This window comes from Cryptococcus neoformans, chromosome 13 (genome assembly GCF_000149385.1).
Source record: "Cryptococcus neoformans var. neoformans B-3501A chromosome 13, whole genome shotgun sequence".
Classification (NCBI taxonomy): Eukaryota; Fungi; Basidiomycota; class Tremellomycetes; order Tremellales; family Cryptococcaceae; genus Cryptococcus; species Cryptococcus deneoformans.
Window position 1 is genome coordinate 629,853 of NC_009189.1, and position 129,834 is coordinate 759,686.

At 47.4% G+C, this 129,834-nt stretch overlaps 46 protein-coding genes and 2 non-coding genes across 49 annotated transcripts in view; 28 read left to right on the plus strand and 20 right to left on the minus strand.

Annotated features, from left to right (window-relative positions):
• Positions 1 to 1,587, plus strand: part of CNBM1850 (hypothetical protein) — a gene marked incomplete at both ends in the record, with an annotated part of 5,191 nt that extends 3,604 nt beyond the window's left edge. The window contains 2 exons of the mRNA XM_766934.1: positions 1 to 425; positions 634 to 1,587. The exon at positions 1 to 425 is cut by the window's left edge and continues 103 nt beyond it. Coding sequence (XP_772027.1) covers positions 1 to 425; positions 634 to 1,587 — 1,379 coding nt within the window. The remainder of the gene's footprint in view (positions 426 to 633) is intronic.
• A 317-nt stretch (positions 1,588 to 1,904) lies between these two features.
• Positions 1,905 to 3,456, minus strand: CNBM1860 (hypothetical protein; the record flags this gene model as incomplete). The annotated part of the gene is made up of 8 exons (XM_766935.1): positions 1,905 to 2,144; positions 2,204 to 2,353; positions 2,417 to 2,596; positions 2,647 to 2,721; positions 2,788 to 2,830; positions 2,880 to 2,969; positions 3,064 to 3,191; positions 3,286 to 3,456. 8 exons carry the CDS (start codon positions 3,454 to 3,456, stop codon positions 1,905 to 1,907), a joined length of 1,077 nt encoding a protein of 358 aa, XP_772028.1.
• Positions 3,457 to 6,161: 2,705 nt separating this feature from the next.
• Positions 6,162 to 7,521, plus strand: CNBM1870 (hypothetical protein; the record flags this gene model as incomplete). Its single annotated transcript, XM_766936.1, has 5 exons — positions 6,162 to 6,462; positions 6,517 to 6,656; positions 6,711 to 6,846; positions 6,898 to 7,156; positions 7,212 to 7,521. 5 exons carry the CDS (start codon positions 6,162 to 6,164, stop codon positions 7,519 to 7,521), a joined length of 1,146 nt encoding a protein of 381 aa, XP_772029.1.
• Positions 7,522 to 8,467: 946 nt separating this feature from the next.
• Positions 8,468 to 9,306, minus strand: CNBM1880 (hypothetical protein; the record flags this gene model as incomplete). Its single annotated transcript, XM_766937.1, has 5 exons — positions 8,468 to 8,473; positions 8,534 to 8,674; positions 8,731 to 8,918; positions 8,972 to 9,158; positions 9,220 to 9,306. The coding sequence occupies 5 exons, from the start codon at positions 9,304 to 9,306 to the stop codon at positions 8,468 to 8,470; spliced, it is 609 nt and encodes a 202-aa protein (XP_772030.1).
• A 6,879-nt stretch (positions 9,307 to 16,185) lies between these two features.
• On the plus strand, positions 16,186 to 18,416 carry CNBM1890 (hypothetical protein; the record flags this gene model as incomplete). The annotated part of the gene is made up of 5 exons (XM_766938.1): positions 16,186 to 16,506; positions 16,589 to 16,718; positions 16,770 to 16,916; positions 16,969 to 17,607; positions 17,671 to 18,416. The coding sequence occupies 5 exons, from the start codon at positions 16,186 to 16,188 to the stop codon at positions 18,414 to 18,416; spliced, it is 1,983 nt and encodes a 660-aa protein (XP_772031.1).
• A 1,977-nt stretch (positions 18,417 to 20,393) lies between these two features.
• CNBM1900 (hypothetical protein) lies at positions 20,394 to 22,434 on the plus strand (the record flags this gene model as incomplete). Its single annotated transcript, XM_766939.1, has 9 exons — positions 20,394 to 20,625; positions 20,700 to 20,763; positions 20,816 to 20,906; positions 20,961 to 20,975; positions 21,031 to 21,575; positions 21,624 to 21,691; positions 21,747 to 22,098; positions 22,153 to 22,349; positions 22,415 to 22,434. The coding sequence occupies 9 exons, from the start codon at positions 20,394 to 20,396 to the stop codon at positions 22,432 to 22,434; spliced, it is 1,584 nt and encodes a 527-aa protein (XP_772032.1).
• Positions 22,435 to 23,126: 692 nt separating this feature from the next.
• Positions 23,127 to 24,683, minus strand: CNBM1910 (hypothetical protein; the record flags this gene model as incomplete). The annotated part of the gene is made up of 2 exons (XM_766940.1): positions 23,127 to 23,311; positions 23,369 to 24,683. 2 exons carry the CDS (start codon positions 24,681 to 24,683, stop codon positions 23,127 to 23,129), a joined length of 1,500 nt encoding a protein of 499 aa, XP_772033.1.
• A 771-nt stretch (positions 24,684 to 25,454) lies between these two features.
• On the plus strand, positions 25,455 to 27,535 carry CNBM1920 (hypothetical protein; the record flags this gene model as incomplete). The annotated part of the gene is made up of 5 exons (XM_766941.1): positions 25,455 to 25,495; positions 25,548 to 25,770; positions 25,819 to 25,985; positions 26,036 to 26,309; positions 26,357 to 27,535. The coding sequence occupies 5 exons, from the start codon at positions 25,455 to 25,457 to the stop codon at positions 27,533 to 27,535; spliced, it is 1,884 nt and encodes a 627-aa protein (XP_772034.1).
• Positions 27,536 to 30,181: 2,646 nt separating this feature from the next.
• On the plus strand, positions 30,182 to 30,598 carry CNBM1930 (hypothetical protein; the record flags this gene model as incomplete). The annotated part of the gene is made up of 3 exons (XM_766942.1): positions 30,182 to 30,292; positions 30,354 to 30,444; positions 30,510 to 30,598. 3 exons carry the CDS (start codon positions 30,182 to 30,184, stop codon positions 30,596 to 30,598), a joined length of 291 nt encoding a protein of 96 aa, XP_772035.1.
• A 1,744-nt stretch (positions 30,599 to 32,342) lies between these two features.
• Positions 32,343 to 34,909, plus strand: CNBM1940 (hypothetical protein; the record flags this gene model as incomplete). Its single annotated transcript, XM_766943.1, has 5 exons — positions 32,343 to 32,452; positions 32,520 to 32,718; positions 32,783 to 34,183; positions 34,244 to 34,594; positions 34,649 to 34,909. 5 exons carry the CDS (start codon positions 32,343 to 32,345, stop codon positions 34,907 to 34,909), a joined length of 2,322 nt encoding a protein of 773 aa, XP_772036.1.
• A 3,367-nt stretch (positions 34,910 to 38,276) lies between these two features.
• CNBM1950 (hypothetical protein) lies at positions 38,277 to 38,717 on the plus strand (the record flags this gene model as incomplete). The annotated part of the gene is made up of 1 exon (XM_766944.1): positions 38,277 to 38,717. The coding sequence occupies one exon, from the start codon at positions 38,277 to 38,279 to the stop codon at positions 38,715 to 38,717; it is 441 nt and encodes a 146-aa protein (XP_772037.1).
• A 645-nt stretch (positions 38,718 to 39,362) lies between these two features.
• On the plus strand, positions 39,363 to 40,201 carry CNBM1960 (hypothetical protein; the record flags this gene model as incomplete). The annotated part of the gene is made up of 3 exons (XM_766945.1): positions 39,363 to 39,869; positions 39,921 to 40,019; positions 40,073 to 40,201. 3 exons carry the CDS (start codon positions 39,363 to 39,365, stop codon positions 40,199 to 40,201), a joined length of 735 nt encoding a protein of 244 aa, XP_772038.1.
• A 487-nt stretch (positions 40,202 to 40,688) lies between these two features.
• CNBM1970 (hypothetical protein) lies at positions 40,689 to 42,762 on the plus strand (the record flags this gene model as incomplete). The annotated part of the gene is made up of 6 exons (XM_766946.1): positions 40,689 to 41,003; positions 41,056 to 41,304; positions 41,354 to 41,720; positions 41,774 to 42,357; positions 42,400 to 42,694; positions 42,752 to 42,762. 6 exons carry the CDS (start codon positions 40,689 to 40,691, stop codon positions 42,760 to 42,762), a joined length of 1,821 nt encoding a protein of 606 aa, XP_772039.1.
• Positions 42,763 to 43,151: 389 nt separating this feature from the next.
• CNBM1980 (hypothetical protein) lies at positions 43,152 to 45,586 on the minus strand (the record flags this gene model as incomplete). Its single annotated transcript, XM_766947.1, has 7 exons — positions 43,152 to 44,287; positions 44,344 to 44,465; positions 44,514 to 44,716; positions 44,771 to 44,881; positions 44,929 to 45,028; positions 45,085 to 45,263; positions 45,323 to 45,586. 7 exons carry the CDS (start codon positions 45,584 to 45,586, stop codon positions 43,152 to 43,154), a joined length of 2,115 nt encoding a protein of 704 aa, XP_772040.1.
• Positions 45,587 to 48,082: 2,496 nt separating this feature from the next.
• CNBM1990 (hypothetical protein) lies at positions 48,083 to 49,029 on the plus strand (the record flags this gene model as incomplete). The annotated part of the gene is made up of 3 exons (XM_766948.1): positions 48,083 to 48,088; positions 48,160 to 48,253; positions 48,314 to 49,029. 3 exons carry the CDS (start codon positions 48,083 to 48,085, stop codon positions 49,027 to 49,029), a joined length of 816 nt encoding a protein of 271 aa, XP_772041.1.
• A 48-nt stretch (positions 49,030 to 49,077) lies between these two features.
• On the minus strand, positions 49,078 to 50,543 carry CNBM2000 (hypothetical protein; the record flags this gene model as incomplete). The annotated part of the gene is made up of 3 exons (XM_766949.1): positions 49,078 to 49,470; positions 49,529 to 50,052; positions 50,123 to 50,543. 3 exons carry the CDS (start codon positions 50,541 to 50,543, stop codon positions 49,078 to 49,080), a joined length of 1,338 nt encoding a protein of 445 aa, XP_772042.1.
• Positions 50,544 to 52,835: 2,292 nt separating this feature from the next.
• CNBM2010 (hypothetical protein) lies at positions 52,836 to 54,358 on the plus strand (the record flags this gene model as incomplete). The annotated part of the gene is made up of 3 exons (XM_766950.1): positions 52,836 to 53,225; positions 53,451 to 53,844; positions 53,895 to 54,358. 3 exons carry the CDS (start codon positions 52,836 to 52,838, stop codon positions 54,356 to 54,358), a joined length of 1,248 nt encoding a protein of 415 aa, XP_772043.1.
• Positions 54,359 to 54,582: 224 nt separating this feature from the next.
• CNBM2020 (hypothetical protein) lies at positions 54,583 to 55,590 on the minus strand (the record flags this gene model as incomplete). The annotated part of the gene is made up of 3 exons (XM_766951.1): positions 54,583 to 54,696; positions 54,804 to 55,355; positions 55,435 to 55,590. The coding sequence occupies 3 exons, from the start codon at positions 55,588 to 55,590 to the stop codon at positions 54,583 to 54,585; spliced, it is 822 nt and encodes a 273-aa protein (XP_772044.1).
• Positions 55,591 to 56,590: 1,000 nt separating this feature from the next.
• On the plus strand, positions 56,591 to 58,023 carry CNBM2030 (hypothetical protein; the record flags this gene model as incomplete). Its single annotated transcript, XM_766952.1, has 3 exons — positions 56,591 to 56,651; positions 56,716 to 56,903; positions 56,953 to 58,023. 3 exons carry the CDS (start codon positions 56,591 to 56,593, stop codon positions 58,021 to 58,023), a joined length of 1,320 nt encoding a protein of 439 aa, XP_772045.1.
• Positions 58,024 to 58,363: 340 nt separating this feature from the next.
• On the minus strand, positions 58,364 to 60,887 carry CNBM2040 (hypothetical protein; the record flags this gene model as incomplete). Its single annotated transcript, XM_766953.1, has 16 exons — positions 58,364 to 58,658; positions 58,710 to 58,804; positions 58,856 to 58,938; positions 58,997 to 59,093; positions 59,140 to 59,226; positions 59,288 to 59,304; positions 59,365 to 59,455; positions 59,507 to 59,692; positions 59,747 to 59,865; positions 59,915 to 60,119; positions 60,176 to 60,218; positions 60,273 to 60,318; positions 60,370 to 60,474; positions 60,541 to 60,589; positions 60,639 to 60,711; positions 60,757 to 60,887. The coding sequence occupies 16 exons, from the start codon at positions 60,885 to 60,887 to the stop codon at positions 58,364 to 58,366; spliced, it is 1,722 nt and encodes a 573-aa protein (XP_772046.1).
• Positions 60,888 to 61,452: 565 nt separating this feature from the next.
• On the minus strand, positions 61,453 to 63,828 carry CNBM2050 (hypothetical protein; the record flags this gene model as incomplete). Of its 2 annotated transcripts, none has more annotated exons than XM_766955.1 (13): positions 61,453 to 61,612; positions 61,657 to 61,876; positions 61,926 to 62,259; positions 62,316 to 62,375; positions 62,428 to 62,565; positions 62,618 to 62,787; positions 62,836 to 62,931; positions 62,974 to 63,088; positions 63,143 to 63,191; positions 63,243 to 63,357; positions 63,426 to 63,529; positions 63,615 to 63,659; positions 63,722 to 63,828. In XM_766955.1, 13 exons carry the CDS (start codon positions 63,826 to 63,828, stop codon positions 61,453 to 61,455), a joined length of 1,713 nt encoding a protein of 570 aa, XP_772048.1. The 2 variants fall into 2 exon arrangements, with proteins under 2 accessions (XP_772048.1, XP_772047.1); XM_766954.1 differs by having other exon boundaries at positions 63,426 to 63,554; positions 63,722 to 63,773.
• Positions 63,829 to 64,438: 610 nt separating this feature from the next.
• CNBM2060 (hypothetical protein) lies at positions 64,439 to 65,364 on the minus strand (the record flags this gene model as incomplete). The annotated part of the gene is made up of 5 exons (XM_766956.1): positions 64,439 to 64,536; positions 64,590 to 64,787; positions 64,842 to 65,076; positions 65,131 to 65,238; positions 65,299 to 65,364. 5 exons carry the CDS (start codon positions 65,362 to 65,364, stop codon positions 64,439 to 64,441), a joined length of 705 nt encoding a protein of 234 aa, XP_772049.1.
• A 1,718-nt stretch (positions 65,365 to 67,082) lies between these two features.
• Positions 67,083 to 67,175, plus strand: CNBMt010. Its single transcript is given in 2 exon segments — positions 67,083 to 67,123; positions 67,139 to 67,175. It is a non-coding gene; the product is annotated as a tRNA-Tyr (tRNA).
• A 9-nt stretch (positions 67,176 to 67,184) lies between these two features.
• On the plus strand, positions 67,185 to 67,303 carry CNBMt020. Its single transcript has 2 exons — positions 67,185 to 67,222; positions 67,267 to 67,303. It is a non-coding gene; the product is annotated as a tRNA-Lys (tRNA).
• Positions 67,304 to 68,276: 973 nt separating this feature from the next.
• On the minus strand, positions 68,277 to 70,250 carry CNBM2070 (hypothetical protein; the record flags this gene model as incomplete). Its single annotated transcript, XM_766957.1, has 8 exons — positions 68,277 to 68,626; positions 68,677 to 68,788; positions 68,842 to 69,153; positions 69,206 to 69,438; positions 69,494 to 69,651; positions 69,697 to 69,774; positions 69,826 to 69,947; positions 70,068 to 70,250. The coding sequence occupies 8 exons, from the start codon at positions 70,248 to 70,250 to the stop codon at positions 68,277 to 68,279; spliced, it is 1,548 nt and encodes a 515-aa protein (XP_772050.1).
• A 2,141-nt stretch (positions 70,251 to 72,391) lies between these two features.
• On the plus strand, positions 72,392 to 73,057 carry CNBM2080 (60S ribosomal protein L32; the record flags this gene model as incomplete). The annotated part of the gene is made up of 3 exons (XM_766958.1): positions 72,392 to 72,508; positions 72,710 to 72,939; positions 73,015 to 73,057. The coding sequence occupies 3 exons, from the start codon at positions 72,392 to 72,394 to the stop codon at positions 73,055 to 73,057; spliced, it is 390 nt and encodes a 129-aa protein (XP_772051.1).
• A 1,051-nt stretch (positions 73,058 to 74,108) lies between these two features.
• CNBM2090 (hypothetical protein) lies at positions 74,109 to 77,075 on the minus strand (the record flags this gene model as incomplete). Its single annotated transcript, XM_766959.1, has 8 exons — positions 74,109 to 75,189; positions 75,252 to 75,412; positions 75,484 to 75,551; positions 75,636 to 75,741; positions 75,807 to 76,149; positions 76,220 to 76,514; positions 76,581 to 76,929; positions 77,010 to 77,075. The coding sequence occupies 8 exons, from the start codon at positions 77,073 to 77,075 to the stop codon at positions 74,109 to 74,111; spliced, it is 2,469 nt and encodes an 822-aa protein (XP_772052.1).
• A 366-nt stretch (positions 77,076 to 77,441) lies between these two features.
• CNBM2100 (hypothetical protein) lies at positions 77,442 to 78,383 on the plus strand (the record flags this gene model as incomplete). The annotated part of the gene is made up of 5 exons (XM_766960.1): positions 77,442 to 77,535; positions 77,670 to 77,782; positions 77,879 to 77,963; positions 78,023 to 78,059; positions 78,104 to 78,383. 5 exons carry the CDS (start codon positions 77,442 to 77,444, stop codon positions 78,381 to 78,383), a joined length of 609 nt encoding a protein of 202 aa, XP_772053.1.
• Positions 78,384 to 79,465: 1,082 nt separating this feature from the next.
• On the minus strand, positions 79,466 to 79,964 carry CNBM2110 (hypothetical protein; the record flags this gene model as incomplete). Its single annotated transcript, XM_766961.1, has 3 exons — positions 79,466 to 79,535; positions 79,598 to 79,885; positions 79,927 to 79,964. The coding sequence occupies 3 exons, from the start codon at positions 79,962 to 79,964 to the stop codon at positions 79,466 to 79,468; spliced, it is 396 nt and encodes a 131-aa protein (XP_772054.1).
• A 707-nt stretch (positions 79,965 to 80,671) lies between these two features.
• Positions 80,672 to 84,100, plus strand: CNBM2120 (hypothetical protein; the record flags this gene model as incomplete). Its single annotated transcript, XM_766962.1, has 7 exons — positions 80,672 to 80,822; positions 81,026 to 82,449; positions 82,496 to 82,775; positions 82,825 to 83,140; positions 83,193 to 83,579; positions 83,642 to 83,720; positions 83,771 to 84,100. 7 exons carry the CDS (start codon positions 80,672 to 80,674, stop codon positions 84,098 to 84,100), a joined length of 2,967 nt encoding a protein of 988 aa, XP_772055.1.
• Positions 84,101 to 85,595: 1,495 nt separating this feature from the next.
• On the minus strand, positions 85,596 to 88,864 carry CNBM2130 (hypothetical protein; the record flags this gene model as incomplete). Its single annotated transcript, XM_766963.1, has 12 exons — positions 85,596 to 85,928; positions 85,982 to 86,191; positions 86,248 to 86,343; positions 86,398 to 86,672; positions 86,743 to 86,870; positions 86,932 to 87,028; positions 87,090 to 87,509; positions 87,566 to 87,636; positions 87,689 to 87,969; positions 88,040 to 88,218; positions 88,275 to 88,646; positions 88,723 to 88,864. 12 exons carry the CDS (start codon positions 88,862 to 88,864, stop codon positions 85,596 to 85,598), a joined length of 2,604 nt encoding a protein of 867 aa, XP_772056.1.
• Positions 88,865 to 89,162: 298 nt separating this feature from the next.
• CNBM2140 (hypothetical protein) lies at positions 89,163 to 90,110 on the plus strand (the record flags this gene model as incomplete). Its single annotated transcript, XM_766964.1, has 4 exons — positions 89,163 to 89,291; positions 89,360 to 89,743; positions 89,822 to 89,966; positions 90,061 to 90,110. The coding sequence occupies 4 exons, from the start codon at positions 89,163 to 89,165 to the stop codon at positions 90,108 to 90,110; spliced, it is 708 nt and encodes a 235-aa protein (XP_772057.1).
• A 607-nt stretch (positions 90,111 to 90,717) lies between these two features.
• On the minus strand, positions 90,718 to 92,781 carry CNBM2150 (hypothetical protein; the record flags this gene model as incomplete). The annotated part of the gene is made up of 7 exons (XM_766965.1): positions 90,718 to 90,783; positions 90,874 to 90,973; positions 91,070 to 91,299; positions 91,354 to 91,480; positions 91,537 to 91,775; positions 91,823 to 91,891; positions 91,933 to 92,781. 7 exons carry the CDS (start codon positions 92,779 to 92,781, stop codon positions 90,718 to 90,720), a joined length of 1,680 nt encoding a protein of 559 aa, XP_772058.1.
• Positions 92,782 to 94,445: 1,664 nt separating this feature from the next.
• Positions 94,446 to 95,369, plus strand: CNBM2160 (60S ribosomal protein L16; the record flags this gene model as incomplete). The annotated part of the gene is made up of 4 exons (XM_766966.1): positions 94,446 to 94,529; positions 94,706 to 94,805; positions 94,872 to 95,209; positions 95,292 to 95,369. 4 exons carry the CDS (start codon positions 94,446 to 94,448, stop codon positions 95,367 to 95,369), a joined length of 600 nt encoding a protein of 199 aa, XP_772059.1.
• A 171-nt stretch (positions 95,370 to 95,540) lies between these two features.
• CNBM2170 (hypothetical protein) lies at positions 95,541 to 97,317 on the minus strand (the record flags this gene model as incomplete). The annotated part of the gene is made up of 6 exons (XM_766967.1): positions 95,541 to 95,561; positions 95,734 to 95,931; positions 96,046 to 96,399; positions 96,467 to 97,036; positions 97,102 to 97,162; positions 97,280 to 97,317. 6 exons carry the CDS (start codon positions 97,315 to 97,317, stop codon positions 95,541 to 95,543), a joined length of 1,242 nt encoding a protein of 413 aa, XP_772060.1.
• Positions 97,318 to 98,244: 927 nt separating this feature from the next.
• On the plus strand, positions 98,245 to 99,354 carry CNBM2180 (hypothetical protein; the record flags this gene model as incomplete). Its single annotated transcript, XM_766968.1, has 2 exons — positions 98,245 to 98,876; positions 98,934 to 99,354. 2 exons carry the CDS (start codon positions 98,245 to 98,247, stop codon positions 99,352 to 99,354), a joined length of 1,053 nt encoding a protein of 350 aa, XP_772061.1.
• Positions 99,355 to 100,884: 1,530 nt separating this feature from the next.
• On the plus strand, positions 100,885 to 102,376 carry CNBM2190 (hypothetical protein; the record flags this gene model as incomplete). Its single annotated transcript, XM_766969.1, has 5 exons — positions 100,885 to 101,064; positions 101,127 to 101,659; positions 101,720 to 101,914; positions 102,187 to 102,288; positions 102,361 to 102,376. 5 exons carry the CDS (start codon positions 100,885 to 100,887, stop codon positions 102,374 to 102,376), a joined length of 1,026 nt encoding a protein of 341 aa, XP_772062.1.
• A 491-nt stretch (positions 102,377 to 102,867) lies between these two features.
• Positions 102,868 to 104,892, minus strand: CNBM2200 (hypothetical protein; the record flags this gene model as incomplete). Its single annotated transcript, XM_766970.1, has 8 exons — positions 102,868 to 103,067; positions 103,135 to 103,665; positions 103,763 to 103,866; positions 103,923 to 103,937; positions 103,992 to 104,311; positions 104,365 to 104,471; positions 104,524 to 104,545; positions 104,608 to 104,892. 8 exons carry the CDS (start codon positions 104,890 to 104,892, stop codon positions 102,868 to 102,870), a joined length of 1,584 nt encoding a protein of 527 aa, XP_772063.1.
• A 292-nt stretch (positions 104,893 to 105,184) lies between these two features.
• CNBM2210 (hypothetical protein) lies at positions 105,185 to 106,301 on the plus strand (the record flags this gene model as incomplete). Its single annotated transcript, XM_766971.1, has 2 exons — positions 105,185 to 105,481; positions 105,552 to 106,301. The coding sequence occupies 2 exons, from the start codon at positions 105,185 to 105,187 to the stop codon at positions 106,299 to 106,301; spliced, it is 1,047 nt and encodes a 348-aa protein (XP_772064.1).
• Positions 106,302 to 106,439: 138 nt separating this feature from the next.
• Positions 106,440 to 107,668, minus strand: CNBM2220 (hypothetical protein; the record flags this gene model as incomplete). Its single annotated transcript, XM_766972.1, has 8 exons — positions 106,440 to 106,506; positions 106,571 to 106,631; positions 106,707 to 106,965; positions 107,033 to 107,099; positions 107,158 to 107,312; positions 107,370 to 107,426; positions 107,482 to 107,499; positions 107,564 to 107,668. The coding sequence occupies 8 exons, from the start codon at positions 107,666 to 107,668 to the stop codon at positions 106,440 to 106,442; spliced, it is 789 nt and encodes a 262-aa protein (XP_772065.1).
• A 1,286-nt stretch (positions 107,669 to 108,954) lies between these two features.
• Positions 108,955 to 110,352, plus strand: CNBM2230 (hypothetical protein; the record flags this gene model as incomplete). Its single annotated transcript, XM_766973.1, has 5 exons — positions 108,955 to 109,038; positions 109,170 to 109,313; positions 109,395 to 109,495; positions 109,545 to 110,228; positions 110,319 to 110,352. The coding sequence occupies 5 exons, from the start codon at positions 108,955 to 108,957 to the stop codon at positions 110,350 to 110,352; spliced, it is 1,047 nt and encodes a 348-aa protein (XP_772066.1).
• Positions 110,353 to 111,489: 1,137 nt separating this feature from the next.
• CNBM2240 (hypothetical protein) lies at positions 111,490 to 113,076 on the plus strand (the record flags this gene model as incomplete). The annotated part of the gene is made up of 5 exons (XM_766974.1): positions 111,490 to 111,891; positions 111,951 to 112,160; positions 112,224 to 112,434; positions 112,500 to 112,806; positions 112,872 to 113,076. 5 exons carry the CDS (start codon positions 111,490 to 111,492, stop codon positions 113,074 to 113,076), a joined length of 1,335 nt encoding a protein of 444 aa, XP_772067.1.
• Positions 113,077 to 113,357: 281 nt separating this feature from the next.
• CNBM2250 (hypothetical protein) lies at positions 113,358 to 115,311 on the plus strand (the record flags this gene model as incomplete). The annotated part of the gene is made up of 9 exons (XM_766975.1): positions 113,358 to 113,497; positions 113,600 to 113,613; positions 113,690 to 113,708; positions 113,760 to 113,823; positions 113,877 to 114,016; positions 114,066 to 114,134; positions 114,181 to 114,914; positions 114,964 to 115,027; positions 115,077 to 115,311. The coding sequence occupies 9 exons, from the start codon at positions 113,358 to 113,360 to the stop codon at positions 115,309 to 115,311; spliced, it is 1,479 nt and encodes a 492-aa protein (XP_772068.1).
• Positions 115,312 to 115,543: 232 nt separating this feature from the next.
• CNBM2260 (hypothetical protein) lies at positions 115,544 to 118,161 on the minus strand (the record flags this gene model as incomplete). Its single annotated transcript, XM_766976.1, has 10 exons — positions 115,544 to 115,942; positions 116,046 to 116,229; positions 116,318 to 116,538; positions 116,621 to 116,813; positions 116,899 to 117,079; positions 117,156 to 117,311; positions 117,396 to 117,475; positions 117,529 to 117,879; positions 117,933 to 117,973; positions 118,045 to 118,161. The coding sequence occupies 10 exons, from the start codon at positions 118,159 to 118,161 to the stop codon at positions 115,544 to 115,546; spliced, it is 1,923 nt and encodes a 640-aa protein (XP_772069.1).
• Positions 118,162 to 118,983: 822 nt separating this feature from the next.
• Positions 118,984 to 120,797, plus strand: CNBM2270 (hypothetical protein; the record flags this gene model as incomplete). Its single annotated transcript, XM_766977.1, has 8 exons — positions 118,984 to 119,029; positions 119,105 to 119,379; positions 119,441 to 119,527; positions 119,589 to 119,819; positions 119,876 to 119,948; positions 120,023 to 120,252; positions 120,337 to 120,394; positions 120,472 to 120,797. 8 exons carry the CDS (start codon positions 118,984 to 118,986, stop codon positions 120,795 to 120,797), a joined length of 1,326 nt encoding a protein of 441 aa, XP_772070.1.
• Positions 120,798 to 123,484: 2,687 nt separating this feature from the next.
• On the minus strand, positions 123,485 to 124,876 carry CNBM2280 (hypothetical protein; the record flags this gene model as incomplete). The annotated part of the gene is made up of 4 exons (XM_766978.1): positions 123,485 to 123,645; positions 123,702 to 124,207; positions 124,263 to 124,435; positions 124,478 to 124,876. 4 exons carry the CDS (start codon positions 124,874 to 124,876, stop codon positions 123,485 to 123,487), a joined length of 1,239 nt encoding a protein of 412 aa, XP_772071.1.
• A 1,095-nt stretch (positions 124,877 to 125,971) lies between these two features.
• CNBM2290 (hypothetical protein) lies at positions 125,972 to 127,541 on the minus strand (the record flags this gene model as incomplete). The annotated part of the gene is made up of 7 exons (XM_766979.1): positions 125,972 to 126,091; positions 126,160 to 126,393; positions 126,442 to 126,495; positions 126,567 to 126,692; positions 126,751 to 126,860; positions 126,940 to 127,072; positions 127,134 to 127,541. 7 exons carry the CDS (start codon positions 127,539 to 127,541, stop codon positions 125,972 to 125,974), a joined length of 1,185 nt encoding a protein of 394 aa, XP_772072.1.
• A 575-nt stretch (positions 127,542 to 128,116) lies between these two features.
• The window catches only part of CNBM2300 (hypothetical protein), a gene marked incomplete at both ends in the record, with an annotated part of 2,567 nt that continues 849 nt past the window's right edge, over positions 128,117 to 129,834 (plus strand). Inside the window, 4 exons of the mRNA XM_766980.1 lie at positions 128,117 to 128,360; positions 128,417 to 128,494; positions 128,556 to 129,190; positions 129,277 to 129,834. The exon at positions 129,277 to 129,834 is cut by the window's right edge and continues 578 nt beyond it. Coding sequence (XP_772073.1) covers positions 128,117 to 128,360; positions 128,417 to 128,494; positions 128,556 to 129,190; positions 129,277 to 129,834 — 1,515 coding nt within the window. The remainder of the gene's footprint in view (positions 128,361 to 128,416; positions 128,495 to 128,555; positions 129,191 to 129,276) is intronic.

Genomic DNA, 129,834 nt, shown 5'->3' on the forward strand with positions numbered 1-129,834 from the left:
CCCTTGACGCTCGACAGAACCTCACTTCCCTCGGCCGTGTCCTCCTCCAACTCCCAGTCGACGCCAATGTCGGTAAACTCTGTCTTTATGGTGCATTTTTCCGATGCCTAGATGCCGCCTTGACGCTTGCCGCGGTATTGACGAATAGAGACCCCTTTCTGGCGCCACCGGCTCAAAAGGCAAAAGCTGATAGCATCAAAGACCGGTTCTCTCCTAAAGCATTCAGATCAGACCCGCTTGCTATTGTGGCAGCGTATAACCAGTGGCTGCCGTATGAGGAATCAGGCGATTTCTATTCCGCGACAAGATTCTGCGATAATAATTTCTTATCCAAAGCGACATTATTGCAGATCAAGCAGGTGAAGCAGAGTTTGTTACAGAGTCTAGATAAGGCAGGAGTTATCGCCGTGTCGGCTGGAGGGATGGTAGATAGGATCGGGCGATATGGCTCGATCCCACCGGCGTTGAATGAGAACAATGAGAGTTTGCCAATGTTGGCGGCTTTGATCGCGACAGCGGCAGCGCCAAACTTTGCCATTAGGACTTCGGAGAAAACGTGTAGGACATGGCAGGATAAAGTTAGTTTTTCCTTTTCTTTGATGTTTCTGTGAAGATAGATTAATTGGGGTATAGGTCGTTGTTATCCATAACTCATCGGTCAACTCTCGCCGTCGTGAAGTCAGTGGCCCTGAAGAAACCTCCGCCTCATTCAACCCGGCCGAAAAGCGTTTGTACGCATTCGCCGAAAAATCCCGCAATGTCCCCGTTGGCGGCAACCCCAACTCTGCTCCAACCAATCTCCGTACGGTCACCCGTCTGGACCCAATGACATACATGCTTTTTGGCGCATACGAGCTCGTCGTCACCGCCCGCGGTCTCGAATGCGACGGGTGGCTGCCTGTGACGGGTAATACCCATGCGCTCGACGATGTGCAGAGGTTGAAGACAGCGTTAGATGTGTGCATGCTTCGAGTGTTTGAAGGGTTGGGTAAGAGTTTGGTGATGGGTCGTGATCAACGATGGTTGAATGGTGCTGGTGGCGTCGAGGTACATGAGGGTTCGTCGAGGATTAGAGAGGGAGGTGGTGAAGAGGAAAATGAGAGTGATGATGAGGATTACAATCGGCCCCGAGAAAAGGGTGATCAAGCTTCATCTCGCTACGCCGGCCCTCTTACGATTGAAGAGATCAACGAGTTGGAAATGTTGACCACCGATATCGTTACGATCCTCAACAAGTACGCGGACGAGAGGGAAGGCGGCGGAGTGGATACCGTGCCCCAAACTCGAGTGAACACGAGACCTCCCTCCCCTCAGGGGCGGGCTGCACAATGGGCAGCTGATGTAGCTGCGGCGGCATCATACGGCGGTGGTGGAAGTGCTCAATGGGGTGATGCCAGCGGTGGAGCTAGTTTTGGCGGAGGTGGATGGGGATCAGACTTGCATACATCAAGGAAACAAGGGGATGATGGCAGGAAGTTTGATACCTGGGACGATGGTGACGGATGGGAAGGTCGCCAAGGAGAGCAAGGAGGCGAAGATGATAGTGGACGGGTCGTGTCCAGATACAAGCCTCCTCAGACTAGATAATTTGGATTTGTGGCATAACTTAATCTCTCTAATTCCCCCATCTTTTTGGCTTTTACAGGTAGGTTTTTTATAAGAATATAACTAGTAGCGCATAAGTGAAAAGTTTCCGTCAAGAGAGAAAGTATGCATGTGTTTTAGCCTTGTGAAATGACAATCGATGCGTTAATTATTTGCTCTCGTAATGTTATACTACATAATAGTGGCACTGATATGGATTATTGATACAAGTCCAGTTTAGAGATTGCAGATATGGACAGTACCCTGCACCCAGCTCAAGACATTATACTTCGTTTGCTCCTGGTAAAAAAAAAAAGATACTATCCTGTCAGATTTTCAATCGCCATAGCTGATGCCTTGCTGTTGGTGTTGTTCTCTAAGGCTCTGGGAGGCTCCGATGCTTTGGATTCTTCAGGAATCTTGGAGATAATGCAAGTTAAGCCGTCGCTGTTGGCGGTGAAGATACCCTCGACGAGGATAAATTCTTGTCCAGGCATGGAACGTTCAGACTCGTCATTGCCCTGAGGCCATATTTCACCCGCAGGTGGAAGATCTGGAATCTAAAAAAATTGTAACGTATGAGGAGGTGAAACTATGGATATAAAAAGAACAGACATACCTTCAATACATGAAAGGTCGTATAGCCATGTCCACCTGATCGCTGCTCATCAAACATGATTGGTGTGGACTTTTTCGCTGCTTCGATATATTTGCGAATACGGGGACGATCGGAGGGTCTGATGATGGAGTAGAATGACTGTTTGAGAAGCTAGACAGGATGCCATTAACAGTTTGGCGACAAAAAACTTTCTGGCTAAAAAAGGAAGCTTACTGAAGAACCGTTGATGATCACGTCGTTGCTCACATAGATGACACGGCTGGTATCTGTAAAGCGGTCCATGATATAGAATGTCCGTGGAGTAGGTTTTGGAGGTTTTGGCCAAGGATGGTTAATGTCGATGGTGGTGATGGACTGTGGAGATGATGTCTGAGGGGCGGACGATGACCATCGCTACGCAGAGAGTCAGGTAAACTCAAGCAAAGTATGGGATGAGAATATACCTTGACAGAGAATCGACCTTGAGAAGCCGGGGAGACCTCGATCACTTCTCTAGCAGTAAGGGCTTGTTCTACAGTCTCGTCAGTCGATCATTCTCACTCTTTCAATAACCTCTGCGTACGAAGTGTACGATGACCGTCCACTGCACGTGTGTACAGCGCCAAGGACATATTATACACAGTATAGCTGTCACTGGAGTCAGTCACTGTCCATCTTGCCTGATAAAAAAACGCACTAGGAGCAACAGCACTCAACGTAGTATCCTTCACGATGAAGAACCCGGAAATACGCCACACAGGCGGTCCGTTCCTCCGTCAGAGCTTGACTAAACAGTTACCATCAGTGATCCATCCCGCTTTCCTCTCAGAACATCCGCCCAAAACATTCTTTGGACGATAATGATCGGGGGAATGACGTACTAGTGGATCTGTCGCAAAAACGGAACTTCATCCGGATGAAAGATGAGGTACACGGACTTGCCAATCAAATCGGATGGGGTGTATCCAAGAATATCTTGCATCGACTCTGATACATAATTGAGCTTCGCCTGAGATGGACAACAAGTCAGTAAGTGTAAAATTTGAGCAAAGTTGATTGTGGTCAAGCAAAGTCTAAGCACTTGAACTGAAGGATGAACTTACTTCTTGGTCTGCATTACACACCACTAAAGCCGAGAGGCCCAACTCCTCCTGCGAAGCTTTCAAACCTCTTGAACTTGTTCGTGGTCCACGGCTGGACGACGCGGAAGCGCTGGATTGAAGGGAAGGCGATCCTGAAGACAATCTTCGTTTGCCAAGAGTTTGAGCAGGCATCCCGGGAAGGTGAGAAATTGCTGAGAAGCGTGAAATTGTAGGTATGGGAGGGCTGACGAGAGTGATTTGTAAGAAACGCTTTATCCTTTCTAATCTTTTCGCTGCCTAGCCTTTAAGAAACTGTGCTAGAGTTTGTGGCCGCCTTGGGATCGCCAGAACGAAGACCAGTTGAGCCAATGTAGCCGCGATCACACTTGCTGCCCCTGATAGGTAAACGGAGGGCTATAACTTTGACGTTGTATAGAGATGGCACTGAATAGAGGGCAAGAATGCGTGTCGTAGGTGTGTTATCAATATTCGTGCGCTGCTGGCAGAGACGATCGTGTGGACTCCTGATGCGGCGGGCAGATGTGTAACTGAAGAGGGAGAATTTTCAGGAGTTGTGCCGAAAGTTCCACTCTAATATGTCAAATAAGGAGTTGGCCGACAGGGATCAGGGAACTGACGTATGGTGTAGAGTAACAAAGCACCTTTGCAGTAGATACAGATGTTTTCAAGATGCATGATTCGATCTCTCCTTGGCCAGATTTCCCGGAGCAAGATCAACTGTTCAACAATAATAACCGTTCTTATGCTCAGTCTCACGTCTTCCAGGGGCCGCGCAGCTGATGAGGCTGATGACTAAACGAACTGCAAAAGTCGTCGTATAATTAATAGAGATCTAGGGAATTATCTGCATCAGCTCAGTCTAGGAACCGGCGGGCGGCGCCAATTTTTGTATTTGAGAACCGTAATCGGCGAATTTCAATCACAAGTTTCATTCATATACAGCAGTTGAAGGCACTTGTAGGCTGTAATTATTAGAGACTCTATCCCACCAGATTAGAACCTGATTTCGGCGTCCTTATCTTATAGGAAGCGCTATATCAGGGTTTAATCATGTAATATGAGATCTCTTTTTTGTCTTTCGTATTTCAGATTAAGTGCAATTACTGCGTTGCATACGTCGTTAGCTTGAGAAGCTACTGGACATATGATTCTATAAACCGCAGCACGGGAAGCAGAAAAAGAAAGAAAGAATAATTAAACGGAACTGCATGAAATAATCAATTGCTTGATTTGTTGACCGTCTTGCACCTTCGCATTCACGGGCAGTGAGCCGAACTACTACCACTGCAAAGTAAGATGTTCATGTCCTTTGATTGTCAACTTAGCCCAAGTTGACCTCTTTGCCTGCTGATTCCGATGTACTGTCGGCTATTGCTAAACATCCCGTACATGTTCCATCCACATTCCATACGAGCAGGAAGAAAACAAAGTTCATTTTATACGTGAGTCACCTCAAAAATCGAAAAAGCGGAAACACCGGAGGTTTGCAATTTGGGTCTAGAGTTGGTGTTTGTACTCGTTGCATCCGTCATATCATCATGCACACACACCTTGATAAGCCTCATTATGACAAGTCTCCTTTTTACTACATATCATGTGCAGGTTGCAGAAGTTTAATACGGCACTTTCAAGCATACAGCTTCTTTCAAAATTCAATCAGGTGTGGTCGGTTCTGCCTTCTGTGCATGTTATTTCATTCCTATGCATGCGCTTCACGTCATTAGTCATTAATAGTGTTGTTATTGATGAATGAGGAGTGATGAGAGTCACTGATGAGGTTGAGCGAGATCAATCGGTTACAGTTGGCGCCCGCTGTATGTCGGGCCATAATAGCCGAGGAGCGATCGAAGCTTGTCCTGTCATACGACTCAGCTGTACGCGTACGTAGCACAAGGGATGATACCTCTTTCGCCACTCTCACCATCTCATCACCGTTCTTTTATATCCTCGTTTTTCTGCTTAGCTTCGACAACCACGCCCAAGGGCAGAAACATGAATGCAAGCGGCATACATCATCATTCACCATCGTGTCCGACGTACATGATTACAGCAGACGGTCAAGGTAACTGAATGAAAGGAAGGAGGTCATACACAAAACTAGCTTGAAAAGCAACGACTGCGTGGCTAGCCGAGTCATGAGCCGTGAAGTATTTGACAATCTAGCTAGATCTTCCACGGCTATTATCCCAGATCTCAGGAAGCTTTATACCTCGAAGCCTTATGAGATAATAAAAGGTCTAATGTTGACGACGACCGGGTGTCGGGGACATAATTATGTACACGTCTCCCTTGTATTATGACTCCACCGCCGGCAGAACAGCAGCAGTTAAAAACAGACATGTGATTTTTTTAATAACTGGTAGAATACCAAACAAGACACGACCATTCTTCCCCATCATCATCATCAACTTCTTCAAGCCTGTATTAGGCTGCAGATTGATTGGAAAGAGAAAAGTGAGGCCCAGCAACTTGCTGTAGTGGTTCCCAGCAGCTCAGGGGCAGACCAGATAGGTGAGACACGAAGCACAACTTGGGTCGAGATCCTTGTTGTGACGGATCGATAGTTTTTCCGATTTTCGTTCTGGCGCTTTTACCTTTTTGGCAGCTCGGCGGCCTCAACTCGGTGTTCCCACCAGTCTTCGGCGGCGTGGTGCGGTGGTGGTAAATAATCATCACCTCTGGGTAGTTTACGTAATTGTATTTGTTATGACATCATGCTTCCGATGAGCTGTTCGATTTCCTGCGAACGACAAACGATGGACTCCGATGAGGACGACAGCAGTTAGGAGAAGTCAGACAGATCCACGGACTCAGCAAGCTAGCACTTACTCGGGCAACATTTACTTGAAGCTATTATTGCAAGAAAGACAGTCAAGATGCCCTCTGAACTTCTGCATCTGCCGCCTTTGTATGCTATTGTGGGCCTTTATCGTTTGGCAACCGATCCCTCTATTAGAACTCCGGTTTTGGACAAAGTTAAGCATGCTGCCGTACGAGGGATTGTTGTGGGAGGTGTTTACACCGTCTTGAGCTGGAAAGCTATGGAATGGTTTATACGGAAATTCCTCATTAGTGGAGGATGGTGGAAGAAGGGAGAGGAAGTGTTGAAAGATAGTGTTGACGGCTCGGTCCAAGTGGGACTTGGCAAGTTCTCACTAAATTTGAATGCTGTTCTTTGTGAGTCCTCATAATTTACAAAGGGAGATGATATGGTGCTAATAAAGATATCAGACACCCATCTCCTAATTCTTTTGCCTCAACTCAGCTCGATCCTACGTTTCTTCATCTACAAAAACCTTAAGATTGCTCGTTCACGAGCTTATGCTTTGACTGTTTCTTCGAGACGCAAACCTGCAGAATTCTGGTCTCAAGTGAGAATGTCTCATTCTCCTGGTAACGTAAAACTAACTTTGAAATCCATGTAGGGATATATTGAAGAATGGGCTCATCCACCCCAAATTCAGACCGGAGAGCTCGACAAAAATGGCCGAAGAGTGCGAAGGAATGCAAATTGGATCAGCTGGATTTTGTGGTGGCCTACTCAGTTGGTAATGCGTAAATGTAAGCATTTCAGGTCCTCGACTACTTTCATCTGTTAAAGCGCTATCGTAGACCTGCTCCTTCCTTTATCACCCTCTCTCCCTCTCCTCTCACCTCTCGTTACCTCCGTCCTCAAGTCATTAGCAACTGCCGAATATCTTCACCGACCCTATTTTGAGATGAAAGGTATGTCCAATGACGAAATATGGAGATGGGTGGAGGAACGTAAATGGGCATACAGGGCTTTTGGGTTTGCAACTTCCCTTTTGGAGAGTGTGCCCATCATCGGCTTGTTCTTCTCCATCTCTAACAGAATCGGGGCAGCAATGTGGTGAATTCTACTTCTCCAAATGCAAGACCATAGACGGGGTTGACAATGTTTATAGGGCTTTCGACCTCGAGAAGCGTCAGCATTTGTTCGCAAACAACATTATTCAGCCTCTTCAACCCGACCAAGTAGGTTTCTACGGTATGGGTCGAGTAGACGACCTCGGCGTCGATATCCAGGAAGCGGAGGACGAGCTCGAGAAAAAGTGGAGCCAGAAGAAACGCGCTGACGATGAGTCGGACAAGCTGGAAAGTATTAAGGCCTCTTCTCTGGAGCCTGCTGTTGCTGGTAGCAAGAGCGATATCCTTGAGCTTCATGGAGGGGACATTGGCTTGAAGGGGAAGGACAGGGAAACCGGCGTTTTGTAGCATAGCGTAGGTCACAGCATATTCGTAACTGTATAACGGAAAACACGATGCAACGGTGCGTAAGAAGGTTTTTCTTGGGTTGTTCATTGACTTTACTTTCCATACAACAGCCACGTTGGATAATAAATGCCACAGACTATAACGCTAGCCCGGCGGACTTATTACTATCTTTGCCGACCAAAGCTTGGTTTGGGGCGCGCTTGCTTACGGATTGGCATGAGATTTTCCTTAAACCCTTTAGGGTCATGCCTGTTCCTCCCATTCCCGTCTCCCCCTTCGCTACTACCACTGGCTGTACTCGGATTTTTGGATTCATTCTCTTGCCAAATACCCCCTGGTCCAGAGTGCACCTTCTTCCGAATAGGCATAAGGTTACCCTTGAATCTCTTTGAATCGTATCTATTCTTCCCCCTCCCCTTTTCTCCCCCTTCATTGCCTCCAATTGCAATTTCACTAGCCCCACTGATTTTTTCTGTTTTGAGAGCTCTGTCGCCGCATAATGACGTGGATGACTGTTCAGGTGAGCTGGGCAGCATGGATGGAGTTGCGGTTTCTGACTCCTGTTGACTAGGAGTTGACTCTGCGCTGCAGGCCAATGAAGTAGTAGATGGAGCTTCCGGTGAACTATTGGTGATTAATGGGGTGCTCCTGACAGTAAGGGACGGTGTACTTGACGTTTGTGGATTTTTGTCCAAGTTGTCGTTAGCAGAGGATGGAGATGAAGTGCTGAATGTCGACGAAGGGATTGCGGAGGATGACTCTGAGCTTTTAGAAATTGGATTGTTCTCTTTTTCTGTTCGCTTCTCCTTCTGTTCTTTATCATTTTTCTTTTCCTTCTTGCTCCTGGAACCTGGCTTAAATTTGTCTTTATCTGGTTTATTTTCCTTGCCTTTTGATGTTGTCTTGGGTTCTTCGCTTTCATCATCTTTGGGTTCTTCTTGTTTTCTCATTTCTGCGGCCTTTTCAGTTGGTTAAATGCCTCCTAACACCTGCTCCGCTGATCTAAACCTACTTTTCTTCCCTCACTTGGTTCTCCAACAGTACCACCGCCTTTGGGTTTAACTTCCCTCTTCTCTCTGGAGTTACTGCTGATAACGGGTACCGAACCGATATCTTCAAGAGGTATTCCCCTTCCTCTCAGTTTGATGGTAAGCTAATAGCCAGTTACATCAGTTTTCGACTCAGATCTATAATAAATAAACTACCCACAAAGCCACCTTTATCGTCCCTCCCAAGCCAAATCCCTAACAAGGCCGTCGTCTTCAAACATACCACCAGGGTGAAGAGATCAGGATGCACGAGTAAGAAGGCGACGAATTCAATCATGGTACCGAAGATGAAGAGGGGCCAGTAGTGCTCAAGATGCTGAGCATGTTTCTCGGAAAATGTCGGGTGAACTATGAGAGGAGGTGAGCACCACTGAGAGTAAAAAGCATGGAAGCATACTGACAGTGATATTGCAAAGGGATTGCGAGATCGAAGATGAAGCCGAGTACCAGAGAAATCTCAACTTGCTGCATCCTCAAGGTCGTCCAAGCAATCACGAACAAGATTGAAGCAAATACAAACTCCCATAGCCCTGTGAGATCAGTCAAATGGAGTATGACGGATGCGAGCCATCCACCGGATGCGTGTAGCTTTACAGAAGGATGTATCTATCAATGCCAGACGCTTAACCTAGTTTCTTGTCATACTTACCCAATAGAATCGAAAGTGAATAGATTTCCTGGCAATGTCATACCCTTTGCCTCCGATACTATCCAGGTGGTGACCAAAAGCTGACATTCAAGCTAATGCTGTACAGTGTCCTGTAGGGGGCATCATACGCCACCATAAGCCAACTATAGAGAAGGCCTGTTTTGACATTAGAAGGGACAGTAGATTTGACTCACCTGCATGGGAATCACTATAGGGGGAAAGTAGCTGGTTGCGTCTCAGCGAGAACTACAAGTAAGCCCCCTCCCACTCATATATTAATACCGACAAGGTGATGGGTCATTATACAAGGCGATGCATCCTTTGTGTTGATTTCAATGGCTTGAAGTTGACAAAGGAGACAACACTTCATGATGCCGACACCGGCCAAGAGTGTAAGGTAAAATCACCACCTCTTATCGAAGGGATGAAGCAGCAGGCACAGGATGGAAATTCTTCCGATCCCCCCCCCAGCGGTTAATCGTTACATACTACCTGCCGCTCCCTTCATTGGGAGCTATATATCTCATTTAAGCGTCCAATACAACACATGGCATGGCAGTAAGAACATGCAGTGCCAGCAATTGATCAATTTGCTCATCGTACTAGGCCGCAGCCGTGCTAAAAAACAGTCCACCCAGCAGCCTGCAGTACCAAGAAGGACAAGTAACTGCTACTGACTTGCGCCTGTACATAACCCCCACATTGCCGAAGACAGACCTCTTGGATGTAGTGTTCGCAAGGGGAAGAAGAAAGGCAACGACTGCGGAATTTGCGGATAATACTACAAAATACTTGCAGGCAACATCGATCGTGCAACATACTGTACAATAATATCGACACAATCTCAAACGAGATAAACGATCCTAAACATCGTAGAAAGCTGGGTTATTAATATTCGGACCAGGGACCGAACGCCGCACCAAGCCACCCGGAACATCCGAAAAGTCCACCGGTGGAAAAGTCGATGTTTTCTCACGTCGGCCCACTTCTTGTTCTTCTTCCTTCTTTTCGATATCCTTTAGCTTTTGAGACTCAAGAGCTCGGTTGGTCTTGAAATATCTGCTCGCGTGCTTGCTCTACTCCAACACCTTTGCAGCTCATATGTTATCACACTACTATAGAATGACAACATGTAAATTGTACAGACCAAGAAGTTATTATATAGAAGAAGAGTTAGCCTAGCTTGGGGCGTTGCAGCAGCAGCAATAATTCCAATGATACGCCGGCGATCCGGCGTCGGCTGTAGGCGGTGGCTTCCTTTGCAGGAACGCGCCAACGGGAAGGAACGAGAGATTGCCGAGCATCCGTCTTGATAATGGTCCACAATTTGCCTAATTCGGTGTCGGGGACGCCCTTTTAATAATTGCGACTAATTATCCATTGCACCCGAAAAAATTCGACACCCGAAATCTTCTCTTATGGGCTTTTCGCTGCCCATCATCTCCCGTCCGGACATTTGTATGGTAAGCCGTTTGCCTATGCTTGCAGTCTGTGGTACAGGTATTTGCCAACTGCGCATGGACAAGGCCAATTTGGCGTCTTAGTACGTAGTAGTAGATATGAAGTTCATGACGCAGCAGTACATACACAGTAACTAACGAAAGGCTGAAGATTCTTCAGTATCGTTGATGAGAGAACAACGCTCCAACGTTCAATCGGCGCTATGTCATCTTGAGTGATGATGACTCATAGTACTGGTAGCCCATTAGTGAGCACATGCATAGTGACAACTTTCAAGCAGATGCAAGCCCTGATTTCTCAGATTATCATGCTATTCTCTGTTCGACTTATTATTTGTGGTTACTTAATTGTTTGGTTTCCCCATGGAGACCGTAGGCACCTGCCGCCCTGTCTTGCTAAAAGATGCGCAGCCCAGACAGGGCTAAAAATCCGCGACATGAATAGAGACCCCCGGGCCATGCAGTGAAAAGCATATCACCCCACACATATATTATCAACCCTTGTAAGTATCAGTTACCAGGTTCCAGGATGCACAGCGGTCAAGGGTTAGTTACTGGTTATGCTCTAATTGAATCTTCTTTTTTCCCCCTTCAGTTCGAAATAGCGTTCTTCGCCGTCTTCTTCTTTTCTTGACGCTCATTCTTCATTTCCTTTCTTTTTCAGGACTCCAAAGTTACATCTTCCTGAATTTTTGTTTTTCAATTAAACCGAATGCTGAACGGTATTTGTGAAATGTGAATGATGCGGACACATATATGGATGTCAGAATTACTCACCCGGCGCCGGTAGCTGCATATAGGCTACAACATGATGAGCACATAGACTTTCTTTGAAGCGGCACTGTCGGTTTACGAACTGCGTAAACAATCAACTTGATGTTTAAAGTTTAGCCAGCCACTGTACCATCTATGGTCCGGTCTATGAAGTTCGCATTCCACATTCTTCTGCAATCTGCATAAGTAGCGAATTGCTAGTACCTTACTGATGGTTGTTAGGCGACTAAGAAAGGAGGAGAGATAAGTAGTAAGGATCATTATTCAGCACCTAGTATTTAGTATTCAGAGCATGGAAACTTCGGATATGAGATAGGTACCTTAGTACGTTACTATAGGTCGTGGAGCCTCGAGGCACTACCAAAAAGGGCCGAAATCAGCATTCTGCAGCCCACTGGCGCCAGCCAGGTAGCCGACAACCAGAAGATAGCAACTATCATGAACCCGCAGCTCAACGAAGATTGAAGGAAGTGCCTCGTTCCTGGAGAGCTCCGAGTCTTTCGGAGTTCCAAGCTTGTTGCAAGAGCGCCTGTCCATTTCCATCCGCCCTAGGCACTCAGTTTATATTACCATTATCTCCCCTTGGCCAGCTTAAGCAGTCTGCCCCACCATCCTGTCGTGTCGTGCGGCATGCATGCCGAGTGTTCAGAAGAGTAGGTAAGCCTTCAACATGTAACATTAATTTGCTGGATGTACTACGAACTACTCACAGAACACGAAACAAATCACCATCCGTAAGTTCTTATTTACTGTACGACGATCATGTTCCACTGTTTAGGAGGCAATCGATTGATACGATAAATTAGGCGCCACGCGACGCGCTCTAATCAATTATATCCAGGGTTCACGCATATCAGGGTCTCAAGCTCTTCCCTTCCGGAATTTAAGCATGCCTTTGGTTCTCTTATTATTATTTTTGCCTTTTGCTTTATCCTTAATTGGTTATCCATCATTCATCGTACGTAACAAAATATCTCGAAAGTAAAGGCCATATTTCGTGCTCTTCTTCTCCCTTGTAACGGTAGTAGACTCTTTTATCTTTTGTCTTCTCTCTTCCCTGTGCTCACTCTGCGATTGTATTACTCACTACTATTCCCGGCCGAGTATTTACGAAGCTTATCTATGTCCAACCTCTCGCCTAGGTATATATTTCAGCTATCAACATGCTACTCACTGTACTCGTACGTCACAGCGGATAGGAAAGGTTGCTTGATGGAAATTAGGAAGACAGTGGACGGAGTACATAGGCCCCTTTCAATGTCCACACTGCTATCATTGCACTTTTTAGACAGTAGTAGACAGTATGTATTCTTCTACTACAAATGCAGCACTGGAGAAGAGCAAATAAATATATCGGATACTGATCATTAACATTAGCGCATGGCCAACCTTGGGCCTTGGACCTCGCCTTCGACCAACGATGTTTCTAACAGAACAGTTATAACCGTTTTGGGGGATAAAGGTCAATATAAGGACTAGTTGTGATTCATTCCGATTCATATCAATCATACTAATGTGATGGGGTCCGAGCGGAGGCTCCATACACTTTTGACAGAGTGATATTGCCACAGATCTTAGAGCGTGGAGTGATCTTGCCGCCTGTCGCTCAGTTCGAAGCCGCAACAACTACTCATTCTGTCGTATTTCAGCCATTGCTAAGAGCAGAAAGAGCCAAGGTTGACCTTCCGAAAGTGTTTTAAAACCCAGTGGAAATGGAGGCAGAAGCTCCGCTAACTACTCATCAAACATGATTATTAACGAACTCCACGGTCCAGGATCAAGAGAAATACTCGGTGGACCATCATACGCCATCTTGCGATACTTCAGTCTGTAACGGTACACAGTAGAAAGATGCACATCCCGTCGGAAATGAATGAAAAGCACAGAGGGCACACATAGAGCAGAAAACGGGCGCTAGCGGGCAGTTAAATGGCCACGTTCAGTTTGACGAACAAGGGAGGCGTGGAACGTGGGAATATTGTGGAAGCCATGAAACATGGAACCTTATTGAAAATCCGACGGTGATTATTGACGAATACAAGCAAATAGATAACATAAAAGAGAGGAGTGCAGGAGAAACGTGGAAGAAAAAGAAGAGAATGGGGAAAGAGCGAAGGTGAAATAATAAATGATAGCGCCACGGAACTGCCGGCCCCCGACCGTTATTTCTTCGCCGTGCAGGGTCATATTTCATCCGGAAAGAGGACGTATTTTAAGATTACCGCTCGGTTAACATGGACGGGTCGATCACTTTGTTCACGCCTGGCGCCAGTTGTCAATTGTCAATTGTCAAAAGGATTGTCATTTGGTGTTGTTTCGGGCTAATTATTTTCAAACACAGCCGTGTCCTAGGCACTTCATGCTATGGCTCAATACTTATGCCGTGTCATGCGCTGTTCTTCCGCGCATACATAATAGCATATCCTCAAGTCTGAATTTTCTCAATTCTCAATAATTTCCAGCATTCATCGTTAAATATCCGGGAAAGCCGAACGAGTCTTCCAAAAGTCCTAATAGAAGCCGGCTTCAGACCCTTAAATAAATGCCCTTAGGTCCTAAGACTCAAGTCTCATTTCGCCCGTTCCTGGACGTATCACACTTTGAACTTGGAAGTTGTGAGGCAATTGCGCGAGAGCAGCAATTGTACCAGACGGGAATCTTCATTGCCCTTTTCAGCAGGAGGCAGAGAACAGTTAGAAGCCATAGATCATGTCTCTCTCGTGCGCAGTTAGCTCTCCCACAGTTGTGGTACTCACAAAAGACAATGATCGTTTGACCTAAACCTGAAACTTGTAAATCTCCTCCAACACCTGTCTCTTTGACTTTTCTTTCCATTAGCTCGAAAGCGCACGGTCTATACGTTGGTATCGACCCCATCGCACGAAACACCCATCACTCTCATCGTTCAGCGCTTTTTGTTGAATATCGCTTCTGTGCGTGCCAGTCTGGTGTCGCAACTTCCAATCTCTTTCCTCCGTCCGTTTGCTCCAGCGTTAGTTGACTGTCAGCTCTTTCTTGCCGTTGGTGATCAGGGTAAGCCTGGTCCAGCACAATCGTAGCATCCAAGTAGTTGCGCCTCGCATTGTTTGGCTGTTGTTGTGGAGCACCTAGAGAATGTGAGTCTGGTTCTGCTGTTTTTTTCCTCAATCGTCTTTGGGATTAGGGGGATTGAAGACAGTGAGTCGTCTGGTTCCGTGGCGCCATGATTTCGAAGACACTTTGTGTTGGAATGGTTATCCAAAACTCAAGCCTTTATGACTCGTAATCACGTTTTCGCCGCATGCTATTGTGTGCACTTCGTTAACGCTTGGTCTCACGACGGTCCGAAGCATGACGAGCCAGTCCAGTGTCAGCCTCACGACGTGCACTGAGGATTATATCTTGCATACTGCAAGAAACAGAAATTCGAAGAACAAAAGGAAACGAGTGATGGGACGTTGTTGGACGATGCCAGTGCCGAGTGTCCGTGTGTGTGATGTTGATGGTGCTCATGTTGTGTCGACATTTCCCTTATTGTTCTCAAAACACTGACTTTTCGATCCTACAGCTTATTGCATACTTCACAGACATCTACGGAGCTTCTGTGCCAGGCCATAGCATTCTTCACTTACAGGATTTTCGTCCAAATCTGCCCCGAGTGTACTGTTTATCGACCAATCGACTTTCAGGCTTTATTACTTCCCTGGACAACAGCTTCAAACAGTGACGCAAAATTACATCCCTTATCCTCACTGCCTGTTTCAGGCTCAGCTGTACCCTTCAGTGAATATACTCATATCTAACACTGTCAACCATTTGTAAGTAAATTCACTCCAGGTATTGTAGTAACACGCGTTAAGCTGATGTCAAAAGATTCCTAGCGATCTGTCCTTGTACACGTACCTAAAAGGTTCGTCCCATACCTATCGTCGGGCGGTACCAACAGCACGTCAACTTCAACTTATAACAGCTAGATTGCAGGCAGATCGCACTTCCTCTTTCTTGAGGCTAGCATATCATTATCATCACAGTTAGTACTCGTTTCTTTGACTTTACCCATTATACCTCGACAGTCAGTTTCTTTTTCCACCCTGGCCTTTCAATGGAGATTCCTAGACTTAATCCAAAGAAGGATGATTTTGACATTATTTCGTTCCTGCAGTCTTGTGCCGACTTGATGACTCACCCTTTTACGCCCTCTCCCCTTCCGTTTGTTCCAATCCCGATTTCTTCCTCTGGACACACACCTCCATACACTTCAGACGAAGACGAGCTTCATAAGAAGTGTGGACCTCGAAACCTGTCTGTTCCCACAGCGCGCAACGTCCTTCATCACATCATGGCGGCCAATCAGACGTTCTCTGGCCAGCAGCACATCGTGTCTCCACCGCCCACTCAGTCTAGGGTCCCCATAACCATGCCTTTGACGTGTTCCCTATCCAGTTCACCACCTGCGACGAACTTATCCTTCTCTTCTACCGACACTTGCCCACCATCGTACCCTTCGGCTCGGTCGAAAAGAGATCACGTTCTCAAATCTCCTTCCCAGCTTTCCTCTTTTGCCTCTTCATCAGAATGGCAAAACACAGACAGTGAAAGCCGATTTGGAATGGATACCGAGATTGAACCCAGCTCTATGACTGATAGTGGCCATTTGTCATCATCAAGTCTTCTTTCCTCCTCACAAAATGAGAACAAAAGCCAAGTTATTGTTCCTCGACCTCCTAATGCGTGGATTTTGTATCGATCAGATATGCTCAAGAGAATTAGTGAGGGAGAGAAGGTTCCTGGGATTGACAAGGCTCGAGAAGAGCTAGGTCTTTCTCTTTTGCATGGTGGGTCAGGCGATGAAGGCTCGGGGAATAAATCAATGCCTCCTCCACCTGTGAAGAAGGTAAAAATCAGGAAAGGAGGCAAAATGCCCACTGAGGACTATATCGCTCTGGGACCCGGTAAGGGAGGAAAGGGTCTTCCTCAGTCCGATATCAGCAAGGTCATCAGCCATCTATGGAAGAACGAAATTCCAGATATCAGAGCGGTGTACGAAAACAGGGCGAATGCGAGGAAGCTCGAGGTCAGTTACAAAATCGCGGAAGAGTCGTCATCTCCCCGTACCTTGACATGTTGTCTCTCCACTAACTAACAAAATAATGCAGCATCGAAAGCTGTATCCTGATTACAAATTCCAACCTAAGAGGAAGGCCGAAAAACTGAAACAGCGTATAGAGAGGGAGAGAGAAAAGCAGGAAGCTAGACGTTTGAGGGAGGAGGAAAAGCGAGCTGGCAGTGCGTATATTTTCCATCTTCATTTGATACAAACTAAATTTACATGAGCAGAGACTAAACGACGATCTCGGAACAGAGAAAAACGTTCACCTGTCTCTCCTTACAGTATTACGCAGGCTCGACATGAGATGCCGTCTTTGGGTAGGACTTTGACTTATGATTCTGAAAGCAGTGGCTTTTATCCTTCAAGTTTTGAGAGTAAGTTCTTTTCCTGGATGATGCTTCTACAATTATTGACTTGTCTATCCAGCTTCCAACATGTCAGATTTACGAGCTACTGCAGCTCAAGCCACGTTCAGGAGACCATTTCCTCTACCCAACTACGCTGTGCCAGCTCTTCCTGGAGCTGAAGGACCCTCCTCGTCTACCCCTGGTCAGGCCGTTGCCCACGACTACACCTGGAGACATACACGCCACACTGGTCCACTGATGATGAACGATTTAGACCTCCTTGCTCCTCCAATGACTGAGCAATACTCATCCAACTCCCTCTCTGCACGTTCTCAACCCCTTACTGCCCCTGCTTCACCTGGGCAGCTCCTCTTCCTTGACTCCGCTAATTATGATGTTCCTTTGCGAGCTACTGCCAGTCCATTCCCTGAGGACTCTGTCTCTGATGAGGATTTCCAAAAGGCCCTGCTTTCTATCACCTCGGCAGCTCATGACGTCTCGCACAGACCTATGGCTGTACTTGACATTGACGACATCCCTGTTCTTAGTGATGAGCCGTTCGACACTCATGAAGATCCAGCCGCCTTAGCTCAAGCTTGGTGGGATTTGGACCAACATGCTTTCGAGAACGATACAGAGAGGGGGCCCAGCACGAGCGGTCTTATTGCAGATGATCAAACTCTGAGTGCCACTGTCTTGGAGGCTGGACCTTCTCTAGGTAATTTCATGCCATACATATAAGGAAACAGAATGATGACTGACATGAAACATATTGTGGCAGGTTCATCCTCAAACCTCATCTCCGTCACTATTGGCGAGCCTTCCCATCATCAAGAAGTCTCGGATGCCGCAGATCACGATGCTGAACCTTCTCAGTCGCCGTTAATGATCGAAGGGGTTACTTACCAAAGTCTCGCGGCAACATACCAGCAACCCGTCTACTATACGCCTGTCTTCGATTCTAATTCCTCCTTCCTGGGTATGACTCCTGTTTTTGAACCTGCTCTCTTTGAGCAGATGCCATCGCTTTTCGATCAAGGTCCTTTCCTTTCAACAGCCCAGCCTCTTTCCCCTACTGAGACTTATTCTGCTGATCCTACCTTTCGAGAGTCTACTTTCCTCCAAACAGGCCAAGACTCCAATTGCGTCTCTTCTTTGTCCAGCCGTGAGGGCACCGTCAGGTCTGTCTCTTCTGCCAACACCGCTCCTCGCTACATCTCCTCATCAGCCTATCCACCCACCCCATCGTCAATGGATACCATGGGTCTCCCTTCAGTAACTGGTATCGTAGACCGAAACACATCTTTCTCTGCTCTGACAGCCGTCTTGGCTGGTCAGGGTATGGGTATGATGGGCGAAGACATGTTGGCATGGGACGAAGATGAGTATGCTGCCGAGTACGCTGCTGCGAATGCCAGCATCATCGTGGATGAAAACAGGAAGCGGAGGGAAAGCGCTTCAATGGTCAGCCTTGCGCCTGTCGGCGAGGCCAAATCTCCAACAAATCCTTCAGGCTTAGACGCCTGAGTGGTATACCCTAGTCTCAACGGATTATGTTGGTTTCTTCGATCTCGGCGAAATTTTAAACGATTGTATTAACACTCTTCGAATCTTTTTCTTCGTCTCTATTTTTCTTAGCATCTGATCCCTCTAAGTCTCAGAGTCTATCTTGCGATTCGTTATATGATCTTCATTACTACACAAACTTACCATATATCTTGTTCATCATATATCATCATCATGTTTCCTTTTTTTTCATCGTCACCCTTTCCTTTTTGCTGTTTTTCATTTTTTTGGGTTTGCTAGTTTATCTCGACAGTCGTTGTTTATAGAATAATTATTTGTATCAGCCCATATTGTAGAAAGTCGTAAAGTGAAAATCGTGATGCAGAAGTTAATAACTTTCAATTTTGATTTGACGGCTTCTTGTGAATGTGTGGTATGTGGATTTAGATGATTTTTCCCATTGCCATCTTGATGCCGTAAATTGAAACTACCTATAACTATCTTCATGCCTCTACGTACGTCCGGAAGAAATATGTGTGAATAAGTGCAAAATGAGAAAGTTCAAAACAAGAATAGTGAATTAAATAAAGTCTTGATGATGCTGAAAGATAAATGGGAAGACAACTGGCAGTGACAGCCAACAGGTAGTAATAACTTCTAGTCTGCTTCTAGCACCACTATACGTTTCTGTCGAAATTTCAAACTCGAAAGGTCAAAATAATATTTTGATTGAGAAGGAAGCTTCATCCTTATCTTCTTATCATATCAGCAACAAGCGACCGAAAGTCTAGAAGCGAGACGACCAACCAATGAAAAGCCGCAAGAAAAAAAACACGAATTCTAATAGCATGTGGAAAGGTATAGGTTATTAGTACAAAGCTTGGCGGATTCTAAATTTACCGTAAATATTACGTAAATATAAATTCGGTCCGAAAGTGTGTCCCAATTTAGCACGGATTACATCAGATGTAATTCTAGCAAATGAATGCAATCTCATTCTCTCAGATCCTGCCCCGTTTCACCAAGCCTGGAGCTCCGGCAAGCGGGTGGGGCGTATTGGAAAAGTGGAAATGCCCACTGCCCATTATGCCATAATATGCTCTTTGGATTCGAAAATGAGATGTACGAATACTACGAGTAGGCCTGTAATGAAAGGTCATATGATGATTATATGTGGCTGGCTATCGATGCGTCCTCTCGTAAGTTGTCGCTTGTTTTCAACGTTTTACAGCTGATCTACAGTATTTTTCCACTAGCATTTCCATAGCCGCCTCTGTGATTTGGGGAATCGGACGAAAGCCGCTGAAATAAACGCGGAGCCCTATGGGGAATGGAAAAGATTCGATTTTCGAAGAATAAGATTTGGTTTGGGTCCTTACTTCTTGCTCTCTGGACAACGGACCCCGCTTGAATATGTGACGCAACTGCATTTATGATTTGGAAGTTTGTTCTGAGATTCGAAAATGGGTTAATGACAAAGGACAGACAGACCAGTAACTGAGGCTAGCAGGAACAGAGGATACGCGTGGGGGAGTAGAGAAATATGGAGGAAAAGCCTACTACCCTCCTTTTTATCAAATTTCGGATTGATGTCCGCCATTTGGTGGCTGGTGATTGGTCGGCGAAAGCCCTCGAGGAAAGTGAAGTAGAGAATTATAGTATGGTCTGCAACAAATTGCGGTCTTCGCATTTTTCGGGAGGGAAAGCGGCATCGACGAAAGGACAGAAAAGTTTACGAGGTTCCGAAGACGGATACAACTTAGATATGATCTCGGTATTATACCTGCCCCCCTGCTGACCGACCCACACGTGTAACGCCAGACAGCGCCTCACTTATATAAAGGTTTTTAAAGCTCATGAAGTCAAGCTGTCCACTTCCCAACTTGTTTTTCTTGGAAGTAACCATAATCCAGAATATCATTAGGACCCAACTTCAACTTAAAGCCGCCCTTTAAATTTTCCGCCTAACCCATTTTGCCCTATTGCCACCCCAGCAAGATGGTTCGACACGCAACTTTTGACACAGAACCGGTGGAGATTGAAAAACCGGCCGAGGTGCAGACCGAGGATGTTAATGTTGAGAAGCAGTCTTCCTTGCATCCCATCGGCACGCGTACGACTGAAGGCGGTGACACCGAGAAGGGAAGTACAAGATATGCCGAAAGCGAATCTGGTTTGCTCTACAAGAAGGAGCAAAAGAAGGCCGAAAGGAAGTTATTGATGAAGTTGGGTAAGTGTTTTCGCTCTTCTGGATCGAAATGAGAGGCTCATATGATATATGTATATATATTACTTAATGCGCAGATGTTGCCATTTTGCCTTTTGCGGTTTTGTTGTACCTGAGTGCCTACCTTGATCGAGGGAACTTGTGAGTTGTTACACTGAAGTGGGCATGTTGCAGGGCTAACTTTGGCGGAAAGAGCAAACGCGAGACTGCAAGGTCTGCAGGACGAAGTCCTGGATGGAAAAGACAAGAACTACTCGATTGCACTCTGCTGTTTCTTCGTGACTGTACGTTCTCGGTTCATTTCTCGATGCGTATTTATGTTAATGTCGTTTCTACAGTACATTGTGTTCTCAGTGCGTAAACATATGACCGTGCTGCTCGCGTCTCTCTTCTAATGTCCTTCAAAAGGTCCCCGGTACTCTCATGGCCAAGCAATTCCTTCCTTCTAGATCTATCGCCTGCGGTGCCATGATCTGGTCCATCGCCGCAACCTGCCAAGCAGCCGCTTTCAACAAGGCCGGACTTTACGTTTGTCGCCTTTTTGTTGGTATCGGTGAATCCATGTTCGGTCAAGCGATGGCTCTTCACTTCTCCTACTGGTACACCAAGACCGACCTCGCCAAGCGCGTCGGTCTCTTCATCTCGGCTGGTGCAGTCTCTGGTGCTTTCGGTGGTTTGATCTCGTTTGGGGTGTCTAACATCAAGAACAGTCCTATCGAGCAATGGAGGATCTTGTTCTTGATTGAGGGTTGCCCCTCCATTCTTCTTGCCATTTGTGTATTTTTCTTCATGCCCAGTAAGCCCGAGAAGAGCAAATATCTTAATGAAGAAGAGAGAACTCTTTGCTTGACTAGGTTGAATCAGGAGAACAACGTTGAGAAGGATTTGGGTATCGATTGGGGGGGTGTCAAGAGGTGTCTCACCGACTGGAAGACCTATGTCATTAGCATTGCGTAAGTTAAATTTTACGATATTATAGTATATGACTCACCTTGTTTTAGTTATTCTTGTATGAACCTCACCCTCGGATCTGTCAGCGGTTTCTTGCCTACTATCATCAAGGGCTTTGGTAACTTTTTCATACTCGTCGCTACAGCTTATAAGTACTCACATATTGTCTCTAGGCTACTCCAACGCTCGTGCCCAATTATTTACCGTTCCTCCCTATGCCGTTGCTCTCGTCTTCATGCTCATCCTCACTTCCTTTTCCGATTACCGTCAAACCCGTGGTCTCCCCGCCGCTTCCGTTTTCTGCCTCGGTATCATCGGCTGGGCCATCCTTCTCGCTGTCCCTGCTGACGAACACTACTCTGCTCGATATTTTGGGTGTATCTGTGTTGTCACAGCGGGTTACACCAATATCCCGTTGATAATGAGTTGGCAGAGTGGTTGTACTGCGAATCAGAGTCAAAGGGCGACAAGTTTGGGTATGCTTAACACTTTGGGACAGTGCTTGTCTTTGGCTGCTGCGTTTTTGTAGGTCATAATCCTTACATATGCTTTCAAGGCATTTACTAACAGTCCTGGCAGGTTCCCTTCTGCGGAAGGTCCTCAGTATACCAAAGGTGCCTCTATTAACTTGGCCTTCCAAGGTCTCGGACTTATCCTTACATTGTTCATGACCTCGTACTACCGATGGGAGAACCGACGACGAGACATGAAGGAAGGTGGACAACCTGCCGTAGGTGTTCCTATCGACGTCAAGGAAGGTTACGATAGGGCTGTCGGTCAGTATTTTTCTCCGCCAAGCCTAATATATCGGCGCGTTCTGAGGCTGACATTCTGGTGACAGGGTTCCGATACGTCCCATGATCTCGTCCTTTTTCTTTTTAGGTCATTAGCAGTGGTGTATATCTGTATTTCTATAGTATTTACGAAGAGTACGTACAGAATTAAAAGAAGATTAAGTGCAGAAAGTCAAAAGTCCCAGGCGTGTGTTAGTACGTATCTTCGTGGCGCGGAAACAGCAATACTGATACGTGGAACAAAGCCGAACATTCCCTTTGCCATTTTCATAGAGATCTTATGGAGCAAAATTATGTATATGATGAACGCATTACATGGACGACTACTAGCTGTTGTCTTCTTGTCTGCTATCCTATGATTAGCAATGGCTGAGAATGTGATAATGAGCAGAGGTATCGGCGAACGAAGGCCCTTCCGCAAGATCAGACACCCTTCGTCGGTCAACATGCGGATTTCCTTATTTCTCCACGTGCACGCAGTATTATTGCCGGAGGTTTTACAATTTGTTCAAGCGGTCTTCGTCAAGCACCGCAGCAATAACAAGATACACGATAGAAGAGGAGTAAGTTGCACTATATACATATACTCAGCATTTCGTGCTTTATTATGGAATTATCTATGAGAATACTATAAATCTCAATAAACATACTCTCACGCACAGCGCTTAGTATGAAGAAGCCTTATTTATTGACCTGGCAAACCCCGACCTTGACAACGCCTTTCCTTCTCTTCCTCATCTCTCAACCCTTCAAACATGTCTAATTGAGCCAAGACCACTCAAGATCTTGATTATAACTCTGACCATCGATAGTAGTGGAAAAGACACCGATATCGTAGTCGTCGTTTGAGAGAGCACCAAAGGCGCCACGAGAGAGGTCGAGGTGTCGGAGTTCACAGCCAGGGCAGCGGTCTGCAACAGTAGCAGTGATTGAAGTTCCCTGCCCTGTTTGCCGCCCTTCAGCATTTGTGTATCAAATATTTTCAGAAAAGAGAAACTTACATGTTAAGTTCACTTGATGACCACAGATAGGGTTGTTATTGGGGTTCAGACCGTTGTACCCAGGCCAGTTATCAAACAGTTCAGCAGAGACAGCGACAATGAAAGCCGAATCAGGGTTGACGGTACCGCAAGCTCCTGCAGTGTTATACTGATAGTACCAGGTACCTTGGCCGTAGAAAGGACCATCTCCGTCAGGGTCGGCGGAGACAGCAGAAGAGGTGGCTGCAGCAGCGGATGTGGCGGTGGTAGAGGAAGGTGCGGAAAACGTCGAGAGGGAAGTAAATGTGGGAGTGAAGGAGGTGGATGTAGAAGTGGATGAGGCAGTTGCGCGGGTGAAGGACGAAGAAGAGACCAACGTAGCGGTGGAAGAATGAGAGCTGGTAGATGAAACTGTGGAGGAGTGAACAGTGCTGTGGATAGCAGTCGAGGTCGAGCTGGAGGTAGCTCGAGAAGACGACCTTACGCTTGACATAGGAGTGACCTCGGCAGATAAAGCGGTGGTGCTGGAGCTCGCGGTCGACTGGGAAGCTTGTCTGGTGTTTACGGCGGCGGTCGATGTAGCGCCCAAAGTCTTCGTCTTGGTTTGCTTGCCTTTATCGGCACTGGATGAGAAAGAGGATGCGGCGAAGGAGGAAGTTAAGGTGGCGGAGGCACTGGCAGACATTGACATCTCTGCCCTAGAACCGGCAGAAGAAGCGTCGGCTGGATGGGATTGAGTGACCGAAGCACTTTCGGATGTTACAGATGTACTTGGAAGGGCGTAGACCGACGATACAAGAGAATCCGAGGCAGAATTCGCAGCAGAACTAGACCATGGACTGCTTGAAGGGCTGGTGAAAGAGGATGAAACGCTAGTGCTAGCAATTTGGGAAGAAGAGTCGGTAGCTGACGCTGTAGCCGAAACAGCCACATACGACAAGTCGGAGGACTGGGCAGTACTGAGAGACTCGGTGGCACTGATACTGACCGTAGAGTCGGAACCCGAAGCACTAGTTGGCAACGAGTCAGGAATGACAGTGACGACTGAGGTCACAAAGGCAGTTGTGGTCGACGCAATGCAAGTACCAGTCGCCCTCTTAACCACCTTGGTCACCACGTCTCTCTTCACAGAATCCACCTTGGACCGACCTTGTTTCTTGAAGAATTCTGGGTTGATCCGTTGAGCTTCCGTTCTAGAGCTGAGGCCACGCTTGGCAGGCAAGATGAAGCCACTGTGTTTGCTGGTAGGGAAGAATGGGTTGTACGCATGGGGCCCAGGAGCAGGGGCAGCAAGTAGAACAGGAAGGAGGAGGAGGAGGAGTGAGAGAAGTTTCATGTTGATCAGTTGTCGCACCCGGCGGAGGTTGATGTTATTATTCTTGCCGCTCTCGTGGCAAAAGAGCTGACCGGCAGCAAAAGAGCGTTGTTGCACAAAAGAAGGTGTCTTAGGAGAGGGTATTCGCTACCAGAGCGTTATAGTAAAACAGTTGGTAAAAGATCAGTATCGGACAATAATAAAGAAGAAGGCGGAGAGAATAAATTTGACAAGGCCAGCTTAGATACAAGACAGGTGGAATTGTCACTTGTCATCATCATCATGAACTCTATGTTTTGTGCAATGAACGATGTCGGCTATTGTTGGCTACTGTCCGTCTTCAGCTCTGATCTATCATCCCTGACGTCCGGTAGAAAATACAATTGGTTCGATGCCGTTCGAGGCAATAGAGCGGAGGATCTGAACTTTCAAAGGGAAAGTCTTCCGATAAGACCCTTGTTGGAATGACAGTCGGGATATGTAACTTTTCAGAAGATCAGCCGCCGATGGGAAACGGCGACCGCCGAAGTGATAATTTAATATTTTTAAAACCTTTTTTTCTTTTAAATTTGAGACCTTATTCCATCTACAATACGTAATCAAGGCTGTCATTGTGTAAACATTTGAAGTCACGTGATGTACCTCGAAATCTTCCTCGCATTGCAGAAGTTACGGGTGCTGAGAATGAAGTTGTGCGTGAATTCTGACTCTCGGACGCTTCTGTAACTTCATTCTGTAACTTCACTATCCTCGTATCTGCACATAAAAAGAAGGTGGAAAGTGGATTACAACATGCTTTCCAAGAGCAACCAGCCTTCCGACGCGCTCCTTGAGTGAGTTCGCTTCACTTCTTTCGGACCATTTGCTAATTCACGGAAATGACAGCGCCGACTTCTCCTTTTCCCAACCCCCTTTTTCGACACTCATTGACTCTCGAGTCCTCGTGGCCCTTGCCGACCAAAAATTTGCGCATCCGACTTTAGTACAGGCTAAGGCCATCCCTCTTTTGCTCGAAGGAAAAGATGTTCTTGCCCGAGCTAGGACAGGAAGCGGTAAGACTGCTGCTTATATAGTCCCAGCAGTACAGAAAATCTTGGAGGCCAAGGCTGTAAGTTCTGTGTGTCATTAGACTTGAAATATGCTTACTTAATCATAGGATCTTTCCCCTGCCTCTGCGGAGTATCAAGCTACTCGAGCGATCATTCTTGTGCCCACCAAGGAATTGGCCTTGCAAGTCTCTTCTTTCACCAAGAACGTTACTAAGTACTGCGATGGTCTTGTGCAATGCGTAGATGTTGCTGCAGGTGGGGCTAGTATCCAACGGTGCGTGCGAAGTTGATAATGAAGGAGCCGCTCTGATTCGTTATTTGCAGAGTGCTTCTCAATGACAAGCCCGACATCGTCATCTCCACTCCTACCAAACTTCTGTCCCTTTTGCAGTCTAAATCCCTTTCTCTCTCGCAACTTTCGTTCCTTGCTATCGATGAGGCGGATCTTTTGCTTTCGTACGGTTTCAAAGACGATCTTACTAGGATTATGGACCCTACCTCTGGATGGATCCCTAAGCTTGGTGTGCAAGGCTGCCTCATGAGTGCTACTTTGAGTGACGACGTCGAAGGCATCAAGGGTCTTGTCCTTCGTAACCCCGTAAATAATACTCCTCAAAGCTTAGTATTATGCTGATCAGACATCAGGCCATTCTCACCCTTTCTGAACCCGCCTCCGCCTCGTCTCTCCTCAGTCAACACTACACCCACACCTCCGAACGAGACAAGTTTCTCCTTATTTACGTCCTTCTTAAGCTCAAACTTATTCGCGGTAAATCAATTATCTTCGTCAACGACGTCGAACGTGGTTATCGTGTCAAACTCTTCCTCGAACAATTCGGTGTCAAGTGTTGTGTTGTCAACAGTGAATTGCCCTTGGCGAGTAGATATCACGTGGTCGAGGAGTTCAACAGGGGTGTGTATGATGTCGTTGTGGCAACTGATGAGGGTGCTGGAGCCGACGCTGAGGAAGAGGAAGATGTCAAGCAGGAAGAAAGCGAATCAGAGGGGGAGGAAGATGAAGATGACGACAAGGAAGCGGAGGATAAAGAGAAGGAGGCCAAGGAAGAAGCAAAACCCGCCCCTGGTCCTTCCAAACGCCGGGCAACCTCTCCTCCTTCCAAGCCCAACAAACGAGCCCGGCGCGCAGACCCTACCTCTTCGCTCGCTCGTGGCATCGACTTTACCTCCGCATCTTCCGTCATCAACTTTGACCTTCCCCTCACCTCTACCTCCTACATGCACCGAGTCGGTCGTACTGCACGAGCTGGTCAATCAGGCCTCGCCCTTTCGTTCGTCGTCCCTAGAGAAAATTGGGGTAAAGACAAGGCTGTATCAATCAAGTCAGCAGAGAAGGATGAGAAGGTGTTTGAGAGGATCAAGGAGAGGGTGAAAAAGGAAAGCGACAGTGAGATCAAGGAATGGGATTGGAAAGGCAGGAAGGGCGAGATTGAAGGATTCAGATATCGAATGGAGGATGCGTTGAAAGCTGTCACTGGCAAGAGGGTCGCCGAAGCGAGAAGAGAAGAAGTCAGGCGAGAGTTGTTGAACAGCGAAAAACTCAAATCTCACTTTGCTGCCAATCCTCTCGATTTGTCTTACCTCCGACATGATGCTCCTCTTCATCCCGCCCGACAACAAACCCATCTCAAACATGTCCCCAACTATCTTATGCCGAAGATTGCGGCCCTCCCAACAGGTGGGGATGTAACTGATCATGCAGGCGTTGGATTCTCTAGACGAGGAAGGGGAGGTCATAGAGGGCGAGGAGGCAGGGGATCAAAGAGTGGTAGGGGCAAGAAGGTTGATCCCTTGAAATTCAAGTAGTGGTTCTCGTGTTCTTCAAAACTCGTCATGTATGCATATGATAGATATTCGGTCAGAACGTCTGGAAGCAAACTATACAACTACAGATCGACATCGCAGGGCCCCGCCCATCCCTCCGTAACATCTCACCATAGCCACCGAACGACAGATGAGTTAGACTTCGAAGACATGGGAAGGGCCCCACGATGCCCACTTGCAGGGTCAAATAAGAAGTGGACGGAGAACGGTTTAATTGTTGAAACCAAAACCAGCGAAAACTAAGCGTGCTGTCACAAGTAGAAAAGGAAATGTTGTAAATCTTCAAGATGGAAGTCACTCATAGCCTGTGGATGCCAGACAGTCCGTCGGGTTTCTGGTTACCCAAGACTGAAGCAGAGATATGACAGAGATACTAATTACCGATCATCGGATGCACCCTCCTGATTCATACCGTCCACACTTCCAACAGCGACCTTGTGTATGGCGAGTGATAGATAGTTGAAGAGATCATCCAGCGTATGGTACAGTCTGCGACGTCGTCCGTCGCACATGCCATCGATCGGACCGAGAAGTTGTGAAGTGAAGTATGTCAGATCTGGAAGAGATAATAGGTATAAATGAAAATGCTGATTGCCGGAATCGGACTTCCACAGAACAGTCGATAAATCTCCTGGAGGAATTTATGAACGTCGATGGCTGATGAGGTGAGTATATATCTATTGTTTGTTGGACGGGTGATTAAGTTTGAGAATTGCGGAGTGTGTGGCAAGACGATTGTAAGACTAACGTGAGCAGAGCTCATATCTATGTAGAACAGGAGGGTATAAGAGATTTCCAGAAAGCTTGAGCGTTAAGAGCTCAGTACCTGTCTCTCCCGGCGGACGAGCATAAGAAGCGAAAGAAGAGCTCATTCGGGAGTAATCGCTCCGTATAGAAAAGAACGATGTATACGGACTTCTTCCTCTCTCTTTTCATTGAGGGCCGATTCGCAAGGGAGAAGGGCGACAATGACTGGAGACAATCAACGGACAACCAACGGACAACCGAAGTTCACACACCGCACCACGGTCCGAGGCTCTCCTACATTTTGCTTGACTAGAAGTCCGCCCGCGAATGGCAGTGAGAGTGAACTATCCAACACGTCTGTCATTTCTCGACTCTATGCTGTACCAGATACCCATTCTCGCCTGTTGCTTTCCGATTCACAAGCGGCCCAAGCGGAACTCCGCTCCGTCTTCGAATCGACTTGCTGCAGCTGAGTAAATTTGACCACCGACTCGGGTCGGGTGTTGGTAATGTTACTAGAGATATTCGTGATCCGTGAGCTATCCATGATATGGTCGAAGCCGGAGCGAATGCCAGCACGAAGGTAAACGCGACCTGACCCTTCTACGTTTGCCAACCGTCGACCAATAAAAAACATCTGTCATGTCAGCAAAGAAAGCCAGTTGAACCATATCCATCCGATTCGGGTCGGAGCCACATGAACATATACCCCGCAAACGGACAGTTGGATGTCATCGAACGTCCATGGGAGAGCGTAGGGAACTTCCGGCATGGTTAAGAGGTAATGTGCGAGCGTGAAGGTCCTTTCGTTCTGACAATGTACACCGTGAACACCCGAGAAGGTAAAGATGAAAATCGTGACATCATTGCTCACATCATGCATCAGTGCGGCAGCTGCGGCTCGAGCGAAGAGATTGCGATCCAGGGATGAGCAGGGGTCAACCATGCGTGAAATGTAGAGCGCTCTAACCAGAAAATTGTAGCACTATTAGCACACAGATACCAAGACTTTGGGTCTTTAGGATCTACAAATCCGACACGGTTACGACTGATGTTCCAACCCAAATTGATGGAGGAAGTCTAAAGCCCGGAAGGCATTCATCTCAAGCATCCCCTGCAGGGCGCGGCATAAGACAGACGAAAGCGCAAGGTGACTCACCACCAGCGAGCAGCTTCTCATCCTTTCAGTATTCAACATAGAATATGAGAACCCGATTTGGTCGGGAAAAGTTCGACAAATACAGTGCACGGCTCGTCCCGACAATGTAACAAACAGCATTCGTTCGTTCCGAGCATCATGATGATGCAACAACATCTGAGCAGCCTACGAAGGAAGAAAGGAGAGAAGAAAGCGATCCCCTGCTATCATTGTCTGGCCGGTTCGGATTTTGCTGTAATTATCTTTCCGAACGAGAATTTAATTCGCATCGTTAAAAATCGCCGGCAGGTCCCGCATACGCGGTAAAAAGGCGTTCCGATTTTCTTACCCAAAGGGGTAACTCCTAATCATTCCGTATACAATCTCGAGCATCCTTTGCATTTCGAGTTTCGTCAATGGACAACAAACTTGGTCGTTCAACTGGCTATTTGTTCCGTTATGGCGAGTCTTCTTTTCGAAAGCGGTTTCGACTGTGGCTTCTTCTACGACAGATGGAAGCATCCACCGTGATCGTCCGAGTCTGACTGCAGATGTATTGTACATGCATACGGAAGGGTGAAAGCGGGGAAGAGGTTATAATATATAAGGAGGTTTATGAGGCAAGACTGAAGGCTTTCTCCACACACACAGACAACAGCCTTTCTATAAGCACCCAGCACAAGATACCTTAAGAATCAACCAACAGTGTCAACCCCACCCCAACAAACAAACTTACAGTCACAATGTTCGTGCGATCTCTTCTCCGAACCACTACCACCACAATGCCTTCCGCGAGGAGCATGGTCACTCGCAATGCTTCCACCTATGTCCCGCGCCCCGAGCCTATGGGTCCTGTAAGTCATATTCCTTACTCATATTTACTCAAGAAGAAGCGATTCTGACATCCTTGATTAGTTCCGACAGTTCTTCCATGACAAGCCTGTCCCCGTTGATGCCTACCCCCTTATTGCGATCGTTGTCGTCATGTGTTCCGGTGCCACTTATAGTAAGTCAATCTTACTTCCTTTTACCTCGCCTTGAGCAAGAGCAGTGCTGACTTGACCTTCTTAGTGCTCACCAAGCACATCAAAGAAGACCGAGATCACCTTCGGTGGCTTCCCAAGCACGGCGGTGTCAAGTTTGAGATTCCCCGAGAGTAATGATGATAGATCCTCAGAGAGACTTTCTTCTCAAAAACAAGGACAACATAGGAAGTTTAGTAGTCATTATAATAACCGGTTTACTCACTCGCCTGTTTCGGACGGTCTTTCAGGCGACGTTGATATTGTAGGACTTTTGTATAGTGTACATGATATGACATAACGTCAGGCGTTTTTCCACAAATCTCTCTGGTTACGTCCATTATCAGTGATCGAGGCAGTGTAGTTGGGTGCAAATCATGACTCGCAATAAGTGAATGATATCCATTGGGTGTTGAAGATTACTTGTGACTCATACGCGATGATAAAAACGGGTCTTACCTGATCAAAACCTGTATGATGAATGGCAACGCTGTGAGAATCACTAACAGTAAAAGTCATGTGAGGCTGTTAACTTTCTTCTGGAAAATGTTCCCAGACTTACATCAGCGGAATCTGAAGAACAGGTTTCATTTAAATGACGTTAGCCGACGTTCCCGCCAATTACTTATTAATAATTAATGTCAACGTTGACGTTCTTCCGCCACGATTTCCTATAGATATGTTATCGAGATGGATTTAGATACACGATATACCCAAACTCCCCGAAAGAGTCGTTATTGCCCTTGATCACAACATACATCCCATCGACGCCTGTCCAAGCCAAATCACAGCCTGATTGATATGAGACTCTGGAATAATCGTTCGTAAATCCAGTATCAGGACTTAGCTTGGCGTTTTGACATCGATTGGGGCAGCAAAAAAGGATAGCCTAAGGTGAGGCAGTAAGCGTACATGTTGCTTGGCGGAACATCGAGATAAGCGTAAGTGCTTAGTGTATCTGAACAAAATTGAACGTGACCGACACTTCGGGCATGCAGTGACTGTTTGAGTACAGTGATCGCCGCAGTTCACGAGGCTATGCTACTGATAGCTTTTCCCTCAGAAGACGCTCGTTGTTGTTATGTGCTGTACCGAACATACATCCTGACGGAACAGCGAGGATGCCGGGGTCGATATAGCTAGCTCTATAATGGTGAGAGATGAAGGAGTTTCGACCTTTGATTTCCTACGGCTGTGTTTCCCATGCTTACTAGTACGTCTCGAAAGATCTCCGCTCATATCCATCAGATATATCCCTCTGTCTTCCTTAATGGATGCTTGAGGAAGCGTAACAGGACGCAAGATGACAACAAGCTTAATTCGGCGGTCCATCCAACCTTATACCGCTCGTTCTCCTGGTAAAGAGTTGATATGGCTTGGAAGTACGAGGGAGTTTGCTTCGGAAATAAGTCTCGATGTCGAAAGAAGTTTGCGGCAGTGGCACTCTGCTGCATCGCCAGTCGATTTGTGGTTGTTTGCCGCTCTTTTGTCGACTGCTGAAGAATGAACGCACATAGATTCGGACACCGTGTCACAGCCGTAAAATAAGCATGAAACAGAGGTTGAGACGACGGGTCAGGCAACTCGAAACATGTCGCACGACGGAAGCTTTTTCGCGTCAGGAGCCAAGGGGACCCGAAGGGCTACTACCGCCGTTGCCATGGCGGCGGTGTCCGTTAGACGAATATCTGCGACGCAATTTTATGGAATTTCTCCTCAATGCAAAAAGCTTCGAGGCCATTCTGCCAAGCTCTGGCAAGTTCGCTGGCAGAGGCTGACGGCGAATGCACAACTGAAAAGACGAATCATCCTTTCCTTTAAAACTCCACATTTCTTTCTTCTAGTATCTGTAGCACTAAAACAAATAGAAAAACATTAGAAAATGGCCAGTGTCGTCGGTATTGATCTCGGTAACCTTTCCTCCAAGGTTGGTGTTGCCCGACACCGAGGAATCGACATCATTGTCAACGAAGTTTCCAACCGTGCCACCCCGTAAGTATTTACAGGCATTTGTCTCGTGTCCTTTGGGTACATCAGCTAACATATCGCTTTTTTATAGCTCTCTCGTCTCTTTTACCCCTCGTCAAAGATTTATCGGTGAACCCGCCAAGACCGCCGAGACTTCAAACTTCAAAAACACCGTTGGCTCTTTGAAGAGGTTGATCGGCAGGTCTTTCAACGACCCCGAGGTTGAGGAGTACGAGAAGAAGTTCATCAACGCGCAGCTCATTGACGTTAACGGTGAGATTGGTGTGAAGGTAAGCTCAGATCATCAAATGTGTATATTATTATTTCTTTAGTGCTAACTTTGAGATTGCCAAGGTCAACTATCTTGGCGAGCCCACCGACTTCTCTTTCACTCAGCTCGTTGCCGCCTACCTTGGCAAGATCCGAGACACCACTGCCGCTGAGTTGAAGCAGTCCGTTTCCGACGTTGTTATCGCCGTTCCCGGATGGTTCACCGACGTCCAGCGACGTGCTTTGCTCGACGCTGCCAACATCGCCGGTCTCAATGCTCTTCGGCTCATCAACGACACCACCGCTGTTGCTCTTGGTTACGGTATCACCAAGGCTGACTTGCCCGAGAGCACCGAGGCTCCTCGACACGTCGTTTTCGTTGACGTCGGCCACTCCGACTACTCCGTCGCAGTTGTTGCCTTCTCCAAGGGTCAATTGACCATCAAGTCCACTGCCTATGACAGGCATTTCGGTGGCCGGGACTTCGATTATGCTTTGGTCCAGCATTTCGCTGAGGAATTCAAGACCAAGTACAAGGTTGACGTCCTCTCGTCCCCCAAGGCTGTCTTCCGACTCACCACTGGCTGTGAGCGTCTCAAGAAGGTCCTCTCCGCCAACGCTGAAGCCCCAATCAACGTTGAATCGCTCATGAACGACATTGACGCCACTTCTACCTTGACCCGAGAGTCCTTCGAGAAGCTCACTGACCATCTCCTCTCCCGAGTCTCTGACCCTCTTGCCGAGGCCCTTGAAAAGGCCGGTCTTACTATTGACCAAGTTGATGCCGTCGAGCTTGTCGGTGGCTCTACCCGTATCCCTGCCATCAAGGAGCGAATCCAGCAGTTTTTCGGTGGTAAGATCCTTAACTTTACCCTTAACCAGGATGAAGCTATTGCCCGAGGTGCCACCTTCGCTTGTGCTTCCCTTTCCCCCGTCTTCCGAGTCAGGGAGTTTGCCGTCCACGACATTGCCGCTTACCCCATCAAAATCTCATGGGAGAAGGAGGCTGGCAACCCCGATGAGGACACCGAACTCGTTGTCTTCGGTACCGCTAACCCCATCCCTTCAACTAAGGTCCTTACTTTCTACCGACAGGGCCCCTTCGAGCTCGAGGCTGCTTATGCCGACCCCGCCTCTCTTCCAAAGGGTATCAACCCCTGGATCGGCAAGTACACTGTCAAGAGCGTCGAGAAACCCGCTTCTGGCGACCTTTCTATCGTCAAGGTTAAGGCTCGACTTAATTTGCACGGTATCATGAACTTTGAGGGTGCCTACTGCGTTGAGGAGGTTGAAAAGGAGGAGGAGGTTACAGTTGGTGAGGGTGAGGATGCCAAGACCGAGAAGAAGTTGGTTAAGAAGATCCAGAGGAAGGGTGATTGCCCCGTTGTTGGCCAGTACACTGGTTTGGTCCAGGACAAGGTCAACGACCTCGTCGAGAAGGAGGGTAAGATGCACGCTGAGGACAAGTTGGTCATGGAGACCGAGGTAAGTGTTCCATATGTTTTATATTTCTTATTTTGAGCAATATCTGACTTCGTCTTCTAGGACCGCAAGAATGCTCTCGAAGAATATGTCTACGACACCCGAGGCAAGCTTGACGACCGATACGCCAACTACGTCCAGGCTTCGGAGAAGGAAGCTCTCCTTCAGGGTCTTCAGGAGGCTGAGGACTGGCTCTACTCTGAGGACGGTGAGGATGCCACCAAATCTGCCTACGTCCAGAAGCTCGATGCTCTTAAGGCCATGGGTGACCCTATCGTGTTGAGGTGGAAGGAGAGCGAGGATAGGCCTAGGGCTGCCGCTGCTCTTAGGGAGGCTTTGAACACCTACTTGACCGCTGCCCAAGGTGAGGATGAGAAGTACAGCCACATCGAGGAGTCTGAGAAGGCCAAGGTCGTAAGTAGACGTTTCTCATTTCATGTTAAAAAGGCAACGCTAACATCTTTATAGATTGAGAAGTGTGCCACCACCCAACAATGGCTTGAGGACCAACTTTTCCGTCAATCAGAAAAACCCAAGAACGTTAACCCCGTCATCACTTCTGCCGAGATCAACAGGCGACGAGAGGACGTTGTCTACAGCAGCAATGCTATCCTCAACAAGCCCAAACCTAAGCCCAAGGTCACCACTGAGGCTCCTCAGCAGCCTCCTGCGCAGGAGAAGACTGAGAATGAGCCCGAGGCCAAGGTTGAGGAGATGGACATCGACTAGATGCGTTGTTGAAGTTGGGGTGTTGTAGAGGGTGTTTGTTATTAGAAGAGGAAGAAGATATCCAGTCTAATTTATGTGACGAATACAGAATCCATGCATAGTTGGTTTTCGTGTTGTTGTTTCCTATGATCGTCTTAGAAAGTTGGACAGTCTCTTGTCTGTCCACAAGCCTCCAGTACATAATAATAATCAATAAACAGTTAGGAACGGAAAATTATGACGTTGTTAGATGCCCTGATCTGATGGTGTGACGCTCATCTGTGATCGGTCATCGATTGTTTGAATCTGGTTATTTATTTATCATCAACGAACTTTTTTCTTTTGGCACCAACAGTACCAGCGCCCGTCATTGAATGCTTTCATTCCCGTCATTTATACATATTTTCAACAGACCTTCGATATACCGAACAAATCCTCAATTGGAGAGTTAGCAATGCAAGTATGGAAACCGAGCTCTCTCAAGCGGTCGACAAGCTTCAAACAGCTTTTCCGCAACCCGAGCTTCCATCCTCCTTTCAATGCTTACCTCTCGCCACGGCTCTAATCAATTCCTACCATCCACCGCAAGAATTTCCACCAGACCCACTGCCTTATAACACTTCTGACCCATGTGATCCATATGGATACGCGCATACCGACATCCTCCGTTCAAGGCTTACTTCAAGGATACGCCCTAAGTTTCCACTCCTGTTCAGCCCCGTCCCGGGAATCAACCACACAGCGGCCACAAAATAGCTCAGGACCTTAGCATCAACTTCTAACTGTCTCTACCAATGTCAATGATTATTCATACAGTCATCAATTTGGTCGAATATCATACGAGCCAGCTCAAGCGCACAGGCCTTCGGCCCCTGCACCTGTACCTGGGGTCACTTTTGGAAGCACCAAAACGCCTCAGACACATACCATCCATGGTCCTCAAGCGTCCTCCTCCTCTCTATCTCAATTGAACTTATCACATCGGCTTCAGTAGGATACCAGCAGTACCAGCATCAGCTACCCACCCCTTTGCCTTCGAACCCTTTCCCGCCATTCCCTTCTGGCTCCCAGACTTATTTCCAGCCCCAGGCGTACGAGAGAGAGGATCAAAGCCGACTTGAAGATTACTCACGATTTAATCCATCAAATAATTTGGAAGTACTGGAACAGGCCAATATCGGTATCTGGATCAGTAGCCTTTTCTCAGCTTTACCGTACACAATCCCCTCACCAACAGCCAACATACCTCCATTCTTTTCCTCCTCATCTGAAGACAACTCTTCTTTTTAAGTTCCACTGGCTTCTCTGACTCTGCTCCCCAAGGACCTAAACTACAAGTCAAGCCCATAAAGAGCTACTGAGCAATGGACATATAGGACGGGATGGGAGGGAAGGATAGCAGGCTGCATGGAAGCCTGCCACCATGGAGCACAGATATGGGACTAATCTTCCAGGTGGGGGAGAGTGAAATGGCACAGGAGGAAGAAAGCGCAAGACGAGGAGGATATGAAGGAGATGTAGGAAATGAGGAAGATCTGGGTAAGTGTAAGAGCAAAGCTGAGAGACAGTCCGCAGCGTCAGGAGAGCCGGCGATTGTGTGGCGAGAGTGCGGGAGTGGGGGTGACAGTGGCGAAAAAGAGTGGACGGAAAATGTTGACGACGACAACTCTGATTTGAGGTCGGAAGCCAGTTTGGCATCCGAGCTTGAGATGCTTGAAGAGATAGTAGAGTATGATAAGTTCAATGGTTCATGCCTATAATCCGCACTTGCGTGCGTAGACAAAAAAGCAGTTGCTAACTCTTCCGCAAGATTCGAATACATCACTGTAGAACTACGCATTATTATTAGTGCGTTGAACAACAAATATTTGTAAGCTTGAGGAACGAGGGGCGGAGGGAGAGCAGGCTCCGTCCTTTATTTACCGGAGACTCTGAAATCTCATAGAAGAGAAGGCCTGGACCATTAAAATAGATGTTCCAGTTTTCTGTTTTGTTCGTTAATAACTGTAATTATTAAGAATCGGAAGGCATTTGGAATCTCCAAGTGCCATATATGTATGTAGGTTTAGGAGGAGTGCGACAACCTTTGCTCAGCTGTCGCGCCATTACTGTTCACATGGCATTTGCCTAATAAGTGGATACCGTTTCGCTTCTTCTGCTTACAAATCGCAACATCTGCTAGGTGAGTGGATACCTTTTCTTTCATTCTGCCAGCAAATCGCAAACATCTGATAGGTGCCAGGTCCCAGGTACTGCATATTGCTACCCCCGTTTAAGGGGTCCGACAATGCAGCAAGCCCCGGTTACCGATTATGGAATACCTTTTTCTATATCCGGTCGCGGTTCTTTCTTTGCGGTGTGGCGGTTAACAAAGACAAGAGAGATAAGAGAGGAAGTTTTTCAGCCACACGTAACTCGTCATCATCACCTCTAATCTGGACGCTTCTCCAGCTCCCGTTTCCCTGAAGTCTGGAGAATAACGGAGCCTCATGGCGTTTCACATGGTGCCCCCCGATGTTACCGGCGGGTAATCGTAGTCCGTGGATGTAGTTTAACTTTTTTTTCTTGCTAAATAAGCTAGGCGATCGACGATGCAACCAACGAACGGCATTCGCAAAGGACGGACCATGTTTCGGCCGCTCCGTGTAATTGAAGACTCTTTTTCATTGCGAGAGCCGGCACTGAACGGTAAAGAGCCAGAAGCGAACCTCCCCCACTTTCGATACAACACCGTATATGCAAACACGATGCAAAGAGCGGTAGCTTTACAAGAAAATTTGCATGTAGCATATGATATCGTATAGGGAAGTAGAGTTATTTAGGAAGAGGTCGCTCGTGACGTGAGGCGTAAGAAGGACGGACGACGGAGCAGGAAGGCATCGGTCGCTGAAAGAAAATGAGGTCGTACTCTTTTGCAGGTTCCAGCTCTATCCGCTATTCGGTTCCTGGATAACCGTTTGAAGCATGAAGCGTGAAGCATGAAGTCTTGGTAAGACTTTTTTGAATGTCTGGCCTTGGCGCAACAAAAGTGTAAATTTCTTGGCCCTGTATCTGCTGCCTTTTCGCCGGATAACAACTTTTAGTCGTTTTCTTCACCGAAAGAATATATGCTGTACGCTGCTCGTTGAGGATGCAGCCTTTGGTTATATTAAGGCTGTAAGCTGCGTTGTGGTGTTGTCCCATTCTTCCTCCTCTTCTTCACCTGAGTTACCATTTCAATCATCTTGCAATATTTTGTCCTTGAGTGATTGAGAATCCTCCTGTATCACTCTTACCACACCTTGTCACCACAACTACAACTTCACATACACCGTACGACGACTTGCCTCCGTCTACCACATTTCTTCCACCCCCGTCACTCAACCCAGTTTCTATCTATTCAAACAACATGCCGATCCGCAAGACCCCATCTCTATCCAAACTCATCATCCAATTCAAACTCCCCTTCCCTTCCTTCTCCTACCCACAGTGCACATCCCCCGGAGAAGAAACCCCTGCCCAAACACCCGACTCGCCAACGAGCCAAACCTCTTCACGGAGGGCTTCTACAATCTCATTCATGATCATTACCCCGCTCGCCGAATACTCCGCCCAATTTCCCCCCCTATATCCTGCCGAGTATCCCACAGAAACTGTCGTCAACGAGTCCAGCGAAAGCGATGACGAAATTGTGGAGGACCTGACGAGCTTGGTAAGCCAGAAGGAAGACGGACAAGGAAAGAGGTGGGATGAGAAGGGGCGAGAGCCTTTGGGGAGAAATGCTGTATGTCCTGGGGCACCCAAGCCGTCTCCTATAGACTTGCCAAATGAGTGTACATGGTCGAAATGATAGAGAATTATGCTGTAACGAAGTAAGTTCCATCTTCCTCATCAGTCTTTGAGATAAGCGCTGACGGGCGACGTAGAGTTGAAACGTGTAATCGATAGAGAGTCCAATAGTGAAAATAAAGAATGTTGAAGGATTGTATAATTAGCATGTTGTTGAAGTAATTAGTTTGTAGTTTTTGTTGAAGCACAAAGCTGGAAGCGGCTGGGAAAGCCTTATGTGTATGTATCAGACCCTAGCTGCATATGAGATGGTGCATAGCACAGTGTGAGAGAGACGATAAGTTGTTGGGCAAGGGGTGGAGACGTACTGACAGTTGGCTAAAGAATGGTGGGCTGCGCACGGACCTCCTGGACGGAGCTAGTCTAGTCAAGCTGGCTGGTTCCTCAACGTTGTTGTACGAAAAAACCACAGCCATTTCTGCCTGGGCTGCTCTGTTTGCTTTGTTAGGACCAAGTTTTGTCCGATAACCCATGTCTTGTTCATACCCACTGGCTGGCGCAACTCTGCTTACCCACTGTCAAAGGCCATACAAATAGTTAAACCATCTATTGCTCGGCCTTGGCCCCCCGCTGTTCGACCTCAGTCTTCCACTAGTTATTCAACTTATCTTGATCAACTTCCACTCCAAAGCTCAACGTCATCCCCATGCCTAACTCTCGACGCCATCGCCGCAACAAGTCATCAATGCCCAAACCCAACAAGGTTAATCCAGGCCCTTACCCTCACGCACCAGCTCCAGCTCTGGCTGTTTCTTCTCCCAAGGTAGCCAGTACCCCACAAGGCTGTTGTCGAAATCAAACTCAAACTCAGACTCAAACCCAGACCCAAAGACATGATCAAACTCCAGCCGATCTAGTCGCCCAAGCATCCTTTCCAACTCATGACCTCGATATTCCAGAGATTCGTGGCAATACTTATCGTCGGCCGCATGCACCAAGTCCGTTGAAGAGGATTCAGACAGTACCCATGAAGGGAACTGAGCAATGGCTGAGTAGGTATCAGTTCCAGATGTTTTCGTGGGACGAGGGGCAGGAGTTTGACGGTGATGAAGACGAAGAGTGCGGGGTTAGAGGTTGGAATTGGAATAGATATGTGGAGATGGATAATGGAGAACCTAAGGAATGGATTGATAGTTTCAGTTGGGGTGGCGCAGTAGGTGATCTCTGGATTGTCGATTACGAAACAGGCTAAAGAGCACCGCAGTCCATGTCTTGCGAATACGGGTCAAGCGTTCCCTCTGCCCATATGAGCATTCCTCCGGGAATTCGCCCGAATGGAGAGAATAGCATCCCAGGCATGAGCGTGAGTTTTTAAAAGGGCAAATTACCAGGCTGACGTTTGGCCTTGGTTTGTAGCTTGACGCACTTACGCAACTAGCAGCCGAGGTTGCTACCGAACTATCCAGGAAACGACTAGAGGAGTCGCCAAGGCCAGACGTTTCAAAGAGGAAAAGGGCCGAGGGGAACGTTTCCAGGGAGTTATAATGATGCCGAAGATCCTTGTCGTTTGTTCAGTTGTCGGTAATGTTCGTTGTCTTGTGTATATAGTAGCCGTCGCGTGTACTCGCATTTCGTCCCATGTTTGTCCTGTGTTTTCGATGTATCTTTGCACTTGCAGGGCAAGGGGTTAAAATTCGCATTATCCATACAAAGGGTATGCTTTCGCGTATTATCATATCACATCTACGTGCTTCATTAATAGCCAGTCTTTATTTTTATTGTTGTTGTAAAGGAAATGGAGAATACGAGTGCCACTTCTGTAACCCCGTAACTTGATCCCGTTGTTATGTGTGACGCCTAGATGTCGTTACGCGGTGACGAGCCGAGTGGTGGTTGTGCTTTGGGTGTATTTGGTCTACTAGCAGTATCTTCCTTTCATCGTTTCTCCAGCCGGATCTGCACACATTACTCAGTCCGGATCGCATTTTCAGAATTCACTCGCTCTCGCGCTCCCAACGACACCTATACCGCCATGTCAGACCCGAACTCGGACCTTTACCCTATCCACCTCCTTATGGATGAGCTCAAGTCTGAGGATGTCGTCCTTCGTCTTTCATCTATCAGACGCCTCTCTACAATCGCCCTCGCTCTTGGCCCTTCCCGTACGCGAGAAGAACTCATCCCTTTTATCCAGTACCAGCTCGATGACGAGGACGAAGTGTTGTTAGTGCTTGCGGAGGAACTAGGCAACTTTGTAGAGTATGTCGGCGGGAAGGAATATGCCCATGTCATATTGGGACCTTTGGAAAACTTGACTGCTGTGGAGGAGACTTTGGTTAGGGAGAAGGTGTGTTTAGGAGTGGTTGAATGTTGGTTTTCTGAGCTAACATCCCGCTAAGGCCGCGGAGAGCATTTCCAAGATTTCAGTGTTGCTTTCTGCTCAAGATCTCGAACAATATTTCCTTCCTATCGTCAAGCGACTTTCTACAGGAGAGTGGTTTACCAGTCGAACCTCTGCTTGCGCTCTGTTCGCCGCACCTTATCCCAATGCCAGCTCGTCTTCTCAAGAGGAAATGAGGAAGCTCTTTGGCGCGCTTTGCCACGACGACACTCCTATGGTTCGGAGAGCTGCTGCGAAAGCTCTTGGCGTGAGATTTTCCCCCCTCTTCAACAATGGACTCGACTAACTGTGTATAGCCCCTAGCCAAGGTTGTCTCTGAGACTTCTGGCCAACACGATACCATCGTATCCGAACTCATCCCGATGTACCGTAAACTCGCCGGCGACGACCAAGATTCCGTTCGTCTCCTCACCATTCCCGACCTCATTGCCCTTGCTGCTGCTCTTTCCGACGAAGAGACCAAGACCAACTTGCTCGAACCGATGCGTGCCAGCATCACTGACAAGTCATGGAGGGTGAGATACATGGTTGCCAACGAGTTCGTTGGGCTTGCGGAGAGCGCGGGGGAAAGTATCATCAGGGAGGAGCTTGTTGGTGCGTTTGTTGGTCTGCTGAAGGATAACGAGGCAGAAGTCAGGACCGCGGCGTCAGGTCAGGTGCCTGGTAAGTTATACATTCATTAGAAACTATGGAATATTCAGGCTGAGTTTGAATAGGCTTTGCCAAGCTCGTTGACAAGGAAGTCATCCTCGCCCGACTCTTGCCTTGCGTCCGAGACCTATCCACTGACTCATCTCAACACGTTCGTGCTGCCCTCGCCATGGAGATTTCTGGCCTTGCTCCTTTGCTCGGCAAGGACGCTACCATCGAGCATTTACTCCCATTGTTCTTGCAACTCCTCAAGGATGAATTCAGCGATGTCCGATTGAATTTGATCGGCAAGCTTGACATGGTTAATGAAGTTATTGGTATCGATCGTCTCTCTCAAGCGCTCCTCCCCGCCATCATGACTCTTGCCGAGGACAAGCAATGGCGGGTCCGTCAAGCTATCATCGAGTACATCCCTCTTCTCGCTCAACAGCTCGGTGTCGAATTCTTTGACGACAAGCTCGGGTCTCTCTGCATGTCTTGGTTGGGCGATACCGTGTTTTCTATCCGAGAAGCGGCTACGATTAATCTGAAAAAGTTGACGGATGTCTTCGGCGTCGAGTGGGCAAAGACTACCATTATACCAAAGGTTTTGGAGATGGGCAACCATCAAAACTACTTGTACAGGATGACCACTATCTTTGCCATCACCGTGAGTCTCCTTGAAAAATAACCTTGACAAAATATTAACAAGAAACAGACGATGGCACCCTCGCTCAACACCGCCATCATTCGAGACACCGTTCTCGACGCTGCGCTCAACCTCGCCAACGATGCCATTCCCAACATCCGTTTTAACGTCGCAAAGTGCCTCGAGACCCTCGCCTCTGTACTCGCTCAGACACCGGAAGGACAGGAGTTGGTCCACAGGCGGGTTGTAACTGCATTGAGAAAATTGCAAGAGGATCAAGATGCGGATGTACGGTTTTTCGCTACAAAAGCGTATGAAAGGACGACTGGGGATGATGTCAGAGGGGCTGAGCCTATGAGTGAGTTTTATTTTGTTGAGCTTGATAAAGCCACGGTTTGCTGATGGTGTCTGTTAGTCCTGTCATAAGCCAAGCGGCAGCATATGCATAAGAAACGACAGACACAAGAAACTTAGATACGACGACCCCTTTTTTTTTTCCTTTTTCGTTCCATTGTTTTCTCTCTTATTATAAACACCAGTAACAATGTATAAAAGGTTCTTCATTCTATACCCCCACACACCAAAGTGGCAGTTGATTTGAACAGAAAGGTACTACGAGTAAGGAAAAGCTGAAGTGTAGAATTTCTTTTTTCCGCCGAAGACGTTTGCAGAATTGATATGAATGTTTGGCTCTTATACCGAAGGATGGTGGTTCGCGGACACCTCATTCTTTACCTCGAGTGATATTTGCATGCTTAGATTGGAATGGTATAACCCAAAAGTCTGTTAAAGATACACGTCCCATTTTCCTTTCTTCAATTTACGCACTCTCTTCCCCCTTGCGCCAGCCTCTCTCGATCCCTTGCCCTTTCCGCCTCTTTCCAACCCCCACTTCTCGCTCCGAACCAACTTTTTCTCGCTGTTTGCTCTTCACTGGCCTCACTCATCCCACCGAGTACCGGCTTGTATAATCCCTTGCCCGCATCACCTCCCGGTTTCCATGAGAAATACCGCTTTTTCTCTGAGGTTTGTGAATGCGCATAATCACCGTTTGCTTGGAGTGCTACGGTAGGATACATCTGTACATGCGTTTGTGAGGGACTGTAGTATCGCGATGGTGGGTTTGATACGTTACTAGCTCCTGGGAACGGCGTGTAATGAGAAGTTTGTTGGACACCTAAATTACCTGCAGAGGCGTAATCCTGCATAAACTTCTCCCTCCTCGCTTCTCTTCCCTTAACTCCCGACTGTAGGTCCCGACCGCTGCCGTCCAGAATACCAAATTCATTGACAGACTTGCCGGCAGACATCGACGACGCCGATCTTGCTATTCGAACGCCTGTCGAACCGAAACGGACTTTGGGTTCGCCTGATTGGGAGGGTCGGGCGTACCCTGCGGAAGAGCTTTGAGGTCTAAGACCCTGATGTGAGATGGCGGACAAGCGGGGGATGAAAGGTAAGAAAGATGATCTAGGAGGGGAGGTCTCCTGTAAGCGAGGGGAGTAGAAACCTTGGGGCTTTTGTTCGACGACGACAGGCATCTTCTCGAATTGGTGCTGATCATTGTTGTTGTGGTCATGGTTCGCGAGAAGCAATTGTGTCTGGTCATAACTAGCAGCAGGTTGCCCGGCGTTGATAGGGTGTTGATATGCTGGTGGGGCAACAGGTTGATAACCCCCACCAGCGAAAGTCAATCCGGTCATACCACTCGTCATCGGATTTCCAGGTCCGCCCATTGGCATAGGTCTCATCGGGCCCATTATAGCAGGGTTTGCTATGGGCATGGCCATCATTTGATGAGGTGGCAGAATGGCGCTGCGAACCATCACATTCATTTGAGCTCTGTGTTGTCGACGAACAGCTCGATAGTAGATGGATTGGAATGAACTCCGGTTCCGAGAGTAGCAGATAGCAAATAGAAGAAGGACAACACCCAGAAGTGTTCCAATGACTACGAAGCAGTCGTCAGGATGCGCGGAGGGGAGGGGTTTTGACAAGTGAGCTTACGGATTCCAGCAAGCTTGGTGTTCGTATGACCCTCAGAGCGGGCGGCGAGGTTGTGGGCGTTGACGCTGTTTGGCTTACCCGCCAGACCAACATATTGGGCGCTGTCACTATAATATAAAACACTAAAATCTTTAATTAGCTTTGCGTTCACATATCTAAACACCACGCACGAGTAAATATTTGACATGAAAGGCGTGCCCAGACGAATTTCGCCTTTCTGTTCGGCCAAGCTATTATTCTGCCACGCTACCACTGAACCCCAACACGTCCGCCCTGCGACGTCTCGAGCCTGTACAAGCTGAGACGAAGCAACAGCGTACGCGGCGCCAGAGATTATGAGAGTCATGGAGATATTGGTGCCGCATGGAAGATTCTGTCAGAGGGTCGATAAGGTATCGTTAAAATGTCTCTTGTGAAAGACGCTTACCCGACGAGTAGTGTCTATTGTGTCGCGCTGTGCCCCAGAGATCTTGGCAAAGAATTTTTCGGCCACGGAAGTGGGTACGTAAATTTCGTCAAATCCCGGATCAATGGAGCCCTAATAGATACTTAGCAACAGTCTGGCTAGGAATAATGCTGACTTACATAGTAACTATCGAGGTTAATAACTTCATCGGATACCCTCATGGAATCGAGGCCAAAACCCCAGCTCCCTGCCACTGACGTGTTGGCGTCCAACCAGTTGCTGTAATAATCATAATCAGTCTCCAAGAAGGTTGACAAACACCATAGCCAACCCACAAGTTTCCAGTCCAGCTTCCGTTAGGTACACCGCCCCAGTGAATAATACCAGCCTGCTCAGCAGTAGAAGTAGAATAGTTATTGATGTCGAAACCGACAGCGAACGAGGTTTCTTGAGAAGACGATCCGCTCCCGTTGACAGTGATCATGTCGCCGAACATGGATCGGGATTTATCCGCCTACCATGTCAAAATGAGCTTTGGACAATTATGCAAAAAAAAGAAATTGTTGTATCCACTTGATAAACCCCCATTCCCCAGAATCCACTTGTTCCGTCACTAAGCTCCACATTTGCTCCGTCGAAGTCCCCATCCGGATCATTTGTTTGTACTTCAGTGATGAGTCCAATGGGTCGGTTGGCATCAGAATCATCCCTTTCATCTGTGAGGCTCTCCGTTGCAAATTGTCCGCGGAGGGAGAGAGTTGAAGAAATACCGGCTGGGTAGATGAAGGTGTGTATAAAGGCATCTTGAGATGTCTGATTATGTATCAATGACTGCATAGCTTCCCAAATGTTGCCCGCATCTTGCACTTACAACGATGGAAGATGAGTCAGTGACTGTGTAGCTATCATTGACATCAGTAACCGCTAAAAGTTTCGAGCAGATTACCCCTACACATTGTCATCTTCAACACAGTCATCGCAATCATTGGTAGCGACTAACAGAAACTCAACATTTGTGGCTATCTCAAAGTTAGCTGTGGCTTTCTTGAGGGACTACCAGTTGTACGTACAGCACGTCAAATTCATGACCACCCCTGGCGTACCAACTCCCACTGTCAAAATGTTCGTCCCGGCACCATTTCTATACAGAGGCATAGGTGTATACGACGACCTGATACGACTGAGATCTAGATTGCTGTCTGACCGAGCATTTTGTGCCAGTATTGCTATCAGTAAAGGGGCGAGGGAAAGGCGTACCATAGTGAACTGGGTTTTGAGGGAGAAGGAAAGATGAAGATGGGGCTACTGCGAGTAGTATATTAAGAGGGAGCTCAGGGGACTCGGCGTGGCAACTCATGCGGGAGACTACTACGTCCTTCTGTCACCTCATCACCACCAAACTCCTTCACCAAAGCTGATCCTTCGTAACCCAGATGCGTTCCAATCCAAAAGCAGCTGTCTACCGTGTAGGTTACCAGCATAGAGAGTATCTCAAAGGCACCTTTATTAAAAGGCTTGAATGCCGAGATGAATTGAGGCAAAGGAACATGCCTAATGAATTGAGACAAAGGAACATACCTTTGAAGCTTGAAGGCTCGCCTGTTTGTGCTACGGCCTTTTTTGGGAAGTCGAGGGTTTGCAACAGCAAAGTCGGGTGGGAACCCTATACTCAGTTTACAGCCCAGAAGACTGACTTGGGTAATGATAGACGACAGTCGTCGATTTTATGGAGACAGAGAGTGACCCGTTTTCCCCCCAAAGGGGATTGTGTTTGCTTCCTTGCGTGATTGGATGTCACCTCACCTGGCCCTACAATTACAACTTACAACTCTAACTTGCTGTGAGTACCTTACAATAAATCAGTCTTACAGAGCAATAAGCGGAATTTGAATATAGACGGAAATTGGAGTGCTTCATTGACGCAACTGAGACGTTTCAAAATGTGGTTATGTTCAATGACAATCAACGTTGAAAACGCTTTGACACCTTTGATGGACCTGACAAACCAAACAATCGAAGGACCCTTGAAATCAGCTTCTGCACATAGCCACCATTTTTATAGCCTATATGGTACTCACAAGCAATTCATGGGGATACCGTTTTATTTGTCTCTACTACTATACACCCCCATACAGCCTATAACGCGAACTCCGTGTATAACCGCTACTCCCTATCAAAACTGAGAAATACACTTATCCCCAAAATCAGTCGATGCTCATCCCTTAACGTCCAGGCTGCGGGTATGAGTTTGGTGGCGGCGGTCTCTGGGCATAGGCATTTGGAGGTTGAGGCTCAGGTCCATCACCTTGGCGCATTTCCCATCCTATCAAGCAAAATATATGTATCAGGAAGCAGAGGCTGACTTTAAAAGAGAGAACATACTGCAGATGGTACATAGCCAGATATGATGCTTGACGAAAGGAATTAGAGGAATCCAGAAGAATTCAAACCAAGTTCGAGTTGAACCACCAACTGCGCACTCAGTTCAGTTCAGGTGGCCTTGTGCCAACAAAATTCCGAACATACCGACGGCAGCTTTTCTAGCGTCAGTACGCGATAGGGAACCGGTCATACTGATATAGATATTCGCTTACGATTATGACATCTTGGACACATGCGGCCTCCTTGTGATGGAGTATTATCTTGCTTGAACTGAATAAAGAATTAGCGCTAGGATGAGACGACAGTGTCAAAGAACTGACCTTTTCTGGGAACCCACCTTTCAAGAGAATTAATTGGCATTCGCCCTATACCTCTCTTCTGACAAGTACTTACAAACTAGGGGGATACAGACTGTAGAAAAAATATCAGTTGCGGTTCTCCAGTGATAACTTTCTCAACTTACGTGCCATGTTGAAGCCGTGTGCTTGTGATTACTCGCAGTGTACAGTCGTAGAGAGCGAACTCAAGAGCGAGATTTCAGGTACGTAATTACTTCAAACAAAAGCTGACCTTACGGAGGTTCAAATGTTCGCGAAATAAAAGGCAGCAACAACAACAAAGACAACCGACCACGAACGAAAGCGAACCGGCCGACAAGAAGCGGAGCCAAGACTATCTTAAGAATGTAGTAAAGTGGAGGTCGTCAGTGACGTAATCAACGGCGGACGCAAATTTCCCCTCCAACAGAAGCAAGATCTCCTTTTATTATTATTACAGAGGGTATACAATCGGCAGCCATTTTAGTAGAATTAAATCTGGGATTCAAAAAAGTGTCCGCCTGGCAATGGAAGCAACATTAGTGTTGTTTCTCGAGCATGAACGAATAATTTATAAGCTCCGATCTCTCCAACGGCGGCCGAACGCGCAAGACGGACGGAAGGTGCATGACGCATGACAGCATAAGGTTGGAGTGACCTACCGGAAAAGGAAGTTTTGGGGGGTCAAAATGAGCGCTGATATGATGAAAGATCAATCAAATTGTCGAGAGCTTCACTAAGGCATCCCAGATAGGGACCGGGAGTGGTGCTGGGGCGATGGAGATCGACGACGAGAGTCTCCTTGGTGTGTAAAAGTACTTTGGCAGGCAGCATGGGCACGTCGTGGCTAACTGAACATTAATAGCTCAACGAAAGAAGGTTTGCCCCTTCTACGAGATCCTTTTACCTGTCCTTGGCGACAGGGCCTCCGTCACTGCCCACCACGCCTCTTCGACCCTCCACGCCTCTCTCAATCGTCCCGACAGAGATCTCGCTGCTCTCGATGGTTTGATAGAGCGCCAAAGGGGCGAAATGGCTGCTGATGACTCGGAAGATGAGTTGTCAGGAGAGGATGGTGGTCTCTTTGGGGACGGTGCAGGTGAGGCTAGCGAGACCGAGTCAGAGGCAGATGCTCCAATCATTGCAGCTATCCGCAGGGAGAGCCGCTCTTCGTCTCAACCTGCACGGTCCTCATCTGTGCTGGGCTCAGTGTCTACACCAATCCGAGCCCAAACCCAGAGCCAGAGAGCATCCATAAGGTCTTCCAAGGCAAAGGCTGTCTCGGCAGATGACAAGATGGATGAGCTGGTCATGAGGCAGGAGGGCAACGACGATCGGCGGCATCAGGAGCTATTGGCCGTTCAAGAACGGAAAATCTCCGTGCAGGAGAAACATCATGCAGACATGGTGAATATCGCGCAGGAGAATGTGACGATAGCACGGGAGAATGCGGCGACAGAAAAGATGAAGATGTTGGCGGAGAGTTGGAACAGGAAGATGGAGATGCTGATGAGGTCTGGGAAAAGTTGGGAGGAGGCGAAAGTTATGGTGGGGCCTGAGCCTGGAGCTCCCTCTCTATAATTATGATATGCATTCTCAGTCGTCTCTTCCTCTCCCCTGCAGATATGATCATAGAAGATCCCTGCGCTCTATTTCCTGCATTCGCTCCATCACCCTCTTTCGCGTGAGATTCGAAGCATCTCTTGCATCACGTGCCTCATCCTCCTCTTCTTCCCTGTGCCGCTCTAACACCCTCTCCATCCTTTCTTGCATCCTTTCGATGTCGATGTAATCATCAGGTTCATCAGCGTCACCATCCAGTTGATTGTACCAATCACCTGTGTCAATGAGCAGATTGTGCAATACCACACAGGCCCGGATCCAGCATGTCGCAACGCCTTCATCTCTGACATTGCGAATCTTCACGCGAAGGCTCCTAAGACTCTGCCAGCGGTTTTTGAGGATTCCGTAGGCATGCTCAATCTTGACTCGGGCACTCGAACACTTCTTATTGAACTTGGCCTGTTGTATATATGAGCATGTAGGTCTATACATGAGATATGCGGACAAATAAACTTACTTCTGGCCGATCAAGGTCGTTCTGACCTCTCCGACGCTTGAAAAGCGGTACACACCAATCCCCAGCAGGAAATGCCGAATCTGCCAAAAGATATTCACCTTGACTGATCATTTCTGAATGAACAGCTCGGCCTTGCAACATGGCTTCTCTGTTACTCTGAGCGTCGGCATTAGCCTCTTCAAAGAGAGAACAGTTCTTGAAGATACGAGCATCATGAGCAGAAGCAGGATAACCGTACTGGAAGTACCGAATCCTCTTCAAATGGTCGCAAATTCCTAGGATATTGAAGCCGTAGCGCCCTTTGTATGAAAAGAAATCGACAGCATCATGGCGAGCAGGCTTGTAAGCGAAGGGAACATGGAAGCCGTCGATAATCCCCACACATCCATCAGGAATGTCCTCCTCCTCTTCAAAGTGCCTGTCTATAGCCTTCCTCTCATTTTCATCTGGCCAGTATACGTTGTTTCGCTCCAATGACAGGATGGCCTTGATTACCCGAGTCGTCCATATGGCCGACGTGCCCTCTGATGGATAACAATCAATCTCGAAGAAACGGTTTAATGTTTCTGGATGCAGTGTGGCGTGGGCACTCACCTGACACCCCAAACTGCTCTCCTATCTCAAAAGTGCTCGCAGCACATCCGCAATGTCCCAGTCGATAGAGCGCAACTGTAAGCTGTAAAAGGGGGTTCGCCTGCTTTCTTGGACCATGAGAGACGAAAACTGGATGGTCCTTGATAAGGCAGAGAAGCTTTCGAAATTCCGTATGGTTGACGCGCAGTTTGCGGCGGAAATCCTCATCTGGTATCTCATGAATGCTTGTAATTCTGGCAACAGCATCCCTACTACGAAGCTGACCATACTTCTTCGGACGATTGAGGTAACGAGATGTCCTGAGAGCATGATACGGAATGGACAAACTGGTCTTGAGCTGCTTATGATTGAGGATAGTCGCCATTCGATAGAGCTCTCTGGCTCGTGCTGTCGCTTTATACTTAGCTGATCGTCTTGGCATATTCACTACGTTGTTCTTAGGGTGGTAAACTGCTCTTGGAGCGCTGGATGTTGAAGAGGATAGGATTCAGAACGCAACAGACGCGATTATCATGTTGCAAAGACAGACGCGTCTCTGTCGAGGTCACTCGCGTCGCGAAGCAAATTCACTAATTCCTATGGGCCTGTTCTAGACTCTCTGTCGTCATTTCCTAAGCCTCCACCCTGAAATCAGGTCTCCCTTTGCTTCCCTAACAGAAATAAAAAATAACAATGAGCTGCATTTTGTCTACCCTATTATTTTAGTATATAGCTGCTATTAAATAAGTATCGAACAACCCCCCCATTCATAAATAAGTAATTAACAACTTAATTAGGGAGTTAAATTCAAAAAGCGGCCCAAGGGTTGCAATCGGGAACGTGACGTCAGAGCGAGTTCTGCTTCGATGGATGGAGTGCCGAAAAATCATTTTTCGCGACTCCGCCAACCGCGTCTTCTCACTCCGCCAAAGCTCACTCTGCCAAAAGTTCCCGATTGGCCTGCATGTTCACAAGAAAACTGACAAACTGTCCCGATCTCAGTGCGTTCACATCCCCCACTGGGACTTTTTACTCGAACAACAAGCTTTCTTATTGCAGCACTTCTATCTTACGTAAGTTGTCACATATTAGTCGGCTGATGATGTACATATAAATCATCTTCACTCTTTTATCTATCCAAACATAAGTCGAATCGGACGTCAAATGTGGTCAACATCTACGGTTCAACCGACTGACTAATAGGATGTTAGGAAATATGTCAGAGCCAACTTTCTCTGTGCTTCTGGAGACCACCACTGTCATCATTGGTACACGTCGTATGGACTGGCTCTACCGACCTCGCAGAGGCTATCGATACTGCCGTTATCCAGACCTTGCTCGATTGGACTCTCTTAATGCTATCGATAGCTTGGATATTTTCTGCGGTATACTTTGAAAGAAAAGTAGCAAAGATTGACGGGCCTCAGCAGCCAAGCAGCAGTCTTCCGCCGGTCCAACCCCACGGCAAAACTGGCCCTGCATTGAGTGCCGGACTTATTCAACTGAATGGAGACAGATCATAGACGCAGATCATAGACATGAATTACCTCTCGGCACTTTCAATATTATACATTCGTTCACCACGAAACATAGTTCTAGACTATGACATCCTCATATCACATTGCTACCAATCCTTTGAAATGCCATTCACACATCTATGAACTGCTGTACCCTTTATTTTGCTGGACTGGGATGGGATCAGAGAGATCGTAGCACTGGTCGATACTTTCCTGGTTGTTGTCGGCAACCCCAAAGGTACTTACACATCAACATGTCAGCAGTAGCAGCGCTATGGAGCTGGTTAGACCTACATGGTGGAGTTGGCGACGAAGGAGTCACCAATAGCATAGGCTTTGGAGATTCCAGTACTGTTTCTGAAGATGAATCCAGGCTAAGGATGGAATGATGGTGAGCACATCTTTCAATTCTAAGATCGAGATCAAAACATACTCTGATGCTAATCAATCCCGGGTAGTTCAAGATTCTGTATACCTGGTAGTACCATCACCACCCTCCCAAGAAAGGTCGATTGTAGAACCGGGGATGAGCTCAGAGGAAAATTCATTAGTGAATTGGATATTGGGTTAAATGGTCTTTGTGTCTTGTTTCTTGATGAGAAGTGAAGCCTTTCCTCGCTTTTGTATCGCTTTCAGTTTGATCTTATTTGGTCCTTGATCGAAGTCGCCAGACTTGTTTGAAACCAGTAATAAAATTCACTCGTGTTAACCAATAGGCATTAAACCACTGCGTCCAGTCTGGCTCTGTTTTTGTGTATTTTAGTATTTAAACGGCGGGAAAGTATACATGCATTTGCATCATAATATTGATGATTGGTCATGGAAGATTCTGTCCGAAACGCCAAACAAGTCTCTCTTATCGCGCCTATCTGTCACCCGCTCTGACAAGAACAAAAGACATCTCGTCGGTATTCCCGATGTCTCCTTTTTCTTCTTCACATGGACCTGTTGTGTGTTGCGTGCTTTTATGCTATCTGCTGATAAACTTATTTATTAGCGAATCACGCACTCTAGAATTGAAGTCCGAGTCTCGGCGTTACATAATAAACGGCACATATTGTGCACCAGGCAGCACCGAACCCGGCCAAAGCCGAAGTCCGGCGCCGAGTAAAAGGAAGAGATGCTGCTGCGTGCTGAAGCTGCGTGCTGAACACCCCATCACGTTTGATCTCATCTGTCGACTCTTTTCTCATCTCATCTGCAATCGACAACAAGCCATGTTCGGAAAACTCTCCTCTGCTATCTCATCATTCACAAACGGCTCTCTCCCACCTGGCCACCATGCCCCAGAGCGCGAAAAGGCCAACGCTGCCTTGGCCCAAAAACTTGCCGAGGCTGATGTGCCAGTGTCGGAGTCTGACTGCGTCTCGTGCGGCTTGCCATGTCCCGCTGCTGCCGGTATCGAAAGTGGGGCGGGCACGGTAGTGGAAGCATACAGTGGGAAACCCTACGAAGAATATGTCGAGGAAAAGTATGGTGAGATTGAGGGACTGCCTAAAGGGTTCGAGCAAGATTGGGAGACTGATTTGGCGGGGAGTGCAAAGGGTGGGAAGGGAAGAGTGGTGGTGATTTCGACGGGAAAAAGCGATTGGGAGAGGGATCATACAGTGAGTTTGTTTTTTCAATTTGACTCTTGGCCGAGGTTGCTCTTAGGCTTGGAGTTTGGGTTGCAACTACATTGCGGTAGAGTATGCCGACCTTTGGACCTTAGCGCTCGCTCTGGGAAAGGATACACTTGGCTTAAATCGACCGACTTTATGAGTCAATTCAAGCTCGACAATGAATAATGGAGCTTGTCTATGCCCTACAAAGCTAATCATTTGATTTAATAGGACGAGAAAGGCTCTCTCGCCCAATTTCTTAACAAAGTCGTCGAATCCGCGCCTTCCATTAAAGGCAACAACAACAAAGACTTCCTCCCATACATTTCCTCCTCTCTTTTCCCTCCCCCTTCCCGACCTTTATCTAGCCCCATCTCTGCCCCTCCTTCCCTCTACTCCTCCTCGCTTATCTCCCAATCCAACGATCCGACCGATCAATCTGTCTTGGTCTTCCCCGACTGGAAAGTCGTGCACGAGGTGGAGACTTCAAAAGAAGGTGCAAAATGTTTATATGAAAGCGTCCTGAGTGGCGAGCTGGGTAGGGCGGGGAAAGAAGGGAAAGGAGAAGAAGGGGTGGAGAGGAGAAGGAGCTGGGTGATGCCTTATCGTGCTATCGTCTTGCTTTGTCAGTCCCTTTTCTCTGATTCTAAACTCGGCAACTGATATGTTAGGTAGGCTCGCACAAACGCCGAGACAAACGATGCCACATCGCAGCTCCACTCCTCCGATCTGCTCTACACACCTGTCTCACTGCACACGATATCACAATAGACGAAACGGGTTCTTCCCTCGTCAATCTCGATGGTCCCCCTCTCGAAGAGGTCTCTGGTACAGAGGAGGACCGGGAGCGGGAGATGGGAAGGCGGATCAAAGGGATTGAAGGGGTGAACGGTGGGGAGGGGGGAGAAGTTGGGATTTTCAATATCAATCATTTAGGGGGACACAAGTATGCTGGTGTGATGCTCATCCTTTTCCCATCAGGAGCGTATATCTCGTATGGGAGGGTGACGCCGCAGGAGATACCGAGGGTGGTGGAAGATACGATTTTGAAGGGGAAGATCGTTCCCGGGTTATTGAGGAATGCGGTGGGTGTGACGAGGACGGGGGAAAAGGCAGATAAGGGGTTCTTGAGTTGGTAGTCGTTACATATATATATATATATATATATATACCTAATTTAACCCTTACGACTAAAACGATGATGATGATGGGGTGAATGCTGTATATATAGGTGGTAATGATGATATATTAGACTAGATCACATGGGTACATTGGCGTATGGTCACAGTTTTAATCTGTATACTACATGGCCTGAAAATTTATACAAAGAATAATGACGAGATTTTCTTAGATTATTGATGCTCTAGTCCTCCGCATGCTCATCTATGAAAGCCTCATCAATGGAAGAGGTGCCTTTCTTGAGGTTCTTCCATTCCGCGTCGATGATTCGGACGAAGTCCGTAGCTGTATGTCCATCCTTAAACAGAACGTATTAGCACTCACCCTTGCCTCGATACAGATATCGCCAAAAGACGCAGAGATATAGAAAGAACGAAGGTGGCAGAAAGGAAAAAGAGAACTCACATCGCACCCCTTCCATACGCCACCGTCCACTACACAAGTCCGCTTCCCTTCCGGAACGAGAGTACTCCCAATCTCGATCGTACAACTTGTCGTCACGCCCGTCTTTTCTGTCTCTCGGATATTCTCAAGCAAAAGCTTTCTCCCTTCTTTGCCTACATAATACCCTTCCTTTTCTTCCGCCTGAGTTTCCTTGTCCTTCTTAGCCTTCCCCATCCTTTTCTTCCCCTCCACACATTTTCCGACGCCACTACCCCACCAATCCACCCCCACCGTCTCCGCACACTGCCTCGTAAACCCTACCGTCCCAATATCCTTCGGGAAACTCGAAGGGAAGTTCATGCACTCGACTGCCGCCCAGAATTGCGTCAAGGGAACGTGGTTGTACAAGCACAGTTGATGGGCGTTACCGTAAGCTTCGGTAGGGCCATGCTTCACGTCAACTCCCAGGGGCAAAGAGGGGTCGAGGGTACCTATGTAATGGAGAGAAAGAGAGATCTTGGGGAGTATGGATTCGGTGCGCAGAACTTGGCCGAATACGTTTTCACACAGTCTCTATGGTGGGCATCCTTTCAATCAGTATGTTTCCTTCAGTTTTTATCAACCCTTCCCCTAGGGGAATTAATGTACGTACAGCATCGGGACATTTTGACATAACATACAAAGACACGTTGACCTTGCTGCTATCAGGTTCTTTGCCAAGATCAAGTCCGACGGGCAGCTGAGCAGCGGGCGTAGCTGCGGAAAAGGTTGCGAGGGCGAGGAGTGGGATTGCTGGATTGAGCTTCATTGGGGTGCCGTGATACTCTTGGAAGATATATTTAATTCGCGACAAGGTCCAAGCTGATGACAGGTGGAGAGAAGTTAGAAGTCAAAAAAGCAGACCGACTTGCGTGCGTGGAGAAGTCGAACGAACATCGACGCGACGGTAGGGGTACGGTCAGGTGCGACGATGATGTCAGATCACGTGACCTAAATAAGTAACGGCGGAGAAGCGGAATATATAAGTAGCCCAAATAAACAAAAACTTGCGCCAACGACCAGCAAGAAGAGCTGCGCAGTGCGTGCGGTGTGTCCTGCTACGTATATACCTGCTGTCGATCGTTCTATTTGAACTTCCTGCATCTCAGGCATTTTCAACATATCCCATATGGTTTGTACTAAGGAAGATCATAGTATTCAATGAAATACATCGTGTAAGATAAAGCCTGTGGAGATCAACATCTTTCCGACTATCCTTTCATTACCAGCTCCCGAGCCGAAAGACATGTATCAAAGGAGGATCTATCTCTCCCAAGAGAGTACTCTCTTGGAATGGCTGATATGGTAGAGCGCGTGAAATTAATGCTCACTACTTTATACACTCAATCTATATAGCTGGAATTCATTGGTACTTGTTTGTGCGCCTTCGGCCAACTTAGCAAACGCACGTCGAATCACAGGAGCAAGGGCTGGCCCTCAAAATCAACGAAAGAAAAGGCAAATAGGAAGCCAGAACGACGACCAAAGGTGCTCATAAAAAAAGATCTCATGACCTTCCTCGGCCCCCATGCCGAGAGACCTTGGACAGCGCGCTCAAGACTTCCGAGAAAGTTGGGTACGTTTTCCCTCTCCGCTTGATATTATAAGCTATATACATCAAACTAAAGCCTCATCCATCCTAGCTCGCACCGTCAGGGGGATGGCTCTCCGAAATCACAATTATTATCTCCGACCTGACAGGGATATGGGACATCATCATCCTGTCTGGCTTCTTTGTAGCTGGATGGATCGTGATACGTACAAGTCCGATGGAGATTTCGATGATCCTTGCTTTGGCGTTCGACCTTGCTATTCCATTGCAGTATCAAAGTGAGACCTAATTATACTTTTTAAAAGTGTTTGGGGAGGTTGCTTATCCCAAATATGTCGGAAGACGACGATTATCTCGAAAAGAAACACGACAAACACCTGGAGAATTACTGGCCGACGTTCGTCATGGGCTGCCTTATCGAAGGCGTCGCTTTCTTCTTACTCCATCCGGACCTGTTCACGTTGATAGTATGTTTAAAGACGAGCGCCTTGACGATCATGTGGATGAGTCGGGATCAGGGCGCATCATCTGTGAGTATGTTGGGGATCGCGAAGATTGAGGGTTGATATATGATGGTAGATCAAAGTGAGATCTAGGTCATCGAAGTCCTCCAACAATGAAACCTCCAAATCAAGGCCAACCTCACAACCGAAGTCCAGATCCTCCAAACCTCCCGATCCTCCTATTCCTGCAAACATGCCCATCTCCACCCATATCTCCAACCCATACAAATACCTCCATCGCGCGGGCTACGCAGATCCCGCGGTCGCGGGTATGATTCTCGCTCTCAACTCTGTCGATAAAGAGGGAGCGAAAAAAAATATGAATGTGTGGGTGAAGGAGAAGGATAAAAAAGAGGTAGACAGGAGGAATAAGGATTATGCGGAGAGGGCGAGGAAGGCTGGATGGCCTGATAAGTTCGGAAGTCATGGACAGGAAGCTGAAGGAGGAGAAGGAGGGAAGTTGAAGATACCGGAAGATTCTGTAAAGAAGGCGGAAGAAGCGATGAGACTGGAGAAAGTCCCCGCTGATGAACGTAAAAAAGTGCTCTCGCTACTGGAGAATCCGAAATCGGAAAGTGAGATTCAAATGGCTGCAAAGATCTTGGAACGAATGGGTATACCCGTCGAAGGACCCAAGAAGGATAGAACTCAGCAGAGTCGAGGAGGCAACTCAAGCAAACCAGAAAGCAAGGTGAAACACAAATTCGGAGAGTCGGATGGTCAAGGTGGTTATCGTGATATTCAACTAACAAAAGATACTGTGCAAAAACTCGCTAAAGGAATGGTGAGACGAGGTTGGTCAGAAGCGGATGTCAACCAATGGTACACATACCTACAACGACCCTTCTCTCGACGTGAAGTAGAGACCAAAGTCATCCCCTTGGCGAAATCGGTCGATGTCTACCTCGGCGGAGGATATACGGGCGGTGGACCTCATAGGTTTGACACCAAGAAGCTGCAGGCGCTCAAACCGCAGTTGAGGGATAAGTGTGGGGTGGATAGTAATTTTGCGGAGCATATGATTTTGGTTGCAATCAATCAGCCGACGGCGAACAAATCTCAGGGGATGTTTAATAGGTGGTTAACCAATGGTTTGTCCAGAGCTGAGTTTGAACAGTTGAGGAAGACGGGTCCGGATTGGGCTTAATGGGTTCTTTTTTGTCATCAACTTCAATGCAAGCATGTGTGGAACACACTTTCTGAAATCTTCTAATGTCGCTTTTTACTTCAATTTAAACTTCTTCCCAATCAAATTAGATCAACCTTCTGATGTTCCAAAGCTTTTCACAAGATAATTATTTGATGGAGCTATTGAGCTGCCCGTAATATTGGCTATCCTCAGATCATTGGCAAGTTCAACTTCTCTCCAGAGAATAGGGTTTCATTCACCGATCTCATTCACTAAAACACGGACTTATATGGCTGGAAGATACCTACTTTCAGATTTCACAACATGTATGCTCCACTTAATACAGATATGCCAGTCTCTACGGTTCATACCCAATCAGACCGACCAAAACCTTCATCATCTCCAGCACCTTCTCCTCTTCCCACGCTTTCCCAACGACCTGTACACCAACAGGCAAACCGTGCATCTTTTCCGCATCATAAGTGGGGTCTTCCTTCCATGGTTTACCGATGTACACTCTCTTTTCTAGCAATTTGGATCCCTTGCTGTCTTCGAGGTAATCGGCACGCAGAGCATCAAGGTGCCGGTCGACACGGGTGACAGGGAGGACACCGACAGTAGAATCGACGACGTTGAAGAGCACGGTGCCGATACTACGGCATAAATAAGTCGTAGACATGTTTGACAGGTCAAATTATGCTTACCACAGGGGAGACAGCCATTCAGTTTCATCGTGCTTCAAAGCGGGTACTGCTTGAACAGGGCATACAATCATGTCAAACTTGTTTTCCTCCCAAGCCTGCAAAAATGCGTCAGTCCGATCAAGCGCTAAAGGAAAAGGCAAGCCCACCAGCTTTCGGAATTTGTTGGCGTAGACATTTCTCTTATGGACGTACTGCCAGTATTCTGTCACGGTTTTAGGTCTCGAGCTCGCTATACGTAGTAGACGGTCAGCCTCATAACCAATGCGAAATCGAAGAACAGAGTTTACCAAAGACTTCTGCATAGAGATGATCTCCTGTAAATTTAGCGATCAACCACGTGAGAATTCGATGGAGCCATCTGGGATACTTGGCACCTAGTGTCGTCTGCGCAGGTTCGTCAAAGCTGATAACATAGTATAATGTCACTTACCAATCGCATAGAAGCTTCCATAGGATCGTCTCCGAGATTGCCCAAGAGAGTCTTGTACCCATCTGAAGAAGTCAATCCGGCGAAGATCTATATCGATAACGTCAGTCCCAGGTTGTAAAGTTTCTGATGGACAGGTTATCGTGTTCACCTTCAGAGCTTCTGATACTGACATGAACCCCCAAAATTAGCAAAGAATCCAAGCAAACAAACGGTTTATGAGCTTACCATCTGGAGGATCGAATTGGATGACTTCATGTCCTGCCTTTTCCAACACCTGGACGGACTCCAACACCGCCCTTACACACGCCGGACTAGCCTTCAATAGCTGTCAAGGCCTCGATGAAACAAAGCGAGGAATACCACCCACCTTGATGGCATGATCGTCCGTGAAATACCCCACTCTCAATTTCTTTGGTAACTCCACCTCCCTCCACGGGATCGGCAACAACTGCTCCCCGTTCAAGCTGACTAAAGACCGTTGAGCGAGGGTGAGCATGGTGCGACTCGCGAAGATTAGATCGTCGACGCTCCTTGCCATTGGTCCTACCGCAGCCTGTAAAGAAGCATCAGCCACGCAATATGTCATATCAACAAATTGATTAAACACCTTGATGCCTTCAAAACCTTTGACACTTGCTCTGCCCCCATCGGAAGGCCATCTTCCTGTGACAGGCTTGAGAGCATAAATACCGCAGTAATGAGCTGGGATTCTCAACGAGCCTCCAACTAGTCCTTGGTTAGATAATAAATCCATCCGAGGACCCCTGATACTTACTATCAGATCCCCAGCCCATTGGCGTACCCTTCAACGCAATAATTGCCCCTTCACCACCGGAACTACCACCGCAAGTCCTATCCACAGCTGTAGGGTTGGTCGCTCTGTCGAATATTGGATTCTTACATTCGAATGAAAGGAGAGTCTGAGGAATATTGGTTTTGCAGAAGGGGATGCCTCCGGCGGCCCGGAAGAGTTTGACAAGCTATGATCAACATGTTAATTGATGAAATACACAAGAAGCGAAATGGAGTGACATACAGCTCCCTCTTGGCTGGCATCTTCAGTAGGTTGGAAGCAATGGCTGGCAACGATGGTTAATCATCAATGTCAGCCCCTGCTGCAGAGTTGTACTCACAGTGAAACACCAATGGAGCTATCTACGCCTTTGATGTTGAATGTGTCTTTACACAGTACATTTTAGCTCTGCTTTGGATACTCATTTGAATATTTACCCTTGAAGCTTGATGGCAATCCCCAGAAATCTCCTTCGGCCTTTCCAGTCTCGAGAAACTCCTTGTCAAGCCGCTTAGCCTCGTCGAGTGCTTCACGAAACAAGACTGTAACAGGGCAGCTATATCAGACCATTTGAATGTCGGTGTTACAGAAGGCTAAACTAGACTTACCTTCCGTCAGACAATTTGTTTTCCTTTGAGCAGCACATGCAGCTCTTATCTATAAGCGGTCTGTTAAGACAAGTTAAATGTGGTACAGCGTGACCTACGAAAGCAATCATCACTCGTTCTGCAGTCCAGCCCTCTTTGCGACTTTTCAGGTTGCCCACAATCTCTTCAGGCCTACTTGAAGTTAGGCAACGTTAATGCATATGCATAATAACTTACCTTGCGCTGATGTATTGTTCGTCCTCCAGATGTTCGCTCTGTAGTCCCAGCAAGCTTTCCATCTCGCTCACTAGTCTCTCTCTCTCCTCCTGCTTCAATCGCGCGACGCGGGCTGTAGTTTTATGTACCATCTTGTATGGTTAGATAGGATCGTATGGTTACAGACGACATGAGCTCTGTACAGTATGTAATATAATATTTCTCAAAATCACATTATGATGTATGTCATTCCATGCGTCCACTCATCTACCATCTTTCGGCGCCGGCGAGCTGCAGTCTCCATTTCGGCTAACAAAACGCCGGCGGGAACGAATGACTCTCGTCTTGCATATTAAATGCAGACAAAAGAAAATTGCACTTTTGAAGCCTTTCTTCTCAACTGTAGCATTCCATGATGATGCTAGGCTGTTGGGAGCATGATATGTATGACCGGCCTGCCGTTATTCCCCTTTCCTGACATGTGCAACATCGCCCCTCGAGAAGTACAAAGAACGCGATTGCCCCAAATGATTATGAGATAGGTCTAATGGCATTGATCGGGGGACTCAGCTGACGGAAAAGGTTGCGCGCTGACTTTCGCATAGTATACATGCTTACATTCTTGCCGTCTTTTCTAACATCGTATCTTGTTTTAACATCATCTACGACAGCCACCCAAAATGACTACATCTTCCTTCCAACCCCGAGGCATATTTTCTAAAACTTGAACTTGGATGATTCGCTCTTAATCAAGTTGAGCACCACAGTGTTATCCAAAGGTGAGTACTGGTTGGTGACGAGCTTAATGGCTTCTTGGGCAACAATACCGCCAACAAAAGCGGCAGTGTTGGGAACGGTGGCAAAACCACCTCGAATACTATAAATGTATCAGCTTCGCTCTCCCAAATGCCAAACACGTACACTTCTTCAACGCTCTGTTCGAGAATTTCAGGCAAACCCTCACTGAAAATTGGGAACAAATCAAGGAGTATCTGTTGAACCTTTTCGTTGTCTGCCGCCAAGTTGTCTAAAGAACTGGCACCGGGCCATCGTTTCTCGGACTCGAAGAAGGTTTCGGATGCAAGAAGGGCCAGGTACATGGAGAGGCAAGTTGCGGAATCGATTTCCTCGTCGAAATTTTCTACTTCAATCGTTAACCGCAATACAACAAATATTAGTGAAACACTTACCAAGCTCGGTTGGCAAGAGACCCCTAATGTTCTTACTGTCGCTGAGAGGAGTCCCCTTGATAATGCCTACTCCACCTACATTCTTGACGAATCCCTCCAATTCCTCATCGGGTACGGTGTCGGTTGGCAGGCCGATATTTCGCAAGACCTCATTCAAGAGAGACTTGAATTGCTTGAGATCAGCTTGATATTGAGCTTTGTACATGTTTTGGAGAGCGACATAGTGGGCTGTGCTGGAGTGCATATCAGGAAGAGACGGGGAGGTAGGCGGAAGATGGGGGGCAGGGATGATGTATTGGCTGAGCGTGTGAAGGAGGATGTGCAGGTTCTTAGACTAAGCACAGAGTTCGTTCCATTAGCGCTATGAATAAAACCATACTCGATATTTACGTTTGTGGAGATGTTCTTGACAGTCTCGTCATCTAGCAGGCATTTAATCTCCCACGGCAGCTTATGCAAGATCAGCTCCCAGTTACTAGAGTTTCCCAAAAACATCACGCACTTCTGACTTAATCCACACTCTGTACGCTTGTGCCATCGCCTCATCGTAATTCTCCTCATCCTCCTTGATCTTTTCTGCTTTCAGCTTTTCCTTGAACTCTGCCTTCTCCTCATTGGTCTCGGGCAGCTTGCCGCCGTGCTGGAATCCATCATTCAGCTTCCGATCCTTTCTGAATTGTTCCTTCACTCACCGATTCTTTCCACAGACTAGCAGCCCTGACAAGAAGGACTACCCAAGGAATATGGGAATGCTCCATAGAGTCCATGTTTGCAAAATCCAAAGAGCGAGCATGTTGCTCAAGTGCAGGAAAAGGTTGGTCAATCCGAAGAGTGTGGGTAGTATCGGGGTGACTGTCAACGACTGCCAACAAGTCAGTGAGATCTGATACTAGATAGAATATCTACTGACCAGTATGCTCTCGAAGTTGGATTTGGACTCGGCTGATGAAACCAGAGTTGCGGATGGCGATTAATGGGATATCAGGACCGTCAACCGATGAAGAAGCTACAAGTCACATTAGCCCCGACAGTAAGTCAAGCAGCATACCTTCCCAAAGAATCTCTGCAATCTGGTTTTCAAGGTACGGTTCGACGTTTGACAAAATAATGAGAGCGAAGGAGAGGAAGAATCTCGGATTAGTCTTGATGATAAGGGCAGGATCCTGCACAAAGGTCAACACAATGTTATTCCCTTCCAAAACAGATGTTTGGCTCACCTCCATATGAGCTTCACCTTTGACGGCAGGATTGAGCTCCTGAAGGTACCTATGGAAGAAGTCAATATTCAACGTCAACATGGCCAAAATCGAAACCCACTTCACGCTCTCCTGGGCGATGTTCGACCCGATCGAGTCTGGATGCAAGAAGAAGTTGGTTGCAACGTCTTGGGCAGTAGTTATCTTGGAGGATAGAATGGTGAATTGTGAGATGCCTTGGACAACACGGAAAAATCAGAAAATCAGACAGTGTAATTAGCTGCTCATGACAAGAATGGCTCACCAGGAAGAACGAGATTCTTTAGGGATTGAGAGCCAGCAGCATCACACCCGACTAAAAGTACTCGGGCCTGTTCTAGAGATCTTTGCCCTGCAGAAGCCCAGAGCCTGACAGAGTGCACAGAACGTTCAGCTCATCGGAGGCACGGGGCGCTGCTCTAGCCAGTCACTGAAAGGAAAACAATAGACCTACCGAAGTTGTCGGTCGTAACGTCTAGCCTTTGCGTCTGGGCGATATCTTATTTCTAACGTCAGAATACCTTATATTACGTACACCGTTCAAGCCATCAGCATACTCACGAAGGCACAGGAGCAGTCCCAGTAACGGCGTCCGCGACATCCATAGAATCATCCATCTTTGTAATCTTGGTTGGACGACTTTCAAGATCGGAAGGGGAAGGGGGCATTTGCTAATTTTATAGCCCAGACGACTCAAAAACCTTATGAGTCTATTCTGTCGGAAACGGGATAACTGCAATGTTCAAGCGTGAGATGTTCAAGATGACAGACAACAGACAGTTCCGTCAGAGACATTAATCATATGCGAGCGAACATGGAAAGTCGTGACATCATTAACCGCAGACATGGCGGAAAGCAGAAAGAAAAAGCGGGGATGTGATCTGTTTTCATCGTGCGTGTCTTCACTTACTTCTTGGTTCATTTATTCTTCCGTGCATTCTTCTTACGCGAGGGGTTATCATTTGTAAATTAAATAGCAGTCCAGCCGCCATCAAACTCGACAGCTTCGATCGCCAGGATGAGATCTCCTACAGTCCTGCAATGACCTTGCGATCGGGAAGATGTCCAGTATTTTCCAGCGAGATAGGGTAAACAAACCCGAACATCAGCTGTTGTGAAAGGAATCTTTGCATTGGCTATCCTCGCTCTTCTAATAATAACCCCAAGCTACCGTGTATATACAAGTAATATTTATAACAGTTTAATAACTACAAATGCCCAATTTCAACATGAACTCTTTACATCCCCCAAGACAAAAAATATATGGCAAACTACTTCTTAGGCAGTAGGAACTTCCTTAGTGGAAGCGGCATTGGTTGTGGAAGCGGCATTAGCGGCTGAAGTTTGTTGGCTGCCAACTCTAGGAGCACCCTCGTCTGCGCGTCATTAGCAACGCATCCGACTACGCTACGACCTTGACACTACTTACAGTACTGGTGTTGGTGTCCCTTGTCGGTGTGAGTGGCGCTCTTGAGGCCTTCTTTCATCTTCAAGAACTCGTTGTGGCCTATAGTAGGTAAAGTGGTGACCTCGTGAACAATAGGAGCATCATGAACCTTTTCGTGGATTGCAGCCGTGTGGTGGACAACGGTAGGCTGGACGGTCTCCCTCTGGATGACGGGTTGGACTGTTTTAAAGTCAGACAGATTTTGATATACAATGCAATCCTATTTCAACTCACCGGTTTCGTGGATGTGATGGTGTTCATGCTGGTTAACATGGGTTCCGATGTGAGCATGAGACTTCTCGACTTCGCCGATGGTCTGTTGATTGCTGTGCAATGTCCTTTGCTTTTGGAGGGTATCCTGATGTTCGGGAAGCATCTCCTCCTTGTGCTCACGGACGACGGCAGGTGCAGTAACGTGAACATGCTTGGCGTCGAGAGCCTGTTTGTGCTCTATGGGTTGAATTCGGTGCTGCGATACATCGTTAGGTGATATAGGTCGGCAGAAACGTTGTGTTGTACTCACCTGGTGATGATGGATATGCCTTTCTCGGTCGATGGCCTCAGCACTTTCTGTGTGCTCTTGGGGCCTGACGTGCTCCTGGACGACCTCAGGTGCAGTCTCAGTGCAGACCTATTTATGTTTTGTCAGCTCCTCATAGAATTCGTACTATCCGCCTCCTCAAGTATGTACCTCTGTGGAGTCTGGCTTGGAGGTACTCTTGAAGAAGTCCTTAACACCTTGAGTAACAGTAGACATGTTTGGTTCTGAAGTTGATATGTGGTTCGTTTGGGGATAGAGAAATAATTAGATGAGATAGCATGGAGTGGAAAAAAAGTGGGCGAAAAGCCAGAGGTATTGTACTATATATCACCACATGCGTTGAGCAAGATTCTCTAGTGCTTCATTTTCATGCTTTCTGCTACCTGGAGGCATGACGTCTGTCGTACTGCTAACCATCGAGCATGGAAAAATACTCTATACATTCATTTACTGGCTATATTGCGTAGCGTTTCTCGGCCACTACGTCATACGGGAAGTGGATTCGGGCTGTCGTTATTATGAGAAAATCAGCAAGTCGTGATCTAAGAAGTGCGGGAGAGAGGGACTGATAACTTTAGAGATTGTTAATAATAAAATGTAACGGGCTCTTACGTCTCTATCCGGATACACCGGCGGCCAGCAGTGTGAACGAAGTAACGACAACGGTGACTACTTTGTTCTTCTCGGCTTTACTGTACAAAAAAATGTGCGAGAAGGGAGAGGGGAGAGGGGATAAACTAGGAGAGACAAGGGCTCCAAAATCCAAGATTGCAGGTGATGACGAAGCAGTTAAATAATGGATGACAGTCTAAGCAGTAGGCCGGGACCTTTTGATCATAAAATGCGGAACTATTTTCGAATCGTATAGCCTAATACAGCCTCTACTAATTTTTTATTATTAATATCAAAGCGCAAGCTCATCGCACAACACTGCGCATGCGCTTGAGAGCACATCGACCATGACCCATAACTACTCATAACCGGACCTCCAGCATCCAGCATGTTCTGTATTCTCTGCGTAGTAAGTACAGAATCTATAATTGGAAAATGATTGAAGTTCTGAAAAAAGAAGAGCTCTGCTTCTCGACGGATGTCTGGAATTCGAAGGAGATATTTTTTCAAATTGCACACGGCTCATGAATGTCTTGCATCGTTGCCTTCCGTTCATTTATGAGTGTTTGAAGAGATTCAACTTTCGGTTATTGATCCTTTGAGCTGCGTCTCCCTTCTTCTGTCTCTGACTACTGTCTTCTCTATAATATGAACCACATCGTGCACACTAATAAGGAAGGGTCTAGTAACTAAATTAAACTTAACCAAAAGCCCGAGACTGGTTGGTTTTCTTCTCGACTAGGCTTACTTTTAGCACTTCGGATGAAGATCGTCGCGACTGACGACAGCAGATGGCAGAGAACCGGCAGCAGATCAGCAGAAAAGCTACATAATTTATAAGTGTCGATCGAAATGATCGCCTCATTGCTCAGTGCTCAGCAGGGCACAACGTCGTCATCACAATCCACGAGGTCTTAAATTACTTTTGAATTCGCAAAAGAGCAATCCCGCCATGTAGTAAATGATAGCTAGGCAGAAAAATCGTTTTGTCCAGCTCCTGCCCTCGACGATCGTCCCGTAAACAATTGGTTGACGTCACACCTGGTGCCTTTATTAGGATCCTAGATGCTCGGAGATCATCGAACTCCTTTGTACGAGTACGACGGTTCTTATTCTTGATTACCACAAGCCGGAAAAAGTAGAGAGAAATGATCAGGAATCCACGGATATGGCACAAACCAACGATATTTCCTACTTGAGAAGTGATGAGCCGTTTCTTAAAGTCTTTTGAGATCTTTTCATATCAAACCTTTCCACAGTAGAAACGCCTGCCTCTTATAGAAAGGATGAAGTGCATGTAAGAAGTTAAACTTTCATCCGAACTCTCCGTAGTTTAGTGTGGTTTAGAGCGTCAGACTGTAATTGGTTTCCAAAATCACATCTGAAAGTCGTGCGTTCGACTCGCACCGGGGAGATTCAAATTTGCCCCCGTGGCGCAATCGGTAGCGCGCACGACTCTTAACGAGTCTATTTGAGCCGATTATGGGCCATCAATCATTTCTTCGTCATCGTGCGGTTGCGGGTTCGAGCCCCGCCGGAGGCTTTTTTTTAATCTTTTTCCTTATCTTCTGACCATGTAATTTTTGGTATCTTGCGACGTTCTATGTCTCGTCTCATCGCCCTACAGTGAGCAGAATGAATGGCTTGAGCGTTTGCCAGACCTTCTCAAGTGCTTGTTTTCATGTATTTCAAAGTAGCGTATTCATATTATTCGGCGAATAATCCTTCCATCCTTAACAACGTAGATGGGAGAATTGAAGAAGGAAGGTGGTGGACGGAGATAAAATAAATTAGCAGGTTAGTTTATTCATTCCTTAACCTGTTCTGCCTTCACTATTTCGATTAGATACCTGCAGTTGGGACTTTGGCGACTCTGACATTTATTATGCCTGCTCAGCAGATCCAGATTGAGTCGACAACCTCGCGACGACACAATCATCATAATAAATCATTCTACTTCGCCCGATCAAACTTCCACCACTACTACCGTCAGAGCATTGGGAATTAGCCTTCTGCTCAGTTGAACAATTGGCGTAGAGTGGAGTAGATCATCATGCCTTCCATAGCTTACCAAACTTCAAGTAGCTGCCCCCCTCGGTCTATCGAAGGCGCAGTACTGCTCTCCTTCCAAAATCATGCAAGGAGTATCCTTCAGGGGGTTGAGTGATTGAAGCTTATGATGGACAATTGGACAACAGGAAACGTGCATTAGAAATGAAGTATGATAATTTGAAAGATGCCTATTGGCAACTTGATACGGTATTAGAACAATGAAGCCCACTACTAGGCGGAAGAGATTAGATTGAAGTCCGAACGAAGAAAGATTCGCCGATTGAAAAACGAATGCAGCCATACAGATGTCATATAGGAACATATCACGAATCGTCCCCGAAGTGATAGCCATAGAAGTTGATACAAGTGGTACATTGTTAACGAAATGCGATACGATGCAATGCCGAGAGGTACATTGAATTATAGTCAAAACGCTCTCTGAAGACACGTCCAAGAGGACTTGTCTATTTCTCCTCTGTATAGCCTCTCGCGACCCCACTCCTCCCTTGCTCCAGAACACTAGGCTCATCCATTCCATATCTTGGTTCTAATCCTTGGAATTCTCTTGACGCCAAAAAGGTACTTCCGGCGGATTCAAGCTTGGACAGTGAGAAGTTTTGGTTACGCAAGGTCAGGTCTTGCACACCACCGTCTCCCAATAACTTGTTGTTTTCAAGAGTGTGGGTGCCGTTTCCAAACGCAAAGCGTTTTTTTGTTCGCATTGTTCCGGTAATAAGTGAAAATTCGAGTGAATCGTCGTCACTGTCAGCGGTGGAAGAATCTTGCTTGATTTTTATTTCACGCTCTTGGGCATCTATTTGATGGGTCTTAGCATGTGAATTATGAAAGCAGGATGAGCATCACCTTTGAGAACGGTACCCAGGTCCAAAGTCCAATTCTCCGGTGCCCATACGTGGTCTGGGCCTTGAAGTGCCAATTCCAATTCCCAGGGTGTAATGATAGGTCTCAAAAAATCCTGCATCAGCAAATCATCAGCTTATTATTTCTGTTAGACGAAAGAGAACACACCTTCGAGTCAACAACACCACCTTCAGCGCAACCAACCAACACGAAACACTCTATCTCTGCAAAATTTGCAAGCTTTGCTGGGTTCAGCCTGCCTACGCTCAGGGTGTAACTCTTCTTTTTTGCTCTCTTCAGATCCTCTCTCAGTTGTGCAAGGAGGGGTTTGGAAGACGCGAGACCGATGTTGGAAACAATAAGGCCGAATACGTCGGCGGAAAGCGCTTGATGGAGAGCGAAGAGACGGCGTGAGAGAAGACGAGAAGTGGTGCGGTGAAGAGGCGATACAGACTGGGAAGAAGGTGAGTAGATGAAGAGCTGTTGATTTATCAGATATAGATTATCTATAATGGGTCGAGCGTATGCTCACAGGATTGTTGGCATGTGTCATCTGTAGATTCATACAGGATCTTCCCTCTTCACCAATATACCATAAGACACAATCATTCATTTCCAACCCCTGAGGTGGTTCTACGCTCCTGAGAGCAGGTGTCTTACCCTTTACATCCTTGAGTCCCTTCTGTGAAGCAAGAGTAGGCTTTTGAATTGAGGCAAAACTGATCTGGATAGTTGAGTCCTGAGAAAATGTATCCCTGATATCATCTGTATTTCCGTTAGATTGCTTCGTAGAGATGGATATAGATAAATTAAAACCCACTCGCTAGCCAATCATATGACACATCCCACACAACCACTATACCTTTCCTGCCGTCACCGTCTAGTTCGTTCTTGCTCGCCGCTAACAATGACTCCACAGCTTGCTTGACGTCGAGCTTTTGCCGGGGAAAGACGTAGTGAACAGGGAGAGCGTCCGTTCTGTTTCATCAGCTTGCAGACTCAAAGGAATCCAATCTAGCTTACGGAGTGAGACAAGCATGTCCATAATGTACTAAGAAATCTGCTGGGAGATGAAGACAACTCAAGACATCCGGACAACAACTTTCGATAGTGTTAGCTTCATTCCAAGTTACTACGCTGAAAACGACTGACTTCCCGTACGTGCTATCGGCAAGCACGTATGCCTGAGCTCCGGTATGTGCTATGCGAGTCTGGATAGCCCGATAGACGGAGACTGAAGATGGCAAGAGTTCATCGGGGAATTGTAACCCAATCTGTAAGAGGCATTTGTCAGCTATGCTTTGGTCATGCATGACATTTCATTTCCGTCGCAACCATCAAACGTTGATGTTCCTGGGAAAACGACTCTTTCATATATATGTCTCACTACTTACAGTCTTATAATCACCCTCAAGCACTCTCCTGACAGTCTCATCCACTTCGAAAGCTTCTTCTATGCTCATTCCTTCCGCTCCATCTCCTATGCTAGATGGTCCGGCTTGGGCATTCTCCAAGATCGCTTCCAGTTCAGGGTGGGATAAAGCGTGATCTGCTGGGGTTGAGAATGCGTCCGACATATTGCTGTTCTAACTGTTATATGGCGTTGAATAGATGTTCGAAATACATGGATGGGACTCGGAGGCAACTTATGCGAAAGTATTCAACAATTTGATCCCGTGGTGGAGGGCTCAAGCCTATCTCCACTTTGACAACACATTTGGTTCCGTGACTAATAACAGAATAATTATCTCTCCTGCTTGATGACCGGACTGACTCTCGTTCCGTCTGTCTGTCGAACGGAAGAAGCTCGCCTCCTCTGATCTTTTTCCTGCTTCTCTTTACTTTTTCAGTCGTAGCTTATAAAATTATGGACATGTGCCAGCAGCTTATTCAGTATGTACTCAGGAGAAGAACATCCATCAATATTGCCACCGAAGTATCTCAACTGGCACTCCAGGCAAGAAGTTCGTTCCCACATCTGATTTACTGTATCTCCAGTAGGTCTGTAATCAAGTAGGAGGACTTGTTTGATGAAGTTCACAGCATGCGATTTAGACTCAAAAACCATGCTCTTAAAGTTCACTATACATCAACATGTGCAAATGGGCCCAATTTAGTTTAGGTAGTTCCCTCTCGGCTTTCTATTACTACCTGACCACAGTCAATTCACAAGACAGAGCTGCCATTCATCCTCTGTTCACAAAGTTCTCGGTCCACGGGCAATTGTTGGTCATGGAAAATAACTCTCTGATAGGAATTGGGATTGCAGAGTGTATTGTTTCAAATCTCCCATATTCACATGTTTTTTACAGGACGAAACATTTGAATCTATTTCGATTCGGTCTACGGACCTTTTATCACCAAAACGCACCAGGGTCATTCCCAATCATTCTTATTTTACCTATTACGTAAGAAGTCCAAACTGCTGAAAGGAGCAATCGCTAATAAAAAGTATTGGTGCGTCTTCGCGATTTTTTATGTATCGTATGCTGCTACTGATAGCCCTGGTACTGTTAGTAACGTATTCAGAATATGGTCCTGGTAGTTCACTATTAGCCTCATTCAATAACCGGGAGCCATTACTAAAAGACCAATTCGTAGACTGGATCTAATAATTAGACCGTTACGACTTGTAATTGGACTATCACAACCACGTATGAGAATGCAATCAGCGCACATTGGATCATCCCAGAATAACACGAACTACGCACGATTGAATTTGATATATCAAGTGAATGTGGCGTTTGCTAGAAATGAAGTGCTTACCCATTAATTCAAAGTTTGGTAGTAGTCTAGTACGAAACCAATTCTGTTCACCAAAACGAAATTTACATGCACGCAATGCCCTTTATCTACAATGCGTTGTACTTCATTCTAGTTGAGGTTAGGCCCTTCATTCAACTGACTGAGTTGTAAAAAATTTGAGGGATAACGCAGTCGACCGACGACTTCCATGCTAACAACGAAGGGTATCATCATCATAAGACCCGAAATCATGGCGATGAGACATCATCAGATGAATGTTTTGCCATTTTAGCCAACTTGATGTCATTGCAATGCGGGTAGAATCCTTGCTAATCGCAAGAACTTCCCTGTCATTACTCTTTGCATTCAGCGGGGGGGTCAATGTCTGTCGAGAGGCTTGTGTCGAGCTTAGCTTTTGTTCCTCTTCTATAGTTGCTATTCATTATTTTGAGTCTGATGGCCGCTCTCATATACTGTCGGTCAATCCGCTGATTGAATAAGGCCTTGCCGATTCATCCCCATTATCGCCGATGAATGCAACGTCATTAATCAACCCTTTAAATGCTTTTCATATGTCATATGTAACAATATACAATGTTCTGTCAGCGAACAGTCAACGAGTGATACCGACGGAAAGTGAAGCTTTAAAAGAGAACTCGGGATTACAAAATGACGTAAATCACCGTGAGGGATCCGTACCGGCACATAACACCGATATGATCGGAGATACCAAAATGGGACTTTTAACGCCGACGGCATCAAATGCTTTCCGTACAGTCTGTCGCCACATCTCGGGCTTCTCTTTACTCTCCAACCCATAACGCCGCATTCGCCGCGAGTCTCTGGGTGCTGGGTTTGGAATGATCAGTTTTGCGCGAACCCGTCTAAAACTTCAACCGTCAAGCTCTTTGTGCGTAGACTCTATCTCTCCATACCTGCAAAACGTCTGACCACAGGACATATTGCAGGAAAAATGCCCGCCCACATCCCCATCGTCAAGAAGCGCACAAAGCACTTCAAGAGGCACCAGTCTGACAGGTACCACGGTGTCAAGGAGAGCTGGAGGAAGCCCAAGGGTATTGACAACAGGGTGAGTATTGAGCATTGATTATGGGAAGGCGCTTGTGCTGGACATTATGGGATAAAAGTGGGAGAAGGTGGGGGTTATGGGAGACAAATGTTTCTAGGTCGCGGATTGGAGAGGAGAGACAAGCAGGAAGCGAAGACGACGTTCGATACGGCGATGAAGATGGGAAACAAGACTCGACACTGATACAACATTATCTCACAGGTTCGACGAAGGTTCAAGGGCCAGATCCCTATGCCCAAGATTGGTTACGGTTCAAACCAGAAGACCCGTCATCTCCTCCCCTCCGGCCACAAGGAGCTCCTCGTCCACAACCTTTCCGAGCTCGAGCTTTTGCTCATGCATTCTGGCAAGTACGCCGCTTCCATCGCCCACGGTGTGAGCAGCAAGAAGAGGGTCGAGATCATCGCTAGAGCTAAGGTTTTGGGTGTTAAGTGAGTGTTCTTTTGACTTCGCTTTTTTCGATGTTCTGTGAATTGGAACTGACATTTTCTCTTCCCGTATCGCAGGGTCACCAACCCCGCTGCCAAGCTCAGGACCGAGGAGGCTTAATTTGGTCAACTGGGTTAGGATATGGGCGATGTATGATTTGCATGACAATCTTGGATATCGGAAACAGACAGCATCAACCAGCAGCGCTCTATAAGGGCATGATTTACAGGGACTGACAAAACATCCCGTTTGAAAACTAAACGCAACAATGATGGTGATGAGTTATGGGTGCCGTCAAGGGTCACAACAAGGTTTTACGCTGGTCAACGCACCGTCTTGCCATTTCACTTCCCACGACCTCTTTCCCAACACAGTACAAACGTTTTATGGGGAGACTTCAACACGACGGAAGGCCGTTGTCGGTTTGTTTGTCTCGTGCTGTTCTTAACACTCGAATTTTTCTCAACAGGTTGAACGAGATCCAATCTGTGATGTAACAAGCAGCTTAGGCGAATGACCTACGACTTTCAGCAATCTTCATTCGACACCCTGTCATTGTTCATAAACTGTCGTGCACAATCATATTGGGACGTCAGGAAAGAAGTCGAGTTCACGGACTTTGATGTTTTAATCCTGTTCTAATAACTAACCAAGTCAGCCTGCTAACAACAAAATAACAGCGGAATGATACGGTCTTTTATGCCGCCCATTCATACACCCACAGTCTATGCGTCCTTAACATGCGAGAGAACCTTAGAAGGTATTATTGAGAATACACACTCGCCATCATGGAAACATCATGTCGCCATATTACCCAGATTGGCCGGTTACTTAATCTTTCAATATCCGAAAATATGTTACATATCACAAATGCATGGAGAATACTCCAAAACTCTTGGGCAGAATTGCTTTTGATTAACACCCCAAAAACTGACAAAAGGGACGTCTAAATGGTTTAGTTGAAAACGATATCTGGACCTTCCTTATCTCTTGCTTCCCTTCTTTACATCCGAAGACCTTGTAGCCAGATTTTCCTTCCTCATGTTGATTTCTATAGCTATCCGAAACACCAAATATATCTGATACATTTTTACCACAACTTATCTTTCTACTCGCTGTGCTCCCCTTCACCAGTTCCATCCTTATATCTGCTACACTTCGTCTGCCACCTTCAATATTTAGACCCGGAACTCTCTCTCTCGTTTCCTCTATTATCCGACGGCGACGTCGTCGATGCATAGGTCGAACTTGAAATTTCGCTACTAGAATTCGGCCTTAACGGATTAACCCAACCCGGCCCTGAAAAAGCTCGGGCAGGGGGAACATGATCCAGTGGCACGGCAGGGGCGATAGAGGCGGAGGGCGGAGATGACGAAGGAAATATGTGTGACGGTGGTGGCAGGGCTGTTATTCGCGGGGACGCGACTGTGGTCTGTGGAGGTGGGTCCGAAAAATGAGGAGGGGAGATGGGAGGGTATTGGTTTGACGGCGGTTGTAGATGAGATGTGGTAGCAGAGCCAGAAGCAGAAGCGGAGGTTTGACCGCTACTGTTATTCAAAGGACTGGATCTACCACTCACCCCCCCTATTCCGGCAACAGAAAGACCAGGCCAGGAACTAGTCGATGGCGAGCGAACAACATTGGAAGTAGTCTCGCGAAATGAATGAAATTGGGTGCCAGCAGCGCTTACCGGTCGTTTTGGAGAGACAATCGCGCTTGCTGCTGTTGACGTTCTCGGTACCTGTATCGGAGCCGGAGGAGCTCTTGAACTCGTCACCGGTCCAGTCTCCTCGTCCGTCTCGTCATCTGAATCAGATAAGGTCAAGTCAATGATAGGAGTTGACGCTCCTGTCCTTGATCCACCGACTGAGGATGATGATCCCAGCGCTGTTACGCGGCCCGCTGGAGGGACACTCGATTTGGCAGGGGTACCGTCCCCTTCTTCATCAGAATCGATGACTTGCACCACTTTTCGTTTCAGACCCGTTCCCCCTCTGTTCGCTCCATCGCCGCTGCTAATATCATTCATATCGCAAACAGACGGTTTTGTCTCGATCTCTGAGCTAAATGAGGCAGGCACCGAGGGTGCAACTGGTGTCGATGCCTCCACGGTAGCTGATGATGGTTTCACATGTGAGGCGAGCCAAGATGCGGTACCGTACTTGTTATCTTCGGTGTGCCATTCGCCTGTGGGTTCAAGGATAACATCGTCGACCGTATCGGGAACAACCTTAAGAATGTCCATCACGTATCTAGAATGGAGAACAAATGGTCAGTTTACGGTCCAAGGGGGAGAGGGAAAACGAGGAAGCACCCATCAACAATCAGATCATCAAATCGGAGCTCTTTGCTACAATGCGGACAGAGCCATTGTGGGTGCACAGCATTACTTTCTATCCACCAAGTAGCGTCAAAGCATTGGATATGACTACATTTTGAAGAGCGGATAGGTCGTGTCATACGCATGTATGAAAGCTATATTCATAAAGCGAAAGAGGAGCTGGTCAGCGTTTTTGGCATAATCTGAAGGTGAGGAATGAACGTACAGGATCTTTCAAAGACATGGATGCTGTACCAGCCACAATATCATCGTCATTTTCTTGTTTCTTCCTCACTACGAGAACGAGACAGTACATTAGTATTGCTCCTTCCTATCAATGCTTGTCACCCTAATCACCAGACAAGAAAGGGAACATACATTGTTCTATCGCATGTTCTGCTTTTGTTGGTTCCAGCTTATTCAGTTTTGCAAGCAGTTCTTCTTTTGTTGTCATTTCGGCAAGGACAATCTGGAAGAAAAACCTCTACAGAAGTCATCCCAACCAGTCAGCAGCCCAGCATCCAGCGAGGAAAAAGAAACATAACGGACCTTGGACTGAGTCTTGTTCTTTCCTGTCGTCGGCCCTCGATGTCCAACGTTGACACCCATTAATCTTCCTGGTACTAGCGCCACTCGCCCTCCAGCCGCCACACCATTGTTGATTGGTTTATCTAAATCAAAAGGCGGGGCACTCCCAGCCTTCCCTCTCAGACCTTTCTCTTTGAAGGGCAATAATGTGCCGTCGACGGATACTTCAGGGTTACCAGGATATTCAATAGGGATGTTGGTAGAGGGAGGTATATGGCGAGCGTGTACGGATGTAGGGCGATAGTGATCAGAGGAAGTACAGAAGAGGCGGAGTGAGTAATGTGGTGGCGTTTGAGGGGATTCCCTTGAAAATAATGATCAGCTGACTAGGACATGAGTAGCAGTAGATAAGGAGCAAGGGGAAGGGAATATACCTAGATGCTTTGAGCTTCTCAATAACATCATTGGGTAGGACAAATTGCGTCCGTTTTGTCCGGTAGGTGCTATGACTTTCGTTGGCGCTAATATCAGGCAGTGTTTCCATAGACGTTATGGCCCGAAGCGGTTTCCACATTGGGTTAATTTTCCAGTCTTGCAAAGCATGTTGCGGACCGTGGCTGGGAGTCGATGAAACAGCGTGAGCTGAGGTATTGCCATACCCAACAGAGCCAGACGCAAATCCTGATGTTGATCTGTATCCATTCAAGCCTGAGCTATTATTGTTTACACCTGTAGCACATTTTTAAGAGTTTATCAGCTTTCGCGATACCTTCCAATGCCACAAGAAGGACTCACCACTACTCCATCGCGGAACACCCCCAAATGTAGGTGGTGGTGGCGGCTGAACAGATGGATGGGCACGTATAGGCTGCGCAGGGGGGACCATTATTGTTGTGTTCGTCCTAGGGAATGGATCCCATCCTCCCCCAACGGCCACTTCACAGTGATACCTCGCTTCGACATAGGCATCGAGATCCATCTTAGCTTTGAGGGCCATGAACGCTTCCTGGATTTTCTGAATGACATCGGCTTTTCGATCGCCTGAACGCATAAAAGGATCACGTCTTCCATATGTTACTAGAGCAGAGGCAAATGACCGGAGTTGCGGGACGGTATGGCTTGGAATCCATGAGCGGAGAAATTCCTGTTGACAGTGATTTTCAGATAGTCACCAGGCTCGTCATTAGCGCTTGTGGGAATATAGGCATGAATAAGAGTACGAACATCAAAGCCTGACCAGTCAGTCTTACGGGATGGTGCTCTGTAAGTGCCAATATGTCTCAACATCATACCTTTCAAAATGTTCTCCGTATAGGTTGTCGTCCGTTCAAAGTCGTTGCGACTGTTAGTTGGCCTGTCGGACCGACTGTCTGGATTTTGTTGCTTTGAGTTCGAAACAAGTCAAGCCCAATTTTGGGGTAGGTATACCTCTAGAGGCAGCCTCCCGTAGATGTTGTTATGATTATACGAGGTAAAAAAAAAACTGAAGAAACAGCCCGTTCGATCAATGTTGACTTCCGATCATTAAGCACCAACAGAGTACGAAGGCAACGCGAAATTTGATCCCGCCACAACAACTTCTAATCTCAACTCCCGGATCATCATCGAAAACAGTTCTCAACTGTGTATCCACATGCATACATACAATCTTGAAAAATGACAGAAGGAAAATCTTACGAGGGTATGTCCAAAGAAGAGAGGGACGCGCATGACCAGCAGCAGCGTGAGAAGGAGAAGAAAGAGCAAGCTGGTGAGTTATCACACTTCTTGGGCGGAGTGGTCGAACTATGGTTGAGGACAGCTTTCTCGGTGGGAAAGCATAATTGTATATGAACCATTTACCAGATACTGACGACTGATCTAATCATATGTATTGTCGTACAGTACTACCGTATTCCTGGACACAAGAACTTGCTACGGCAACGGTGACTGTCCCTTTACCTAAAGGAACAAGAAGTAAAGATCTTGAGGTTGTTATCGGAAAGCGAAAGCTAAAAGTAGGTATTTCAGTCTACTATAGCAACCCCAATATCTTAAGATGGTGGTAATATGATGTCCAAGATAAAATGAGCTCACTAAACATCCCATTCTAGGTGAAGCTCAAGTCTTCTCCTTCATCCATATTGGAAGGCGAGCTGTACAACGATATAGTAGTGGACGACTCTTCCTGGACAATTGGTACGTATTTCCTCGATAACAGCAATCAAGCATTGTACAGAGACCGACAAATATGACAGATGACGGTACACTAACTATTGAGCTCGACAAACTGTCGTAAGTCATTTGCCTCGTGTCCTAAAGCATACCTATCAACTAAGAACCCACCCTCCCGAAAGATTCCATATCGGCTCTCCTCAGTGGTGGCCTCACATCCTCACCCACCACCCTACCATTGACACCACTAAGATCAACCCTACTCCTTCGTCTCTTTCTGACCTGGACCCCAAAACGAGGGGGATGGTCGAGAAGATGATGTGGGATAACCAGCAAAAAGCATTGGGTAGACCCACGAGCGATGAAAGAAAGAAGGAAGAGGTGATGAAGAAGTTTATGGCGGAACATCCGGAGATGGACTTTAGTAACGCGAAGATTGAATAAAGGTACTAAATTCAAGTACGGTATGCAGCATGGCTTTGTAACTTCCTTTCATGCAAATGGAAAGTGTAGAGTCCTCCTTTCATTTACTACTACTAAAAAGAATTATCTGGGTATTATTGGAATTTTGAACGAGCATCGTACTATATCGTAGTTATCATGACCAATGACCATTGTGGGGAGATAGGGAAATGTACTTAGAAAAAGCAATTACCGAAGCTATCCTCATTGTTTTTATTACTTTTTGTCTTATCATCGCCAGCGCCTCACCTACGGCTCCTGTCTCTTCACCTTCCTCGGGATCTGGTGCTAGGCCGTCATCGACTTCGGATTCAAAGCCGGAACCTAAGAGTACTGGACCCAGGAGAGAGAAAGAAGAGGAAAAAGACAAAAAGGAGGAAGAGAAAAAAGGGCGAGATAATAAGGAAAAATCAAAGAAAAAAGATAATGAACCCAAGTCATCACGATCAAAAAAAACAACGCCTTCTCCTCCATCCACAGGTTCGTCTGCTGTCTCAGATGCAGATATCGGGACGAACAGTCACTCACCATCGTCATCAGAAACAGAACCATCTTCAGCGTCAACGTCTGCGACAGATACGGCCTCGGAGGATAGTCCTGCTCCCTTGACGTCTACGAGCGATACAAGCAGTGGTACCTCCGATCCCGCTTCCTCATTCAGCTCTGGTAACAGTAGCAGTGAGAGCGATAGTGACAATGACAGAACAGGCACGACAACGTTTCATGGGAGGTTGGCGGATGATGTGGAGTTGAAAGTAAAGTCAGATGAGCCGTTTAGGATTAGGTACCATGGATGAGTCGCTTGAGTATCTTGGAGACGAGTAGGGGAGTGGGGAAAAACGGATAAGAATGGGATGCGGCGAGAAAATCCTATAGAATTGATGTCGTGGATTTGAAAGTCATCTGCGGTTGTTTAGCACTTGAACGAGGAGGGACCTAAGGACTGTGAAAGCTCATTGGCGAGATATTCCTCAAGAACTACCACGCAGAATTCTAGTCACTTGATGATGTAAACCCTATGCAGTATGCATCAAACGTCCTCTCATTATCGTTTCCAAAAAGGTCTATTCGTCGCTCAAAGGCTCGAAGTATCGCCATTGTCCCGGATGAGGTTCCTCCATAAGCCCTTCCCAACTGCACCCCACCCAATCAGCACAGACGCCTCACACCAAGCAATTCAATACCACTAAACTCACGACTTCCAGTCCTTCATCTTCACAACCAAACCCTCCTCACTCTTCGCCTCCTCAATAACAATCTCGACAATCGACCCCAACTCGCTCTCCACCTTCTCAACGTCTCCCTGGGCCTTCTCAACAATGGCCAGTCGGTACTTGGTTAGCGCTTCGGTGGCTTGTCTGTAGACAGATGCAGCGGGAAGCTGGGAAAGAGAGCTGAGGGTGGAAGTGTAGATTGACGTGAGAGCCGGCAAAGGGTCGGGGTGGACTGCGAGACCAGTGATGTTTGTGCTGGCTTTTAAGGGCCTAATATGTGTCAGCTAGGAATCTATTAAAGTGATACTCACCTGAGAGCGGAGAGGACTACGCGACTTGCTCTGAACATGGTTGATCTTCTGTGGAAATACAGTATAGTTTTGTGGAGAGGATACAGGCAGATGTCGCTCAATCTCGAACAGCTTATTGGCCAAAATATGCTTACGTAATGAACTGATTTGAGATTATGTAATAGCTATTTTCCAACATGAATCCATACACAAGGTGATCGTCCTTCTCCGGGTACTAGTAGGGGAGTTGCAATCAACGTGCACAAGGTGGTCATTGATATTTCTACAAGGCCTTTTTAAGTATTATTGCAGGGTTGAATCAACGCCGTAGTGATCGATATAAGTTCATAAATAATAGTGGGAAACGCAGAAATGCTGTAGACACCGACCCGTTCTTGTAAGAAGGTGGTTCTTGGTAGTACCCAAGTACGATGGCCCCAGTATCCGGTCTATTATGTTAAGCATGGGCGCTGTAGAAATGGAACAACTTACTGTCGCTGCAGCCAGTGTTCATTGATTGTCAGCAGCGGCACGAACGCACAGAGATCGGGACAAAATTCGAGGTTTACTAGAAACGCACAACCATTTACTTACGCGTCGGTTGATGTCATCTTGCGCGTCGCGTGCATTTCCACAAAATATTCGTTGGAGTTTTGAGTCTCTATGTATCTCAATCTCCTCTCAAATTATCTCCCTAATAATCGATCAAGAGCGAACCGCATTTCGTCCTATGATCTGTATACGCAAACAGCGGCAGTGAGAAAATATGGGCTCGTCTCCTCCGCCGCCCTCATTCCTCGTTCCGACGACGCGCAATGAACAAGAATTGTCGTTTCCAGGCTCATTAAAACTTAATGACAAGGTTAGCAATGACGGAGAAGAGCCAGGAGTGTCTATGTACGTAAGGTTGTTTGATGGTTAGTCTATCATATAATCGTAACTATTCCACACCCAGCTGTATAAAGTGATAACAGATCTTAGAAATGATTAAGACGGTGCTCGATGGAGAATCATATCTGTTTACTCAGAGAGAAATATGGGTACTGAATTACATTCTCGACTTGCCATGTAAGTCCTAAATTATGTCCGGGAGAGTCGGAGATTACTTACCTTCAAACAGATGAACCCCGCTATCTCCTCACCCGTTTATTGCTTCGTCGGCCTTCGAGAGTCCACACGTACACCTCATTAGTAGCTTCATACTCGTCCGAAATCGGAGAGGAAGGAATAAAAATGGCTATGAAGACCCTCACTCGACGTCTGGCAGTACCAAAGGATATTGTAAACTCTGACCCAGATCCTGTCCCTGGGACTCCTATTGCAAGTTCTTCTAGACCTGGACCATCGCCTTTGTCTGCGAAAGCTGAAGGAAGGCGACCCGCGAACGCGCTTTGGGCAAACAAGCCATGGGTAGATTCACCTTCCGGGTTGACGGAAGCTCAGGAGAGGGCTGATCCGGAGCTGGCTGCTGCACTCAAAGAAAGCTACTGGGCGTCCAAAGTAGGAAGGGTCAATGTTGATTCAGACGATGAGGGCGATGGTTTGCCAGCGGCGAACAATAGGTCTGAATTAGTTTCAACGTCTGTTTCAACACCTACCGTATCAAGACAGTCAAGCGGGATTCCAACAATATCACCTATAGAGTTTTCCTTGACACCGGAATCACCTCCACCAGTGTCCTTTCTTGCCGAAGACGAAAAATCACTTTCATTAGACGATCTCATGACTTGCATGTCGTTCGACCAACTTCGAAAAGTTGCCAAAGCCCACAAACTATCTGCTTCATCCTTATTGACTCGGGAATCCACGTTGAATGCACTGAGGGGCATGGCGAAGCAACAGACCGTACTAGGATTTGCACCAATGAAAGGCAAAGGCAAAGCTACCACCCCTGCTCAAGTGCACGGAAAGCAAACAACCCTGCCCTTTGCTTCGAAACCCAAACAAACATCGGAGCTTTTACTGACCGCTCAAATGCTGTCTTCATTCGGTGGTTCAGCCATCCGCCTCACACCATCCCTCCATTCACTCATTTCCCGAGTTAACCTCATCTTCTCTCGCACTCCTCCAATCGCCCCAGGCACTGCAAGTCTCATGCTTCCCTCCATCCTTGTCACATCAAATAAAAGGCGTTACCCCGACTATGGACTGACAACACGATCAAAGATCTGGAAAGACCGAGATGAATTGTTAGTATGGGAAAGGGCAGTAGGTTGGGAAGCGACTGTCACTGAAGCGTTAGGTGAGACATGGGACCAAACGCGTAAGAATCCAAATGCTGCACCCATCCCTGGCTCAACATCCCGTACGGGATGGGTGAATAGGAAGGAAGGGGCAAAGATTGTGAGGAAAATTTGGGAAGGGACATGGGATGTCTGGAAAGAGATGGTTGACGGGGATAAGGGCAAGGAAGTAGATGTGAGCAAAGAGGAAGGTGGTTTGGTTGGTGATCGGTTCCAAACTGGTAAGTTTTTGTTCATCATGTTCTGTTCCTTGATTTTAACAAATAGAGCAGGCCATGTTCTTACCAGAATAGTGTACAAGGTGAGTTGGACTTCTATCTGTTCAAATATGCGCTTATAGATACTAGGGCGCGGAGGCTCTAGGTATACTTCATGAGTATGATAACGAGTGTATGGTTCTTCGCGCTCTCCTTGCCCAACGGCGATGGAGACGTGGTAAACGAGGGTACGTTTCTGTATCAGACTTATTTCAGACAAACCTGACAAAAAGACACAGAGCATGGTACGACCGCTTAGCCTTAGTTTTAATGAATCACTATAATTCCTCGCCGGCCGAGAAAGAAGAAAAGCAAAGGGAGGCTACCCAGGTTTGTATAGACGGGCTATTGGATGAAGCTACTCATCTAAGTAAGACCCTTCTAAGCTTAATCGTTACAATTAGCTAACGATATTGCAGTCTACCGACCTGCGCTTTCTCGACGTCTTAAAAGATTAGAGAACAAGCTCAATCTCCCCTCAGACGAACGGCATATATCTTTCGCGTCACTGCTTACTTGCAAGACTCGTGAACTCAATGCAGTAAGGTCACCAGAAAACAGGGGTGTAGTCAGAGCGAAATCTTGTTCTGGGTCTGTGGCTAGAGAGGGCGACGACGATGAAGGGACAGGGGGAAAGGGCAAGTTGGTTGGTAAGAGTTTGTGGATGGGGAAAGAAGGGGAAGTAAGCGTTGAACAATGGGTATTGGAGTGGTGGGAAAAGAAAGGTTATAAAGGGTGAGTTCGGCCTTCTACGCCCTTTTCGCGCAATTATTCATGTATTTTATAGATATCACTCTGAATCTTCAATCCTCACAACTCTCTTCACCCTGCTTATCTGGCCAGTCCTCTTCCACCCGCTTCCAGGAGCATTCGAAACGTCCTATCAAACGGCCCCTCTCGACCTCGGCGAGGACACATTCGCACCCTCCCGCCGAACACTCCTTGAGGACCGGCTAGCTGAGATAAGCAAGACAAAACGAGCATTGGAGCTGTTGAGGGAGGTTGACAATCGAGAGCGACCAAAAGGCACTTGGGCCGTGGGAGTGGATTGGGGATATGAGAAGGAGGATTTGGAGGAGATCTTGGAGTGTTTGAGTGGAAAGGCGCTTAGCGGAGTGTGTAGAATGCTGGCTGAGGAGTACAGGCATCGAGCGAGTGGAGTGCCAGATCTGATGTAAGTTTCAGATTATTCTGATCATGAATGTATTGAGATGTCGCTGATGCGATCCTTTAAAGTGTCTGGAATCCACAGACGAAAGATGCCAGGTTTGTAGAAGTCAAAGGGCCTGGAGATAGCCTGTCTGAAACTCAAAAGGCCAGTCTTACAATGTCTAAACGGCAATGTTGTTAACATTTCATCTATAGATCTGGATCGACGTCTTGCTTTCGTCAGGTATTCAAGTTGAAGTATGCCGAGTCAAGGCACTTTCACCTACCGCTGCGCAACTCCAGTCATTGGAGAAGAAGCGCAAAACCTCTCCGGCATTGAATATCAGTTCCAATTCTATTGACGTAAAGCGACTCAAAAGACGGTCAACGACGTCAACGATATCAGCATACGTGAAGACAGACGACGGCGAGTACGTCAAAGCCGACGAGGTGGTAGAGTTAGATGAGGAAGATGACGGATGGGAGAGGAGAGATGAAATGAGGTTTGAAAGCGGGGTAGAGAGGAGGGAGGGAAGATTGGAGTAGTTGGATCATACCGGTAATGGAAGCCATGGCGGATAAGAAACTTCATCGTGTGGCGTGACCTGCCGATTCTGCTTGGTATCTTATCTCCGACTGCCATGTTAATTGACGGAAAGAAGAGAAGGAAGGAGAAGAGTTGAGCAGGGAACAGGAAAAGCCCGGTAGTATTTAGATGCTGATGAGTGTGGGGCGGAACAGTCAGGACAATAAAGAAGTCATTCCTCTTTGATTAGATCAAAGCGACGGCAACCCCAAACTCAGGCAGGCAGTAGTTTGCGAATCTGTTGTGAAAAATGTCTCCATATCTTTTTGCATGCACATTTCATTTTTCACAGTTGACATTCCAAAAGCATAAGGGCTTGGCCAGCAACCTCTGCCGCATTTTGGGCTGTTTTAGGACAAAATTTGCATGAGTCCTGATTGAAACGCGTAAAAGCAGGATCTCTTCGATCTCTTCTGCAAAGTTCATCTTTGATCATTACGCAAGGACTCCCTGTTATTTGCTGCTTCATCGCCAGTTCCAGAGGCTCTTTCACGAATATTCACCACCTGCTCCCGCTCAAACTCAATCCATCCGTGTCTCAGTCAAAAGTTGATAGAGAATTATGCAAGCTTGAGTGATCAGGTAGAGGTGAGCCGGGCCGGCCTCATCCGTTTTTGTCCGACAAGTAGGACAAGAGCCTTGTAAAATTTGCCGAAGATTCTTGAGGATACCAATAGTCTGCGACCGCTGCTCAATCATCACTCGAGCTTTGGAACGCTTATGATTGAAGTAGGCCTAGAACGAGATGAGTCAGTCGAAGTTTTGGTGGAAAAAAAAACTTGGTTGGTAATGGTGGCCACTCTCCAGAAGTTCTCGTCTTTGGGCAATAAATGAGAGCTGGGGTGATACGCCTTATATGATGTATCTGTGAGAAGTAGACTACATCAACGATTTTAATATGGGCTCAAACGAAAAGAAAAAAGTCGAGAAGACGAAACATCGAGAAGATAATAGGCCGGAGGAAGGGCTTCGTCGTGACTCAGCGTGCATTTTTTTGGCCACAGGAGGCTTCCCAACAAAGACGCTGAGATTACAACGTTCATTAGCACTTTCAGATGAATCTGTAAGTAACGGCCAAATAGAAAGATTGCTTACAACTTTTTCCGTCCCCTTATTCTTCCGGCACTGTCGATCAGTTTGCCGACCAGTTTGCCAGTGAACTCCACCCTCCGTCTTTGCGACTCATCGCGGCATTCTGACATGCAGTCAACTGTTTACTACTACCACTGGGATGCATATTATGATGGATCAATTTGTTCCATTTATGAATCTAAGGCGATAAAACTTCCAGTAAAATAAACAAGTCACGTCTCCTCGCTACTTGTTGGCGTTGCCAACAGCAATGCGACTGCTAAGAATATAGAAGCCCGATCCAACCGTGATATATACATGCGCATCTACTGATTAGGCGGTGCTTACAAACATTCACTCCCCTAAAGTTACGGGCGTGGCTGCCTATAGCGCAGCTGCTCTCAGCACATTCTGAGCAATCTCCAAGCTTTTCTTCACAACTACCCTTTCCCTTTCTCCCGTAACTTCCTCTTCCCACTTCTTTCCATCCTTCATTTCCCTGTCCAACATCCACAGCCAACCACCAGCAAGCTCAGTGTTACTGAGCACCTGTTCAAATCTCTCTTGAATAACTTCATCATCAAAGTTGCGAGCAAGATCATAAGATTTAGGAAGCGTAAAGATGGGAGACACGGTCTGGAGCGCTATGACAAGATGTACCAGGACGGTGATAAGGAATTTAATGAGCGGTTTGGAAAGGGATGTGAAATCAACCGCCTGCTCCGCCTGTCAGCATATTTGAAGAGCAGTGATAGATGAAATGAGCTCACCTTGAAAACAGTCAAACTCAGTCCTCCTCGGGCCACAACATACCCCACAGCCCTCGCCACATTTCCAAGTTTCTCTTTGCTAACCTTTGATCCATTCTCCAGCTCACGCATAAAGTCCCACAGAGCGTATTGAAACGTGAAGCGGTGATCGTAAGAGTTTGCACAGAGATGACTGAGGATAAGAGTATAGTATGGGTTATACGTTGCTTCCTGCGAATTACATGCAAGTAAGCAAAAGGCCAGGCTGATAGAGAGCATGCACGTACGAGACCACAACAGTGGAGAGCCACCCTCACAAATTCTCGCTGCTGGACATCGCTCAGTTTGAACATACTCAACCTATCACAGGCGTGCACATAGTCCTAACGCCATGTCAATATTTCCTTCTACACGCCATGAATCACGTCATCACTCACTTCGCTGGTCATCAGCACCACGAACACTCCTCTTCTGACGTCCGTGTTCATCCCTTGTTTTCTCGCCAACTCTAGCAATGCCGCCTCGCTATCCTTCTCTTCCTTTTTCTTTCCGGTTTTCTCCGTCTTTCCTGACGACTTGGCTTGTTCACGTTGTTGTTCCAGCTCCACAAGAGGGTTGCCAGACCAGCCCGCACCGACAAGCCACCATTTACCCTTTTTATCAGCTGACAGCAGGTCAGAGTAGGAGACTCGGAGGGGCTCGTATGCAAGTACTATAGATGGGTATATTAGCACTTCTTCTGCCGTGGATATGGTGCAAGATGAACTGACATCTTCGTTTACGGCCTAATCCGGATAAGAACTTCTTCATCCGTTGAGCAGCATCGTTCCCTGCTTCGGAAGTAGCAGAGGACTTGACCTTGCCATTTTTTACGTTGGTTAGGGTTTCCACCATGAAACGAGCACGAGCTCTGTCATAATCCAGACTGATCAGCCCCCTATTATGACGGAAGAGAAGAAGATTGTACTCACGTCATAGTCTTCTCCTTGCCCTTGGTCTTCTCCTGTACAAGATTGACAATGTCCTTCAAACTCGCAGGGTCATCTGTTCTCAGCTGAGCTCCCGAACCTATGACACCCATACATCAGCAAACAATTCATTTCCGACATAGGTGTTTGGCATTACTTACACCTCAGAATCTTCAGCAACCCTTCTACTTCCCTCTCTCCCATAACTTCTCGGTCTTTCTCTTCGCCCTCTAAGAAGCCTCTGATCAGATCGTAGATCAATCGAGATCCGACAACTTGGGCGTTGTACAGCTCTGCAATGAGAGTGAGCAAATTGAGAGACTCTTTGCCTGCGTCAGGGGTCTGGTAAATCGTGGTCTGGATAGTTGTCGATTGTTGACTTTCAACGCTCAATGACGAGGGGCTCTGGAGACCGCTGTATTTTGTAATCAAGGTGTGAATGAAGTGAGCTCCAAACTCCATACCGATCACTCGATGAAGAGCCCCGACCAAAGTGGCGTAGAGGACGACAAAGGAATCTAGAAGGTTGGCTTTATTGGAGATCATTTGAATGATGAGGTCGGTAAGAGCGGTGGTGACATCTGCGATCATTTTACCATCAATTATGTTGTCTGACATAGATTGAGAGATGACGTACCGTTTCTACTGTGATTTCTATATAGCGTTTCAAGCTCGGCTAATATGGACTCAATATTTTGCTCACTCAGCCTGTGAAACAAAAGTAAGCTGATTTGCTCCCTCAAGTTATATCGAGGCATACCTATTGAGCAGACCCTGCGCCTTTCTCTCAAGTCGTATTTTTTCCTCTGCCTTTTCCTTGTTCCCTTTCGATTTTTCCTCTAATTGAGCGGCTCGAAGGTGTGGAGGGATGTACTTGGTAGGTGCCGGAGTGTCCGTTGAGGATGAAGGAGTGGGATCTGAAGGTACTGATGGTTCTGCGTCGTCGTGTCCGGCCTGATGCTTTTCTTGGGCCGAGGATTCATCCTCTTCCTTCTCCTGGTCGTCTTGATCGCTGAATCCCATAAACTCTTCTTCTTCGTCCTCGTCAAGCTACATTTATACGTAGGTGAGCACATCGTTTGGGAATTCATGTCTGCAATGTCCAACTCACGTCAATCTCGTTGTCTTCACCACCGTCTTCGTCTTGGTCTTCCTCCGATTCTTCTTCTTCCCCATCATCTTCGTTTTCCTCTCCAAAGTCAGATATTCCTTCATCATCTTCATCATCCAAAATCTGCTTGTTCACTCCTTTCCCACCATGCTCAAAAGCTTCGGCAAAGTTTAACAAATCTAGCAACCACAATTAGCTTTTACAATCTGTCAAAGGAATAAACGACTACGCTCACCATCGAGACCATCATCAAGATCATCCTCATCCTTAGACTTCCCCTTCTCTTTCCTCAGCATATACTCCAACCATTCAATCTCTCTGTCCTCCACATCCCCACCCACACTCTCCTCGGGAAGTGTCAACTCTGGAAGCTTCTTCTTCTTCTCCTTTTTTTCCGAATTGGACTTCTCCGAACTCGACACAGATTTGGGTTTGGAGGTCTTTGATTTTTTAAAAGGCGGCTGTTCAGACTCATCTTTTTCCTCCTCCTCATGATCGCTTGGTGGTGATCGTCTTCTTGTCTTTTGAGTTTGCGCAGGTCCTTTACGGTCATCTCGAGTGGCTTTTCGTTTTTCTTTCCTGGTCACATCTTTCTTTCCCCCGGATCCTTTATAGTACCCAAGTATCAGTCTTCATGTAGTCACATTTATCCTCCCACCCCAAAAAATAGAACGAATTCTCACCATACTTGGCATCAACTTGCTCAAGAAGAGATGACGGCAATTGAGGTCCTCCATATCCTCCTCTCCCTCCCCTCCCACCTCTTCCCCCCCGAAATCCACCACGTCCTCTTCCAGAGCTTCCGCGTCCTCCAAATGGGGCCATCGTATACGTGCGTAGAGATGGCTAAACGAGTTGCTGACTAGATCCTCGATCCTCAACACTTGTTCTTTGATATTTTTGTTGTTTTCGATTTTGAACTTTTCCCGGTGGCAATGACTGGTGGAGGGGCGGAGATGGTCTTAATCTCCTGGGCATCTGAAACCCCTGACGTCACTACTTCCATGTCCTCTTTCCGTCGCTTTCGGACAAGGTGATCTAGCAAGTTCTGTTCATTTTGCAAGGTTTGTATATACCGTACTTTTTTTTGTTCAACATTGTGATATTTCAGCCGAGTAAGAATATGGTTAAAGACATTCCTATCCCGCGATACGATTTCTACCAAACTCCCAACGAGCTTATCCTTGCTCTGTACATTAAAGGGTACGACAAATTAAAGGACGATGTCAAGGTCGAATTCGGCACAGATTCTGTGAGCTCGTTACGCCTTTCCTCCAAACTGGCCGTACACGATGCTGATTATGACCAACGAGACGCTAGGTAATCATCAACCTTCCAGCACTTGCGCCGTCCACAGAAGAACAGCGTATAGCCCTCAAACCTCTCGCCTCCACTCTTTCCCCCGGCAGCAGCACGTACCGCGTCCTCGGAACCAAGATTGAGCTCAAATTGGCAAAAGCTGGAGGAATGACATGGCCTTGTTTGCTGGCTGAGGAGAGGAAAGGAGCTGCAGTTGTTCCGCAACAACAGGTACCTGAAGCTGAAACATCTAGATCTGCATCTGGATCTGGGTCGGCATCCGGGTTAAAGTCGGACGCGGCAACAGGTGATACAGTAGGAGGACAGGAGGAGGAGAAGAAGAAGAAGAAGAAGAATTGGGATAAGATTGTAGACGATGACGAAGAACCAGACCCGTCTGATCCTGTACGTCGCCTCTACCCCCCCGCACTCCAAACTGATTACTGACTGAACATTCCTTCATTCGCGGGCGCGTCACCATAGAATGCAGGAGGCGACGCCGCTTTACAAAAGTTCTTCGCCCAGATTTACGGAAACGCTGATGAAGATACCAAACGGGCGATGATCAAGAGCTTTACAGAGAGTGGGGGGACTACGTTGAGTACCGACTGGTCATCTATCGGGAAACGTAAGTCTTTAGTCTGCAGTTTTTTTGTTTTGTTTTTGGATTGGTATGATGAGGAGAGGGCCATGTTCGTGCTGATGTGTTTCTACGTTTTTAGAAACGACACCGGTGAGACCGCCTGAGGGTGTGGAACCCCGGAAATTTTAGTAACTCGTAGCGCAGTTGGATAGGTCTGTTCATGCTGCCTAGTACGGTATGGCATTTTATCAGAAGCAACGCTGTAAATGCGACTTTTTTTTTACTTGGCCCCTTAACCCGCCTGCTACAACCAAGTCTTCAAATCCATCGGCGGGAACAGCTTCTCATCTGATCCACTCTCCAGTAAACTTTGTCCGACGGTTTGTCTCTATCAACAACTGCCATCACATAACATCCATAACACCTATCAAGGTAATCTTCTCAAGTCTATGTTTTAATTTTCCCAAGATGATATGCAAGACGCCGTATACTAAAGAAATAAGATGAATGAAAAGAAAAGATGATGATGATAACCTGATAATAGCCTGATCAAGAAGAAACGAGAAGCAAGAAGCACAAAAGTCTATGCCAACAAAAGAATGAAAGAAGATATTGATAACAATGAATAAAGAACAAACGAACAAGAGATGAAGAGGGTGAAATGAGTGGCCAAAACCCTTTTCCTTCTCCGTGTCCGACTACCCATTTCCCATGACAAGTAATAAAAAAAGACAAGGATGCGCCGCATCGAGACTGTTTCACGCGGGTCCAAAGATCGAATGTCCAGGCCCAACGTCTACATCCTGTCAAGGACTTTACTCTTCTTATTCTTCTCTTGGTACTCGACGTAGCCGTACCATCCCTATTTGGTGATCATCAGCGTCTAGGGTAAATTGGGATACAACTGAAAAAGAAAAAAAAAAAGCATAAAGAGAAAGAAATCGAGACTTACACCGCCGATAAGAGTGAGCAAGATCCCGATCCCGTTTGTAGGCGTGATATGTAGATTGAACAGCACGACGGCGAGTGCGATGGTAAGTACTTGCTTACAGCTACATAAATTCATCAGCTCTCAGCCTTTGAAACTTTCCAGCTGTAGTTTGAAACTTTCCAGCTGTAGTTTGAAACTTTCCAGCTGTAGGACGTACTTTGCAGAAACAGTCATCGTCAAAGCCCCCGCCTTTTTATTCGCGGTGAAACTGACAATGTTCAGGCCACAGGCAATCACCCCGTTGACCAAGAGCGCGACGGCTTTGGTGGACGTCATCTGGGTTGCGCCATATGCGCGGACACGCTCGAGTTCACCAGTGTACCAGCCGTAGATTACGCATTGGATGAATGCGAGGGGGGACATGCGCATGAGGAGGTCGAGGGGGTGCTGTGGGGGTCATTTAGCGGATGCGCGAGGGGTTGGAAGGGTGGAAGGACGCACGAGTTTGAGCCTCCCGCCAGCACCTGTTTGGATCAGGTTGGTGACGACGGTCTTTAGCGCAGCGAGAAAAGTTCCCAAGAGGGTGAGGATAAGGCCCCAGGCTGTAAAGTAGTAGTCTCCGTATGTCCTACAAGCGGCAAAAAGACAGTCAGCCACGAGCGAAGATGCGATGGATATACGCACGCAAAGCCGACACCAGCAACGACAGGCAGCAGCGAGACGAGCTTCATTATGCTGAAGCGCGTACGCAGGAAGATGGAGGAGATGAAGATGGTGAACAGCGGGGTGGACGCGCGGACGACCTGGTGGAACGGGACGGTGACGAGCTGGAGACTGATGTTGCTGACTGCGATGTTGATGGTGTACAATACGGAGAAGGCGCCGAGGATGAGGTTTTCCCTCTGGGCGAGTCGCGCCGGCGTCTACGGCTGCAGTCAGCGGGCGTCTCAAAGCTGCGGGAAAGACGCACAAAGGCCCCCCGCTCGAGGGCGATGTAGCACCCGGCACATCCGGACAGCGCATGCAGGCCGGTGAGTGTCTGTTCCGGTCAGCACCAGCAGCGGCAATGGGCGGACTCACATAGGGGAAGGGGAACGAGACGAGCACAAACTTGTTGAACAGGGTGAGCCCGAGGTTGAACACAAAGTACAGCCCCAGCCAGTACGCCGTGCTCTCTGTGAACGGCACCTTAGCGGGGTGCACTGTGGGCGTCGAGCCGTACTGCGCGTCCTTGCCGCTCAGGGGATGGTACATGGCGGCTGCGTACGCGCTGTCGCCCCGCCAGGCGCTGGCGAGGTGCGGGGGCTCGTACGGGTTCGGCGGCGCGGGCGTGGACGGCGCGGGCTCGGGGGGCGAGGGCCCGCCGGGGGGGCCGTGCTGCGGGGACACGACCCGGCCGCGCGGCTCGTTCGTCTGCAGGCCGATCGAGGAGGACATGGCGGACGAACTCGTCTTCGGGGCGGGGCGGGCGGTCTGTGCGATGGGGAGACGGGGCGAAAGGGCGCGGGCGCGGGGCGCAGCGGGCGTGGGCAGTGATGCGTGGACGGCGCTAGAAGGATGGTGCGAGGGCGGCGCGGGGGGCACGTGTGGGGGCGGAGGGCTGGTGCGCACGCGGTCTGCAGAGAAAGAGTGGGAGAACGAGTTCCTATGGACGCCCTCGCGCAGATTCAGGTTTCCGCCGGAGAAGGGCGCGCTAGGTACTGCAGAGCCAGGCACGCCCGCCGAGCTAGTTTGATGCGACAACAGGGTCCGCTCGTCCTGCGCCCGCTGGCGGCGGTCGTCCGAATAGGAGCGGAGGAGGGGGGCAGCGCTCGGCGGCGGCGAGTCGTGCAGCGGTGGCGGGAGCGGGTTCGCCGAGTGGAACTGGATCCCCATCCCAGAAAGCGAGGCTGTCGGCGATGCGGCTGGACGGGGTGGTGAATCTGGCATTTTGGTGCGAGACGCGTCGTGCGTTGGCAGACTGGAGGGTATCGTTCTTTTCTGTTATGTATCAGAACACAAGACAACTGATTGGATCAGTGGGTGTAGCGAACAAGTCTTTTATTCTGGGTATTCTCTCCAACCTTTCTGCCTCTGTCGCATCTTCAGGGACCTCGAACACGCTAACCTTATCCCATTTCTGCGCATGTACGAGTATTCGACTTTCCGCAGTGGTATATACAGTATATATACAGTGATATGTACAGAGGTACGAGTTCAAGGTTTGACCATGTCCATCCACAACCACCACCATCTCTCTGGAAACGTACCATGTGTTGGGTGTAAAAAGGTGTATAGCAAAGAACAATTCTCACCACCCTTAGATTGATTTCCACGGTCTCATCTTTCTTCACCGCTCAACGCACACACCTCGCACAACAACCACCACAATCAGAAAAAGTCGAAATGTACTTTACCCAAACCTCTCAGGCCTATCTCATAAACGCTGAAAGAATGAATCCTCCGCGTGAAAAGTCTACTACTACTTCGAGCTACTTGCCCGAGCCGCTGGGGTGGGAGGTGGACGGAAAGAAGAGTGCGAGAACGAGAAGAAGATTTTCAGCAAGAACCGTTAGAAGGGACGGAGGAAGATCTGAGCGGAAAGAAGATGGGAGTGTGGTTCGCGTCGAGGAGTACATACCCTGCGAGTTATCTGGTGTCCGCATCTTGCTTGTGCCTGTACCTGCGCCATGATCTCAGTGCCGCTCAGTATAAACACACCCCGCAGGAGAAAAACGAGCCAAAAAAGACAACGAATCCAACTAGTCAGAGACAACTCTCCGACCGTCCTCCAAAGATTTAAAGATGGAGAACGAAAGTTGATCAACGCTTAACCAGGTGTCCACCCTTTGTTCTTGTCCACATCGAACGACGACAACGTAAACATGTTGCCGGGTGAGTCGGATCTTGTGCATGACAGATACAGGGTAACTAGATACATGGACTATTAGATTAGCTGTCTGCTAAGAAAACAGTTGGATAGCATTTGAGATGTAGAGACCGTTGTTGTGCACTTGTCAATTGTGAACGACGTACGACGTGTGCAGCAGAAACCACCATAAACAATCGGCCACGGCCGCGTGCGTGAATGTCGGGTTTAAATCCTCGAAACTCTAAACGCCGAGACACTCCTGTATAAACCACCGCGCCACATTCCCCACTCGTCTCGGCAATAACTAAATTCTCCGATCCCTCTCTACCAGCCACCCCCAGCCCACACAGTGTCCTACCGAGCGTGAGGATTCTCGCTCGTCGTTTCGTTGCTGCCAAAAAAGTGTCGAGTTCTCATTCTTTCTTTTCTCCCGTACTTCAAAAGTTTATATCAAACAGGGCAGGTCACGGTGCGTACAGTTTCTTTTTCAACGGAGCAGTGAAGCAGTGAGAGAGAGTGTGTGTGATGAGTGGATAGGGAGAGCAGGAGCTTGAGAAGGGATACTGGAATGAAGCGGACACTGACGATGATTTCTCTCTTTCGCCTTTTTACTCTGCGACTCTCCCAATCAATCCCGCTTCCCAACAACGCTGCCTCTCTCCAAAACTTGCGACTATTTGACTATCCGCAATCGTACCCAAAACTTGGTTTACTCGCCAACGAACGGTTATTCGAACAACAGATGTCCGCTTTCTCCGCCCAGCCCATCGTCATTGACGGCAAAGGTCACCTCCTCGGTCGACTTGCTTCGGTCGTTGCCAAGCAGGTTAGTGTTTCTGAGAATATTTTCTGAGAAAAATGAGTCGCAGTCTTGCACCGTACGGGAGGGGTCGTGGTGATAGGCGCAGAGTGGAGAGGAAATTTTTGAGAATATGTTGCCAAGACTGTTCCAGGAGAAGGGACTCGACAGACGGGCGCTGACATTTTTTTTCCCATTACTAGATCCTCACTGGCCAAAAGGTCACCGTTGTCCGATGTGAGGAGATCAACATCTCTGGTTCCTTCTTCAGGAACAAGGTAAAGTACCACAACTACCTCCACAGTACGTCCCCCCCATCTCGCTTCTAGGGCGAGGGAAAAAACATTCACTAAATTTTCCATCTCTTAGAGCGACACATTGTCAACCCCAGGAAGTCTGGTCCCTTCCACTTCCGTGCTCCTTCCCGAATCCTCTACAAGGCTATCCGCGGTATGATCCCCCACAAGAGCTCTCGAGGTGCCGCCGCCCTCAAGCGACTTGAGCTTTACGAGGGTGTCCCCCCCGCCCAGGACCGAGTCAAGAAGATGGTCGTCCCCGCCGCTCTCCGTGTCCTCCGATTGAAGCCCGGAAGGAAGTACTGCACCGTCAAGAGGATTAGCGCCGAGGTCGGATGGAACTACAAGGATGTTGTTGACAGGCTCGAGGAGAAGAGGAAGGTCAAGGGTCAGGCTTACTTTGAGCGCAAGGTGGGTTTTTGGTTTTTTTGGCTTTCCTTTTTCACGCTTCGCCTCGTGGTGATTTGCGTACTGACGATGGATGCGTTTACAGCAAGCCGCTCTCAAGCTCCGTGCCAAGGCCGAGGCTTCTGCTCCCAAGGACGCCAAGCTCGTCGAGTTCGGTTACTAGGTGTAGCGCATGGATGGTTTGGGTTGGAGTTCATGCACATTGATACTAAAAAAAAACTCTACTTTCAGCCCTCTGTGGATCGAGCTGAGGGATACCAAACTACTGACTGTTTCTATTGATCATCTTTTTTTCCTGATCTTGCGTTAGGGAATTTTGAGTGCTTGGTGATGGTCAAGGTGATCGTCGATGAAGCTATACTTGGAGATGTGTCTTTGTCAACTTGTAAATGGGACGTGGAACTTTAGATCCCTGATAGGTTCCCCGGCGCCTCTGGTCTAGTCGGACATCCATCAATTTATTTTTTAATTTTTTTGGTCTGCGTCTTATCAGTCTATTTCAATCTGTTCACCATACTGGTCCTCACCCTTGCATCGGGTATTGTCCTACCGGGCTTAATCATGAGCTGATTTCTATGTATCCTCCACCACAAAAACTCGAAACAATGGCGACGAAGAGATGAGAAGACGGCAATGATTACGTTAAGAGATACATTTTTACCTTCTCCAATCATCTTACAATGCAACAAATACACAATCCTCTGTTGAATGAGCCCGGATGTATCCTATATGATATTGTATCTGCTGTATAAAATGTATATCGCCGTATAACCACGAATGAATAATTGTATTTCAAAATGATTGTTTTACATCCTCGACTTTCTCTCTCGATCACCCACCCCAATCTGCCCTTTCCCCCTCACCCTCTCCCTCTCAAATCTCGTATCTTCCAACCACCGCTTACCAACCTCGCTCAACCCTTCTTCCCATTCTTCACCTAGATGTCCATCTCCGTCCCCGTTATCGCCTACAACTTCCCCGTCCGGGGTGAGGACGACATCGGCAAAGGACCAATCGCGTTCAAGACCGAGGGGGAGGTAATCGTGCCTGCCGGAGTAGAGGACTGTGTATTGGGAGGAGCCGGGGTTTGGTTTGAGTGAAGATGACGAGGAAGAGGACGCGGTGGGTTTACGAGCGTAGAGGGATGTGGTAGCGCAGCCTGCTATGACTTCCAGAGATCGATTTCCTGTCAACTATACTCTTATGGTCAGCTTGCAAGTCACGGGATGGCAGGAGCATGGGAGGATAATCAAAACTTACAGCTCTTCCGAGCGCAATGATACTAGCAGCATGCGCAAAGATCACTACACACTCGACATCCGGCCATTCGCCTTCTACCCGCCTCGTCCACGCATCGATAAATATCTCTGCTCTTTCGTGGATCGCTTCCAGAGATTCACCTTTACGAGAGGGGAAGAGAGTGGGTTCGTAAGAGGGGTTGATACTGCCCGGAGGGAAGAGTGGAGAAAGGGTGTGGGATAGGGAAGGGCGCGGGTGAAGGCCGGTGTTGGGGTAGACGGGGGAGTACCATTCGCCGACACCGTGTTCGAGGTGAACGCCTTTCCGGCTTTTTCTTTTTCTCTTTGCCTCCCCCCTCTTTCCCGTCTGTCCTTTTGCAGGTATTTGTTCATCGTCTTCGTTTTCGTCGTCGAAAGACTCGCCATCGGCAAGCGTCAGTCCAAGCGCTTGTGCTGTAGGCAGAGCGGTCTGGATACACCGGTAGAAAGGGGAGGAGAATACGATCTCAGGGATGGGGTAGGGGCTGGTACTGGATGGCGAGGAGAGAAAGGCTGCTAGGGATTCCGCTTGGTCGAGGCCGTGGGCTGCGAGCTATGTTGTATATCGGATGGTTTCATGTAAGTAATGAATCACAGCTTGAGAGCATAAGGACGTACAGGAGGATCGCGGTTCATACCCGTAGGCCCAGACTTTATACTAGGATCCACCCAGTTCGAGCTATACAAAGTACTCAGTTCTCGTTTCTTCAGTTATCGGTGCGGTGCCACACGTCGGTCGTCCTCCACCGACAGGTCGTGAGGTGCCGGCCGATCAGTGTGGCAGATCGAAACTCACCGGAAGCCATGTCGACACACGTAAATGTACTTGAGCATGGGTATAGGCTGCGAAGGGTATTTTGTACAGGCAGATGGACATGTTAATGAGGATGCGAGCGAGAATGGGTTCTGAGGATACACACTCAGGGGCCGGGGGGTGATGACGGCATAGCTTATTACCGATGCCAAGTCGCCCGTCTCTTCTTTAATTTACCTTTCGCAGCGAAGGTATGTATGCAAAGACATGGTGCTGATCGCTACAGTCTGCATGATTATTGCGACAAAAATAATGAACTCCTCCGTAATATCGTACTCGACACCGACGGGCGAGACTTTCTGCACCAGATTTCATTAATCTTTTTCCTGTACAGGTTTATTTGAAATGGTCAATGTGTTAAAGATACCCTTACACTGATTGCCGTTGAACGCAGAGCATAAAGGTAGACACTGAGCAGATTGGATTTGGTATCGACTGCCTGAATAAAAGGTGGCAGCTGAAGGGGGAGCTGCAGTGGGTGCTGAACGAGGTTCTTTGATTGGGAGTACGTCCGTGAGTGCCGAGTGCGATCGATCCTGGGACAATTGTTGGCCAACCACTGACGAGTTCAAGGCGCCATGTGCTTGAAATTAGGATATGTAGACTGGTAGTTACTAGATGTTTGTAGTTTAGCCATACCTAAAGACTCGCCCAGTGTGTTGATTGTCTATGCTCGCTAAGAGAGGAGTCGAAACCAACAATCAGCAGTCAAACAACGGATGCCTATTCGTATTACTGCTGACCCACGATAAGCGAGAGAAGATGGCTCATCTTGAAATGACAACAAAGGGTCGACGGGAAGCATGCATAAGCTTCAATAAAAGGATTCAACAGACTAGGTAAACGAACTTTTAACCATCTTCTATACAAATATCATCCCTCCTAGAAGCAGAAGTTTTTCACAACCTCTTCGCCAAATCGAGCAAACCAATAGACAACTTACAATCATGGACACCAGCATTACCCCCTCAGGCTCTAGAATCCCACGGAATCCCTTCACCCGGGCCTTCACCTCTCATAGTCGCCATAAGCAGACCCTCTCCGACTTGTCCTCCTTACAAAGCCTGAACAGCGCCCTCAGTGCCCGTCTATCGCAGGTACTCCCCCTGGAAGAGGCTCTGCAATCCGAAGTCACCACCCTCACAGAGAGCCTCAATGTCCTCTCCTCGGAAGGCGCAAGGATGAAGAGTGAGAACGATAGCTTGAGGCAGCGTCTGGAAGCTGCCAAGTTCCTGACTACAGGGTTCAACACTCAAGTGGAAGAGCTTAGTAAAGCTCTACACCAGAGCCTGGCTAATCAACGAGTGGATATGTGGGAGAATGATACCGCGACTGCCAAAGCGTTGAGTACCGCGAAAGAAAAAAAGGCAGCGATCATGGATATCATGTCTAGCCTGTCAAAGCGAGATGAGATCAAGCGCTTTGTTACAGACGTTCTACAAAGCCAAGTGGACTACGCCACTACAGGAGATTTCATTTTCAACAAGGATGATCTGGTGAGGGCCATGGATTTGGATCCTTCGATCAATAATGGGAGTTTTGGGTGGGAGATGCGTTTGGGGATACCTGGAAGTAATGGGTACATAACCGAAAACCTGAAATCGCCAACATTTGGAGATGTAAATAACCGATACAGCTTCAAGACCGCCGAGAGCGCCGCCATGGATGAAACCGTCATTTTTTTGGCCACGCAAGGTGCCGAAGCTTTGAAAACTCTGCCATCAACCTATGTCTATTCCAGACCCGTCCTCGAAAAGATACAAAAATGTGACTGGGACGGAATCAGCTCGGCAGCTTTTACCAAGTTACGAGGTCCGATCAGAGACCGCCTCACCTCGAACGCTAAAACACGACTTACCAAGGAAGCGATGGGACAAGGGACGTTGAGCAGGCTGAGCATGATCACTATACCGTGGATCGATGAGACGACTGGAAAACTGAATGTGGAGATGGGCTTTGAATCAAGGGATGGGTACTTTGAAAGCACGGGAAAGCCTAACACGATCGATTTGGGTTCCACTTTACTCCTAGGTCTAGAGAGTTGGAAGCTGGAATAAAATAGTGCCGGTAAAGTATTTTGGTATGCTTGAGCAGGAAGTATGCAGCAGTAGGCTCCTTTGAGATGACCTGTAAGCCGATGATTCTCTTCGCTTGTGATACAAAGGAAAAGGTGCTGGCTTCCATCTTTAGAATTCGGCTAGTAATAGAGCGTCAACCATTGTCTCTCGTTAGATATAAAAACACCATAAACTCTGACCATTTCTCACTCCTAACGATTCGAACACCTTTCCAATAGATAATCTACGGTAATCACGGTATCTGCTCAAATGGAAAGCTCCCAACTTACAGCCCAGCGTCCTGAAGCCCAATTACGAACTGCTTATCTCGAAAACCAGGTGGCTCTGCTCACGAGCCAGCTTGATAAAAGCAGCCTGGAAAATGCGAATTTGAGGAACCAGATAGAGACTTTAGAAAGTCGTTCGGTGGACTTTGATGAACGACTGAGCATCCTCACTCGAGCTCTATTCAAACAATTAGCGGAAAAGAGGGTAGCCCAATCGACATATGATATCGTCACTGCAAACGTGTTGGATACTCCGCAACGAGTAGAGGAGGCTATGACAGATATCATGTTCAATACGGAACAACATGGTGAAATCAAGAGCTTTGTTGAGGAGGCATTGAAAAAGCGAATTCGAAGAGTAACAGCTGGCGACTTTACCGGAAGGGATATCAGAAACGCTATGGATGTACCCATGACGACATCCATTGAAAGGAACTTTTGGGAGGTTTGTTTGGGGCATGAAGGAACTACCGATTACTCCTTGCATGATGTCCTTTCTCCCAAGTTCCATAACACTTCTCTTCTAGAGCGGTTTGCTGCAAGCGAGAGTGCAGAGATGGATAACACAGTTGGACGATTGACACGACAAGGCGCTGAGAGTTTGTGCACAGCACGCAGCTCTGTACTTCCTTCGAGTACACTGGGCGGAAAGATGGAGCAATATGACTGGGACAATATCAGCCAGGCAGCCTCTTCGCGATTGAGCCAGCATATCAAGAATCAACTTACAACCCAGGCCGAGAAACGACGAGGGATGCTCGCCAGTGGTCAAGGAACAATGAGCGGATTGAAAGTGGAGCTGCTTCCATGGTACAAAGTAGAGGATAAGAGCTTACAACTTGAGCTATTTATACTTTCTAACGACGGGTATTTTGAATCCACAGGGGTACCGACAGCGATCGATCTTCGTTCAACCGTTTTCCCGGATTTCGAAAGTTTTAGAGAGAGTTGAGGGTCGATTACTTTATTTTCTTTCCACAATGTTGGGATTTTAATGGCAGTGGAAATCGATAGAATGGGGAATCCATTTACGTTTATAGTTCTTTGACTTGACTTCCAATGCACGACCAATGACGAGGATAACATGATACGTATAACATGCGATGTTTCAGTTGTGTAAACGGAACCAAATATCGACGGAAACGGAGATTTGAAAAGTACGTCTAGCTGCAGGGTATTCTCGACATCTCCACCGAACTTACCGTACTCTTTTTCCGTCATTCTTTTCCTTTTCTCGCCAACCATGACAGAATTACCGGGCGCTAAAAGACACAAGCCTAATGTACCACAAAACCCAGTTGTCGGCTCAGCTCTGAAGAAGAGGCAGCCGAAAGTCCCTGGGCCGGATTACGAAAAGGGCTTAGAATATTGGGACAACGTCGAAGCAAGTGTTGATGGTGTTCTCGGTGGTTTTGGTACTGGTGTGAGTCATATCTTGAAGCTTGAATGAGGGGACGGAAGTAACACTGGCCAATGTTCTGTCAGCCGGTTCCGCATATTGAACAGCTTACCTCCCGTCTTCTTTTGCTGTCTCTGATTCCCTCGCTCTCACCCTTCTCCAATCCTCTCTGTCCCTCTCCTATCGCCAATCCTTCACCACCACCTCACCGACGCGTGGCTCTTGATGTAGGAGCAGGTATCGGCCGTGTGACACGACATGTCCTTATTCCACTTTTTGATGACGTTATCCTCGTCGAGCCTGTGGACAAGTTCGTTTCGGAAGCTTACCGTTCAGCGGCTGCCGGAGAATGGAGGGATCTACCTTCCCTTGAACCGCTCCCTCCTAAGCCATCCACATCTGCCGAGGAAGATAAGCGGGCGCTGGAACAGTGGAAAGAGGCTAAGAGAAGGCAAGACGAGTCTAAAGCTGGAAGAGGGAAGAGAGTGAGGTTTGTGAAGGGTGGATTGCAGTACCTCGACCCGAAAAGTCCGGGGAAAGGGGGAGAGGAATTAGGTGTCGTCGGTGCAAAGAGGGGTGGGGAAGGCGGTTTGGACGGAGAAGATGTGCTTTATGACGTGTGAGTTTTTGGTCCAGCTCTGAATACATGATTAGTTATACTGAGCGCACCAAATTTCAGCATCTGGTGTCAATGGTGCCTCGGGCACATGAACCACGCTGACCTTGTCGCTTTCCTCCGACGAGCACGCGCAGCTCTCCGCGAGGATGATGAAAACCGACAATCATACATTTTTGTCAAGGAAAACTGTTGTGACGACGGCCCTGGAGGAATCCCACAAGAGTTTATGGACGAAGAAGATAGTAGTTTGACAAGGTGCGTCCATCTTTCCTCAAGATATGAACTAGTCGGCATGAGATACTTCGGTGCCTCCTTTTGTGTTCTCATATTTGTTTCTTTTCTTGTATTCTCTGCAGTATCTCACCGGCGGTTGTTCTTCGGGTGCTACCATCTGTTTTCCCCTCTCTCCTCCCCTACGCCCAACCTTTAAATTTCTTATCATTCCTCGCCAGATGACATTTGAAAACAGATTTAAAAGATACAAGACGGAAAGACTCAAGCTGATCATTCCCTTTTCGGTTCAATAGGTCAAGTGCTAAGTGGCTTCAGGCGTTTGCCGATGCGGGTCTCAAGGTCGTCAAGGAGGTGACGCAGGAAGGAATGCCAGAAGAGCTGTTTGTTGTTAAGGCGTGAGTATTCTCTTCTGTTATATCCCCTGTCATGGATGATGAAGGGAGTTGATGCTGATAAACTGTGTATAGATGGGCTTTGAAGTAGAGTTCGGACGGAATTGGACAGATACAATAATATGAGGGTTATTGACGTTAGAATAGAACAGTGATCGTTAGAAGAACATCCAGTATCGTTTATGTTTGGGAATTTTTTTACAGAGTTCCAAGCTCAATGCATTGGACTCACAGACACGGACTCTGCAATGTTTATGTATTACCCTCTAACTCCCATACTCAGCGCGGCCAGCGGACCAGGGATAAGAGACAATCCTTTCTTATACCGCAATTTAACTCTTTAACCATCTTATCACGGGACATAATTTCAACATATGAAAGGAGAGGCGTAATTGGGATCGAAATGCCAGACTATCATTGATGGCCCAAATATATATGCAGAATTGTCTACGACCTTGATTCTAATCACCGTTAACCTTGAAGTCGATCCCCATCGGCCATGGGATCCCACTATCCTCATTAACCCGGCAAGATTAGACATAATCTTCTTGGGATGAATCACACCCCATATTTTCTTCCACCTTACCACTCAATCTCACATCCCACCGCTACATGATCGCTCGCGCAAATCCCTTTTCGCGGTAATCCCTCACCAAGGTCTGAGACTTTGGGAGGCAGCATGACCTTTCGGATCTCGGCGCCAGAAGTGGCGGACGTAGAAGAGGCGGGTGGGGCAATGAGGAAAGGGGGAGAATTAAGAGGCGGTAAGACAAGGAGATAATCTGATAGAAGAGAGTGCTTTCAGTCACAGCAAGAAAGAAATTATCAAAGTGACTGTTGGTTACTCACCTAAAGTAAGACGGAAAAGTGGCGTAAAACAGGTCCACCCAGGTTCATCCCCTCCTTGTCCCTTCTCTCCATCTCCAAAACCTTTTCTATCATCAAATCCATCAATCCCCTTTCCTTCCTTCCATTGCGTTGATCCATAAGCGCTCATAGCACCCTCAGGTTGGTCGCTATCTCCATCTATAAGAGGGAATTCGGCTTTGAAGAGATCCACGAGCTCTAACGCTGTGGGTAACCCATCCGAAGGTCGGGGAGGACGTGTGTTGGCAATCGATTTATCATCGAGATCTTCATTCTCTGCATCTTTCTCCGCTTCCGTCTTATTAATTATAGCGGGGGTTGTAGTCCCAGTACCGGTAGTACTGGCAGGTTCGGAAGCGGAGGAAGGGATTTCGGGAGGTGTGAGAGGGATTTTGGAGAGCGAGTCGTGAACGAGACGGGATTGGGAGATTTCGTCGAGATATCGTTGCGGAAGAGGGGAGTGTGGGGAGACGAGCAACTGGTATGTTGCTTCCGATGGTTGAGTATTGAGATCTAGATATGAGATGAAGCTTAAAGTTAGCTCTCATTTCTATGATTTGCACGTAATACTCTTGAAGAAGAAAAAGGAGTGAAGGACAAAGCGACTTACCTCCAGCGAGAACAACAGGCCATGTGGTACAGCAATTGGCTTTTTGGAAGCGCCTAATGGCTCGTACAAGCAAAAGAGTCTGACGAACTCGTTCGTATACGAACCTACACATATTATCAGTACTAAAAGCGCAATAAGTTGACTTTACAAAATTGCTTACTTGGGATGCCAGAATCTACAGCCACAAGTTAGAAATGGGATTTGGCCGAAGTTAATGATGAGAACTCACAAATGAGTAGTAGCGATAATGACACCTTCACCATCCTTGCATTCCAACGCTACTATCAACCCCACATTCTTCGTCTGTCTTGATCCTCCTCGACGTCTTCGTACTTCTTCCAACGACTCGGCACCATCTTCTCTTATTACCAAATCGCTCGAACGAGGGTGGATCTCTTCAAAGTCTAAATGAATTAGTTTGCTCTGGCGAAGGGAGAACCGGTCTTTGCGATAGAGAACGACAAGGCCATGAAGTTTGCCTGGGCCTGTACCCTTGATATACGCGTGTTGAGGTAAGGCAGGAAGGAAGTCGGGAAGCTTGTCACATTCCTTGTATGATTTAATCAGCTTCACGCTTGACGAAGAGTGATTAATAAACGTACTTGGAGACAGATGATGTCACTGGAGGAATGGTGCGCAAACTCAGCAAGAAGCATGGGCTTACGGTCCGCCCATCGAAGACAGTCAGAGCCAGGGAAAAGCTCTCGTCCTAAGAATCAATCAGCTCGCTGAAAGGAAGTCTTAACTTTGATAGAACTCGCGGACAAGAGTTTGAGCAAGCAACTTCAATCACAGCCAACATCAGCTTGTCACGAATTAATCATACTGATCGGGCGAATACTGACATTCCAAGTGATAATCTTGGCCCTTTTCCCTTGTGATCTTCCCTTCTCCTCCTTATCTTTACCAGAGACATCAATCCAGTCTCTTTTGAGAAACTTGCAATTTCCCGTCACCAACTTTTCCTCCTCAGTCGGCTCCACTTTACCAGCCGCAACGGCGGCCTTTTTGGCTGCTCGCTCGGCCCGGCGTCTCTCGGCGAGGGCGATTTGTTCAGGTGTCCGGACGTATGGCTCTTTGGGAATCCTCGGCTTCATTGTCAGGATAACTGGCCAGAAGCGTGGAAGCATATACTTCTTGGAGAAAGATACAAAGTGAATTTGCTTTAGTATCGATAATATCGATATTCTTCGTGAGATTCGGCGTTCACTCCGAAAGTGATGATGTCACAAACTGCTCATATATTTATCGGAATGCGGATTGTTTACCCCTCTTGTGCTTACAAATGTGTATCCAGAATTTGCAAAGGTAGGTAATCCAAAACCTGCTACGTACGTATACTTTGTCCATCTGTGCTCTATATAATCTCGCCTTCGATGGTCAGTTTGCCAGCCAACGCCAACGATTGAGCTTAGAATCACCATGCCTTTCACGCCTATTCATTCGCTCATAGGAGCTATACTGCTCCACTTATCCACTTCCGAGCTTCTCGAAGATACCGGCCATGTTTTTGGCATATCAGGGATTGTAAGCGGTGCTGTGCTAGGAGAGCGACAAGGTTGGAGATGGGCTGTTGTCGGCGGGTTGGTGGCGGGGCCAGCATTGGCTGCCGTTACCGGCGTCAAAGCTCTATTCCCAGGACAGGCTCTATCAGCTCTGGAGATTATAGGCAAAGGTAAATTGGCATTGGCCGGGATACTTGTTGGTTTAGGAAGTCGGGTGAGCTATCCAACCATACTGTGTCTCTTTCGATGCGGAAAAAACGCTGCTAACAAGTGACTCCTCACAGCTCGGTTCTGGTTGTACCAGTGGACATATGCTCTGTGGTGTCTCAAGACTATCTGTACGGTCAATCGTAGCAACTATAACATTTTTCGCCACTGCAGTCATCACCAGCAATATCTTCCCCCAGTATCCTACCCCTTCAACTCCCGCGTACTCTATCGAACTACCCTCTCTTTCAACTACTGTTGTTCTAATCTGCGTACCTCTGGTCGCCCGACTTGTCCAGCGAGCGACAAGCACCACCTTAACCCGCATGAGTTCGGTACCCAAAACCGCACGCCTTTTACCATACTTTGTTTCAAGTCTGATCTTTTCTGTTGGTCTGTCGCTGTCTGGTATGACTGATCCTTCAAAAGTGTCGGCTTTCCTCAGATTCCCCCATCCACAATGCTGGGACCCATCTTTACTCTTGGTTGTTCTCGGCGGCGTTCTTCCCAATATGCTGCACTATGCCTTCATTATCAACGAGAACAAGAGGCCGGGCGACGGGCAGCCAAAGCCAAAGCCAAGGTTCAGTTGGGAAAGCTGGCAAGTCCCCACGCGAGAAGATATTGATTCAAAGCTCGTAGTGGGTGCTGCCATTTTCGGTGTCGGTTGGGGGTTGGTGGGGATATGTCCCGGTCCAGCTTTAGTTTCTTTAGGTTCGGCCTTGCTTGATGTTTGCTCTGGCTCTGGTTCTTGGCAAGTGTTGGGGAAAATATCGACTTTCTTGGGCACGATGCTTTTGGGCATGGCCTTTGGTGGGAGTATTTAGTGATGGGTGATACGACACGACTCACAACTCTATTCATTTTGCGCCAATCGCATTAATGCATATACATCTCTCAAATCGATGTCAAATATAAATTCCAGGACGACGTCCAATTTCCCTTGTTGATCGAGTGTAAAGATCTTAGGGAAGACTCTGGCCAGCACGAGTAGCTTTAGCGACTTCTGATTGAGCTTCATTTTTGAGGTATCTACAACAAACAGTTAGAATCGATCATGCCCTGATCGCAATAATCAGTCGCAAGAACCACTCACCTTCCCAAGATTTCCTCGTAATACTGATCCTCTGAACAAGTATTCTTAAGCGAATCGCGAGCTGTCTCTCGTCAGTTTCTGTTGATATCACCCTTTATTATTCATCGAAAAGGAAAAAGACCAAAGCGGAACTTACTCATCAATCTCTCTCTATACTCCCACCACCCGTCCCCAACCGCCTTCTCATCAAAATTCCTATGTTTTTCAAGAATATACAACCTCCTTATAAACGGCGCCAATGTCCCGTCGACGGCTGTCCATTGTTCGCCTGCAAAATAAGGACCCTTGATGCGTTTGGCGTATGTGCGAAGAGCGGAGATGAGTTCTTTGCGGGCAGCAACTTGGTCTGATTCGGTTTGGGACTGTTGGAGTTTAAAGTAATTGGGGATGATTTTCTGTTGGTTTTCATTAATGATGTAAGTGTTGTGAACTGTAAACGAAATGGAAGAAAAACAAGCGCACTTTGGAGACATGTTGGATGTTGAGTCTAACCCAAGACTTTTCGTATGGATCAGAAGGGAAAATGGACCTTTCCGCAAGGTCAGTCAAAGTGTTGTGACAAGACAATTGGTCAAAGATCAACTGACGGATGCTCCTCGCTAGGAGGATAAAGATCCTCCAAGAACTCGACCAGGACATCACTCTCGTAAAGCGATTTGCTACCTTCGGCAGTCTTGATCTCGACTGTCGGCACAAGCCCTAGAGGATTAAGCTTGAGGAATGCCTCTTCCTTCTTGTATGGCTAGGGAAACGGTCAAGACCACTTCATTCTATTGAAAAAGGGAGGGACAAGACTCACGTTTACTTCATGGTATTGGTAAGGTATTTTTCGTTCCTCAAGGGCGATCCAGATACGCTACAACGATTGCAATTTAAGTTGATGATCGCGCTTACTACAGAAACCGACAAACCTGATTAAAGGGGCAGAACTACCATACCAAATATTCCGTCAGCTTACATACCTCAGTAAGTGGAATACAGACAAGGACGTACCCATCCGCTCCAGAATACCAAATCTTGGGGATCTTGATGAGCGTCCACGACCTTCTTGGCAAGGCCTGTGGCAGTGGGATGGATATGTTCGTCGGGCATAGGCATGTTGATAATGATGGCAATCCTTGGTTGAGTGAAGGCGAGTGGATCGATCGTGAACAAATGATGTAGTTAGGCTGCCAGACCGGATTATATATATATGTTGCTCCATTTGCATCTCCGCATGGCGGCATCGCTGCAAGGCCGAGCTCATACGTCATTTACCTAAGCCTTCATCATACGGGTCATTCTTGATACTCGAGTACGCGTCAGAGTGAAGACGAGAGAGCTAGAGAGATCATTGCTGCAGGTTCAAAGATAAATGCATATCCATGGTGGGTTTACTTGTCTACAAAGATGAATCAGCTCAGCTTCGTGACTCTCCGCAAGGCCGGATTAAAATGGTCGACTTACTATAATTGCTACTTTTTAACTATTCACCGACAGCCGATGATTACTGAAACAGTGGGTTCCATCATTACTGCAGGTTGGATAGCGTAGTAGGATAATTACTCTCTTGTACTTCTTCTGATCATTATCAAGGCTGTTTCATGCTTTTCGAGATGAGGCATACACTCTGCAATTCAAAGTTGTCAACGACAGCCGAAGTTCGTTGTTATGTCCGACCTTCGATCGCCTGTCGCCGATTATCCACGTTTGTTCATTATATTACGTAATCTGTTAGATTTCTTCTTTTTTCCATTTCAGGCCTCTTGATCCGTCGGAAAATACTGCCGTGACTGTGTTTGAGACCGGTGCCTGGTACCTGTTTGACGCCCCAGCCCAGCCTGTTCTTTCTTTTCCCACCGTAGCGCTAACACCATACACATCTACTGTCAGTGTCTTTCCTATGCCCCCACGTTTTTCCCCCTCGACACGGAGCGAATCGTTATAAAAGAGTCATTAGCTTAGCATGAAGACCATCTCGAAATCCGCATTATTTATCCCTACTCGACCTCGACCAGCCGAAGCATATGCCGCGTGTCAGTCCGTCACCTTCACCATTCCTTATTCGGCTCCCGGCTTCTGTTAACGACCCTCAAAACTCCTCAGACACGGTGCAAGGTGTCGCTGGATCACTGGACGGAACTTCACTATACGTATCAACAGTTTACACTTTGAGGCACCACAGCTTTTTGCCCTTTTCATTCGCGTTCCAGTGAGACAGCGCCAGTCAAACGCCCGACCAGAAACTATTCTCCATTTCGGCTTAACCCTTCTCCAAGTTTACGGCTTCGCGTCTTGCTGATGTTCATAACTGCGCTTTAGCCATGATTTTAATTTTATTCTTCGTCTTTAAAATTTGCAACTCGGCATACCTTTTGTAACCCCCACTTGGTGATGCGCTTGCAATGTCAAACTCGACGGAGGTGATTGCCAGCCACAACCCGTACCCAGTGACACCTACTGGGTATCTCATGGGCTCTTATTTTTGTGTACGTCCTTGCTATTTCCAACCTCTTAAGTTAAGGAGTGTTAAACGAAACCACAGCTGGCACTTTACGGTGTTCATTGTTCGCAAGTCTATAGGTACTTTAGTCGACATTCCGATCACTGGCGAACACAGTTACTCGTCATTTGGATATGGGTCCTCAGTAGTGTGCAGGTTGTTCTGGTACTTGTCTCGAGCTGGAAATATTTTGTGGATGGGTTAACGAACACAAAGATCTGGGGAGAGTTTTGGTGGCCGTTGAGTATACAGGATGCACTGGTAAGTTCCGTTCTTTTTTCTTTGGGATTTCAAATGGTGCTCATATCGATCAAGATTCCCACTATGGCATATACTGTGCAGCTATACTTTGGACGACGAGCATGGCAGTTGATGGGGAAGAAGATGTGGTTGATCTGCACGCTGTACGGATTTTCGACTCTCACTTTATTCTGTGGCTGGGCGTGAGTCGTTTCAAAGTCTCATGGATGGTCGATTACTGACGCTGTACAGCCTAGCAATCACTGGACGACTCTGGGCAGACAATCCATACAGTACCAACGAAGAATTCCGCTCTCGTGTGATTGGCGTTCCAAGCCAGGTCGTCGCTATCCTCTGGATGGGCCTCTCCGCCGCTATTGACGGTTGTATAACATGTATGCTCCTCTACCGCTTCTCCCGCGCTCGACATAGCATCTCCCAATCTACACGTACCCTCGTTCGTCGCATGATGACTCTCACCCTCTCAACCGTCCTCCTCACCCACATCGTAGGCGGGGTCATGTGTATTATTTTCATCGCATCCCCCTCTTCCCATCGAACGAAATCCAACTTTTTGTGGGTCCTGCTGGAGCTTATCACGGAGCTATACGCGTTATCGGCTGTGTTTACCATTAATTCTCGTGTACCACGTTCTTCACCTTCGTCGTTGTATGAGAATGGAAAAGAGGAAGACGGAAAATTTAGAGGAGGAGCAGAGTTCCCCATGACTCAGACGGCGTTGGATAGGCAGGTCGAGGGCTACCAGGGTTCGACACCGTTTGGTGTGAGGGTGACGTTCTCTTCTCGTTGTCAAAGGAATAAAAATGGGAAAAAGTCTGGAGCGGATGGGGCTCTAGTGACGCATGAGGACGCGGTACCGGCTTTGTCGGCTGAAGGTACAAGGATACCTGATACGCCCACCGCAGAGTTGACTGGGTATATGTTTTCTCAGGGAATACAGCCTTCGTATGGTGTAGAAACGAATGGAGGGGAAGGAGAGGAGGATCTGGCTGACTCCGTTGTTAGTGAAGAGGCTGGGCAAAAGCGGAGTTGGGCTTGAGAGGGGACGAGTTGTACCATATCTTTTATTTTTGGGCAATTTGGGACTTATTCTGGGATGTATATTCGTTACTTACATGTACTCATAGTATTTGGAATCCGCAAATTATACAACATGTTGAAAGGAAAAGTGGGTCATACACCGTGCTGATTGGCGGATGATTTGACGCACGGAACTGAAACGAAGTACTTTCGCTCGCGCCATTGGTCGCCTCACCGGGCGGCATTCCGCATGTAATCCGTACTCTGGTAAAACACTTTGGCAAAGCTCATTGATAGATAGTACAATTGTCAGCCTATAGTGGGAGTCATGCTATAACCCTAAGTGGTAACCTTTCACGCCCGTAATTACCGGCCAAGCGATCATGATCATGATCACCTTCACCGACTACTCGTCGTTGTCTTATCTATCGGTGATCGCCGTCTGAAGCTCTCGCTCGCGAATCGGCTCTCGGCGAACAAATTAAACATCATTTCCTCATCAATGGAACGAAAACAGAAAGGAACTCTGGCTGTGTTGGCTACGTCTCCCTCTCGCATGGTGCACCATCACTCTTCGCCGTCCGATCAACCATCACTTGATGCCTGATGCTCCAGAATGGGAATAAGTACTGAGTGTACTGGTCAATGAAGGCTTCAAGGGAGAACAATAAGGCCGGCTCTTCGGCACAGGAACAGAGTTTGACGAGCTCCTGATGGTTTTTCTGGGGTGATTTTTTGATGAAGTTGATCATCAAGTGAAGGGAGGGATGAAGTCAAGATATGTAAAGCTGGCGAGATGGTGTTGTGGCTCTCCTCTCCCATCTTTCGACGGATTGTTGAATGCTTAGCTACCTCTTGACTTTATCACTTCATTCTATTAGTAGACCCTCTCCTGCTCAGCACGACAACACCGATAACCCCTTTGATAACCAGGGTAAGACCTCTTCAATAGCTCTTTATGTTGCTGTGTGCGTGTACGGTGCTGATGTGGAAATAGCTATTTCAAACTCTCGAGACTATCCCCTCACCCAAGCTCTCTTCCAGGCTATTTATTCCAAAGGCTACTTGGCTGCTCTTCATTCTCGACCAGCTCCATCAAACCACTTCTCCACTTTCTTCACTACTTTTATTCAAATTCATATACGACCATCCCATCATGTCTGCCTCAATTCTCGCCCTCGGCGGCGGTGCCGTTGCCCGTCCCAATGCCTTTCGCCGTCTTACCACGACCACGACCTCTCGTCTCTCGAGAGGTTTTGCCGGTACCGCCTCTACTTCTAGTCTCTCTAGTATTCCTTCCATGTTCAATGCTTCCAAGTCTGGATCTCAACTCGGAGAAGTGGGCAAGCTTGCAGAACTTGCAGAGATGATCGGTTCCCTCAAGACTGGACAAGAAGAGTTGATAATTGCCATGAAGAATTTGAGTACGGAGATTGAGGCTCAAAAGAAAGAGATGAGGGAGAAGAGGGTTTATGTACTTGACACCGCCAAGGAAGAAGGTGAATTTGGAATGGTCGATAATGCGGGTGCAGCCAAGGTGACAACGCTTGAAGATGACGTGAGCGCTTTATCATTTCTCCTCATGCCACCACCACCAACTGACCGACAAAAATGTAGCAATTCCACTTCCTGGACCGAGTCTTTCATGAACCTGTTCAAATGGTTGAAAAGATTGGTGGTATAAAGACAGTCAATGAGCCCGCCTTTGTTATCCTTGCCCCTACCCGCGAACAGCTTCAAGAGAGCTTGGAACTTGCCCAAGGCGGTATCCTCCAGACTCCTGCTATCATTCGCATGTGCGAAACTCACCTTTCTTCGTCTCTTCCTGTAAGACCTTTGTCCCCTTCGCCTTGTCCATCCGCGAGCTTATTGCTGACGAAAATGACACAGGAGTTGCTCGACGCCGGTGAGACATTCAAAGCCCAAATTCGGCTCATTGCCGGAGAGATTGCCAACGTTGCTGTCGATGGACAAGTGTTTAGTGCTGAAAATGATGATGGCACGCGAGTTAGTTTCTTGACGGAGTATAATGGTTCCATGACCGATCCTCGTTTCGATGATTATTTTGCAATGAAGGAGGGAGAGGCGGAAAAGTATGCCGGTGAGTCTAGGATTATTTCTTGATAACTTGAATCTCTGTCTTGTGTGTGCTAATTCATGATACAGAGCTTTACGCACAGTATCGCGAAGAGAATTTCCACCCTGTCGACCTTGGGGAAGAACCTGCCGTGTCCACCCACTCACTCGACGACCCCAACCAACCCGACTGGCTTCAATCTCACTTTGATAAGAATCCTAGCATTTACTCTGCGCCTGCTGAAAAGATTGATCATAACGAGATTTTGGAGGTTGTCAACTTGCCCAGCTATAACGTCAGGTTCTACTTTCATAGTCCTGTCGAGGGTTCTTGTACGATTGAAGGGTGGCAGAATTGGACTATGAGGATGCAGGTGGATGAAGACGAAGCTGCCGAGTAAGTTTTACGTATCCATTTTCTATCGACGGAAAATTGAAGTTGAGCTGATACTTTTGACATAGCACTGAAATCTTTGGCGACGACGTGATGACTTTCAACTGCCCTGTCTACTGGCAAGCCGATTTGCCCTTCAAGTTGGATCTAAGCGGCACTGTACTCGACATTGAGACTGATGGGGATGGGCCTTATTTCACGTTGGCAAGCCAGGAAACTGCTGCTGAGGATTGCCAGCCGCAGAATGTTATCTGGAGCGCCGAGTTGCCATAGATGGATAATGATATATGCTTGTGTTGTTGGAAAGTTTCTTGAACATGAATGCCAGTCTGAATGACTGACAGTTCCTTGTTCGAACCAAGAATCGTTCCAGCACAAAGATACTCCTAGACAATCATTGTTGAAATCTAAGCATAAAGTGACTGAAAATAGCGAGTTATCCTGGTTACGCGTCGACGTGGAAGCCAATCGCAGCGCGACTACTCTACGCCGCTGAGTCATCCCATCTCTTTCCCTGTTCCATTTTCTTTCTTTCATCTTTTCCAAAAAACACCATGAAGTTCTCTTCAAAGCTCTCCCTCGCCCTCGTGGCCGCCCTCCCCAACCTCGCCTCCGTCTTGGCCAGCGACGTCCTCGATTTGACCGAGTCTACCTTCCAGAAGGAGATTGCCGGTGAAGACTTGGCTTTGGTTGAGTGAGTTTTCGTCTGTATGCTGTGATGTTGGGCGGCAAAGGTGTTGGAGGGTATGAAAGAGTGTGGAAATGGTCAAAATTGATGCTGACGCTTTTATCACAGGTTCTTTGCTCCTTGTACGTATCCTTGGACGACCGCCTACGGGTCGCGATCTGTCTTCAGAGTATCATGCTGACTTTAGTGTTCGCCCAGGGTGCGGTCACTGTAAGAAGTAGGTCATTAGCATTAGCACCTGCTCTTGCAGTTAGTTAACATTTCGTAGCCTTGCACCCCACTACGAGGAAGCCGCTACCGAGCTCAAAGAGAAGAATATCAAGCTTGCCAAGGTACATCTCGTCACTCCTTTATCCTGGAATTTTGCGTTAATACGACGAGATAGGTCGACTGTACCGTTGAGCAAGGTCTTTGCGGCGAGTTTGGTGTGAATGGATACCCAACGTTGAAGGTGTTTAGGAACGGTTCCCCTACCGACTATGCTGGTACCAGGAAAGCCGACGGTATCATTAGCTACATGACTAAGTGAGTCGGCGTCATCACTAATTGTTACATGCTAACTCGTCAACTTTAGGCAGAGCCTCCCCGCCATTAGCGATGTAACCCCTGAGTCTCATGACACGTTTATCAAGTCTGACAATGTGTAAGCTTTACCTTTCTCGTAAAGATTCATCGCTGACATCCTTTAGTGTCCTCGTTGCCTACGGTGACGATGCCCATCCTGTCCCTGAAGCCTTCAAGCAGTACGCCAAGGGCGCCCGAGACTCATACCTCTTCGGCCAATACCTTTCCAACGACCTTCCTTCTATCCCCGAGAACCCCTCTCTTCCCGCTATTGTCCTCTATAAGGACTTTGACGAAGGTTATGCAGTCTTCCCGTCTGGCGAGATCGCCCATGCCGATGTTGACGAGCTCAGCGAGTTTGTCAAGCAAAACTCCATCCCTCTCTTTGACGAAATCTCTCCCGAAAACTTTGGCTCTTATGCCGAACAGGGTATCCCCATCGCATACCTCTTTGTCGACCCCAACGAGGCTTCTGCCCGTGAAAAGCTTGTCGAGGAACTCAAGCCCCTTGCCAAAGAGCTCAAGGGTATTGTCAACTTTGTTTACATTGACGCTATCAAGTTTATCGACCATGGCAAGTCTCTCAACCTCCCAGGTGACTCTTGGCCTGCCTTTGTGATTCAAGACCTTGCCGACCAGACCAAATTCCCTTTGACCAGCAAGGCCACCGCTGAAAATATTAAGGACTTTGTCAAGAAGTACGTTGTCGGTGAGATTTCTCCTAGCATCAAGTCTGAGCCTATTCCGGCCACCCAAGGTCCTGTTTACAAGCTTGTTGCCGACGACTGGGACAACGTTTACGGCGATGAGTCCAAGGATGTTTTTGCCGAGTTTTACGCTCCTTGGTGCGGTCATTGCCGTAAGTTTTTCTTCCTTGACCGCATTGGTCTTGTCTAATTGTTCTGCAGAACGTTTGGCTCCCATCTGGGACACTCTCGGTGAGAAGTACGCCGGTAACAACAACATCATCATGTAAGCCTTTCATCCTCCTGGCATACACTCTAACTAATTCTTTTTACAGTGCCCAAATGGACGCCACCGAGAATGACATTCCCCCTTCTGCCCCCTTCCGAGTCCAAGGCTTCCCGACCCTCAAATTCCGACCTGCCGGTTCTTCTGAATTCATTGATTACACTGGCGACAGGAGCCTCGACAGCCTTGTTGAGTTTGTAGAGACTAACAGGAAGAGCGATGCTGATGTCGCCGAGGAGGAGTGGGAGGATGAGGACGAGACTCCTGAGCACGATGAGTTGTAGATGGGCATTTGAGTGAATATGCAGTCTGAATTGAATTTAGCTTTCGAACTCAAGCAGGCCTTTCTTTTCTCTCCATGGGCGGGTGACATCTCATGTCAATTATCCTATGCTTCTTATAAGGCCACAATGAAGCGAAATATCTCCAGTGGAATAACAGTATACAAGAGTAGCATTACTGATCATAATATAGTGCATAACCCTACGAAATCTAAAAACCAAAAGGAATGCTACATTACACTTTGACCTCAGTCTTCAAGACCTTCTTCCAAATGGGCACCTTTGACTTCTTCCTCTCCACTTCCCTCTTTATCTCTTCCTCCAACTCTTCCTCATCCAATTCTCCAGACGCATACCAGATAATTGTCGCTATACCCAATAGCGCTGTGATGATACATCCAGCAAGCGCGCCAATTGCCTTTGGTGTCCAGCCCATCTTGAGCGGCCAAGGACCCCATGGCTGGCCGGCGAAATCGGTAGTAGAGAATTTGCCAACGACATTACCCTCAGTACCCTTGTTCCACCATCTGCATTGATCAGTGATCTGTTCAGGAACATCGGAGGCGAGGGCTTGGAATGCTTCGGGGGCTTCGACCATGATGGCTGCGAGGCCGGAGGAGAGATGCCAGTCGATCTGTTAAAAAATATTAACCGCGAGAAGCGTTGCATCTGTCAGCCCAAGAAAACTTGAAAAAGTTCAAAAGTGTGAAGGGAAGAAAGGAGAAGAGAAGACGTACATGACAGTGGAACATCCAAGTACCGGGGTTATCAGCTCTCCAACGGAGTACGACCTTGCCAGTAGGAGGAACGACAACTGTATCACGTCGAGCGGGGTTAGACTGGGACTCGTTAAGAGGAGGGTTGATGTCGGTGTCGTTGGAGGTGACGTCGAATGACTTGCTGGCGAGTTGGAACACGTGGCTGTTTCAATCCAATGACAACGTTAGCGTAGTGTTCGGCCAACGAGTTCAATGGGAAAGTGGGAACAAGGAAAAGAAAAGGGACGTACCCATGGAGATGGAAAGGGTGGAAACCTGCATCCCAATTGTATACTGTAAGTTGAACAATTGAGTTGTGTCGATATGCGAAGGCATTAGTCATTGCTCCGTAAACGGCGTCATTGAATGAGTCGTTTCCCATAGTGAGGGCGGTGAGCATGGACGGCGTGGATGTGGGCATTTGGTAGGTGATGTTATTGAACGAGGCTCGGTTGGTTCCATCGTCGTATGTCTGTTCAAGTTCAAAATGTGAGTCAGAACCAGGTTTGGTATGTTATGAAGAATGCTGGGGTAAAGAGGTACGAGGCACGTACGTCAAAGTAGGCGTGAAGGTCAATCTCAACATCCGGGTTGCGGAGGAAATCTTCCTGCTCCAGAGGCACCACCTTGGTATCATCGAAAGTTTCGATATCATATACGATGTAAGGGGTAGCAGGTGGAGCGGAAGAGTTGTAAACGATTTGGATGGTGTTGTTGAGAACAAGATCGTCGGGGACGGCGTCATACCTATTTAGGTGAAGAGAAGGGTAATGGTCAGCGCGGTGTGCTTTCAGAAAAGACGAGAGAGTGAGGAAACGAGGAGAAAGCGTACATATCGGTATCCTGAATGAACATGAAAGCATAGTTCCTGTCTGTTTGATTCAGGGCTCGAACCCAAACGGAGTACCTTTGCGCAACCGATATGGTGACAGCGTCGACAAGGTATGGTTCCACTTCGATACCGTCCATTTCAATAATGTACATTTCATGACCTTCCAAAGCGGCCCAAAACACTGTACAACGTGAGACGGATATACTTAGCCAGCTTGAAACACGAATAAAAAGGGGGATAGGTTGTAAGGTACTTACTGGCAAGGGTACCCATGTTGATCATGCGGATTCGGTAGGACTTTCCAGGTTCGAAGTAAAGAGACAGACCATCGCTAACACCCTCACCAGCGCATATTTCCTCGTTAGTGCTCATATATGTTCCATTCTGATAAGCGGCATAAATAACAGCTGACTCTATTGCGGCAAAACAAAACAGAAGGGGATCATCAGTTATTAAAATCTTTAGGAAAGAAGGAAAAGAGGGAATAAAGGACGTACTGGGGACAGGTTCGGCACCTGTGGGGTTCTTCCACGTGAGGAAGTCACGTTGTTCGAGAACGGGATATTCTTCGTGGTACCTAACTCAAGGTAAGCCTTTACTTACCAAAATGAGTAAAAGGGGAAGACTTGCCAGTCAGCAGCAGCAACGATAAACTCCGCATCCCACGTAACATTATCCGTTCGACCAGTCCCGTTCTGGGGGAAAATCACAACAGGTGCTCGTAGACCATCAGTATTTTGTCCATCAAGATGACCATGAATCCAATAAGTGCCGACTTGAGTGGTCGTATCGATAACATAGTCGAGTGTCTGGCCGTTAGGAATGGGACATTGGTTGACACCGACAGCACCGTCATACCAGTTGGAGTGGTTGAAGAACATGCCGTGAGAATGGAGGGATGTGCCGACGGTGTCATCGTCTAGGCTGTTGGTTGCGTGAACGATGATCACATCGCCTTGGGTGGCTGTCAAGACAGGGGGGCTGTGAAGAGTTAATTAAGCGGGACGTTGTCCGAGAAGAGAGGTCAGACTTACGGCCATGTTCCGTTGACACCAATCACGCGACGTTCTTGAAGCTGAAATTGAATGTTGGTCAGTTAAAAAAAAGAGCTTGCCAAACGAGTTGAAAGAACGAAGAACGACTTACGCCGTCTGGGTTGGCGGCGCTATAGGTGATGTTCCACCAGTGTTCGTGAGTAGCAGCATGAGCTGCCGTAGCTGCGAGTGCAAGAGCCGAAGCTAGGAGAGCTGTTGTCGAGTACATCTTGTGTAGGCGACGGGCAGCGCAAGGGACGGACACTGAAAGGAGAAGAAACTGGCTCTGTCTGAAGATAAATACATTCTCTATCCAATTTTTGTGCCAAGAATGGAAAGATGCTCCTTTGGGCTGGAAGTGACAGGGGTCAGAAAATGCCTCATACACGGCCGAAAACAGATAGAGCCAGGAGTTTGTGTCCAGGAAGGTACGCGGCGATAATGGATAAGATTGGTGGGGCGATAGATCCATAATAAGGGAACGGTAGGCGTGGGCCTGAGCAGGTGAGTAAGGCGAGATCCGCGGCAGCCTGCTGCAGATGCGCCTGAAGCGGAGAAAACCGGTGCATTTAGAAGCGTGCCTAGCCCAGTTATCAGATACCCCCCCGCTGCACAGGCCCAAATCAATTCTTGGCAAGTCTTTTTTAAACTCGTGCCTTTGATCGAAACAAGCACGACTCACGCTTCGGTGCCTTTCGAGACTCGCTTCAAGGTTCTGAGATCTATTTTGAAAGTCCATCGTCTTATCCCCAGCAGGTCGTCTTATCCCCAGCAGGGCAATCCAGACGCACTAATCGCTCACGCCGCAATCTATCGATATCTTCCCGGCCGAAGATGCCCATAGTCCAGGTTCTTTCCCAGTGTTCCCTCGCGAACAGCCCCGATATACTGTATTATCTACTTTAGCTTCGCTCGGCATCTCCTGCCTTTCAACTCATTGGAAAAAAAGTCCAAGTACTTCAAGTCGACTGTCGACTTTGCTTTTATTCTTTCCCACTTCCATCGAAGAGCTGTTCTGTAACGTCCCTGACCCAAGACAGACTCTGCCACCATGGCAAAAGACGTTTTCTCAGTCCCCATCTTCTTCATCGTCTTCCGTAAGTATCTTTTCTGGTCCTGCATGCCTCTTTTACACCCACACCAGCTTTACCCACACTGATCTTTTACAACAGGTGAGACGATTGAAGCTGCTATCATCGTCTCCGTCCTTCTTTCTTTTGTCGAGCAGCTTATGGCCGCTGGTTCACTCGCCCACGACGAGAGCGAGCCCAGTATCGAAAACGCATCCAACAATGGATCAGCCGCGGATGCAGAAGACCTCACGAACCCTCTTACCGACAAGGAGCGACGAGCAAAGTTAGTTAAGAGGATGAGAATTCAAATCTGGGCGGGTACAGCTGTCGGTTTCTTCATTGCTCTTTGTATCGGTGCTGCTTTCATCGCTGTCGTATGTTTACCTTTTTCTATAACCAAATCAAGGAAGGATGCTAAACTATGCCTCACACCAGTTTTACACCACACTCAACGATCTGTGGGCCGACACTGAACAAATTTGGGAAGGTGTCTTCTCCGTCATCGCTGCTGGTATCATCTATGTATGTTCTGTCCTCACCTCCCAACCTTCACCGATACTAAAACACACCTCTCTTCTCCTAGATAATGGCCACTGCCTTCCTCAAAATGGACAGAAGCCGTATCAAGTGGCGATGGAAGCTTGCCGCCGCTTTTGACCGAAGCCAAGCCAAAGCGCTCGCCCGTGAAAAGATGTCTAAGCACGAGAGAAAGCTTGCAGAAAAGGAAGGCAAGAGTGGAAAGTGGGCATTATTCCTTCTCCCGTTCATCACTGTGTTGCGTGAAGGTCTTGAGGCTGTTGTCTTTGTCGGTGGTGTGAGTCCTTTTTATCTTTCTCTATCATCTAGAAGACAGGATTGATGACGAAAAAGGTGTCCCTTGGTATTCCCGCTACCTCTATCCCGCTAGCCGTCGTTGTCGGCATTATTGCCGGTTTCGCTGTCGGTAAGTCATTCATCACTTTTTTCTCTTTCTCTTCCAAGGGCACTATGCTCACCATCAACCCCCGCACTCAAAAGGCTACGCGATCTACCGAACCGGCTCTACCACCACTCTCCATTGGTTCCTCGTCGGTTCCACCTCTTTCCTCTGTCTCATCGGGGCCGGTCTTCTGTCCAAAGGTGTCGGCTTCTTCCAATACTACCATTTCAGTAAAGGTGTGGGTGGGGATGTAGCGGAGACTGGAGATGGACCTGGTTCGTTCCAGGTTGCAGGGAATGTTTGGCATTTGGAGTATGGAAACCCAGAGGTGAGTCGATTTTTTTTATCTTAAAAAGATCAAAGATCTTTCGCTACTTTCAAAAGAGGTATATCTGCTAATGTCTTCATACAGACTGGTTCTGCTACGACTAACGGTGGTTGGCAAATCTTCAACGCCATTTTCGGCTGGAGTAAGTTCTCCCTTCTTCCCTTCTCCTAACCCCGTTCATACAGGGTACTAACCACACCCCACTTTTTTTTCTCGTAGACAATACGGCCACCCTGGGCACTATCCTCTCCTACGTGTTCTACTGGATCCTCGTCATTGCCACTCTTGTCTATCTTAAATGGAAGGAAGGCCGTTTCTCGTTCCTTGGATATAAATCCGCCGCTCTTCAACGTCGTCATGCCTTTCGGGAAGAGAAGAAGGCCAAGGAAGCGGCTCGTCTGCAGGAGGGTGAGGAATGCCAAACCGGTGCTAGGGCGGGTGATGGAACTCAGCGGAATGTGGAAGGAGGGAGCAGTGATGAAGGCAAGAGTCCGGTTCTGACCCCCGTGGACGAAAAGAAAATTGCTGCGCTGGAGAGGCATTGATTTGGTATTTCCGTAAAGACAACCCAGAGTAATTTAAGTTCAACATAATATTCAGTCTTTTTGGTCATTCGTGAAGTTTTGTGTACGATGATAGTACATGCGAGTCGTATGAAGTATGTTAGTAATAATTATCCCACAGTTCAGTTATCAGTGAGCTGTAAGAAAAAGTTTCCTTCCACGTTTCTGGCACATACCGTGTCCAGTAGCTAGTTATGCTCCTACCGTAAATACGATAAAATACTAATCTTGTTTTCTCATTTATGATATTCAAGATGGTGCATAATAAGTAGTCGATTCGCAAATGGCATGCATCGTCGATTGAACCAGTAATGTACAGAGGAGTTTACACGCCAAACTATAGCTCGAGGCTGGATACGTAGTGAAGCTGGAACAGGTTCAAAATTCAAAACGTAAAAAAAAAAGAGTTTCATATATGTGCTGTTTTTTTTTAAGATGCCCCACTTAATAGATATACATAACTTTTATACGCGATGATGATTGCCGGAGATCATTGCTATCATCCGTCATCGCCGGAGATCATCGCTTGAGATCATCGTTCGTTTGAGATCATCGCCAAACGGAAAATTCTGTGCTTGTCATGTGCTACTATTATATTATACCATTCCCTTGTTGCGATGCGCTGTACTACATAACAGAACTGTACCTCCCCCTCGAATCACCTGCAACCGAACGGGTTGTACCCGATCATGACCCCTATAACTTTCTTCGCACCCATTATACCAGTTCGTTCGCCAAGCCCAAGAGGTGGCTGCAGCATCTAGCGCAGCTGATAAAGAGCGGCTTGGGCAAGAACATAGTATCAAGGGTCTTTCCATCCTTGAAAAACTCCCCACCATCGACTTCCCGCTTTCGTTCCCCGTCGATGCAATGCACAACCTTTTTGAAAACATACTTAAACTTCAAGTTAACCTTTTCTCAGGGGCTGTTAAGGAATTGGCTGACGAGGAATTCGTCCTTACTACTCGACAACAGTGGGCAGCTGTTGGTGAAGCAACTGCTGTTGCCGGTGCGACAATTCCCTCATCTTTTGCGCTAGATCACCTGACTTCGTCAAGAACAGGCGGGCATGGCATGCACAGCCGACACATATGCACAGCCGACACATGGTCTTTTTGGCTGCAGTATATTGCACAGGTCTTGCTGGATGAACTACTTGAAGCAAGATTCTACAAGCATTTTGTGCGATTTTCGAACCTTGTCAGAGAATGCCTGGCATATGAGATGCCGAGGGAACGCCTTGAGGGTCTGAAGGCAGACTGGGTTACGTGGGGTGTGGACTTTTACCGGTGAGCTGCATATTCAGATTACATTATGAACTCTTAGATATTGATTTGGTTTAGTCTTCTCTACCACGGGAACAAGCCTAGCCATCTTCATGTTTGTTCGGCTCAGTTTCAGTCTTTTCACTTTGGTTTGGTAATCGAGATGATGGGCCCCATTTGCATGTGATGGCAGTTCGCAATGGTGTGTTATTGTGGCGATCTTGGCCGAAATCTAAAGAACAGGCGACACCCCTATGCCAGCATGTCCCAGCGGATTTTGGCCAAGAGTCATCTCAAGCACATTGCAAACAAATACGACTTTCATTGGGGAGGTAGGGTGAGCGACGATGAAACCCCTAAGCGGTATGAGACGGTCTTTCGGTCATGTAAGTCCAAGTCACCATAATCCTTGATGCATAATTGGTGCCTGTTCAGATGCACATTATGCTTTGCCCTCCCCGACTAATGATACCCAAGACATCATTCAACCCAGCCTGGTGAACAAATTCGTGAACGCGATCACGACTCAACACAATGTCCTGCCGACAAATGAGCTTAGAGAATATCAAAGGAAAAGTTGAGGGTTTGGAACCGTGTTCGAGTGTTGAACGGAGGCGATACTATTCGTGTGTCAAGGGTGGATACTGCTAAGGAGGGCAGGAGGTGCACCACTTTTGTCTCAGTGAGTTAGACCTCATTTAGTCTGAAAAGAACTTTTGAGATTGATGATGTGACGTTGGCTGTAGTATATGGTGTCTATCGACCGCAATAGGTCAAGACTACCAAGAATGCATCGGAGCACTCACCTCAGGGCAACGACTCCATTGCCCAAGAACTATCCACCAACATCCTTTTAGAGCACCTAGTCGACCGCACCGACAAACAGGACGACACGTTCGCCCTCCTCACAGAGTTGCTGGTAAAGCGCCATCCAGCCAGGGATGTAGAGTTCGAGGACCATCTATGCTATACCCCACTTGTAAATCATTTTAGCACATAACTTTGAGCCCTTCTGATCTCACAGTTCACATAGCACCGGAAGATCAAGACTTCTTGCGATGGCTGAGCAGTGCTGCATCACCTCATCCTATTGGGCAAGTTACCCTCTCCTCCCCCACCAACAACGTCAACCACCACCACCAGTAATCGCATCAGGATAGATGATCCAAGCCAAGTAGGAATCATCCAAGAACAGGCGGATGCCCTTATGAATGCCACAGGCATGAATGCCGATAGGCTCGGGCTACCCGCCAGGTTTCATGTACCCAATAATAACCCCAGCTCTGAGAATTCAGGTTCTTAGATGCCGCGAGCGACGAAATGGTGAAGTTTCAGTCCATATTGACGGAGTTAGTCTAGCTGCTCGTTTAGATAGATGACTACGTGGTCTTTTTCGTTCAGATTCTATACCCTACTGTAAATTTCTCTTTTGTAGCTTTCTGATCTTTCCTCATCACTATCTTGTACACTGCTCTCTGAGACTGTTTGTACGAAAGTGCTGAGTGAATACCAGGTATGCATCACTATATTGTACACTGCTTTCTGAGACTGTTTGTACGAAGGTGCTGAGTGAATACCAGTTCAACACATATTTGTAATTGCAAGTAGAACTAGGACACACCAGTAGCGAGCAACGATAGATCTGTTGTAATACTAGTTTGTTGCATAGAAGAAGAGAGTAAGAGCCAAGAAACAGGTTGGTTGGGGTTACAGTTATGGGGATGTCGGACTGAGGTTGCGTTGCACATCCCCCAAAACATCCCCTTGGCCACCCCTCTAAGAGAGCTACCAAGCTGGTATTCATCCAGTTGACGATGGTACGCCGCCTTGAGGGTGTTGAAGAAGTCGACGTCGAGAGGTTGGAATCTGCCGCTCATCTTCGCAGGGAGAAGAATCACAACAATGTTCCGAGCCCAACAGGCTTCAAGGAAATCAACCTTGGTGTGCGATTCAGCACCGTCATGGATGAGTAGACGTCGATCACGACCGCTATTGGCAATATCGCGAGTATAAGGATCAAAGGCGTCTTCAAGCCATTTCAACATCACATAACTGTTGATCCAGCCTTGGCGCACCACCTGTCGCCCTCCTCCCGCACCTTGAACCAACTTTCTTGCAGTTGTGCGCCTTGATAGATGATCAGTGGAGGAACTGGCGCAGAGTTGATGCCGATGCAAGCCACAGATGTGATGTGCTCATTTGACGGTGGTACAGCTTGGCCATTCTTTGGATGGCCACGAGGCGCAACTCTCCGCACTCTTCGAGAGCTCGAGAGCTCGAGAGCTCGAAAGCAACTTCATCCATGTTGAAGATAAGGTGGGGCGCGTAGAGACCAGTACCATACACCTCTTTGACCTGCGAAAAGCATTTAAATACTTGACAAACACTAAAAGATACATACAAGGTAGTAAAAGGCTCTGCGCGTCTTTGGAATGTCTGCTTGTAGACGTCCGAGCTCTTTGTAAGAGAAAAGCGTGAATGTATGGTATCGCCGTGTCGTTGGAAGAACCGCGAGCCCCAATTAACGCCCAATTCTCCATCACAGACCGCTCCTGCAATTTCTACGACATATCTTGGCGTCAAGAGAGTGTCTCGCTCAGCATACTCATTGATCTTTTTGACCAATTCCTCTTCTTGCACGATAGAGGTGTCGAGGGGCCGAGGCCGTATGGGACGAGTGTACGCCGGTGTCGTAGAGGGATGACTTTGAGACCCCGTATAAATCTGCAACTTTCTGATAGCTTTCACGGGGTTGTTTATCTTGTGCTCAAGTGCGAGGGTCATAGAATCGGCCATTGTGGAGATATAGATGTTAATTATCGTGAAATACAGTAGTGTGATATGTCCGAGATTGCCGTGTGTCCGAGAGTCACGTGAGTACAGGTAATCCGCAAAAGGGCCGCGTTAGTCATTTTTGGGATATTAAGCCCAAGCAGTAATAGATTGAATTAAGCCGCTGCAGGTCCCATCATAATAGTCTCGCCCAGCGTTTTTTGTGGTCGACGATCAGCGTAGCGAAAGTTGGACGAAATGCAAATTTTAAAGCATCAAAGCTGCCATGTATGTGCAGATGCGCAATGGATGCCACAGGTATGCGGCGCTAGTGTGTAATAAGCTAAGTCCAGGAAAGAAAACTGAACGGCTATCTTTGCATAAATAATCGCTGTTGCTGAACGAATTGAAAGATCGAGAGATCTCGGATTCGTAGGCATGGTAATTTGTCACGTTCTATTGAATACCAATATCCAACAGAATCGGCCGAATGGTAATACATATGGACATTTGACAACGCAATCTGCTGTTGAGGCTGAGTATTCCCTCAGCACCTCCGTACTAATGGCAATGGCGGCAGTCCCGAAGAAGGTAGTACGTTTTAATGAGGATGATGGAGAGTCTAGAAAATGTTCGACTAATGCTTGTGTATGTACGTACGGTCTGATCCGAGGACAACTGTACATGTGCTTACGTAGTTCCGAGAACTGCGGGCTGCAAAAGTTTACAAAAAAATAGAAGTGAGCAAACGGACGTAAAATGAAGATCTTTTTTATGCGGGGGGGCGATGTAATAAGCTAAAAGTTATCATATGGTGGTGTATAACTAAAACTAACTTGAAGTTTCAGTAACTATATCGGTGGTCGACCAGTCACTTGCATTGCATATAGTGCGATCCCTTCTTCCTTTTCCGATCCCTGAACTTGATTCAGAAGTAGCAAGACATAGCTCGTGCAGAGTTTATACTACAGAGTCTGGAAATGTCATTTGACCAATATTTGAACAGTATACATGGCGCTGGAAATGTCAGTTGACCATAAACAATATACACGGCGCAAAGCCGTTTTACCGACTTATTTCCAGTGTACACACAACAGTGGGCCAAATTATGTTGTAGCATCATGCCGTGACTTCCCAAAACTCTGCGATGTCCTTCTTCATGATCTCCCACGACCATCCCAAGCCCGGGATATCAGGTCTGTCCAAGAAGATGAAATCACTGTGCACTGCACCTTCAAACTATTCATAGTTTAGCTTTCAATTCATCCAACCCCCTCAGTTTCTGTGTGGTTTTGGACTGGACTTACGACGCGGAGCCGCACATTGACTTTATCTCTCTTCATCCCCGCGTATAGCGTTAGGGTTTCATCGTAGAATTTCTCTGCCGAACCTGCTGAAACGTAGACTTTGACCCGGTGTCGAGCAAGATGAGAGAATGAGCCAGAGGGAGCAAGGGCGGGGGAGAAGTAAGGGTCGGTTCTGTTGGGGAAATGGCGAGTATGGGAGGGAATGTAAGATGTTTCTGGGTCGATGACGTAGTCCTAGAGTCAAGTATGAGGACGGATGAATAGGTAGGAAAGGAAACGTACGTTGTAACGATTGGTTTTGATACTCGGAGATGAGCTAGTCAAATCGCCCCATACCTATTATAAATTCTAACCATAAGAAAACAAAAGGGGACATTCTTTGAGAATTATTGAGCTGAAGTGCTTACGGATTGGAGACAGAGTGAACCGACTTGGCCGAACCGCTTTGAACCCAAATCTTCCATCTCTCCCAGACATCGGGCGAGGGCGAGGCATGCATTTGCTCCAGCGCTGTCTCCGCATAACATGATGTTCTAAAATCAAGACCGATCAGCTTGCAGTAATGTCGACCTGCACGGATTATAAATGCACTTTGGTTTCAAAACTTTTTTCTTCGACAAGGTATTGGATGCCTGCCAAGGTGTCGAGTAAGGAACAAGGGAAGGCTGTGGCGTCGGAAAGCGATTTATGGTAGTTTACGCCTAAAAACACATTCTTGATCAGCTTTTTGCCCTTATGTAACCCAAGTTGTCCTGGGTCTAGTGATCAGACGCAACGTACAGAAAACTCGAGCGCTGGTCATTTTGGCGAGCGACCAAGCCGTATGAAGGCGAAGAGGATGTCCAACCATGTAGCCTCCACCGACGATGAAGAATATGACTCTTTCGCCTGGAGAAGCCGCTCGGTCTAGCTCCTGAAGCCACTGTTAGCAAAATACTAGGTGTAGAATGGACAGAAAGCAGGGAAGGGCTGACCGATTTACCGCCCCTCTTCTGAATCCAGAAACTTGGTACGGCCTCTCGAATGGTGATCCCCCTCGTCTTCTCCAACACCTCGGGCGAGTATTCCGCCTCGACAAAGGGAGGACAATCAATCTTTTTCAAATCGCAATCCGCAGTATACTTGATAGACATCGTAGGCAAAGTATCCTCCTCAACATCTCGAGCAGCCACTCTATGCCAGCTGTACGAGTTGGCGAGAATACGTCGTCGGTTGATGGCGATGTAGATACGATAAGACCAGTTGGGGAATGGTCGACCATAGATAAGGTAACGGATGGAGTGATAGATATTGTTCAAGGGAACCACGATGAGGTGAGCGATAGGGAAGGTGAAAAGGTCGAGGAGCTTGTTGAGCGCCGGAGAGAGCTCGAGGAATGGCATGCTGATTAAGGGTTGCGGACCATTGCCTTGTGCATATTTTATTTTGCCAAATTCGGTCAGATATATATATTATATATCTGATGTATATCTCATGATCAAACCATGGGAAGGCATGAAGATACCGCAGGATCATTAGTTATGCGAGGTAGACCGGGGGATGTACAGCCGGCCACCGGTCGCCGGGCCGATCCTGTACTGTCATGAGTACATGGCTTGGTCGCCGGCCAGTAAGTAGCTTGGTGCAGCTGTACGGGATGGTGCTAGCGGGTTATACTAAAGCTTTTTGTATGGTAAGCCGACGGCCGTGAACGCTGATCCGTCACTGTCAGAGAAACGATTAGAGAGATACATATGACGAGACGATTAGAAACAACTGTGGTGAAGAATAGTGAAACGGAAGGGAAGATTACAATTTGGTTCCGCCAATTAGGATTACACCTCCACCTTGATTGACCGGGTGCCGCCGACGGCTATTGCTGCGATCAGTGACGCCACCTTTCGAGCAATTTCCATCGTTTATTATACTGCATTCACATTTACATCTGCATCGTCGCTCAACTCACAGAACAACGATAATGTGGTCTTCTGACCGGTCTCAAGGAAAAGCTCAAGATACTGCCCAAGATGCACAGCCCACTGCGGTTCCTGCGCCGAAACACAGACACAAGCACCATGTCCAGCCCGACGGCACGAGAGTCTGGGAGGACGAGAAGACTTGGGAGGACGAAGGTGGCAAGGGATGGGGGAGGGTATGGGTGAAGAGGTGGGAGAAAGGGTCGAATAAGGAGAAGGAGCAGGAGCAGGTACAGACCGGGAATGGTAAGCGTTGCGTATATGCATGTATGCATGTGAACTCATGCTAATGGGCTTAGTAGTGGCCGCTACGAGCTTTGCTGGGAATTCGGATGATCAAACTACTTCTACTGCTACTACTACTGCTATTTCTTCGGAGCGTACGTAAACCCATTCTACTATTATTATACGATGAGCTCATGAGAAAACTCCAAACGACAGACGAGCAAACCACAGCACCCACGGCGACAGACAAGAAGAACAGAGTTATTCTTGACAAGCTTCTTCATGAATCATACCGCTCCGGTTACAACGATGCCCTCTCTTCCTCTCGTCTATCACAACCCTTTGGATTTTTCGGCTTCCCGGGTTTAGCGGCGTTCGATGAACCTTTCTTCGCTTTCCCACCTGCGTCGGCCAGAATCCTTGACGAAGACCCTCTCGTCACCTCTTCGCCTCGGGATGCAACGGCAAAGGTGTACTCATATTCATCTACATCTTCTGGTACTGGAACGACAGTCGTCGCCGCTTTGTTGGCTGGTACAGCCGCTGTGTTGGCTTGGAAGACACATAAGCGGGCGAAGGGTCTGGAAAAGGCTTTGAATGAGGTGGTGGCCCTGAACAAGGCTCAAGGATTTGGTTATCAAGGAGGAAGGGGAGGGAACGAGGTGCATCAATTGAATGCAAAAGTTGAGGAGCTCAATCAGGTAATACGTGGGCTTCGAGAGATGTCGTTGAGCGGGACGTCCACTTGGAGTAAGGAGTTGCGCGATTCTCGCCCGGAAGGGGGAAAGGTGTTGCAGGAGCTGGACAAGGGGAAGATAAAGGAGAAAGAGAAGGAGAAGGATAAGGAGGAGGTTAGTAGTTGAGATGTCACTTCTCTTTACATCCTTTCGCTCATGCGAATAATTTCTCGCTAACGGCGGATTGCGGGTGTTTATAGCCACGCTCTACCCAGAGTCAAAGCCAAAGTCAATACCCCTCAGCTCCTCATTCAAGCTCGGCGAAGAACATGGTGAAAGAAGATGTGATGCCCATATCCGATATTCACAAACAAGTCGAAAAAATCAAGGGTCAATTCCTAAACAACGTCCGAGTCTCTGAATCAGAGTTATCTGGAGACTCCGGACGAGAAGCGACCAATCCATCAACCAAACTCCAACCTCAATCTCAATCCTTACCACCTCCAGCCTCCAGTACTGCTGCTACAACGGAAGCTGATGCTTTATCTACGTCGACCTCTACAACCCCAACCCCACGCATTAATAATAATAATTCACCAACTTCTAAATCTAAATCTCGCAAGGTTAAATCCTCTTCTTCTTCGCCGCCGCTTACCCCTTCCTCTCCTAGTATTAATGGGGAAGTGATGCCCCTTGACGACATTCATAAGGAGGTGGAAGCGATCAAGCAGAGGTTTTTGAGCGAGGATCAGAAAAAGGACGTGAACGTGGACACCCATGAGTTATCAGGGACGTTATCAGGGGAAGTAAACAATGGG